We start from the raw sequence: 116,069 nt of genomic DNA, 5'->3' as shown, positions 1-116,069 counted from the left end.
GGCGGCCGCCAGAGGGAGCTGTTGGCCGAGAAGCCGCGGCGGCGGCGGGAGCGCGGGGCCCCTCAGCCCCGGCCGGGGCGTCCGCGCCCGGCCCCGGCCCCGCCACCTGCCCCGGCCCCGCCACCTGCCCCGGCCCCGCCACCTGCCCGGGCCCCGCCACCTGCCCCGGCCCCGCCACCTGCCCCGGCCCCGCCACCTGCCCGGGCCCCGCCACCTGCCCCGGCCCCGCCACCTGCCCGGGCCCCGCCACCTGCCCCGGCCCCGCCACCTGCCCGGGCCCCGCCACCTGCCCGGGCCCCGCCACCTGCCCGGGCCCCGCCACCTGCCCCGGCCCCGCCACCTGCCCCGGCCCCGCCACCTGCCCCGGCCCCGCCACCTGCCCCTCACGGCACTCGCGAGTGCGGGGCGGCATCGCGGCCGCTGCGGGGCCGCTGCTGCGGGAAGCGCAACAATGGGTGGGCAGAGGGGACGGCGGAGGCGACAGGAGGAGAGCGCCGCGCCTGCGATGTCCCGCTGCGCACAGAGGTGCTGCTGCATCCCCCAGAGCAGCGAGTCGGGGCAGACACTCCCTTACGGCGTCCCAGGAGGAGCCAGCAGTACTTTCTGCACCTGCCAAGTGACATACAAACACAAGCTTCTCACGGGACGAGGTCTGGCAAAATCCTTAAACTGAGGGCTGAAGTGTCACCTCACGGGCATGGCCAGTAGACCTGTGTGCTGCCCACAGAGTGGACAGCGAGTCGTTTTGGGTTGGGTGGGTTTTCTATCAGTAGCAGAGCGCTCACTATGCAGTTCTGAACACTGACTAGCCACCTTCAGTCTTCACCCATCAGGAGGAATGTATGGCCTGCAAATTCCTTCCTGCTGAACTAGATGGAGACCTGTCCCAGAAGAACAGAGTTTAAATGTAATTTGGTGTCTCTGCTCAGAACTTTGCCATTCCATTGTTGCAGGGTTCCCAGCTTGCAGCATGCAGTTCATTTCCCCACCAGCTTCCTCAGAAAGGGACATTACTTGTCCAAAACGCTGAACACTGCCCTCTGCTATGCAAATGTGGCTCATGCAACCCTGAGCTACCGCTGCAGCTGCCACTCACCTAGGTGCCTGTCACACTGACTTTGGGATGTGCAATGCAATGTGCCTCTGGGTCCTGAGTGCCCTGTTTCTGCCTGTGGCCAATGCCAGGTCCCTGGCTGCAGATTCCCAAAGGCCCCAAGGACCTGCAAGTCTCCCAGGCGCAGTTTGTACTCCAAAAGTGACTGTGCATGTCTGTACCTCCTCTCTATCATCCGCAAAATGGAAAAATGAATGCTGAGCCTCCTCATGGGAGGCTAGGCAGCTTGCTTCATTTTTATGTATCTTATTACAAGAACCCTAAATAAAAGGCAAAATTAAAATCCCATTTTATTTTTTTCTTTATCTGCTTCTGAATAGGCTTGTTTAGAGCAATCTAATCAGATGGGTGATTTGTAGTGCCCTGGTGCATCATCTTTAGTTGGAGTCAGCAGCAAGGTAATTCAGCATTTTAACATCTGAAAGGAAATGTATGCTCCAGCCCTCATAAAGCCACGTTCATCCACTAGCCTGATTAATAACTTCTTTGGCATTCCACGGTGCTCAGTCCAGGGAAAATTACTGAGTAGATATTTACTATATTGTCAAACTTATTTTGAACTATTCATGTGGGCCTCTCACCACCTCTCTGTGCAGTTATGCAATCTTGAAAACCACAAATTAAAGCCTCTAAAGAGACGCAATAACAAATTGTGGTAGCTCTGAAGAAACCCCCAGGAAAAAAATTGATCTCTCAAAGTGACCTCTTCAAACTATGCTGACAGACAAAAGCCTGAGTAAACAGATGGGTTTGCAACCCTGAATATCAACAAACTTTGCTCTACTAGATCAGTGAGAGATATTCCGAGGTAAAAATGCTATTTGGTCTTATATACTCTATTTGCAGCTGGATAGGGACTTTGGAAATGACTATTTCTCCATTCCCTGTAAACAGCTTTGCTTTGTTTTTATAGCTTGAAGGAAACCTTTGAATTGGGGTTTCCTATCCAGCCGTGCATAGAGCAGAGAACTGAAACATTTTGCTTCACTAGCCCACTGCTACACTCTCCTGCCACAGGAAAATTCAAGCAAGTCCCGAGGTCACTGTTTCATGGTGGAACAAACAGTGGCTCTGCATGGCCCTACCATGGCCCTGCCTCTGCGTGGCCCTAGCCCTGCTCTGACGGGCTCAGCCGAGGTGCAGCGCTCGTGGGAAAGGGTGGAATTCCTTCTGCAGCCCTTTGGTTCTGTTTGAAGTGACGTCTTGGTGCTGTTCTCACGTCTGTGTTAAGCTGGATGGTTTTCAAAATCCTGTGTTTTAACACCATGAAAGCTCCTCTCTACTTCCCAAAGGCTGTACCTCCCAGTTGGAACTATTTTTAGGTGTGTGAAGGTAGTCAGTCTTTCTAGGAATCCATATCACTGATATTAATAGTGTGGGAACTTATATCTTCCTGTATACTGAGGATTTCATAGAATATATCCTAAAATATGGGTTTTACAGTGGCACATCTGGTTATGGGTGGTTTTTACTCTTCTGCATGTGGTCTGTGGTTCAGCAGTCACTAACTTAAAAATACATAAGTTTGTATGTGTGTGTCCTCGCACAAGTGCACATACATGGTTCACATTATTTCCTTTTTTCTGAGAACTTTATAGCTGTAGTTTTTCTTCATTTGATAAATGTAATTTATAACTCTTTTAAAGTTCTTTTCATAAACAGGAGCTACAAAATAAATTCAGCAACTTATAAAAGCAAAACCTCAAAAAGCTGAAATTAAAACCATCAGGTCTGCTTTGATGTAGAGGATGTGTTGAAATGGTATATTTACATGTTTATTTTCTATTTTATAATTTCCTGCACAAAGGCACGCAATACTTTCTGACAGGAACTGAAATGTATTTTGGAAGAGTTCCACCTCTCATGTCATCTAAGCTCCATGTAGTTAATGTGGTAGAACTCTATGTGAAGGAAATGAAAAAGACTTTCCCGAAATAAGAGCTGGGCAATTTCTACTCATCTAAGTGGCCACCCGGTGACTGAAGAGAGGTGCAGTGGTGCAGTGGTAAATTACTCACCTGTTTGGTATCTGTAAGAAGTGGGTAAATGTTATATTGCTGAAATTGGTGGTGGATAAACTCCATTTGCAGTTGTTTGCTTGTAGCAACACCTCTGGAAAAGTTACCATATGCTGGAGACTGTGCATGGGTCTGGCTTTCTCTGGAGCTGCCTCTTGCTTAATCTTTCACCACTTTTAGATGACACCTGTTCTTATTTTCCTCCCTTCTGTCTTTTTTTTTTTAATAAAATATATATGACTCAGAAAAAAAACATACAAATCCAAGCACCAAGGCAATGACTGAAGTAGGTTTGAGTATGGAAAGAAAAAAAGTGCTGTGCTGCAGATTGTCTATAAAAACAGTAGCAGAGCCATGGCCTTTGAATCTCCTACCCACCCTGTCATTCTTACCTTCGAATACATGACAAGCATGTCACATATGACAAAGAGGTTCCGTGCACTGAACCTTTCAAATTTTTTCCCTCACTTTTTGCTGACTCTGGATTGAACTGGGAAAGAGTTGTTTAATTTGGGAGAACTGATTCCACAGTCTCTGTCAGTCTGAATCATTCTTGTCCTGTGACAAGCATGCCACAGGTCTGTTAGTGCAATGTTCACCCTGAGTAAGTGGAAACCAACATTTTCTTGAGCCTGTGAGCCATCTACCAAGGCTTTGACATGTGACCAAATGTACAGTTCCCCTGATGTGTCTGCACCTGCCTCTCCATGGCTGTTCCCTAGTGCCACTGTTGTGCCAGCAGCCTGTCAGGCGAGGGTAGAAAATAGATAACCAAAAGGTTCTGGATTAAAGAACTCTGGTTTTAAACCCAGATGGTTTTGGTGAGTGGATTTACTTTAGAATCCCTAAAATAGTGTCTAATAGCAAAATTTTCAGGGCAACCTGAATGACAGAAGGCGCAACTTTCCATCAATCCTTTCTCACTTCTGCTTGCACTGTGTCTTTTGCGGTCCTAAAGGGATCTGCAGTGACATGCTTTGGGGACCAAGGAGGCAGAAGAGCTTGGCTTTAGGGAAAAAAAAGTTATTTCCTGACAAGTTTGTTCCCTAAACTTGCTAATGATGAAAGAAAATGATCATCTGTGGTGCAGGGAAAGCACAAGAGAAATGGTCACAGCTTGTGGCCATGGCAGGGTTAATAGGACCATCCCATCAGACTAACTTAGCAATATTATCCATCCACTCCTGGGTGGAATTGCACAGGGAGAATGTGTTAAGAGCAGAAACAAGTTTCACTGCAGATGTGGATAGTCTGTGGATAGTGGAAGAGCACAGATGTACAAGAGGTGCCAGTGGCTGTCACAAGGTCCTGCTGAGCAATGTAGCTGGATAGGGTGCACAGATGGCTTCTGGGGGGAGCCAGCAATATCACCTTCAACAGCAGCTGCTAACACACCTCCATCAGTGGGAAATCAGATTATCCAGAACCCCCTGTGCCAAGCACATCCCTGCAACCCATCAAGCAAACTGTTCAAAAGCTTCTGTGGCTCAAGAGCTCAGGCTGGACCCCCTGGTAGTACAGTACAATTACAGTGGTCTGAATGGTTTGCTCTGCAGCAAAGACAACAGTCTAGTCCAGAAGTGGAACCCTGCAGAGTTATACTTAAGCAGAGACTTTATACACAGTGAATACAGATTAAGTCTTTGTCAGAAAAGAGAAAATACTTCTAGTATTGTCTTTGTTTCAGGTGTGCTGTAGATGAGAAAAAGGAGACGCAATTTCCTTGAATCTAAATCTCTTCTCAGAAGATTATAACAAAATTCACTGTGTGCAGTGTTTTGCAACAGAATATGTTTCAGTGCATGACATAAAAATTCAATATACTAGCACTGTTTAGAGATGGGGACAGCAGACTGATAACTCAGATTAGTTTTTCATCTTTTAGAAGGCAGCCTAACAGGAGTATTTTCTCAAAATGTTACTGGGATAGTTTGGAGGTGAAAGACTGGGTCCAGGCTCTGTCAGGGTAAAGGGAGCACCTTTGAGATCCTTTGCAAGGGGGCCTCTCACTGCTGTCTGGCAGTCTTTGTCACAGGCTGGTCCTCAGAGCCCCAAGGTTTGTGTGATGAAAGCTGTGAGTGATCAGCTGCAGAACTCCCAGTGCTTTCCTTGTGATTGTGATTTTGCCCAAGCCACGTGGTATGATAACAGACAAAAGGGAGTCTGAAAAATCAGAGTCCAATATTCATCATTTCACTTTCCTTAGCAAGTGCAGTAGAATATAAAGATTTTCAATAGAATATAGTTTAATAATTCTCAGGTTTTAAGGTGATTGCATGTGCCCTGCCTGAAATGATACACAGGTTTAAATTTTCAGTCTTTAACAGACTCAGAGGGGAAGGCAAGAAAAAGTAGCATTTAAAAAAACATTTATTCAAGGAAAATCTTTAGGGATCCTGTATGGGATAATCTTCTTCAGGGTGACCCTCATTTTCTACAATATAATGGTTTTACCCAGCAGTGGTTTAATGGTTTTGAATAAGCTGTAGAGCAGAGGAACAAACATTTTAGTAAGAATGGAGGAGTTTACTCAGAAAGGCAGGAGCATCAGCCTTCTTTGAATATAGAATGGAGATGATTATTCTGCTGACCTTTTATCCCCACCATCATTAAAATGTATATTATCAACATAATGGGGTCTGGTTTTTTGTAAATGGTTGGTGTTAGCATGACTGACTTGTTTGAAGCAACTGACATTTGAGCAGGAGGCTGGAAGGCACCAGTGCTGTGCACTGAGGCTCTCATCAAACAACTTTCTTGCTTCAAGCCTTTTATTTGAACATAAATGTTTGTGAAGTTTTCCAGTGATTTTTTTCCTGGCATTCACCCCACGACTTATTATTTTTAGCCGTGTAAAATGGCATTATGCAATTGCTGAATTTGTTTCTTTCAGCCCATGATGATTTATAGGACTTAATTTCCAGGATACTCCCTTGAAGTTACCTTCTCTTTGTGACCTCAGGATTTCTCTTCCCAGAGCTTTGGTACTTATTTTTACCATTTCTGTGGTCGAGGTTTGGCAATGTTGTTTTGGATTAATGACAAACATACATAAGGACATATATAAGAACTGGAAGGAATACATGTCATAATCTCCTAATTTAATGTGTGGATTGTTTATCAATAGTAGAAAGAAGTTTCTGGAGAGGTTTAACACATCCTAATAATAGGCCTCTGCAGCCAGATAGAAAGATTTTGAAGTATCTGAACTACATGTAATTCTTCACTTGTTCCAAAATAGATGAAATTTGCTTATTTTAAATTGCAATGCAGTATTTCTTACTCAGACTTTTCCCAGAAAGAACTGGAAGTCAGTTAGTTTGGACAAGTATACATTGTTTATATGGAATATTTTAATTGACATAAAACTGTGCAAACCTTCTAGCTCCTCTGCTCTTGGATGAAGGAAAGATCTTTGGCATAACGATCCTGAATTTCTGTTCTATTTTTTACTTTTATGCAGGAAATTGCAAATAATTTAACGCACAAATGAAATTACTCAGCATTTTACTCAGTTGTTGAATTTTCCTCGTAAGCAGCATATTTTGCTTTCATCATATACCCACTAATTTTTTAACTTATTTTTTGATTTCTCTCTATATTCTCATCTAACTTCATGGTTTGTTTACTCAGGCTTAATTTCTTCCCTACACAGCCTACTGTGAATAAAGTGTTCCTTTGAAAATGATTAACTTTGCACTTTGTTTACAGTGTAGTCTTGCAATGTTAAATCTGATACTCATTAGCAGGAAAACAGAAATAAAAGGAGAAACATTAGTTATCACTGCCAATCATTTTGAATTCACTGGAATCAGGATCTGACCTGAAATGTTTAGGTTAGCTCAACAGCTTAAGTTGATTTGAAGGGTCTTAATGTTTATGCTTAACAGTGTGTCCTCCTATGACTTTTTATTTTTAACTGCTCAACAGTTCTCACTTTCTGTGAATTTTAAAGTTATTCTTAGACTAAGCAGTATAGTCTCTTCACAGGGAAAAACTGTGACAAGCTGATATATGTGATACAGCTCATCATTTCTGAGGTCACATCACATCTACCTGAAGATCCAGCAGGAAAAAACAACTAAATACTAAATGGTTACTTTTAAACTTAGATATGAAACTTCGGGTTCCAATTCACTATCTTTAATGTGTGAATTATTCTGCATACCTGGAATGGTCCACCCTTCCCTGTGGACCATTAATTTAATGGCCACAGTAGCAGTCTCTTGCTACTCTGTCTTACTTGAAACCAAGTTTATATTTCTTGAAACAAACAAAAAAATGTGGCCTTTTTAGAAATGTATTAATAACTCCTTTTTAAAAATGGGAATCATATACTTACATATGCAAATAAAATTGATTAAAGGGATCTAAGTCCATTTGTATAAATGGGAATGATCTTTGAAGAGCACATTTATTTCAAACTAACCCTGGATTTGTTAGGTAGTGAGGGAATAGTTTGTAAGAACAATTATGTGGTATTTGGAAGACCTGACATTTTCTCTCTTAACTAATTTTAATTGGCATTGTGATCCCACTGGGCCAAAAAACCCCAAACAAGGAAGACAGCAGCAAAATATAAATGAGGAGTAAAGTATCTTAGCTGATGAAATAATGGACAAAAGCCTTTGAAGCCTTTTTACAAGTATCTTCTTCAAAGTGGGGTGATCCTTGAGCAGTTGTGGCCCATGTCTATTCCTTGGCCTCTTCTACAGTTGTTGACATTGCACTGCCAATGAAGCAGCTGTCACTTTTTACCAGCATAATGCCTGCCAGCAGCTGGCTCAGAAGTGCTGCTTTTAATTAAATTTCTGATTTCAATTGGATTTTGGTTTGCAGTTCACAGCTAACAGAGATTATCAGGATGGGGTCTTATGGGGCATCTGTGGGTATTTCAGACACCTCTGTGTCACAGAGATGTGTTCAGAAAAAATAAACATCTCCTTAAAAGTTGTTAGTTTTTTGCCATTACTTGTGAGAGCTCTTCCAGGATCTTGCTGCTATAATGGATAGAATTATTCATATTTTCAGCTTAACTCTATCTATGGCATATTTACACTGCTTGTTGGCGTGCCAACATTGTCTCTTTGCTGAGGCAGTTATCCTGTCTCCCATTTCTCTGTGAATTAAAGAATTGTAGAATCATTAGATTGGAAAAGATCTTTAAAATAACTGAGGGCAGTCCTACACCCTGGGGCACCACTCCACTGGGACTAACAAGCCAAACTCTTGCAGGGTGGGTTGGCACTGATGGGGACAGGCAAACCCAAGCTCTCTGCTAACAATCTCAGTGAGCTGAGATATGAGTTGAGCCTCTCCTACTGCCTGTAGAGCTATGGCAGTGGAATGCTAAGCCTGAACCTGTGAGTTCTGCTGGAGACTTCATTAGCACTGATTTAGTTCAGGCCATGTGGATTTTGGGACAGTATGAGTCCAGCTGAGGCTCACATTGGTCTGCACCTGTTTGTTCAGATGTGTGCACAGTCTATTGTTGTGAGATGAATTTTCCATTTCTCTGATTCTTCTAGAAGCAATTTTCTGCACCTGTTTCATGACAAGTCTATTTTGCTACATCATATATGAAGGAATTAATTGCAGAACAAAAAATGGCTCTACCCTCTCCTCCTTTTCCTTGCATTTGCACTGCTTGGCAGAGAATATGGTCACAGGTTCAGCACATTCTCATCAGTCAGGCTGGCCTCTGGAAGTCACAGACAAACACAGATGCAGCTTGACAGCTGAATACCTGGGCAAGGAGTGTGGCACATTGGGGACATGCTGGGTGTACCCTACACACGCTGTGTTATTTGAGCACTGCTTTGTAATATGGCTTGGACCTACTGGAAACTCAAAGCACAAATGAAAAGTTTGGGTACATTTTGTTCTGAAGCCTCTCTTGTATCAGCCAACACACCACAGAGTCAACCCATCTTGGTGAGCCTGGTGTGACCGAAGAGGCTCGGGCGGATTGTGCACTCCTGGGCCATCTGTGTTCACATTTCCACAGGCTGGATTTCCTGCTCATGCGGTGCATGGCATGGGATTTCCCAGGAACAAACATGGGAGCCCAGGCACATGCTCGGGGGCCGTGTGACAGGGCTGTGGCTGTGGAACTTCCCCATATGGAGCACAGCTGTGTCTGTCCTTGAAAGGAGTGACCTAAATTTTACACAGTATTCTAGTGACGTATGACCAGCACATCCCTCACTGCTGGATGTCCCATGTGTTTTTGAATTGTACTTGTTTACCATTGCTGCCTCTCTTTAGGGCCTTATACTAACCATGACTTTGATTGAACCATCTAGTCTTTTCTCCTCCACGTGCAGCTGGCAAGTGCCCAGTTTATTGTGATATTTTTTGCTGCCAGCTTCATGAATTTGAGCTAGGCAGTTCTGGATTTCATCCTGTTCATACTGCTTCATTTCTTGAAATTGTTTAGTTTTTCCAGTGAAATACTCCAGTCCTGTTTTGTACACTCACACACTTCCTAAGGTTGTTCCCAATCTTTGCACCCCAGTGTTCTTTGTCATATATATGGTCTGCTGACCATATTCCTGTATTTTAATTTGATCATGATAATAAGACAGCAGATAACCTTAGCTGATGTAACTGTCACAGCTTTTGCTATCAAAATAGTGCTGGTAGTGTTCCCAGCTAAGGTTCTGCCAGAATGTAATTAGAAATGTACCTTTAAAATGTGATCTTTCTTTAACTACTGTAAACATCTTTTAAAAGAATTCCAAAGGCTTTGCTTAAAAATAAAACTGTTCTTATGAAACACTTACTCTTATACGAAATTAACATTAAGGATGTAACATAATATTAAAGGTATTACAATATTAAAGTTTTAGATTTCCATTATGAGGAATATTTGCTCTTGTTTAACTCAGCCACAACTTTTCCTATATACAGATTCATTTAGGTTGGAAAAGAACTGCAAGATCATGGAGTCCAACCTTTGACTGACTACCACCTTGTCAAATAAACCGTAGCACTAAGTGCCATGTCCAGTCATTTCTTGACCATCTCCAAGGATGATGACTCCACCACTTCTCTGGGAAGTCCATTTCGATGCCTCACAACCCTGTTATTCAATGCTTGACAACCCTTTCAGAGAAGAAATTCTTCCTGATGTCCAACCTGAACGTCCCCTTGTGCAGCTTGAGGACATTTCCTCTTCTTGTCACTGATTCCCAGCTTCCTTTCAGGTAGTTGTAGAGAGCAATAAGGTTTCCCCTGAGCCTCTCTTTCTCCAGACAAAACAACCCAGCTCCCTCAGCTGCTCCTCATATGACTTACAGTGACTTCAGCTATTGTGACAAAGCACACACCTCCTTTTGAATCATATGCCAAAGAGATATTGCAACAATCAGTCCTGCCATCAGTCTCTTCCAACACTGGTGTTGAAGTTGGCCTTTAAAGCAGTTTTGTTTTGTTAACCTAAGGACTGGGCATTATGTTGCTATTTTCTCTATGCCACAAGGGTTGTCTGGTTCCCATCCCCTTTCTCCAACTTTCTGACTGTGCAGAAAACTGAAGAAATATAAACCAAATGCAGTAGTACATCTGAAAGCAGTCTAGGTAACGACTCCAAGAGACAAGCTGGGCCACATCTCGCATATGTTCAGTGCTGATGATTGAAGTGTTGACATTGTCATGGTGACAATTAAGAAGCAAGAAGGGGAGGATCCTAGATCTGGCTGATTTAATGGGAATATTTTGGTTCTAATATCTGTCTATTGCTAAGAACCACCCAAATTTAGTCCTAGCAATCTTCATGAATATGAACCCTTTTTAGAGGGAACAAAACTGGAAAATTGTGTGTACTGAGGAAACAGGAAGGGGTCCTGTGCTGAGCAGCCCCATTTTTTGAGAGCGTCAGCTCATCTGGGTAATCAGGACAGAAATTGCTTAGTTAGTGGGTGCCACCATCACTTTGGCCAGTTGGTCTGAGAGAAGATGATGAAATTTGAGCATTTGGCAATAGGAGGCAGTGATGATGCCTCCAGCATTTAATGAATCACTTTTAAAGATGTTTGGAACTTGTTCTCATTTCTAGGTCCTAATTGGTCAGAGAAGGATTTTATAAAACATTTATTCTGCATTCTCTGTGTAAAAATGATTTACTTTATTTGGTGTTTGATGCATTTTTTTTTTCCAGTAGGACATCAAGCCATAATCTGTTAAACACCTGCATGGAAGTTTCCCAAAATGACCTGATATGGTAAATATTGTTATAGACTATAGTTGAAGAGGTGCTTATTTTTACAGCTATGAGAACTGTAGAAACAGAAAATATTTTTTCTAAAAAGTTCTGGCATCAACCTTTTTCTCTTATAGAGAGCTTTTTAGTATAGAATTAAAGTTGCATAAGTATATTTCCTAGCACTAAACATTCTAAAAATAATACAGGATGATAAATAAGGTGACATTTAAATTCAGTACAGTGCTCACTGCCATCAAACTCTGTAACCACAGCCCTCTTGTACAGATATTTAATTTAACAATACATCACCTTAGATTCACAGCTCTGAATAGCTGAAAAGTCCTCATGTAATGCTTGCCCCTGACCCCCAATAATTTGCCATTTGTTTGAATGGCATTCAGTGAGTAAGCACTTGAAGCAGGGTACTTCTGCACATGTAAGTAATGTTTGTATGACATTTAATTTAGCACTGTATATTATGTCTCAGGCTTCACTTTCTGGGAAAGGTGATGTGAGGAAATTGCTTTAATAAGTAAGGACCAAAAAATTCATTATTTACTGCATGTTAATTTGATGAATAATTTTTTAATTCTAGATGGATTTTTGTCATTCAGCTTCTGAACAATGTAATGTTGGAGTTCAGCCCAGGTCTTTGTATCCTGAGGTACATAAGGATGGCAGTACTAAAGAGGTTGTTAGCAGCTTTCTGGCAGTTCAGATATCTTGTGTGTTTCCACATAAGACAGCTGTTCAAATGCAGAATTCCTCTCCCCATATGTATTTGAAGTGTAGCGTGCAAATTTTCACTTTTCTGCTGTAATTGAGCTATATAAAATTGTGCCAGAATTTGGTGTATTTGTAACTGGATAGTGTTATAAATGCCTGAAATACAACCATTCTATTCAAAATATATCTGGTAGGTTATTCTTTTGTTTGCTGAAGTTTTGGTTTGCTGCTTTTTTTAAACTTTTTTTTAAAAAATTATTTCTTCAGTAGGAAAAATGAAGTGCATTAAGTTTTTTCAGTTGGCCTGTTTGATCTTTCCCAGCTTGAACATAAAAATGTCACAGGAACCTGTGACTAATCTGAAACACAAGGTGTGACTAAGGCAAATTTTCAAGGCCATACTGAAGTATGACATACTTTAAAAATAAAACAAACTTGGAAGTCCTGGTCCAAGCTGGCATGCCTTAGTTATGGTAGTGTTTTGAATGGTACATCAGAAACTGCAGGGGTGAATATAAAGCATTGTGTCTCTTTTCATCTCTGTTGCTACTCTTCATGAAAAGGTTATCTACATCAGTTCTGAATTAGCAGCATCTCAGTCTCCATCTCTGAGTACTGCTTTTCGTCCTGTTACACTTTCTTCCCAGGATGTAATGTCATTTCTCAAAGTGGCTCCTCTCCAAGCTGTACCACATTAAGCATGGCTAGATGTACATCTACTTGTGGGCCACCAGTCTTCACCCAAATGTAGCTGCTGACCTACTCAAAGACAATGCTAATAGTAGCCACAGATCCATAGTTGCTGAGTGTCATATGTGCTTGTCCAAGAGGAATTCATGGACCTATCAATGCACTACAATGCACCCAATAACCACAAGTTCATAACAATTTTTGACTATTATTAATACAGTACAATACAAATGAATGTGTTAACAGTGCTGTTGTTGTTTGGAAGCAGCAGAACAGTTCTTATGAGAGAACAGTTTCTATTTTCCTACCACAATTATTGCACATTACTATTCATTTCAATAGAAATAGAAATGAAAAGTTACTCAGGCTTTGGAATATGAATGTTTAATATGTCTCTTATACATCTATTTTCTTCTTTTAGTTTATTCACTGTGTGTGTTTCCTTCTCTCACTCTGTACCCATTAATATAATTAAATAATGATTTAAAAAAAAATATAACTTCAAAAGAGAAATGTGATTTTCCCAGCATGCTCAAATCTTGGGTGGTATACAGCATTGTCACTAGCCATATAATTTAAAATTAACACCATTGACAAATGCTGCTTTAAAGCTTCTATTAAAAAATCATAACATGTGAGTGTGGTAGGGCTTTTTTGCTGATCTAGATTTACATTTGTGTAATTTACAGTTAATAACTGGAGAGATCTTGTTCTAGCTTGATTACTCTTCTTCAGTATATCCCTTGTTTTGTATCCTATTATTCACTCAAAGAAGTTAATTAAATGAATCAGAGTATAAGCTCACATTTGTTGCAACAATCACAATTCCCCATAGATAATTTTCTTTGGCTGGTCTTGCTGGGATTTCCAGGAAGGTTCCCAGAAACTGTTTCACAGAATAGAGGGATTTCTCTTTTTAAAATCCTTTTTTGGAGTTACACAAATCTGAGTCCAGAAGAGTTTAATTTTTGAGACATAACCATGAATTCTACATGCATGTGTGACTCTATAACAACAAAATCTCAGAATAAATTGCATTTAAATTGAATCTTGTTTGATTTTTTGTGGTTGGCTTTGGAAACATTTGGTAGTTATTTTCCATTGAAATTCATATGCTCTTGGGGCAGCAATATGTTTTTCTCCTGTTATTTCTGCTCTGTAACCTTAATTTTAAAGCTTGTTTTCAATTTTTTTTTCCGTTTGCTGTGTTGTGTGTACTTATCTTTCACATAGCAATAAATAATTCTGCATTTGGTACTGGTGGTCTTAGTGTGCATGTAGTTGTGTTGAAGGGCTACAATATATGGCGCAGTAAATAGCATTGTTCTTTATTTTGAGAAAGAGAGAAGGAAGGGTTCTAATTTATATCCATGTTGCTGAAATAAAAATGTGGCCTCTCCATTCAAGAATGTGCCTGTAATTTTTCAAATTTACTTGTAAGGCTTAGATGACCCATTTATAGCTGACTAAACTGGGATGTCTTTAAGAAATAAATTTTTAGAGAAGTATGTTCAACACTACAGAAATTTTGATAGGACAAGCTGGCCCCAAAGAATCAGTAACATTCTCAGCTTCTGTCTGTGAGTGAAGTGGGGCTCCCTTGGTTTCTGTTGGTTTTGTTGGGTAAAGATGCATGATAGCTTGATTCTTATTAGACATTCAATAATAATGTATCATGCTTCAGTGTACTGACATTCTGATGGCAGACATTAAAGATAAGGCAGCATGGTATGAGTCAAAAGGGAGAAACTCTTTGGGGATTTTGGGATTTTATTTTTGCTTATTAACAATGAATTGAAGACATTTCTATGAGAGCAGGGGAAAGCTTCCTCTGAGCACGCAGCAGACGGACAAGGTACAAGTCAGCTTGAATCCAGAAGCTGTGTCACTGTGTCAGTGTTCCACGGTTTTGCAGGAAACAGCAGCTCAGACAAAGTCACCTGCTCACAGTGCTCCACAATGTTTCTGCTAATGCTGGGTTGCTTCTTGCCAGCCTAAAGGGATGAATGACTCTGACTTCTCAGACATACACAGACATGCATCCATTTCTGTGAGTATCAAAGGCTTGTTCTGAGGGTTCCCACAGCAGTGAAAGCCATCCAGTCATCTCTAAGGAGGTTTTTATAATATCCCAGGAACTCTAACCAGAATTTATTGAGGCTAAGTGTCATATCTAGGAGCTGCAGCTGAAGTATGGTTTCAAATGGTAAATACAAAGTAAGAAAGTAAGATTCTGCTTCCAAAACTTGAGCCTGAACTGGGAGGAAACTTAGATGGAAATGATCATCCAGCCCAATCTCTTGCCAAAGCAAGATTATATCCTGCAGGCTGTTTCCTAGCATTTGCCAGTCTGGCTATAAAAACACCAAACAAATAGGCTCCATTACTGGGAAGAGTCTGGGAGACTGTTCCATTGTTTAAGAAACATCATGCCAGTTCATTGTTTTCTGAAATTAAGTATTTGTTTTTTTCTTATCTTAGTTACATCTTATCCTTGGTTATGTTCTGAGATACCAAATTAAAATCTGACATTATTAAAGGCAATATAGTTCTTGGCTCTTACAATCTACCTTTCTGTCCTCAAACCCAGGCAAAGGGTTGCACAGCTGCATGATCATAATTACTCTATGCTACAAGGGCCAGGGCAAATGATGGCTATAAAATGCCTTTTGCTGCCTTTTTGTATTGGGCCTCCTCTTTCTTAATTAACAGCTTTCTCCAACCCATCACAGCTTTTGCTGTTCTTCAGTGAGTGTTTGCCAGTGGCTGTATCTACTTCAGTAAGTAGTGTGGCCTTGTAAGAGTATGGGCTGAAAGTGAAACAGGACCTATAGAATAAAATGGTTGGTGCTGATGGCTTAACATCCACAGTCCTGCATGCATTAAGGTTTTGGAATAGTTCTGGGCTGGTCCCTCAAATTGCATGTATGCGCTGGTTGGAGATCATTATATGGACTTCTGGAATGCATTTTCTGATTTAGTTTTGTATCAAAGTCTGTGAGTATGAGTTTGTTTTGTTATGTGAATCTGAGCATAATATGTAAGGGTGAACTAAAATGCTGGTGGAAGATATAGTCCAGATATTTTTGAGTGTGTGTGTTGTCCAGAGCTGAATGCAACATTATGTACCAACAAGAGAGATTTGAGTCGGACATCAGGAAAATGCTTGTAATGATAAGGGCAATGAAGCACTGTAGAAGTTGAATAAAATCTATGCTGAAATGTTTCTAGGAAAAGGATAAGTAAAAAATTATTTGCTAAGAAGAAAGATACAATTGTTCCTACATAGAGAAACAGAAATGGATTTAGTCAGTTATGGCATCCCTTTAGGCCAAATTTCCCCTGGAGAAAAGGCTTGTGGGGGGACCTTATTGTTCTCTACAACTATCTAAAAGAAGGTTGGAGTGGGGTGGGAGTCAGGCTCTTTTCCCAAGTAACAAGCAGTAGAACAAAAGAAAAGGGCCTCAATTTGCACTGGGCAAAGTTTAGATTGGCTATTAGGAAATGTTTTTCATGAAAAGGGTTGTCAAGTGTTGGAAGAGACTGTCCAAGGAAGTGGTGAAATCACCTTCCCTAAGAAGGGGACATGGTTTAGTGGTAGACCCAGTGAGTTTTAAGGCCTTTTCCAACATAAACCATTCTATGGGTGTCCCTTTTTCTTATGCATATTACTTTCATTCTTTCCAGTTTTTAAATTTTATGTCCTTCCTCCTGCAATTCATTATAATTTTTTCTTTCCCTTGTCTGTAACTTGTAACTTGTGCTAGTTAAGCTATATTATGGAGTCTCACTGAGGGCAATTTACTCTCCCAGACACCAAAAGTTTTTAACAAAGTTGACTCAAAAATCTTGTCTAGCAAATAATATACATCATAGGTGATAATCTACCGTGAGCCAGATTTCAAAACACATATTATGTTTTCTTCAGGTCTGTTTAAATTCAGGTTCAGATGAGAAATAATAATAAATGCTTTACTAAACTGATGGCATATAATTGTAATTACAATGTTAATTTGTATTTCAGTCAAGTGTAAAACTTCCATTAATAAAATTGCCACCATTCTCTTCCTCTCTATTGTACAGTTTTGGGAATTATTGTCAATATTTTTTGTATCAATATGCTCACTGTTGAGAAAGAAGTGTCTTGAAAGAGAACTGCACCCCACAAAACACACGTTTCAGATCCAAACTCCAAACAAATCCTACTCCTAAGCCTCCGATCACTCAAAAAAAGAATCAATAAATTTTGGCCTCTCTACCATTTAATTGAAATAGATATTGAGACATTGAGTCACTAAGGTTTCTTATAATGCCTCCTTTCTACATAATAAGTTTTTTCTTTATGCATTTTCTGCTGTGGCTTTTGAAGATTCCAATGTCTCTAGAGGATGGGCTTTTAAGTGGATGGTACAGGTGTCCAGTTTTGACACAGAGAAGCAGTCTAGACTTGCCTCTTGGCTGCTGTTTAATGCAGTCTCTGGGAAAAAGAAAACATAGACTTAAACTTACCCTACTAAAATGTTTTAAAATCCAGGACACTCATTTCCCAGTAATTTATCTTAAAGCTGATTAATGCTCTAAAGATAAAAAAGATTTAAAGATCCAAAGCTACTTCATATGTGTTCTTTTGTGCTGATGATATTTTATTTAGAAAAATATATACTTTCCTTTCTCAGGTATTTCCAATTTTCTAGGATAAATAATATTCAGAAATATTTCTTGATGTCCAAAATTATGTGTATAACCCTACCCATTTCTGATACTGAATTTAGTAATGTTAAAAAAGAACAATAATGGGGGAATGTTTTGCTACAAACATCGGTTTTGGAATGAAAACATTTTCATCTATGAGGCTCCATTTGTTCTGCAGTTAGCAAATACTTCAATTGACACTGTTGTCAAACCAAGGACATAAAACTGAGAGTGTGATATGTTATCTACTGCCAATTACGTAAGTTTGTGATGCATAAGTTATTGCAAAAAATGGGGTCATGACCCCTAAACCAACTCCTTTTGAAGTTGTAGCTCTTCATAAAACCTCCCGCATATTTGTATATTTTAGTTGGTTAACTCTTAACTGATTTTATGCAAGTGCTTATGAGAAAGATTATATGACATTAAAGAAAAAGCAGCCTTATATCTACCAAAATACCAATTTGTTGATATGCTTATAGAGAGGTGAATATGACTAAAACATGGATTTTAGTTCCTAATCAAAGTACTTAATCCAAGTTCCTTATCAAAAAGATGCTTGAAAATAAATATTTTTGACCATCAAATGTAAATTTTAATTATTGCAATATATTATCTAGCAGCATAGTGAGAAGATTTGGACTCAATCTCTCCAGTTCTTGTCTTACCTTTTATATGATCTTTTATGGCAATGTTACACTAAATCACCGATTTTTCCCTATTGCTTTCACTTATCTTTCTGCATGAATTAAACTCATATAAATATGACTAAAGCTCATATTTGTCATGTCAAAAGAGTGTGTAAGTAATAGAATTAAACCTTCATTTGAAAAATGCCAGCAAAGCTGGGAAGAGTGTTAGGTGAAGAAATCATTTGAAACTGGAAAAAGTTCCAAAAAGTGAGGTCCTTTTTCATGTCTGGGGTAGAGTTTCCAGCAACTTTAAGACTCAAGATACTGTGATGCTAAAGATATGTAGCACCTTCACTCAAATGCAAGGGGCTTGTTAGAGGGTAATTTAGCTAAAGGTTTTTGTTTTTTACTTCAGAAAGGAAAAATGTATGACTTTTAAATATTAGTTATTTTCAAAATTTGGTGGAATTATGACCTTTCAGAGGATTGGACAAAGCCTCTCGCCTCTCCTAGAACAGCAAGAAGTCCTTCCTCATTCAGGTCAAGGACTGAAAAACAGGTGATTCATACTCTACTAGATAACTTTACCAAGGATTTTTTTTTTTAACTTGTGTTTTTGGGAACCCTCAGCTACTTCTGTTGCTCTGCAACTTGCTAACTTCATACAAGAAGTTACCTATTCACTGACCTGGGAAAAGACCAATGCAATAGTTCAATGGGCAGCCTGAGTTCAAGCCCTTGTTCAATTAATGGTTATTTATTTATACAAAGTGCAACAGGTCCAACAGGAGAGTCAGAATACAAGAAGAGCTTGATATTTTGGTGTCCAGAAAGCTTGCCTGAAATACAGGATTTTGACATCTTGCAGAACAGAAACTTGAAATCTGGACTCCTGTACTACCAGTCAGTGTCTCAATCATAGGAATATTTATCTAGGAGGGGTGGAAGTTTTCTTGCTCTTTGATGTATTTCATCCTAGGCATGAGAATCTTCCCCAGGTAGAAACTTCATAAGAACTGGTAAGTACCCACAAAAGGTTTGGTCTCGAGGGAATAGAATTTCTCAGTGGAAGAATGCATCACTGTAAACTCCAATGGGGACATGACTAGAGTTCTTACGACCATGTAGGTCCAGAGCGGTTTGTCCATTGTGATGATCCATCAATGTCCTGAGTTTGAAGGGGAGGTCAACAAGCAGTGCTGGAGGGCATGAGTCTCAGGAAGCCTGCAGAATGCCAAAGCATATGTCTGCGTAAGTGTCAGACTTGTAAATCAGCTGTTGGCACAGAAGTTTAACAATGGGGAAATGCTCACATATAAACATTCGTTTGGGGATTAGGCTTATGAGTCTGGCTGCTTTTAAACACTTCAGCTGACATTGATATAAAACCAGGAGCCTGACATGTGATCTCTTGCCAGTTGCCTTCAAATTACAATGTCTGATGAGAGAAAAAAGAGATGAAGTTAATGGAGAAATGGGACAGGTCATCTGGACTCTGATAATTAATGTTCCCTAGAAAATAAAAGTTTTGAAACTTTCCTGGAAATGAAGTTTTATGATCTGCTACAACAGCCCACAGGGGGAATGCTGAAACCTACACATATTGACAATTGTGGTATTACCAGACAATTAATTTTTATGAGTAATTTCCAGAGCAACCCTCAACCATTCAGTCACGCACACAGTGCAACAGTGTGCCATGGAATCGAGACTCAGCTAAAGGCCAAATATTATACAGATTTATTAATATTTGCAAAAAAGCTCCCAACAGCAGAGAGCAAATTGAGCAACAGGATGGGGAAGAAGGAATGGACTTGACAATAAAATGAGTTTTGTAAGGATATAATCCAGAGCATGGTGAACTCAACAGAAAGATTTCCCTTGGTTTTTTAAGGTCTTGGATAGATCTCAAGAGACATGAGACACTCCATCTCATACCTTTCCCCCTACTTTTTCCATCTGAATGGAAAATACTTCTTGTTCACAAAATTCTTGTTCACAACTGGCATACCCTTTAGTGACCAAGAATTACAAGAAAATGTTGATCACATTTGAGATGTAGAGCCAAGAATCTCTACCTAAGTAGTCCCAGAAGTGGCTCTCCAATGGCTAAGCAACTGGCAAATTCTCTCTAACAGTACCTTCATATTTGTACTTAATGTTGCAAAGCCATTCTGCTTTCTCACTTAAAACACAAAGAATAATGAAGTAACTGGATTTATAATTTCATTTCTCTGAAATCCTTCTCAATACACAACTTGCAAAGGTAATGACCTGTTTAGTTGTCCTCTTATTATAATGTCTAGTCTAAGTAGTAATAGCTGTTACTTCTGAAAAGTTATTAAATACTTCAGTAGTTCTTAAACCATGCCAAGGAATACTTGTAATAAAAGAACAATGAAGAGAGATGACTGGAGATGAAGTTGTAGAACTGAATTTGTTTGTACTCAGAATAAAATAATAGTTCTGTCAAAGTCCCTGTTAAAGGCTGTTAGACAAAATGATATACTTTGCACTAAGTGAATCTATATAGATCATGGGTTATGGCCAAAAGTGATAGATCTCAGAGATAAGCTTGGTTATCTATTTTCAAAATTTTTCCTTCTGTGGGAACAAAAGATTGCTGCCTATGTAAGTAATATTCGAAAAACTCACCCTGCTGTGATAGCAACTCTTATTTCATCCTACACACTGAAGAACATAATTTATCTTAACACTAGGCATTGAGCAAAGCTAGCTGTGGGGAAGTAGTACTAATAGGGTTTCCTTTTACTGCTGAACTCAATTGAAATCTGCAGTCAAGCCAAGCCTGGTTTAAGTACTCTGCTGGTTATTTTCTTTAACGTGGTGTGAAAGACCAAGGCTGCTTTATTGCAATGGAAGGATAAGTTACCAGCAAGACATGCTGAGCTGAGGAGCTGGTGACAACATGCAGAAAGAGAAATTGGCATTACTTCCCATCACTTTGGAGATACAAGAATAAGCTTGCTTACAGAGAAAACCAAAACATTTTCAGTGGAGAATACTCAATAGAGAGTGCTGTTTATACCCTTCTCATTGTACAGCAGATCAGGAGTAAATATTTCCAGGTCCCTAAGAAAAAGCCCCTCACCTTGCCCAGGCTGTACATGATTGGAGTGCCTGCTTCTCATCTTCTCATCAGTCTGGATTCCATGTGTATCAGAAAGCCCAAATTCCATGGTCTGAGGTTTTACCCACTCCCTTCACAAGCACTGTAGGTTCTGGCTTTCCCTCTGTGGAATCTCTCTGTGTTGCTTCGTCCAGGATCCTCTAAGGTTGCATCAGTGGAGATAAGCTTCACCTGGCCTCAGCACATACACAAACCCTTTAACAATAGGCATTGGAATCTCCTTCTGCAAGGTGATTTTGACTTAGGGGGCACAGCACCTACAATGCCTAAAGCTTTGCAACAGAACAGAAAAGATGCAGTAGAATTGGATTAAAAGAACAGAAATGAAAAAGACCTGCATTTTTCTGCTGTTACAACATTGGACACAGAACAGCATTTCCAGTTTAAACTCAGTCAAATGATTAAGCACAAATAGTGTATTTGGGATTATCAGTTTAACTTTTGTCCCAGACTTCCCCGAGGACACTGGGAATTCCTCTGTGTTTGATGAGCCACAATAGAGGCTCTTTCTTCAAGGACAGGTAAACACATAGCCATTAACAGCCAGGTTGTAAAGGATAACTGAGCTTACCCAAGGACTTGGTTTCTCAGGTTCATCTGCACAATCAGCTTGAGCACAGCTGTGAAGATCCCCTGGGAGTCATGCAGGTTTCCCTCTTTGCTTTGTCTTGCTCTCAGGATTTTTTTTTTTTCAAGTTCCATTGCAAAAGAGCTGTGGCAGAATGATGCTTGAAAACCTGTCTCTGTTCACTCTATCAGTGTCACAGCAGATCTAGTTTCTTACCAGGATGCCCCAGTGCTATGGCTCGAGGAATGAGTGGGATACAGATTGTATTTGTAAAAATTATAAAAAAAAATCCGGTATGTTGCCACAAATAATGTCAAGATAGAAAATCCTAATTCAAAAATCAGGATTCAAAGGTCAATATAAGTTGTTTTTGGGCAGAAACAATTATTTTATCCACGTTGTGGAGCAACAAGCCCACTAATATCCTGATCTTGATTTTATCTGGAAAGTGATGATAATGGCAAAGATGATATAGTTAGTTCTATGTCTATGACAAAATTAGTAGATTTTTCTGTGGACCCCATCCAAATGCTATTGAAGCCTCCAGAACCAGCCCCCCCTCCCAACAAAACCACACAAAAAGAAAGGGTGCTTTTCTGTGCTTGCATACCAAAGGAGATGTGTATCGGTTTTGCTTTTAAACACAAACCTTAGAATGCATCCAGACTCATCCAGCACGTGATTACACAGCTGATGTGTACATTTCTCCTTTTTCCACTCTCATCAAAAGGTTCATCAAAGCTGTGGAGATGTTTGATATTCCTGGAGAGGTGAGGTCAGTGCCCCTCTCTTGGAGCTGATTCATATGAAGTGGAGGCTGAAAGGGGACAGAGGGCATGGGAGAGAATAGGTACTATTTTTAGCACAGAGACATTTATCAGTAGCCCTGGCATCACTGGAAATCAGCAAAGAGAAGTCTCTGTTGGGGATGGGATTCATGAAATAATATACAGAAGACATGTGGTGACCTGCAAATAGCAGACTCCCCTACTGTCGTGCCATTGACACCTGTTTGCATTTGGATTCTATCATACTTGTGTGCCAGTAGTTCAGACTTATTATTTTTTCCCTTGGTCTTTTAGAGATTAGCACAGATGGTGACTTTTCTTGTGTGTTTTGCCCTTTACACTTGTTTCTAGTGACCACCTGACTGCCTTCATTGTGGTTCTGTTCTTTTCAGAGCACTATTGATTATATACAGCACTTTGTGGGAATCTGGAATAAAGGGACGGCTTTATAAGTTATCATGAGCTCAAGGTATCTATTTTTATCAACCTAAGCAATTGTCGCTTTGAAAAAGAGACCCCTACTTCCCAGGCTGTGTGTTGCTGACCTCGGTTAGTCCGAACTCCTTTGACCTCAGTGTAGCTTAAGCGATGTGACAGCCGAGTCAGCCCCTTTAATTCCAGTCTTTGTGAGGCTCATGTGATAATCATGCACTTGCTCTGTCAGAGGAACCGGCAAAGAGCGATTCTGTCTGTACTTGCTCCCTGCAGCAGACCTCTTTCTTGCCTTCTCTCTTCCACCAGATTCCTTTCATTTTCTTGGTTCTATTCAGGAACAAAGAGGACTTTGTTGAATTGTCTTTGTGGTTTATTTCCCTGAGCCTTGGAAGATAGCAGACTTTTGCCACTGTTTTATCCAATCCTTTATCACATGCACAATACCCTGAATGCTTAATGGAGGCTAGTGTGTGTCAGCCTATCTTCCTTTTTTTATTCAGGTTGGAAGCCAAGGCTGACTTCTGGATGCCAAGTTAGGAATAATGGCTGGAGTAAAAACTCAGGGAGGGGTCTGTCCATGCAGCTGCAATAAAGGATTCAGTCAGAGGAGCTGTAGTCATCAGTAGATTTCATCTTGTTTTTCATGTTCTCTGGTCTTACTAGGCTCCCTGTGTCTATGTAGAAATCTATTTCTTTACAGGTGTAGAACACATCTTCATCAAATGGTCTTTGGGCACACGTTCAAAAAGAGATAAAAATGCATTGGCTGGCCACTACAGCTGTTAATATTTCGCAGCTTTTATCTGAGCCTGTGAAAGTGTTTTGACATATTAAACTGCTGTAGTCTGCACAGATGCAGAAGGCAGTTCAAAAGAGTGAGACGAAGGACTCTAGTTTATAGATTTTACCATAAAAGTCTTCTCCAAATCTCAGGACGAGTCAGTAATGGGGTGAGGACTAAAAAGAGAAGCTGACTCTAATCTTCTGCCCTAACCACTGTCCCGGCTGCTTTTCTCGTGACTTGCCAATCTACTCATTCCCAAAACATAGCTCTTAATGTGTTTTCTTTATTTAATGCATCAAAACATGTTTTTTAAAAACATGGAAAATGTAGCCTTTACTCAAGGCTGTCCTTGAGTGATAACTTTGTCTGTTTTGTCTATTGCCAGAAGGACACAGTGTAGTCCTGGAGTCTCTGGACAAGGTAACAACTGAAAGTTGCTTCATCAAACCTCTTCCCACGAGGGAAGAGATCTATAATCTTTGTTTTTAGTGGAACAGACTAACATCTCTGAAAGGGTAGTAGGCACCAAAATACAGCACTTCTGGACTCTATATAAAAAAGGTCAGGCAGTGTTTAATCCTTAGAGTGACCTCATGGACCTTGAGAGAATTTCATAAAGGATGTAGTTAGTCTGTATTTTGCAATAATCTGAAGGAAATAAGCTTGACATTTCAGAGATAAAGCTCACAAGCAGCACCATTCCAGTCACCCAATGTTCTTTGTAAATGGGATTTCTGTGCTGTTTATTTCTAAAAAAGTCTCATGTTAAAAACCTGAGACTTTCAGCCCTTACTTGAGCAAAAATTTCACAGAAACCAGTATGAATAGTGCCTAGAGCAAAGTGAAATAAAAGCTGGAGGATCTGGTGCTGTGTTATTTGGCTCATGCTGCAAAACTTCAGCAAATTTGTCTCTAGCGAGCAAGTGAGCAGTTTTGACAGCTTTTATTATATTGAATTACAGTGACAAATAGGGGCATTGGTTTGCAGAACATTTGAAAGTGTGATAAACACAGTCCTAATGAGAAATATGCTTTTTTTTTTATTTGACAGAACACCACTGTTTTTCCTCAAGCATAGGAGTGCATTAAAAAAAAAGAGACCTGGTTATTTGAGGCAAAATTCCTGAAATATTATTCTCTAAATCGCTAAGCTTTCACTTATTACTTTTTATTCACAGAAGTATTTGATGATTATATTGTCCATAAAAATTGTAGCAGTGATAAAAGAAAATAAAATTGTTAGTTCAAACATAGAATACCACAGTGTTTTCTTACAAATTTAAGTATGAATTTAAAATCAAACATGCTTTTCAACATTAAAAATCTTATTGTCCAGAGGATGAATGGTGCTTGCAGGGAGATAATTGCTCTTATATCCCTCATGAACTGCTTTTTGAATGCTGAAACCTACAGTGAGCAACTTGTACTACAGAAGAAAATAATTTAACATCCACGTGCACACAACAGTTGTAGCAAGCTTACTGGAGAGAAATCTGTTTGGAAAGCAGCTAGTGTTATGGGTGCTGCTAAAAATAGCAATAATAACAAGATAATTTTGCTTATCCACCAGTAACACTTGCAAATGAAGGCATTTTGCTGCAGCTGTTAGGGATTCAATCACTTCTAACAAAGGTGTTTAGTCCAAGATGCTGGAATTTTACATGAGCGTGGATTTCACTGAAAACTGTTTAATGCTGCTGTCTATTATGTTTCTAAACTTGCATCCCTCTCCATCTTCTTTAAATAGAGTTGCTGTTGCCTGTGCAGATTCATTCTGTTATGCTGGTCCCAGACCCATAAATTCCGGCACCTCTTTTATTTTTGATGTGGCAGTAAAATGGAACCGGGAGGTTATTGCTGTTCAGAAAAGGGCTCACACATTAGACCCCTCCCCACTGGTACATCTGGGCGTACGTGCCCTTCACACATGCACGTCCCTGCCAGAATATATGCTTATCTCGCTGCTTTTCTGTTTTTCTGAGGAACTTTCAGGAGACTTAGCTGAGCTGCGTGTGTGCTGGTTGGTTATTTCCTTCCTTCCTTTTCACTTGCCCCTTTCCTCTCCGTCCTCCCAGCCTCAAGCGCTGCATCCTGCTGAGATCAAGCCCGTGAGCCGGCCCGGGCGGGGATGCTCGGCCGGTGCCCCCGGGCAGCGCATCTCTGCAGCCGCGGGGCTCCGGTGCGCGGATGCAGCGGGCGCGGCACAGCTGCGAGCAGCCGCCAAGAAAGCCGCGGGAGCACAGTGCGTATGGAAATGAAGCAAGATATGACAAACCTGCCGCTAGGGCAGCCTCAGCTCACCCAAGCCGCGCTGAACAGAGGCACGGCTGAAGGAATTTTTCATGTGTTGTCGCATCCTCAAAGCTTGTTTTTCAGAGCATAGAAATGCCTTTTGTTGTGTTGGAAGCCACCTCCTGCACATTTTCAATTTTTAAATCGGTCTTACTTGGATTCAGCAGAATTAGGGATAGGGAAATCCTATTAGGTCTTGTTATCATTTGAACTTCCAGAGCAGTATTCTATATGTTAATGTGCCAAGCATTCTGTTCCTGCTTAAATAACTTGGTGTAAACCCCATGTAATTATTGTCTCTGCCTCCTAATATATATTAATGTATTTGAATAAAGATTTTTAATATTTCCCTTAGAGATCAAACACCATCCTGCCTCTTTTTAAAGATTTAGCCATTCCTCTTCATCAAAAAGGTTATGTTAATTTTGATGAGGCAGTAGAGGGAGGGTGAAACTACACTGACAGCTTATGCCATATGTTCTTTAGTTAAATTGCTTTTGGACTCCCTGTTGAATGAACTGATTCCCTTAAAACAAAATGCAGAAGGAGCATTGTTTCTTGAAACCTCTGCAGAAGCACAGTGGGGAAGGAAATATCTAGTTTGGCTCCTTGCACCCAACACAGATTATTCCCAGTATCTGCTCAGAGTGATGTGTGGGAGAGTACACGTCCTCCCATGTGCTCCAGCCCTTGGAGGAAAGGCAGGAGAGGTGGGAATAAGCTACCAGCACAGGCAGAGAGGGAGCTTATTTGGCTGAGATGATTTTAGCCCAATGCGTCTACTTCCCATCCAGCAGTCTTGTCTCTCAGCTCACACCCTTGCAGCACCATCTTACTGGGAGACATCTTCCCCTCTCTCCCTCTGCCAGCCATTCCCATCCAGTCACACCCTGGCAGCCTTCTTACTCCATGGTCAGGGCTTCTGCAGAGTTTTGTGCTCTGGCATTGCATGGAGCACATCTGGGATCTTGGGGCTGTGGTTAGCACCGCTGCAGTCCCAGAGCAATGAGGTGGCACCTTCCCTTTGGCCACGCTGATACCTTTACCAATGACAGACCTAAAGTAAACAGGTGTGTGCCCAAAAGTAAGGAGATTTCTTACCAGGATTTTTGCCTGTAGGAAAAATACCTGAGGCCAGTAAAGCTGTGGGCCTGAGACAAGGAGACATCCAGGTAGAAACCTCTCAATACCAGGTAAGAAAGAAGACACAGCCCTGGAAGTGTGTTCCTAGAAGGAGGGCTGGAAGCTCTCACTGACACTATGGTGATACTGCTATGCTGCTACCAGCAAGCTGCCCAGTGATAAAGGACCTGATGGTGCTGGCTGACAACAGCTGAACATGAGCCAGTGGCCAGGAAGGTCAGTGGCATCCTGGCTTGTATCAAGAATAGTGTGGCCAGCAGGACTAGGTAAGTGATCGTCTGCACTGGCACTGGTGAGTGTGACACATTTTGTGCCCTGTGTCCAGTTCTGGGCCCCTCACTTCAAGAAGGACATTGAGGGGCTGGAGCATATCCAGAGAAGGACAATGGAGTTGATGAAGGGTCTGGAACACAGTCTGATGAGGAGCAGCTGAGGGAGTGTTTAGCCTGGAGAAAGGGAGTCTTGGAGAGACATTATTGCTCTTTAAAACTAACGGTGGTGAGATGGGGGTCAGTCTCTTCTTCTTAAGTAAGCAATAGTATGAGAGGATATGGCATCAAGTTATGCCAGAGGAGGTTTAGATTGGATATTAAGAAGCATTTGTTCAACAAAAACATTGTTAGCCATTGGGAGGGGATGCCCAGGGGTGTGGTTGAGTCACTGCACCTTGAGGTATTTAGAAGACATGAAGATATAGCACTCAGAGATATGGTTTAGCTGTAGACTTGGCAGTGCTGCATTAATGGTGGAACTTGGTGATCTAAAAGTTCTTTTCCAGACTGAGTAGTTCTATGATTCTGTGATTTTGTTGCTGTAGTTGGTGTATAACAGCATCAACCTGGAGAGACACACAGAGCCTGTTGTGAGTTGGATCTCTCTGCAGGGTGCTGGGTCATCAGGTCTCTTTATAGTGACAGTTAAAAAAAGAGAGGGACAACATGGAGTCACACCTCAAAGAAGGAGAGAGTAGGCAGAAAAGAATTGAGGGAGCAATAGCCATGGCGTTGACTTAGGAATCTGGAGACATGAGTATATTTGATAGCCTTAGGGTTACCTCTCTGGTCTGGACAGAGACTGAAGTTCCTGGTGGCTGGAACAGAAGTGGAAAGAAACCTCTGTACATGCTGTGTGACAGGCTGGAAAGGGATACTGCCTCTGAAGGGCATGTGGGGAGGAAAAACAGAGGAGCAAAAGACAGACACTGCCAGAATGATTTCTTGGTGACCTGGCTTATGGGTTGCTTACTAGTGGCCTGGAATGGGTTATGCAAGAGGCTGCAATGACCTGTCCAGCCTGTCACCCCAGATTTGTCATGTTGAGGTCAAGTAGCTGATCACATGCTCTGCTGGGAGCTTGCAGGCAGCCAGACCCATACTGGTATTGATATAGTGCCTGAATCTCTGTAGGAGATTGTCAGTAGAGTTTGCCTAGGTGCTGAAAAGTGTTCTGTTGCCAATATCTGAGGTAGGATGAAAACCTTAGCTCCCATGGCAGAGAGCAGTGTTTCAAATAGCTGCTTTTTGCAGGTGTCTGGTGTAGTTGCCAGTTGTCTCTGAGCCTTTTGTTTAGGGCTCAGAAAGGGAAAGAGAAGAAATCTCTTTGCTGAGGTTTTTCTGGAGGATACTAAGGAGTATTAGTTTTATTAGTTATAGTTACTTTTATTAGTTTGTTTAGGTATCTGGGGAGTGCACATAGGGTAAGAACTTGTAACAGCCTTCTGTATTTCAAGTGGACACATTGCACAAGCAGACCAACTAGCTAATCTCACAGACCTCTATCACAATTGCACCTGTGACTCCTAATATTGGTGAGAACTTAGAATGGCAAAACTCTCTAAGGTAACTGCAGAAGTTTTCTCTTTCACTACCGGTTTCTAGAAGGGGAACTGCAGGAAGTTGGTCTGATGGATGTAGAAGTGTTGCCTCCATCAAGAGTAATCCTAGATGCACAGCACAAGCCCTTCTAGGGAGAATGGACACCTCCTGCGAGCATCTGTCCCATGTCTGCCATCAGTCTGAGGTAGCTGCCCTTATCTTTGGCATCAGTCTTGTCTATGCCTTGGAGGTCCACCTGAACAAGTCTGTCCACCTGACACAATGGACTGTTTTTAAGAAGGCAGATCTTGTGATAGGTGGGAAATAGTAGCAAAGGCTGTATGGATGAGCACAAGCAACTTGCTCAGTAGAGGGGAAGCAAGGGGGAGCAGTGGTGATGCTGCTGCCTGCACACTGGACAATGGATACCAGAAAGCTTGGGGCACAACCCACCTTTAATGTGCTTGCTGTGCTGTGGAACACACAAGGGGTGAGTGTGCTGTGTGGGTCACACTGGAGCTGTGCATCAGGTGGTTCAGAGGCTGGGGCTCACTCTGGTTTCTGCTTGGTGGAAGCAATCCTGGCCTGAGACTTGGGCTCTCTGCATTACTGACACTGAGAGGGGAATATCTGTCCTGTTACATTAACAGGGAATGGATTTGGATTTCCTAAATCTCTGTTAGATTCCGCTGCAATTCCAGCACTTGAATCTATTCCTCTTATTGTACATTATTCTCCTCTAGGGAATCCCTCTTTCTCTGCATAAGAAACACAAAGAATAAGCCATAACAGACTTTATTAAGTTATCCAAGAGATGTTGTGCAGGACAGTATCCCTGGAAGTCATCCCCTTGCTCCGAGGAAAGATCACACTTAACTAGATGGTCCCTGAGAGAAATTCCTGTAACTCCTCCCTGCCACCTCCAATGATGCAGCATCAACTACACACTGAGACTTCAAAGCTTCACTCCCCTTGCACCTTGCACTTCATTTATTTTTGCTCTCCTGACCTCAGTGTATCTTTTCTGCAAGTCAAGATTAAAATTTCTTGTCCAACTCTTGCTGCATATGGCAACGTTTTCTTTTGGTAACAGCCTTTCCTTCATACTGGACAACTCTTTGGAGGCCTCTTTCCCTCCATCAAGGCCTCTTTTCCATAGCACTTAATCTTCCTGCTCTGCTCCCCTGGCCTCTCTCTGGCTCCCCTGCACTGCTCTTCTGGTGTGAGCCTTGTGTCCCTGTTGACCTTGTTAGCAATTTAGGTCTATTATTTGATGCTGAACACAACCTAGGATTGAGGCAACTTGCTCCAAAGACCAGGATCCTGGCAGAGTTCTAGCATGTGGTGCTCCTAAAGAATAATAACTCCATGAGGATTTGGTGACCCCTCTGTAAGACCTGAGGAAGGGAGTGCTGGCCAAGGCCTGGGGAGTTCTGTGGCATGTTGGCCCTCCCTGCTCCATCTGCTTTCTATTGCACTTGAAAAGGAAATTAACTGAGCTAAATGATTTCAAAGTGACGTTCTCCACACTGCACTCTAATTCCATAATTGCCATCTCCATGCAGTTCCCACTACTAAAATGTTTAAAATAATAGCCTTTGAAAAGAGCCAAATCTTCAAAACGCCATGCACCACCTCTGCTGGAGTAGTAAAATGATGGCAGAATAATTTCCACATGCAGTGGATGGGTGTTTGGTTATTTGGGGGTTGAGCATAGTTACTTCTTTGCCAGGAATTTCTCTAAATCAGGAATCAAAATTACTTTTTTCCTTTGTGAACTCTTTTAAAATGCTGCATTGACTGATATATCAGCCATGGCTTGGTCTGCAGCTGATCTCTCAAACTTTCTGGTGCAAAGTTTTGAACAGACACAAGAATCTTTTTATTTTTTAACATGGAATACTCTGCAACTCCATATTGAGAGAGGGATGAGATAAATTTTTACTCTCTGCCCTTTGATCTGATTAATTTCTCATGTGCAATTCTGTAAATGCCTCTGCAGCAATGATAGCACGGGCTTGGTTCAGTCTGACATATATTAACAGCATCTTCAGTGTGATGTAACCTCTGGGACAAGAAGGATAATGCTCAGCCAGTTGACAGCAGGCTGCCACCAAAGATGTGTTGGCCAATGGTGGTTTGTACATCATGGCTCAGAAACTGCAAGCTGAGAGACTTCTTGCAAAACTGCAAGACTAATTATGATTTTTCCTAACCCATTAGTTGGTGTGTTTTGCATTCTTTCTCTAATGTTATCTCCATTTTCTCCATGCACACCTCGTATTTTCTCTTCTCCTGTGTTTTTGGTGAGATTTTTTTATTTCTTGAAATCTTCCTTTGAATCAGTTCTGCGTTTTTAGCTTAATATATCTACCAGCATGATTGACTTTGCTGTGTAGTATTGAGTTCACCTCTGGAATTCATCTAGTTATTGTATTCCAGTAAGAGAATGTGTATCTTGCCATACCTTTAAATATCTCTTCTGTTGATTTTGACAGAGAGAATTCAACTTTTTTCTTGAAGTAAAAATTAACTAGGATAAAAATAGCAAGCAATCTTGTCAGCAATGAGCAGTCAGAATTTATCTTCTCATTGGGCACGGCTCTGAAGATGTGATGATTCCATTCAGCTGAGCATCAACAAGATCAAAAGACTTTGTTGAAGTGTAACTGTCACTTTGATCAGAGCTGTACTGGAAACTTAATGAAATGAGTGGCTTCTTTTGACAGTTACTTCTTTTGACTATTTCTAGTTGTGGTTTTGATACTATGGGAAAATAACCTGACCCTGTTGAGTCCAGACACTGTGGTTGGATTTTGGGTGAGAGATTAGCTCAAGCTTTCCTTTTTTTTTCTCCAGTAAATACAGTTGTCTTGAATTTCATCTTGAATTTTGGATCCATCCAGCTGATTTCTGAAGTTAGACATTTTATTTTTGCCCTGATTACAAGTTGTTTCATTAATTTCAGATTTTCCAGCATTCTCAATAATTTTGAAATGAATGCTGTTTCCTGTTCTGGGCAGCAGAAATGATCTGATGGCCAATACCCTAGCCTGAGACTTGAAAATTTTTGCTAGAATTATGTGGAAAAAATCTGTCCCTATTTTGTGTGAGGGTTCAATGACTTGAAAATTGGTTTTGTTGCACTTCCATTGTGTTTGACTTTACAAAATCACTGTGGAGGCTAGACAAGACTGTAGAATGGAGTTGGGCTTGGAGGCTGGATGGAGTCAGGAATGAACAATGCAGGTCTCTCTAAAGAAAGATTTTTGACTGACCCTTCCATTGCATTCTCTCACTCAGGTGGTGACTGAACTTGTCTTTGAAGTGATTTACCCCAGCTAAATATAAATGGTTGGGGACTAATCAACCTGTATTTTCAGCTTAGTTCTGAAGTTATCTATAAATCTCTTGGTTCAGCATATTCTGCATTCTTTTTTGGACTGTGATAATAGTTTGTCTGGAAAAGCTATTTTTTCTTCTTTTGCAATTGGGTTTTAACTCCTTTGAATACCTCTAAAAGTCTCAAATTTGAAGCTGGGATGTTAATTTCCTCAAGTCTTTTCTTTTACCTAGTGATATAATCCTTAGAGCACTACATATTACACAAAACCAGATGGTAATTTCAACTTTTAAAAAATTATGAACAACCAATGAGTGCCTGCAGATGAGGTACCCCAAAGGCTCTTCTCTCTTTTCTTAACAGTCCTGTACAGCAGCAGCTGTAGTCATGTCCAGATGTTCAAATGACTAGATTTGGGACAAATGAACATCCTGAATTTGAATGCTTAGCTCTGAACTTTATGGCATTTAAAATATTTATTGTATGCTACACTTGAAACCACAGTTTCCCATCACTGTAATTTTGCTGCTCCAGACACAGGGACCACCTTCCCTGTGGAAGAGCTGGTGGTGCTGGTGGTGCAAGTGTTACACACTGGTCCTCACTCTTAGAAGACATGGCAGTAGTACTCTTCAATTTCTGCATTTTACATCAAATGTCAGCTGGCAGTTTTTGCTGGTATTGACTTTGGTGATACAAATAAGACATCTGCCTTGTCCAGAGTTTGAGCTGTCCCCTGGTACCCTGCAAAATGAGCTTTGTGTGGGAATATCCATGTATTTTTTCCCAAAGTGACACTTTTCAACAAGGGTTGGTGTCAGGTTTCTCGAAAAAATTAAGCAGCTGGCTAAAGATTACCTTGTGGCCTGAAGGCTACGACCTTTTGAAAGAATCCTGTTGAAAAAAAAACAACAGGAAAGGCCCAAACAGGAAGAGTAATTTTGAGCTGTCTTCAGTAAAAGGAGCACTTGGTAGCAGAATGGCGTGACACCTTGTATCCCTCACAATGAATATATCCAATTCTAATTTCCTGAACTCTGGAGAGGAGTCAAAAGTCTGAAGAGAGTTTCTTTGCTCATGGGCCCAAAACTTCTGCATTCAGAGAGCCGGGCAGACAGCTTGTCTCCACTTTCTTTGGGAGTGCCTTGCCAGATCTTGCCTGGCTGCATCTGACAGCCAGGATTTCCCAGTGCAGGGCCAGCTGCTGCCTCCTCCTGTTGTCTCTCAGCTGCCTGTGAAGCCCAGCAGACAGTTTGGACTCTGCCATTCACAAGTTCTATTCACGAGCCCATGTCCAGCGTGTGCCATAATCCCAGCATTTGCTAAACAGAAGAGAATATGGAAGTTCCTGTATTTCTGCTGAGCAGATGTGCTCCCCACAGCCCTAGTGAGGGCCTGGCCTCCACTATCACGGTCATGGGGATAAGCCATGAAATTTTCTCCTGATTCCTGGGTTACTTTATGCCCTGAAGCTTGAAAGCATAAAGCTTTCCGAAGCACTTGGCTTTATCAAATGCTTGTAATTCTGTGTATTTTTATTGCCCATGTGAAGGTTTCCACCAATGTAATTCATAGATTTCTAGCAGAATAGTCTTGATTTCTAGCCATGTGAGAAGAGGATCATAGTCCAGGACTTTTCAGCCTGGGACAATTATATTTTCAATTGGAAGAAACAGCATTTTGTCTATAGACATTTTCAAACCTAAATTATTCTGCTATTTTTGCTTCACCAATTAATTTAATTGATATTTTTATTTCTTGACCTGTTTTTGGATGGAAATGAAAGTTGAAATAACAAGATTCCCTCCAGATTGGAAATTCTGCCTTTTGATTAGGTCTTATGCAGCATGGGATTCTTTTATTGCCTAATTTAACATACACACACGACACACACACATATATATATATATATGCATCTCTCTGTAATGAGCACCTTAGGACCCTAAATAAAAGTTTATTACAATTGAGTGTTACTTGTAACAGCATTTGGCAATTTATGAACAAATGGAGAAATGTCCAATTTTAATCCTGTAGGAATTGTATAGTAACCTCATGGATAAGCTTCATACTGATCAACTCTCAAAAATATCATGTAAGGAATGCAATAAATGCTTGAGAATAGAACACTCATGTTTACAAGCTAAACACAGCTTGTAGTGAAGAAAGTAAGAGAAGTAAAACTATGATACTGAGGTCAGTCTTATGTCCCTGAAGTTTTTCTGTGTGGGAATTTGGCACAAGCAGATCTACTATGGCAAAATTAAAGTTTTTTGAGCATGCTGAACATCCCTTTTAAGCTCCCCAAGACAGCTGTTCAACACTCCCCCTTGTTGCTGCATTCCTCCTCTTCATCTCTGATGTTTGTTGCTTTCCTGACCTTCATCTCTCCAAATCAACTTCTCTGCCTTGCAGACCTTTTCTTCCTTTTTTCTTTCCTTAAACAAAGGTTGACCTATGTATCTTTAAGCATTTAGTTCAAAACCTTTGTTTCACGTTTTACTTTCCCTACTTCCTTCTCTTTCCCCCTCTATCCCCAAGCTTTCCAAGAGTATGGCACTTGCTTTTAGGAGAAGCCCTTGAAGGGAGACAGGGCAAGCAAGGGTGCACCTTCATGGTTAGGAAAACACAGGGGAAAGTAATTTCACTTTATCTCTCTCCCTCTAGCTAATACTGGAAGCTTTTTGTTGAGATTGGCTGTATGATAGTTTAAGTGCTCCTCTTCCCTGGGGGTCAGTGGGGACAATGGGTGTTGAGCACCTCTGAAAATCCTTCTTCTTAGGAAGCCCTGCCTAGAAAGGCTGGGCTAGGTCAGGCTTGGCCCACCTGGCTACAGATCCACTCTGATTTGGGCCTGGTCTCACCCGACATATGCCAACCCAATGGCTCAGCTAGTCTTTGGCTATTTTTGTCTTTTCTTTATGGAGACAGCTTGACTGCTTAACACAGCACTTAATTCTCAGGTCATGATCTGCATGTCTTCAGGTCAGAGGGGAATTTTGGCTTGCCAAGTGTTAAACCTTCTGTGTTTATAAGCATTAAACCTTAATGTGGTTACTGCTCACTGCTCTCTGTGTTTTGTTTCAATCTTGTGAAGACTATGACATTTAGCTTAAGGGCACTGCAGACAGTAACTCATGCTTTGTCTGAGGCATGGCAGATAAAACATTTTCATGCTACTAACATGTTATGGTAATGTGGGACACTACACTGTGTAAATACAAAACCAGCATGTTACAAGGATGAGGTATTTGATATTTTCTTGCCAAAGAAAATATTTACTTATTTTTATAATATTGATTTGTTCATCATTAAAAAACCACTATATTTTGTTAGCTTTTGTGTGAATTAGGGGATGGAATCTTACATTTATTTTAAAAATAAAAACCACGTCATGCAGGCATTTCTACACAATCACTTCCAAAGAACGTTTCTGGTTGGCTTTTCCAGCTGCTGCAGACCTAGCAGCCTGCAGGTGAATGACATGTGGGGAGGACTCACTCTCTTCAATCTTCCCACTTTCTTATTTCTCTAGTAGCTTTGGATCAGCACAAAATTCTTTTCCCACTGAGCATCTGCTGACCTCAGTGATCTGCTGAAGTCCATCAGCCTCTGCTGACCCCAGTGATTTCCCTAAGAGCTAGGGTGTATATGGAGGCTTTCCTGTCCTTAAGACCCCAATGTTAAGAGCCTGTCTCAAACCTCACTGAGTTGATGGCAAGCTTTTAACCAACCTAAACAGGCTTTAAATGGAGTCTTATTGCAGAATTTGCTAGTGGAATACAATGGGGATTTTGTGTCCTGGCATGTTTTGAGCAGGAGTGATTTTTCTGCTGGACAAAGAGGTAAAGCTTTATTTGTATGGGATGGGATCAGTTCCTGATGTGGGTCCAGGGACACACTTGTGTGTAAGAGGCCATGAACAACTCCTTTGAAAGCACTGGGGATTGTTTAAAAGACCATTTGGCAGTTTTAAATCTAGCTACAAAACTGTGTGCAAATCCTCTTTCAAGGTAAGTGGAAAAAAAACAAATCCAAGCTATTAAATTTCTATCCAGAGCACTGTAATAAACAAAGAAGGAAGAAAATACCTAAATACCAAAGAACCATGCAATCATAAGTTTGTAAATATAAGTCTTTTAAGTTCTTGTTTGCCTGGACTCCAACTAATGCCTGGCTGTACACTATACATTTGCAGGTGGTATTTCTGATTGATTTCATCCAAAGCTATCTCTTCTGGTGGAAATGTGTGGATGTGTTACTTTACTTAGCTATATGAGAGGGTCTTGCACAAGTGTTTGGATGAGTTCTGGCTATAAAAAGCAGTGATTATTTTGCCTTGTATGTATTGGTTAAGGGTACAACAAGGTACTTTGCTCTTTTCCATGTTATGGAGGAATTGCTGGCATATTACAATGTGTTATTATTGGAAGCCAAATCCTGACCTCATTTGTAAATGTACAGATTTTATAGAATATGAGAGGCTTGGATGTGTGTAAATGAGATCAGGAGTTTACTTCATTTTTTAGAAATTTAAAGTGAAACACAACCATAGAAAAACAGAGGCGAAAGGGTCCTCAAGAGAACTTCAATCATCTGTGTGTAACAAAGTAGAACCAATTATGCCTGGGTCATTCCTGTCAGCTGTACATTTAACTTGTCCTAGAAGACAACACAGGACAGGAAAATCAAGATGATCTATTCCAATGCCCAGATGATATATTCCAATGATTCAGAGTTGAGTTTTTCTTAAGTAAAATCTGAATATTCCCTACTGCAATCTTAGCCCTATTCCTTTTTGTCCTATCTACCCTGCAGTATCACACTCCCAATTTTTATAGTTTTAGGAATATTTTCAGGAATATTTTCCTGTGTTGTCTGGAGGTGTTCACAGACATCTTTTTCAACAGAACAATTGTAATTTAATTAAGGTGCTATGAGGCAACAAGAATAGAAACTATTAAGTCTATTAAAAATAGTCATATTTCTGCTTATCAGTGTAATAGCAAACCAATTTAATTAAATGCATTGGCTCAGTCAAGTGAGTTTGTAGTCTGAATTTGCCATTCCTGTTAATGGAGCAAAACTTGTTTATTTTCAGGGATTCTAGAAATTAATGTAACCATTTTCCAAGAATGGCTGTTGTCAGCAGACTGATAGTAGTGTTGAATCACTTGTGTTGTTTGTAACAAGGATTTCTATTCCTGAAGAGGTACCCATTGAGAGGCAGGAGAATGTGCAGTTACAGACTGTGATGGGCATGTATGATGCTGATGACTTGAAGAGGACAGAAGTCCTTTTAAAAGAAAACCAGACAGACCACAGAGAGAAGGGGATTCAAGGTAGGGCACCATGGACTTGGCAAAGGAGATGAATATTTTGTCCTTGTAAAGGAAGCTTTCTAAAAATGCCTCACTGCTGGCTTTGCTCCACTGACATTATTGAAGCTGGAAGACATAGTAATAGCCTAAAAGATCAAAAGCGTGAGTGGGAGCTCTCTGCTGTGCCATACTGGTGGAGCTGCAGAAGGTCTCAAAACAGTGGGAAATCCTTAGTGAACATCCCTACTATAGACAGGACCCCATGGAGATTCTAGGAGTTAAACGTGCAGAAAATAAAAATATGGTAAGGGAGTGTGAGAGATGCAGTGCAGACCATTCCCAATAGGAGTAAAAAAACATAGCTTAAAATATAATATAGGGAATATAATTGAACAAGATGGTTTTTGAATGAACAATAACCTTTAAATTCTTTAGTGTGTGCTCTCTGAGCTGTAGAATGTTCTGATTGTTAAGGCAATTAGCTTTTAAAAATAGTTATTTTTTTAGATTTTAATTACATGCTGCATTTTGCCTTTGTTATTAGATGGGGTCAGTAAGGTTACTGAAGTAATTATTGCGCTCTGCTTGGCACTGGTTAAAGCATGACTGGAGTAACTGCATTCAATTCTGTATGAAAAATGTGGACAAATTGAAGAATTTAGAGTGGAAGAAAGATAGTAAGAAGTCTGGCATTCAGATCTAAGAGGAAAGGTTAAGATAACTTGGCACCTTTAGCCAAAAGGCAAAAGTAGAGTGTGAGGAACATAATAAAGGGAGACATAAAGGAATGTTATAAAGAGGACAAGGATCAATTATTCTCATTAGTCAACAAAGATGGGACAAATAATAATTGGCTGAAGCAGAAGGGAAGTTTTAGGTTAAATATTAGGCAAAACTGTAGAAGAACTGTTCGGCAGTTGGACAAGCTGCCAAGAGCCGTTGGGCAATCGCTGTCGTTGGAGTTATTCAAGGCCAGACACCCATCTGCAGGAACAGTTATAGAATAATTAGATCAATCCTGCCACAGACAGAAGGGTAGGGTCCTTCTGCCCTCAGTGACCAAGATTTTGTTATGGATCTACTTTTTCAGGATTCATGCCCACCTGCTATTTTGTAAACTATGGTGTCTGCTTCAGCCACTTCTAAAATCAAGAAGGAGAAGCAACAATTTAAAGCTGCTCTTCATAGGGTCAGAAAACATGTGAGACATAAAATTATCCCCTGATCTGTGGCCATGCATTTCTTTTTATGGCTTTTTAGAATGAGACTTCCTCTCCTCTGGGCGTCTCTGCTTTGTCCCTTTGAACATAGGAGCTCTGGGAGCATAAAGTAGTAGCCAAAACAGAGTAGAATGGCTTTGGACTTATTCATTGCTATTCACTACTTTATGGCAGCTTTTAGAAGTTGAATTGTAAATAATGTCTGTGTTTTATTGACAATATGCTCCTCATCTTCCCTACTACTTATATGGAAGAAACCAATCAAGCCAAGTGCAAACTCTGCCTTTGTGGTATCAGCAGATCTCTTCCCATGGATCTGTTGAGATGCTGAAAACAAAGCAAACCAGGAGTAACTCTACAAAAATTTGCTGTGCTATAAAATGTTTGCCAGCTGGATTGGACCCAAAGATTGGCCTGGACAGGTTCTTCTTCCAACTCCATAGCGAATGTCAAGGCATGGCTCCAAATACTGGTCACTGTGTTTGCAAGCAGAGCAGATCATTTTTAGAGGTACATCACGCTGTTTTCAGCACATCCGAGATTGGAATCTGGCTGCATGATGGACAAAAAAAGAGATAGCTTACATTTGCTCTGAGAGGCACTGCAGAGATGATACAAAGGGCAGTGAGCTAATTTGTATTGCAAAGAGTAGTCTTAAAATGGTAATTACATATGCAATTATAAACCATGAGCCCAGCTTGTTTATTTTTCCCCTCTAGTGCTAATGAAAAACAAAGTAGTCATAGTGTTTTGTGAGATTCTGGTGCAATGAAAGCAATCATTTGGCTGGCTAACTGGGAGGCAGAGGCACAATATGACACTGGTTGTGTTAAAAAAAATAAGAAAGAAAAAAAAAAGGAAAGAAAAAGAAAAAATAATGAATAAAAGATAGCCAGTGACAAAGATTTTAAATCCCCAGAATAATGGCAGACTTGTACAAAATTCTTGTGTTTGCTAAGCCTCATAACACTGAGCAACCTCTAGTGTCTGGAATGCCTTGGCTAGCTGTGCTCTGTCTACTTCTAGGTGGTAATGTTGTCTCAGAGATACAGGGATATCTCTGCAATGGAGATAATCTCTCTGCTGAGTCAGGAGACCAGAAAATGGTCAAAGAGCAGGAGATGCCATTGCAATGTGATGCATCACCCAATGTGTAATGTGAACAACCACATGACTGGAACCATGGGATGCCTTCCCTAAACTCCATTGTTCTTTTTTCCCCACACTCCCATTTCCTGTGACACAAAGAAAAAGGTGCTGAGGTGCCTTTAGGGGAGCTGTCTGGTGACTTGGGAACCCTGGGAAATCTAAGCAGGCAAAATCCCCCCCGAGGAATCAGCCACGGGTCTGTGTGATGGCTGGTTACTTCCAGCCAAGAGGCAGGAAGGGTTGATAGTCTTGCAATTTGCTCCCCATTATGGACCTTGTACGCCCAGGAACTCTGTAAGGAACCACAGCAGATTCATCTCCTGGCTTCACTCTCCCTCAGTTTGAGGATGCTCAGATCATTTTCTGCAAAGCATGTAAAGGGACAGGGAAGATGCTTTATGCAGGCTTGGTTTTCTGCCCTCGTAGTGTTGAAGAGGACCATTTTGTACTATTAACTCTGTATTTATTTTCTAAAAGCAGATTGTACTCTCGATGAAAAACTAATATTTAAGCAGACAATGGCTTTTGAATTCAGTTATCATTGGAAAATATTATATATATATATATATATATATACATGTCTAAGAGGTCATGCATCTAACAGGGGGGAATGAACCTTTTCTTCTGTAACATCTATTAATGAGTCTACGTGCAAAACTTCATCAAATGGTTTTTGGAACTATAAACCCTTCCTTTCTTGGCTTAGTTCTTCAGGCTTTGCTAACCCACTTTTTTTTTTTGATGCTGTGTCATCCTGGACTAATTCACATGTGAAAGTGAAGGGGAAGAGTACCTTCACCACCCCTTCAGTGCTGAGCTGAAGTGGTCTGGAGGACCAAGGGGCCAGGCATTTCCATCTCAGTGTGGAAGGCAAGGCAGTCCTAACACCACCAGGACTTAATAGCTCAGAGCTGCTTGGTGTGGCCATCCCCTTTGTGCCTGTGGGTCTACTTGCCTGCTAGAACCCCTCTGTAACCTCGGGCACCCTTGAGACCCAACCCCCTCACTTTTAATTCACCGGGGAACTTGTGACATAACAGCATTAAGCCTCTGCCTGCTCTGGCTTTTTCTGTGAAGGAGATGCTTTAAACAAGATTTCTGCTGTAAAGTTGAAAGACTAGAGGAAGAAAATCTGACATGACTTAGGGGTAGCACAAACGAGTCATAGGAAACTCACTCTAGAGATATCTCCAGAGACTAGTCAAGACAAAAGTTACAGCACAAGCATTTGGAAGGGGGCCACTGCAAACAATTTGTCCTCATTCCAGTTGAGCAACTGTAAGCAGGGACATTTTCAACACAGGCCATTTAGGGACAGAAGGAAAGATTGGATGGCACTAAAAGAAACTACACAAATACGTGGTGATAGGATGACTCGGCCACCCGCCACACATACTCTGCTGCTTCGTTTTTCTTTCTCCTGTCATCCCGACATCTGAAAAGGTTCCACCCCAGCACAGCAGCACAGCACAGCGGAGACTGGAATAAATTAACTCCAGGTGACAAAACCACCTTCCTCATCTGGCCTCTGTTTGCAAGGAAGGAGGACAGAGGTCATATGTGTGTCAGGAGCTGAGGACAACGGGGTGAAAAAGGAGCTGAGGACAACAGGGTGAAAAAGAAGCTGAGGACAACGGGGTAAAAAAAGATTTTCCTCGTCTAAGTGAGCAATATAGCAAACATAGGGAGAAAAGATACTTTGCTCTGTATTTTCTCCCTGAGTTTTTGGGTTTAAGGGACTGCAGTCATCCTGTTTTTTTGAGGAAATACTCGAATACCGTTATTTCAATTTCTTTAATCCTTCTCCTCCCCCCTCATTTACAAGCTGTTCCTGCTCTACTATTTTCCTCAGCATGCCAAGGCACCATACCTTTCTGTGGAAAGTTTCTGCCACCCTCTCTGATTTTGTATTCATGCCGCATAAATAAGAACAAGACCTCCCTCCAGCACCTTGGCATGATGTGGAGAGCTGGGTGGGAGGATGGTGCGTGATAGAAATATTATGTAAGCAAGGTTTGAATGTCTGTAGCCCTAGCTCTAGACAGCCACAGTTATCCACAGATATTTTAAAACTGCTTCTTTTTTCTTTTTTCTTTCCCTTTCTGAGCATCACATCACAATACGGTTTCATTCAGTGAAGAGCTGGCATTCAGGGGCTGGATGGCTTAACTGGCCCAGATGGGGTGCCTTTCATCTGTAGGTCATTGCTTTGAATTCTGCCCACATTTTTGGCTACTAGGAGTTCTTCTCTTCTGACGGCAGTGCAGCAGCATATGCAAAATTGCTAGGAAGTCTCTGATCCTAGACACCATGTCTAGATCATAAAAGCTACCATAACAATGAGTCTAAATGGCACCCCTCTTGGCAGCTGAGGCAGAGGCCAAGCAATAAAAGGACTATGGAGAATGGGCTACTGTCTAGCATCTATAAGCTAAAAGTGAGGAACACTACTGAGGGAGTGTGAGAAAGTATGCACAGCCCATGAAGGCTCCTTTGGATGAAGAAAGAGGATTTCAGTCTCCTAGGCTGAAAGGCCAACACCTTTTAATAGCAGACGAATCATTTACAAATGCGAGAACAAAACCATTGTTAGTCCTCGTGCCTTTAACAATGCTGCTTCCTGTTGGCATCTTTTGCTCACCAATAACACAGTCCCGTGATTTGTATCTCCACAGTGCTACACAAGCACTAACTAATTAATCCTTTTTCACCCCTTTGAGGCAAGCGATTTTTTATTTTTAATGGTCTGTAGTGGAAACATCTTCCATAAAACAGATTGCAGATATGTTTATAAAGGCTACATTATGCTGACTACACAGTAGATGCTACCATTAGTATTTGTCCTTTTGATACAGCTATTCCAGTTCAGGTAGTCTACACCCAGTTATATGTTCTGCTGAACGGAGGTCTTAATTAAAATAAATGAGCACTAAATCTCAGGAAAAAAAAAACCAAAACCAAGTCAGAGTAGGCCAGGGTTACAATATAATGATACGAAACAAACAAACAGCCCCTCCTTTCTGCCTCCCAAACAAATCAACTCTCCTTCACTGGAATAATCTCTGGCTGTCTGACCTTATTTATTCAGATGCTGACATGAATCATCATCTGAACAAGTACTCCCTCCTACACCTGCAGTACTTGGGGTTATAGCTCTCCTTGGTTTTCTGCAGCAATAAGATCTCAGTGTTACTTGGAGCCGTCTCCATCTGGCAGGCCATGAAGTCCACAAAAGCACAGAGGTCTTTCTGTAAAAAATGGAGACAGCCCAGATTGCTTTCCATTTACACAACATCTCAAGAGGACTCCAGACTTCTCTCTATTGCAGTTACAGTCAAGTGTGCAGTCTTTCTCTCTCCTATCTACTTTTTGTGTGATGACCTCTTCTTGGGGTAAAGAACTGCGTGGGTGAGTTTGGGGGGAGGGGTTGTTCTTCTCTGGAAAGCCAAATTGCAGGATGCAGCACATCTTGAGCTTGGCAGCCTTTCACGCTTCCCCAAGAGGCAGCTGAAGGGCCCAAGCAGGGGTAAGACGTTATCAGTTCACTTCTACCCTGCCAGAGCATATCTTTACACACACAGAGTGACACACTGCCTGCACCAGTTGATCTTCGAGGGCCAAAGGAGGTCCTTGGCTGGCAGCTCAGGGAATATCTCGTGTCATCTGAATGCTGTTACAAGGCTCAGTACTTAACGAATGAGTAGCTCTGCAGCGTTAGCCATAAAGTGTGTACAAAAGTGAAGGCAGAAGTTAAACATTATGCTATCTGCCAGTCATTCATTGTTTGGAGAGAATATCCCAAGAGCATGGCTGAACATTGGTGTCATAAAGATCTATACGTTGCTGTTGAAATGAGGTAATTTGTCACCATCTGGGATTATACCACTAGCAGTATATGAATGTATTCAGCTCCATGTTTCAGCCATATGGAAAAAGTGTAACATAGTGAGAAATTCAATCCTTTAATGGAATCCAGAGCACCCTCCAGAATGTTTTCCTTAGTTTTATTTCTTTGCAATGCAGGCTTAATAACCACTGATGTAGCATTTAAATTGGAAGAGATGCGACATCTAGATAAGATGGGAGATCTGCTGATAGGAAAATCCCTTGCTGTTTCAGTGGAAAAACCCACCAGGCTTACTAGACCCAGAGGAAGGGTATGGAACAGCTGTGGCATGCATTAACCTCTTTTGACTTTTGTCTCTGTAGACACCCTGAAGGGCTCCCTTATCACAACAGAAATATTCTCAAGTAAATATCACTCTGGAAAATGTCACCCCTTTCATGCAATGAACATGCAAAGTTCTAAAAGTATAAAAAACCCTGTGATTTGTGACAAAGTCCTGATGGTGCACAAGAAAGCACAAGTCATTGTCTCCTTCCCTATCACCTACCCCTCTTTATAGACTAGATTTGTCATAGAGAATTTGTGTCGATACGACCTCACGGCTTGTAGGAGATCACGTTGGCCCTTGCAAATCCATTCGCAGCTGTAACACATCAAAATGGACATAAATATAAACTCAAAAGCAAAAATGTTTTTTTCCATAGTCTTTCCTGGTGGTGCCAGACTAGCTTCCCCATTGCTGAATAGAGTATATGAAGATGGATGTTAGGTTGTTAAGGATCTGGAGTGATGCTGGTGAAGCTGGGAGGAGTTCGTGTAAGAAATTAGCTCTACTGATTGAGAAGCAATGCTGTCTGGACCAAACTCTGCTTCTGGCTGGGTGTTGTCAGGAGTGCCTGAAGGAATTTGATGTAATTTTGAGTGTCACATCTCCACAAATACATATCTCTGTTCTTGAGATGTACTTGCCATGGCATTGTAGCCTAATCCCAGAAAAATGAAAATAAACCCTGAAAGAAATGGTGGGGTTTTCTGAGGCCAGGAGCAAATAATACATGTTGCTGTCTGGGAAAGGTACAAATAGCTGCAGCTCAGTGCAAAAGACTACATTATGGCTATATCTGGCTTAAGTGCTACATAGCTCTGTGGGCTGTTAACAGATGTTGCCAGAGCAACATGTTATGACAAGCTGTGTTGTATTTCTGAACCCAGTAATGTTACTGGCACCACCTCCTCCATCTGCCAGTGAATGGGAGTTACCTTTGGTTAAGTTCACAGCCCATCCCAAACAAATACCCTTGAAGCTCCATATGTGGATCTAATGAGGCTCTGAGCTAAGTTCAGTGTGTGTGACAAATAGTCCTCTGATAACCAAATTTTCCTTGTTGTTGTATAGATCCATAGAGCTTGTCAGGATATTTTAAGGGCTACATTTTCAGAGGTAGACCAAGGGGAGCATTTAACAATAGGGAGGAAGTACAGCTTGGCAGAAAATGGGGAAAGGGGGATGGAAAGAGGCAGATGAACTCTGCAATAAAGTAGTCATGTGGCAGTCCTATGCCTATATCTATATTCTCAATCAGACAAAGAAGGGATCTGTACTCAGGTAGGTAGATAATTTGCAATATAATTGAATTTGGTTGGGTAGACCCCTTTGTGTCTCATTTCTTGTAGAAAAGCTTAAACTCATTGCAATTAGTTTCAGGAAATTTTTTTAGAAAACTCTTTTTTTTAAAAAACATTAAATCAATCAATTTACAGCTGTATTAGGTTATTTTCTCTCCTTATGAAAACCCTGGAAATAAGCTTTTTGGGAGATGGTATGAATCGTGCAGTACATGATACCTCAGCTATTCAGCCTAGAAGAGGATAAGCTTTTCACACAGTGAAACAGATAAATCAATGGCAGTGATGTAGGGAGGTAGTAAAGTCTGTGGGAAAAAAAACACTTAGCATTCTGTAAGTCAGAATTCTGTATTGTGTTGCTTAGTTTCTTTTCTTTCTTTCTAATACAGAAGAGAAAACAATGCAGAAACTCACCAAAGAAATTCCCTCCTTATTGGCCCTTCCTGATCAGTAGCCAGAAGTGAGGAAAAATGAACAAAGGCTCCTTCCAAAGGACAGCAATGGTAATGGGTGCAGCTTGTGACAGCCCTCACTGACCCATCTTTCTTGGTTTGTGTGAGTCAAAGCAAAGAGTAATTGTATTGTAGTTCTTCATGTTTTGGTTTCTTGACAGAACAATAACACTGAAAGGATAAACGAAGTGATAAAATAAGCAAATCCTCTAACACTTTTATTATCTAATTGATTCTTTCTCCCAGGCACTGTCTGCTCAGTAGCAGGATAGTGACTTGCAGTTTGTCAAAAGCAGCAGTTCGCTGGACCTGGAGACAGAAATGCTTTGAACAAGATGAAACAGGCATTTCAACAACTTTGCAAAAACTGGGCATTTAGTCTCTGCAAATTTGATATGCTAAAAATAACTGTGTCTCATGATCTGTGATCAGAAGCCACACTGGGCACGGTTGGCCAAAGCCAACAAACGAATGGCATGGGCCACCATTGTCAAGAGAAAAGGCTGATGCAGACCACAAGTAGCTTATTCCAAAAAGCAAATAACCTTGAGGATCTGATCTACAAAAGTGCTGAAGTAAATGGGAGTTGTGGTTGCTCAACACTTCCACGGGTCAGGCTGCTCTGTCCTCATTAGCCATGCTGCTGCTAAATCCTATAAAGTCTGACACTCCTTTGGATGCAGATAAGCTATCGTGCGGGAGTATCCCAACTCCTCCCTGCCAAGGCCCACAGTCCTTCACCAAACAAAAGCCCCTAGAATACAACACTGGTATTCATTTTTGGTAGCCTAACATCTGCAGATGCCTGATTTTACTAATCCTGCCTGTGACTAGCTCAGGCAGGCTGGCTGATGCATTCTCAGAAAGATGGAGCTCACATGTGCAAAATCAGGAAAACAGCCAAACCCTCAAAAGACCTATGAAATAAAATAAGCAGGTTTCTGGGATTTGGATATGACATGTCTGCCATCTAGTAACTAGTCAGGGCTTGTTTCATGTAGAAAATGAAGAGTAAATAATCCATACCACATAAAAGGGGAATAAATTTACTGGGGCATTTGACAAATGAGAAAAAGACTTTCAATGGTATTTTAAATGAGGTTCTTGGAAAACAATATAATCAATAATTAAAATAAAAATATGTGAATTCATAAACTTGTTTTGTTTGGCTGTAAAAACAGTTGTATATGCTAAATAATAGACAGGAATACAAGTGATGAAGTGTTACTGCAATAACGGAGTTGAAAACTCTGGGTCCCACTCTCAAATACAAAGAGGTTGTTAGCATAAGGTCCTGTTGGCATGAGATCTGATCTGGTAACATTTTGACCAGTGAAGTGGAAGCCAGGACATCAGAAGTTCTGTGCTGTTTTGTTCTTTGATTTATTGGGTAAGGCACAAATTGGCACAAAGGACCACTTTCAGTCTCAGTTTACCCATTTGTAAATGAAGACGTATATCACAGTGATGTTATCAGACAGACTTAATTATTGTTATCTAATTAAAACTTCTCAAGTGCAAGGCATTATAGAAAGATGCAAAGTTTTTTGTTCCTAAAGTACATTTAATCCTAATCGTCTGCATTTGTATTTCATGGGTAACTTTAGCTGTGGATAATGTTTTTCCTTTACACACACACATGTTCTGTTGAAAAATAACATTCTCTTTGCTTTCTAATAAAGTGTTCTGTAGTGTGGCTTGGCATCCAAAAATAAGGCTACAGTTCTGCTGAGCATTGATTTAGTTTAAGTCTTCAATTTAGTTAATTTCTCTGAGCCATGTAAGATGCTGACTTGCAGATAGTTCTACAATAGCTAAAATACTGCTTAAAGATATAATGCTGGTGAACAGTTTATTCATTATATAAAAGACCCCTTAGCTTTACAAGCCAGAGTTGTCCATTATAATGAATGCTGACTTTCTGCACAGGAGTTATTAATCTTAATTTTAGCTTTCTGTACATAAAAGAGGATGCTCACAGCTATAGAAGTACAAGTGTTTGCTGTGCATAAGGGAAAGAACGAGTTAAGGGTCTCCTGATGAACATACTTTGGAAATACTGTGGCTCTCTTGCTAGAACATGATCCTGGCTTTGTGTAAAAAGGTGTAAGGAGTTGCTTGCGGGTACTCTCAGCATCCCTCTGACTTCAGAATGTAGAAACATTCAAGAGGGAAGGGCATGGCTCTGTCAGCCTCAGAGTCCTGCTCAAAGGTTGTTTTTTTGTTCTTGGTGTTAGAATAATCCTCTCTGACTTACTGGCAAATGGGATCTTGTATTGCCACCTGTAGCCTTACTGTGTGTCCTGCTGCTGCTCACAGCATGATCTTATGGGTGGCTGTGATCTCCACTGGACAATCTGGGGACTTGTGGTAGCACTCTGCAATTGGGGACAGGATCTTGGTGAGAAATAAAGGGGACATGGCAGGTCAGTGCTCAAAGCACATCACTGTAGTGGAGGATGTGCCATGGCAAAGAAGGAGTGGAGCTGAATACTTGGAACAAGAAATTTGCATTTTCACAGAGGGTTGGTTGAGTAACATATGTGAGTAAACGGCATTAAAACTGGAGCAAAATTAATATCTTGCACTGAATATGGAAATTAGGAGCCAATGTCAGAAGCAGCTAATGCCTCTCTGCTGGGGGCAGCTGTGTTTGTCAGGGAGATAGGACAAATGTCAAAAAGAGAACATATCTCCAGGATATTCACTGCAATCTGTGTGCCAGCTTTTTGGCCAGGAAAACTGGCTCAGAGCAGCCCTGTTCTTTGGCCTCAGTCTGACTGAGACAAGTTGGTGTCGCAGTAAAATCCAAGTATCTGATTTCCCTGTGGCTTCCTTTGGGGCGGACCCATCAAGTAATTTTTTCTCTGGTCTCAACCCCCTTTTTTTCCCTGAGCAAAGGTACCACAGACTGTGACAGAAGTGCTGATGCAGTCCCTGCTGGGGCTTAGCCCTCCACAAGCACAGCAGGCTGGGTAGTCCTTGGCTCAGATGGAGAGTGCTGGGGGCAGGTGACACCTTCCCTTTCACTGCTTGGAGAGGTCCTTTTCAGGTCTAACTCTCCTCTCACTAATTTTAGTCTTATGCAATTAAATTACTTTAGTGAGGTTGCCTCTCGATTTATATCAGCCCTTGAGGCTTTTGCTGAACAAAGTATGATGTTACACTATTTCTGGACGTCATCATGTGCTGATTGTGCAACAGTTAAGAATAATGCTTGGTAAGTCATTAGTACTTCAGTTCAATTTGTGCTAAAATAATCAGCTACATCCCATTTGGTTTCTAAAGCCTCCTCATTATTGCTGCAAACATCAGACCCATGACCTGCTTTTCACTCTGGGAGAGAAGGGTAAGTGAATTTAATGTGATCTCTGCATTACAAAAAGTCTGCTGCTGCTCCCTTGAAACCAGGTGGTGCCTTATCATTGACTTCAGTGAAGGTAGGATCAGGTCCAAATTTCAAACACTTAATTTTCCACCAGAAGAGAGTCAGGCTTAAATTGCTGCACTTCTTTGGCAAATAATGAACGGGACCTCATTATTTCTATTGGGACGTGACTTTACAGACGATTACATGCTGAAAGTATGCCACTGATACACTGGCTTTGTCCTGAACTGTGAGATTTGCACAGAGAATCAGAGGCTGCTAACTTTCAAGACACTTCATTCATCCTCATATCATGAATGGTTTTGTCAATGAATGGGACTACTGATCTTGATGATCTAGTATTGGCATTTCCTGCTACGTACGAGCACAGTGATGCTACGACTACTGAGCAATATCCCTGCATTCTTTTAAGATGAAAACTCCACCAAAGTAGCATTTACCAGAATTTCTCTCCTTGTAAGGTATTACTGTGATCTTTGCAATTTCTAGAGTTGGATATCTCTTATGAAAACAATATACAGATTAAGAATTGAAGGAGTTTCTCCAGAAGTTTTATGTAGAAAATCTTGGTCTGAGTTTCTGAACATATATTTGCTAACATGTTGTAAATCAAGACTTGACAAAATGAATTTGATTAACTTTATCCTTATTGCTTATTACAGGTGAAATGCAAATAGCACAGGAATAGAAAGGTTTTGACCACGATAGATCTATTTGCTCCTGCCACGCATTCCCTGAACTCTACTTTCTAGAGGCATTTTGGGGCTAAAACCAGTAGTTCATGTGTACTTCTCAAGTGTCTATAATGCTGTGGAGAAAGCGTGTTGAGAGTGCGTAAGAGACTTAATGATTTATGAATTTATTCTTACAAAACATTTCTGAGTCAGATAAATACTGTTATTGCTGTTCTGCACATGGGCAAATTGAGGGGCGGAAAGCTTAAGTAGCACGCACAAGATCACCCAGCAAGTCTAGAGAAAATAGGCTGGAACCAGAATGTTTCATTTCTATTTTCATGTTCTGTAAGTGTTAGATCATCTTTCTCCCATGATTAGCTGCTAGTCTGGCACCAACTCAGGACGGTTATGATAGAGCTATTTTTCATACAATGGGATGAGACTGCCGTGGCTTTAATTACAAGCATGTGTTCACTCCTTTATGGCATTGTGATTGTTATGTAAGGTGATGTGTAAAATTAATGAATTTTAAATTAGGAGTTTACATTACAAACCCTTTGGGGCAGGGAAAATTTGCTTTCTTCCAGTTCATACAGCACTTATTCACTTGGGACTCCTAGTTAATGACTGGGCCTTGGAACTGGTACACCAAAGCAAGAATAAAAGTAATTATCAGATTATTTTTATTCAAGAAGAAAATGTTTTACATAAATAAGGAAGAAATCTCACCTTAAGAAATTTGCAGAAATGTTTGTACTTCTGACTGAACATACTTTTCATAGAATTCACAACTGGGATGGGACACATAATTTTAAACTTGAGTTTAGGAGTAGAAACATCCTAAACATGTCCCACAACATATGTTTCTAAATTTTGTAAATTTAACCCAACTCTTTTGGAGAACAATATGATTATTTCAGAAATGAATAGATGATGATACATTTATAGCTTCTTTTCAAAGAAAAGAAAGGTAGCCAATCCTTATGACTAATAACTATTATTTAAAGTACAATCTGAGACACTTGTAAAATTTCAGCCAGGGTCTTGGCATGACTTGGTGCCCAAGAAAAGGATATCTATATTGGGAATCAGCTGCTCTTACACAATCTTTTTGATGATTTGGAACCACTTAAAAATAAGGGGTTGATGATATAATACATTCTTTGGATTTGGAGATGTTCATCCTATTCCTGCTTTGAATTAAGAGAATATATTGGTGGTTTAGTTAAATGTCTCTTAAGTCAAAATTATGTCTTTCTTTATCCTGCATTTGAAGCCAGATCCAGCTCTTACTATAAAAAGAAACATACAGGTGCAGAGAACTTTCAGCTGCTCAAAGAGTGAGATTTCAAATGCTGCAGTGAATTTGAAGCTGTGCTCTGCAGACCACCAAAGACCTGGGGAGTGTCTGCAGAAGAGCTGGCTCATCAGATAGGATTGACTGTTTTGTGGGGTTTTTTTGCTTTGTTTTTCGTTTGTGATTTGTTTTTTCCCCCCCCCAACAGTTTAATGGTTCTAAAAGTAGCTAAAAACACATAAATATTTCCTAGCTAGCACTTTCAAATGTTAACAGTTGTGCTTGCCTCAGGGCTGTTATTCAGCCACTAAAACCAGAAGGTTTCTGTGTAATCAGAAAGCAGGGGTGAGTCTCAATGACAAAACTTAGGAAGATGCAGCCTGTAGTCTGAAACTCTTAAGGAATTTCTGGCCCATGTCCTGCTTAAAACCTGTTGGTAAATGCAAACATCTGACTTCACTAAGCAACTGAGGTGTATTTATATCGTTGTGAGAATGCAGACAGGGTGCTAGTGAATTGTAATGATTTTTTCTGATATGATACTGTCAGTACCAGTTAATTGGAGGACTTGCTGCTGGTAATATGCTCTACAGCAGCTAATGATCACTAAATAATAAAATAAAAGTATGACATATTGTTTAATCACCTAATAGAACATTGCAATCTATATATTTAATCTGAAAAGTTTACAAAGGATACAAGATTAAAAGTGGCAGTCATTGAAGTAGAATAAATACTGTGCATTTGATTAACAATTATAAAACCATGATGAATCAAAAGCCTAGGCTTTATTTTTCGCCTTTGTAGCTCCATCCTATGTTATTCAAGTTATTTCTTTGCCTTAGGTGGCAGAGAAATAAACCTCAGTAAAATTTAGACACCCACAGGTGTGGCATTTCTAGATCTGGTGTTCAGCTCTTGAAGGCGCTATTTTCCCACCAAATCTAGAAGGCAGAAAACTCATATTTTTTGCAACCAGAAAGCTGGACATAGCAGAGAAGAGCATGGGTTATCAAAATTTATTTTTTGCTATGCAATATGCTTATAAATCAGAGATTTTACAATGCTATTTATACAGAGTTTATGATGGCAATATTCTGTTACAACTGGGACTACTAAAAGGATTTGTCACTGATATTCTTGAGGCCAGAATACTCTTTGACCATTTTTTAGATTGATGCAATCCAAAATTTAAAAAAAAAAAAAATTAGATTAACCCTGTTCAAAGAAATAGGCACAACTACGTGAATCTTCTCTAGGTGATTAATCTAAAAGAAGAAATTGATTTCAACAGCCACAGTACTTCAATTGTGAATTGGTGAAACTATTAATTAAAGACATTACTTGGGAATCAATAGAAAAGAAACTGTATCAATTTGCTCAATCCAGCAATTTAAATTTCTCAGGATGCCATGAATAAACTGTGAAATGTATCTTTAAAATAAAGTTTTTAATTAGAACTGGCAGTTCTGAACCTGCTGTTGGCAGGAGCCAACCTACTGAAAAAGAGCCCGATGCAATAGACTGTAAAGTGCATTTGCTTGATGCTTTAGCATTTAACAATAAAAAAAAGAAAGAAAAAAAGAACTATCAACCTATAATACTTTAAGTTCTGTTTCAGCATCAACATTAGAAGATTTTTTTCTCTATAGTTAAAGCAGTTTGGAATTTTCAACTATCATTCTTTTACAATAGGTATAAATGTGCCAAATAGGTGCCAAATACAGATGGTTTCTTGAAGGGTGAAACCTGTTTTACAGGAACACACACAAAAAAAGAAGTAAAGATGAGTAAAAGGAAAAAAAAAAAGTCACTTGCCATAGCAGATTCAGCAGTGCAAGGCTGTACTGCTGGTGCCAGTAATCCTTCATTGGTTGTGACCTGATTCAAGCACTCAGCTGAGCACACGCTCAATTACGCTTTACTTAAATTGCATTGTCTCTTATCAGGACTTAAGCATGTGCTTAAAGTTCAATGTTTGAATTTTAAATAGGGTTTAGGCATGACACCTGCTTGGCAGAAATTACTCAGTTATTTTCAAATATGCCTCACTGCTTGTTCCCCAGAATAAGTGGTGCTAACATTTTTAAAAATCCCATTTTAGGCTGAGTAAAATAGGTTAATTTGTTGCTTTGGTGAGCATCCATGGTAAAAAAATAAACGTTTATGTTAAGGGCCAAAAGATTAGATGAATAAAATGGCACAGTATCCTATGCCACCTGTCTGTGCTCATTCTTTTTAGAAACGTGAGTCCAACTGTGCTTCCCTTTCACCTGTGGTTCAGGGGCCTTGGTGGCTTCTGCATTCCTCTTCTTTCATGTTGCTCTGACTGTGATGCCTTTTAGAAAAATCCATTTTTTTCTGTAGTTGAAGCCCAATAACCCTTGTCACTGACCTCACCAGCCATGTGCCCAATGTGAGCATGACTCACAGTAGCGGCGAGGAATCCTTATTCTAATTTGCCCCCTAATTTGCCAGGGGAGGGGGGGGGTGGGTGGTGGTGGTGAGGGGATGGGGGAGATTCTGGTATTTCCAAACTCACTTGCTGGAAGTGTTGTGTCAGTTACGATAATTTGGTCTAGCACATAAATCCTTAGGCTGACTTGTGATTCCCAGCACACCCCTTGTAGTCTAATTGAGGAATTGCTTTTCTGTCAGTCACATACTGTGGTGGAAATGCAAGAATGTGAGAAACAATAGGAGCAGGCTTGTACTGAGTCAAAACAGATAAAGCCAAATTGCTTGTTGGACTGAAAGATGGGAGCAAGAAAGTTGGTTAGAAAGCCATTGCTGATGCCTGTACAGAGGGTACTTTCCCAGTGTGGGAGCATGGGGAACAGGCAGGCAAGCAGCAAGTATGCCATGAGCCTCTTCTTTATGAAAGAGGAAGGATAAGGGCACCAAAACAACACAGTGTGCTAGAGCCTGCAGGGCGAGGAGAGTACTGTCCAGATTGGTCTGGAGGTAAGAGACAGCTGGGGTAAAATAAACCCATGAGCAGGTTGGGTGTGAAGTGAGTGATGCACGGCGGGAGGGAGGGATCTGTGCTGGGATCTGGGATCCCCCTGGGCTGCTCCCAGGCTGCCAATGCTCTGGATCACTTCAAGATGGCTGCCCAAGGGAGCACATGGCAGGCTTCTTTTCCCTCTGGAGACTTTTGTTTGTTGTTCCTTTTCTGGTCATTTCCTCTAATCTGAAGAACAAGATGTCCTTAATGAAAACAGATGTTTTATTCTCTTGCATATGAAAAAAATATAATTTCACCCAAAATAGAATAAACCGAAAGAATGCTGAAACCAGTGATGGGTTTCCATAAATCTCTTCATCAATGCCCTGACCTGGCTGCTCCTTTGCCCCTGACACATTGTGGAAGCTGTTGATGCAAAGGTCCGTGGTGAGACCTGGGTGTAGGAGTGAGTGAGCTGTGTGCCTCTGTAAAGTGTAAACACCACACTGAGCTGGCTCACAGCTTTCCTCATCCATAGTCTCCCACTGTGAGATCCTGGTCAATGGCAGCTTTTGTCATTGGCTTCAGTGTAACTCGGAATTGGTCCCAGTATTTAATTTAAAGCACAGCACACAAAACACCAAAATCATAACATCCCCGCTACATTTATAGAGCTGCATAAGCCACCGATTAACAAATGGATGAGATACTGAACTTTGCTTTACCATCTGTCTTTAATTACATAAAATAACTTGAAGCAATTAACAAGAAAGAAACACTGTGACACAAATAAATAAATCCTATTGATAGAAGCAGATGAGGGAATATTTGAATATATGGATGAAACTCTCCAAAGCTGCATGATCTGAACTCAATAATATTACAAATACTATCTGAAAGATTTATACTGACATTGCCAATTATTTTTGAAAAAGAATAGTTACCTGTGAAGATGTAGAGAAACAAAAGGGAAGCCCTGTGTGTGTGAGTACGAAAGGTAATGTGCGGTTTATCCAACAGTCTAAGTTTTTCTTTCACAGATAAGAGAAATTAATATCAACAGAAAAATATACAAAGCATGAGGTTTCATAACTGTGGACCTACAATGAGTCACGTAAGTCTGTGTGCTTGTAAGTGTTTAGGCACCAGTCGGGATTAGGCTTTTTAACACTTTCCAGGATTTAAGTTCTGAGCCCATTTTTTCAGCATTCAAATACACTTGTTTGCCTTCTCTGTCTAAGCATTTCATACAAATGAGTAACTGTACAACAGGTATTGAGTAACTGCTGAGGGGATTAAAAACTGACTAACTGATAGGTGTCAAAAAGCAGCTATCAGCTCTGAAGGAAAGCTCTGAAGTCAGTTTGCAGAAATGGGTGTTACACTTGGCAGGCCTTAATACTGCCCTTAATGGTTGAGAGACAAGTACATTCTTAGATTAAACAATGCTTAGTAAATTAGGGAGGAAATTAAAATTGGTGGAATGATAAATAAATTGTGAAGATGAAGCAGCCCAAATTCGGTAAGCAGGACCTCTGTAGAAAAGAATCTTAAATCATGCACAAATAGTGTCTGTATTGATGCAATAGAAATCATATCCCAAGGGTTGAAGAGTCCACGGTATCACTGCAGGGAAGCAATTGGACACAGAACTCAATCTGGTGTGAAAAACGAATAACCTCCTTTTTGAACAAGTCAGCAGGGATACATGAGTTGACTTATGTGGCTGGGGTGTGTTGCAGCACAGTGGGTGCTAGAAATCTGAAAAAGGGTGGGAGAAAAAGTACAAGAACTGCTTTCAGATTGGAAAGTACGTTTTGTTTCCCTTAGCAAAATGAGATGACTGGATTACAGTGTATAATTACCTTCACAACAAGAAAAAAAGTGTCTTGCATCAGATGAATATATTACAAGAATCAGTGGGTAGAAATATAAGCCAAATAAATTTAAGCAAGTGTCAAGGCTTGGATTTGTAGCAGTAAGTGTGACGAACTGCTGAAACAAACTGCCCAAGAAAGCAATTGTGTACATATCAAAATTGAATCTCTTTCTGGAAAACACATGTCAGCCAAGCAATTTTGGGCTCCAAGAAATTTTGGGCTCCGTATATAGGGAATCAGGTAATGTCTGTGACAGAAAATGCTAGACAGGACAGTTAATGGACATTTGTAACCTCAAAGATCATAAATCAAGGCCAATGTCTTTAATATTTTAAGTATTTAATAACTTTAATATTTTAGGCAAAATTCTGTTTGTTTCTTACAGCTAAGTCATCCAACTAATCCCAAGGAAACACTGAGGCAAATAGTATCAGGAACAGCAAGAAGTATGGTCTTGTAAAAAGTAAAACATATGGAATATGCTTTTCATGTTAATGTGCAACATATAAATTCTATATATTACAGATGTGGGGACCGAGGCTGTAGGCTGTAGCCAGGATGCTCCAAGTTGTAACTCAGCAAGCAAGGCAGTATGCTCAGTGAGTGAGCTGAGAGATACACAGCATGATGGGAATGTGGGTGAGTGCTGTATGGAGCACTGAGTATGTCATTTGACATGGTTTTGGGTATTTGTGTTGAGAGAAAGAACTTCAATTGTTTTGGTGGAGAACACTATTGTGTAGACTAAAATGGGAGAAAGAATGTAAACAAAGGGCAATGATCAATTGTTGTAGCTTGTGGAAATGTCTTATAGGTCACGTCAGGGACTTTTGACAGACTGTTCTATTTGGTATCTATATGACATTCTTTGAGTAGAGGTAAACAGAAAAATAGTGAAATGTGGTGATGATACTAAACCAGGAAAGAATGTAAACAGAAGAGAGCAGATAATGATATCAAAGGAATGGCAGATACTAGTAAGCTAAGCACAAAATCACCCAAACAATTCACAATAACAAAAAGGAAAACAAATGTCAGGACTTATTGGAATGTACATGTCCTGGCTATCAGTATTTCTGATAGAGTTTCAAGGTACAGTGAAAAGAAGACCAGATGGGAGAGAAACATGAATTTGCACAGTTATAAAAGCTGTGCACGTACAGATATGTACCATGAAGCAGGGAGGTAAGACTGCCTGTGCAAAAGATCTGTGCTATTACATTCAACTCTGTGCTCAATATTGCCAGCCACTGACTGACTGGAAGGAGTTGGAAGAAATCCATAACGATTCAAAGGCTGGAAAAAACACTTGGGGGAAAGACTCAGGCTCAAACCAAACATCTCATTAAGCATAAACTTAACTTAAAGTGTATGAGCTGTGCTGCAGATTTACAACTCCCTTTACAGCCCTGCTAGGTGGCTTTAACAAAGGAACTACATATCAGGTTAAACAGTGCACATGTTAAAGCACTTCATCAGCCTGGAGCAGGAAGAGGCTTGGTTAGATCTGTGAGGAAACGTGATCAGAGTCTGTGAGCCCTTGGCCACCAAAAGGTGCATAATGGCTGCACCAAAATCACCAGGCAGTCATTTATTACCATAAGACATGGAACAAAGGTCAGTAAAATCTTAAACCAACCAACATTATATAAGATGGAGAGGATGGCACTGAAATAATGCCTTTTTTGTGTATTTTTTTAAGGTGAAAATTGGAAAGCTGTCAGATGGTCTTTCAAGAAGAGTTCATGTTGTTGGGGTTTTAGGATAGATTTGAATAAAGCACCAGAGAATGTATATCTTTACATTGGAAGGCTCAGTGTTCTTCCCTATCCCAAAAATTCCTATAGTTACCACAGAACCTTCACAATTCAAGGTGGGAGGAACAGTTCCCTTTTGAGCTCTGAAATAATCTCTGTGACTGTTCATAAAACAGTTACTGTGAGGCTGAATTCCTGATGCTGGTTTTCAAACCAAAGAAAATTAATCTTTCAGAATAGGGCTGTGGAATGCTGAACTGGAATCACAGATACGGTGGGAATATCTCTCCTGTGTAACCATTTATTGTGCTTATAACTAAGAATTATCTGAAGTAGAGAGCAGTTTGTTCTCTAAGAATGGTATTTTGGGGGAGTTAGCACTCAGTTCTTTTGGAAAGTCAAGAGGAGGTGAATACCCATCTCTTTAGACTCTTAATCATTTGGCACAGACTGAGAAGGGGCTTTAAAAAAAAATTAGTCAGAAATAGTAAGGGAAAAAAACTCTCTTCTTGAAAAAATTAACACTTCAGTGTTTTGCTTAAATAATGATTCTAGGCTTATAATACTGTAACTATCACATGATTTCATAGCTAGTATTAGCAAATCACTGCAGATTTCATTTCATAATTCAGAAATAAATTGGTGAAGAAAGTGTCGGCTTTGGTAGGGATTTAGTCCTGGAAAATTAGCAGGCACTTTTCTGAGCTTTATTAGTCAATACCCACAAGAATTTAATAAAACCCTTGCATAGATTATGAAATAAGTAACAGGGAAAGACCAGAGTGATGATTAGGGCAGAGCTTCCCTTTACAAGTCTTGATCGAACAAATTTTTCAAAGTCAGGTTCTCATCAGAGGATTGAAGTCAAGATATAGGGTTAAATTATTCACATGAGTGAGTACCTACAGATCTTTCTGCTTCTTCTTCTTTCTCACTAACCTTTATAGCCCAGTTTTATGTTTTACTGCTTTATTAATACCCTAGTGCTTTGCCTCTCCCAACAGGATGTCTCTATAAGATCTTTATGTACCAAACTCACAACCTGCTGCTCTCTTCATGCATTTGCTTAGCTTTAACATTCAGCACTCAGTCCCCTTTGGATATTGAGTTGCTGCAGCATTTGTTAAATATTTTATGTGTAGTACAATACAAAAGCTACCAAAAGAGGGCAACATATGAGCCAACAATAAGAAATGCATCCTGACAAGTTTACGGTTGTGTATTTGTGACAGCCTCCTCCCTTTTTTTTGATAGAAGAAGAAATTTTAGCAGAGCTGGTCAGTAAACAGAAATTCCATCCTATGGGAAGTTCCAACACTTGGTGAAAAAGAGAAGGTGGTGAAGTTTTCAGGGACAGAAAATTCCAAGAGAATATATTTGGCATGGTGGAAGTGTTCCATAAGTGTCAAATCATTCTCACACCAGAAAACCCGAAAGTTATAATGACATTAAAATATTCAGTTTAGTAGGAGAAATGTTAAATATATGAATGCTATATAAAGTTCAAAACAAGATTAAACAAAACAAGGAACTACTTATATGTTTTCACTTTAGGGAAAACAATAATTTAAATATAATTTACTGTAAATAATATTTTAATTTGTCTCCATTAAAAATGTTGTCAAAATGAGTATGCTCTCAAAAAAGCAAGCTGATAAAGATGAAGTTGTATTTCCTTGAAGAATGTTTCCTCTGAATAAGGTTTCATTATCTTTTTTCTTCATGAAATACCTGAGAGAATTTCAGAATACTCGTAATAAACCTGCAAGAGACTAAGGTAAATTGGCTGCATCCCAGAACTGTCCCCAATGCTCTGTTTGTGAAGTGAGACAACGCCAAGTGCCCAAACCCCAGGTGTGTGAGCTCTGGAGCTACTATACCCTGGACAACACTGAATGTGCACTCATTGCCAAACAGTTTATTATAAACAAAAGGGTTTTAAACTATTCAATAGCACTCCAAGGAATTAGACAGTCTTGAACACGTGCCAGCATGGCAATGGGTACAATAAGCAAATATAATCTACCTCACTTAAGGTAAATATTTGGCTACAAATGTATTGAGAGCTCTTTAATTCTTTGTACACTTCTGTGATGAGAACAGAGGAAAGGCAGTGGCAATGCGAGGACTGGAGGGTGATTTTTTTCCTTCTCTTATCAGCTACACAGATAGGCTAGCTGCCAGTCAAATTAAATACCTCACTGGAGGAAATGAATGAAGACCTGTAGGTGTAGAAATCTGCTGTTTATACAGCTACCTCAAGTTCTTCTAATGATCGACCAAAATCAGCCACATCTTCTTGGAGATGTACAAAATTCTGTGGCAGTATCCAGGAGGTTGACTATGGAAATCGGGGCATCCTCAGAATTTTCCTCCATTTATTTTTTTTAATATATTTTTTCAAAATTCTGCTTTCTGCCTGTCCCTATTATGGCTTAGAATGCTGGAAAGTATCTGGAAAGGAAAGAGGGTCAGATCTATGATCTATTTGGAGGGCAATGAAATATTTGGAACGTTTAGAAGTACTCACCCATTTTGAAGACAGGATGTTCTGCTTGCAGGAGCAATACCTTATCTTCTCTCATTTACCCACGTCCTGCTTTTGCATCTGTATTTCTGCGGATCCTAAAAGAAAAGATTTATTCTTCCTAGCCAGAAATAAGCAGAGGTTTCTGTCTGGAGAGTTTCTGTACTGTCTGATCTATCAGATGAACAATGACTTCACATCATTCACCTGATGGAGGGCTGCAGAATCACACGGTATCCAATGAGATGTTCAGAATAGGAATGACAGCTGTGCACACTGTCTCTGTGGCTGATCGAGTGTATTGACTCTAATCACAAGGTTTTCAGACAGTTTCTGTATTTTGGATATGCAGGAAGATATTTATACTTGTCTGCTTGTCCTTCATTTCTTGTACTGCTCATCTATTTTTGATTAATGTCTTGATACTCTCTCCCAGGCAATGATGCTACTTTGGGGAGACAAACAATGAACAGTGTGGAAAGTAAAAGAAATATTTTAATGGTATTGTGAGGTGTGTTTCATTATCTATTTGTGTTTATTTGTAGGGAATAAAGGTGACATGCATCTCTAAATAGCCTTACCTCATGGGTATGAGCCTACATGTCTGATTGCCATCTTATATCGACACTTTACCCAGCAGCCTAGGGACTGGTGTTTATTCAGAAAAGAATTGGCCCATGCACACAGACACACTGATTCTCACAAATGGTTCTGTGTATGCCTTGGCTTCTCGACTTCTGCCAAATTCAAGCCTAAATTCTAGGAAGCAACAATAACACTAACAGGAATCACGTCAGACTTGAAAGTGATTGCTTTAGCTCTGTGAACACAAAATGGACTTCTTTTTCTTCCTTAGAAGTGATTTTTAAACATGCCTTGGCTTCTCTGAGCCAGCACAGTTTCACCCTGCCAGTCAGGTTACGAAGACGAATCTGTTACCCCTTTTTGCTGATGTGGTATGTCAGCCTAGTTACATCACATTTCAAGGCAGATGGATCTCTGAAGGAAGCTATCCAGTCTTGTGCTTTCTGCCCCCTGCTATTGATTCTTGTGGTTAGTCTGTTTCTGATTTTATTTTTCTGTGTAGTTTAAGGGCAAGTCTGTGGTTTGCCCCATGTGCCCAAATGAGGGAGCAAGGGTGCAGAAGACTGCCTGAAAATAAATAAATCAGAAACAGATAGACTAATTACAAGGATAAATGCCAAGGGATGGAGAACACACAGCAACCTCATGATCAGATATGCCTGGCTTGTTGGAGGAGGGATGGATGTTTCACTATGTTATGTAATCCTGCACCACATTGGAGAAGAGAGCCAGAGTGTCCTCTTCCTTGCCTGGCTGAGCAAAACCCTCTCGTGTGGTTTGCCTGCATTGCATGTACCAGCATGGGAGAAACAGCTTCCCTGAGGTAAGGGTGTGGAGGAGCAGGGCTGGGAAATCAGAGGCTGCCCTTGCCTCCCCATTGCCTGCCCCAACAGCCAGCAGGGCTAAGCTGACAAGAGGAAGGATGTAATCTACTCCTGGTTGTTTCATGCTCAGGGCACATTACTTCCTTCCACGGAATAAGAGGATAGTCATGGATGTCATCCTGACTCACGGTCTCCTGGGGCAGCATGGCTCTGTGCCATGCCCATAATCAGATGACCCGGGGGCTGAATTAGGAAGGCTTTTGATGTCATTCTCTGAGTGCCGCACCACAGGAGACAAAGACTTTTTAACGTAACATCAGGCTACATCTTAAACATAACCATGAAACTAACTTTGACTTGCCAGCAGCTGGTACAGACAGTGGCCTCCCTACACCGCTCTGGCACTTAGCATAAGAAATGTCATTATGTGGGTGGATTAGGCAGAACCTGTCAAAGTTGTGTGCGTGTTCTTTGGCTGTGTTTCCCTCCCCAGGCTAATAATGCTGAAGAGATGGGGAGTGGGTTGACACATTTTCTGGCATGTGTCGTGTAACCCAGTGAAATGGAGGACATGCCAGTCACAAGACTTTTGTGCTTTAGTAAGGCGCAGGCAGCAGGGACATGCTGCAGTGGCTAGCAGTCTTAATCCTCTCTGGATTCACACCCCTAGCACCTTCATCATGGTTACAGCTCCCCCAGGGTTCTCTGACAGACCCACGGGTATGTTTGGAGAAAAAGGTAAGGAGATGTATCCAGGCAGGTATTGTTTAAGTTCATGTCACCTACAGACCCTGAAGCTCTTTGCAAATCGACTGACATGATTTCCATAAGAACCACTGAATTTTGCATAGGGGAAAATACTCATTGCTTGTTTTGCAATGTGCAGAAATGTTCTATACCAGTTTGGCAGGATACAAAGAATAGAGGATACAAAGAATAACCATGCCTGATAAGAAGACTTTCTTAGGATAGAAGACTCTAAAGCAAGATAACCAGAGACTGATGAAATTTAGGACACAGTCACTGTTTCTGGTTCCCTAATCAAGAATGAGAGGCGTTGATACAAATATTGGGCTGAGAGAATTCTCATGGTCTAGCCCAGTCTCAAGGTAAATCATCCTCAGGAGAATACAGAAGAACAGTGCATTCACTCTCACAGAGAAATCTGGTTTTGCACAGCTGCCTGATTAACACCTGTGCTGATGATGAAGTTTACTTCCTGGGTTGAGGCAATATGCCAGGTTGGCTCCTCACAAATCACCATCAGAAGAACAGAAGATGGAATGAATATGTATGCCCTGTATGACAGAAATGCCATCTTCTGTCTCTGCCTGTGTGTTGCAAGCTATATTTGGTTGTTGGGAAAAGATGTATGAGCTTAGGTGCCCCAAAACACACAGGCTATAGGTCTGATGTGACTTGTAGCAGGCACAGCACCCAATTCACTGGCAAGAGCTACTGTACTAGTTTCCTTGAAGCTCATAACATTAAAAAAAAAAAAAAAAAGTAGAGCCAGTAGCTTCTACAAGTAACTACAGCTGAACAAAAACTACTACTCTGTTGCTCTGTTGCAGCATCTGTAGTCTATCAGGTCAAGAACTGCCATGCCCAGATGCTGTGTTCTCATTCTCACCATGTAAAAGAGAAGACCAGCAGCTGCCTAAGTGATAGAAATATAACTTGGCAGGCAGGGAGGCAACCTATGGAGGGGAACTGCATGAATATAGGATAGGGGGTGCCTCCTCCCTTCTCTTGCTGCTGTTGAGTCACAGTTTGTATTAAGGGGGAAAGTGCCCCTTGGCTGTACCTCCTGCAAACACATCACTGGTGTGACACGGGCGCTGCCCTGCGTCACACACAGCTTGTCACCAGTTAGTCACTTGGGGACAGGAACCTGAGGGACTGCAAAGCTCTGAGGGATGTCCTGTGCCAATTATGCCATAGGGGAGGCAGGGACAGAGGACAGTGATGAGATGGGAAATGACTCTGGCAATTTACTCTTGCTCGTACTGCATAACACTTGTGTGCATGGACGCGATGACTGACACAGAATTTGTATTGTCCCATGACCAGTGTGACCCTGCTCAGACTGCCAGATAATGTCACATCTCCAGTTGTGTAACACCACCATGCTCTATAGATCCCAGGTCTCTAAACATTATTGAGCTGACTGTTTGTACCCTGTGGTGGGAATTCAAATATTGTTTATCAGTGGAAATGTGAACTACATGTCCTGTGCTGGGAGTAAAGCAACCTGATTTCTCATACTTGCTCTGAAAGTAGGCTCTCATTGGAGAGAAAAAATGTGTGCCAGCAGGGAAGAAGGAACTTTCATCTATGAGTGAGTACACAATGTGCAGGGTACAAAACAGTGTTTTGGTAGATACCAGTGTTTTGCAATTCAAGGATCACATGACTGGGAAAAAAAATCCATTTCTGCCATGGTATTTTTCATTTACAAACAAACAAAAATTGTTAAACTCTGTTCATTTATTGCTTTAATTTCTCCCCACCTTGTTTGTTTCCCTATTTTCTTGTATGGCAATGTGTATGTTTTTTTGTTCCTTGTTTGCTTTTATTTGAAATAATTTTGCATGTAATTTTCAGAACTCTTGCAGACCAGAGAGACTAGTAAATGTGTATGTTTATGCACCTTTGTGTATGTACAAAGAATGATGGATAGTTAATAAAATGCACATCACTGCAATCCTTTCATGCTTAAGATCCCCAAACAGAAACTGTGAGTATTCAAATAAAATAGAACTGATCCAAAATGTACATATTTAGCTTAGATAATAGCAGTCCCCAGATATGTGCCTCTTTCTGCAGTTGGAAATCTGTCAGTTGAACAAAGAGAAGGATATAGTGTGAATTAGGCTGTCCTAAAAGCTTTATATGATAGACACACTTTATGGAGTTAGTTCCATTTCTCTCACATTTCAAAAGCAGACTCAGAGCCTAGTTATCATGAGGACAAACTCCACAAAATCATTTTTTTTGCAGTCAAGGACTGCAATATTTTTTTAAAGTTAGAATACATGTTAAAAGAACAGTTTGTCCCAAGACTTATGGTTCAGCTGTAGAAAGTTTCTTCTTCATCCATCCATCTGCAAAATTGTTCCTGAAAAGTCATTCTGCATAAGGGTGTTTTTGCTATTTTTTTCAGGGAGAAAAAGTATAAATGAGCTGTAAAGCTCATGTTGTTCTGAACTCTTTCTCTCCTCTTTCACCATGAGTTCATCAAACAAAATTCCACAAGAAACAAATGTTATTATGAGATTAGCAGAATGAACGCCAGAGTTCAGATGCTAAACATATTTTTTAAAAAACAGTGAGCTTAATGACATGAAGGAAGTTGTAGTTTAAACATCAAGGTCAATTATTTCGTTAAATATTATTTAAAAGTTCCTTGCCTTGAAACAAAACCAGAGCTATCATTTTCCCAAAAATGCAAACAGATTATACTGCCCTGTTTGTCAGCTTCACTAGATAACTTCTATTTGATCTTCAAATGAAAACAGTTTCTATTTCAGATTTATACAACAGGCTGCTCTAAAAAGAAAAAAGATCTTAAGGTTGGACTGCTGTTTACTTTCCCTTCTAATCCAGTGAGAAGATTTGCATAAGAAAAGCAAGTAGATTTGAGTCTAGCTTTTGCTGTCTACATCGAAAGCATGAGCATCATTCAGTCCTCTCTATTTATTCAGACAGAAAACGATTGTTTTGTAAGTCAGGTGAGTAGAAAATCTTTCAGTCAGTTCAACTGGGTTCTTCTAAAAGTAACTAATCAAGACTAAGTGGTGTTTAAGTAAATAATAACAGTCAAACACTGAGACTTTAAAACCTAACCCCCCCACTTGCATGTCTGTTTCCTCATACCATATACTTGGTTTAAAATAACATCCAGAACTGGTGTTTCCTGGACCTTGCAAAGCAGCCTCTTGTATTTGCAGATAGCCTTCTCTCAGTTCCTAACAGCATCAGCGTCACAGGGGGTTTCAGCGAGCAGAGCAGTGATGGGTGGTGGTGGGAGCTCTGGGTCTCAGGACCCAGCAAGTGCCCCCAGCTCCAAGTGTGACCCCTGGAGCAAACCAGTTCACTCCTCTGTGGAGTGGGAATAGGGATTCATACCTACAAGAGTGCTGTGAAGCAGAGTAGTTTTATGCGTGCAATGTACTTGAAATTTTTTTTCGTGTCTAGAAAAGCAAATTATTATTTTTTAGGAAGAGTATTGGAAGGGATATTTTGGATCATGGGCTCAAGTTCCTTGTGGGTGGTAACCACATCTCAGAAGCTGGTTCTCAAACCAGTCAAATTCCATCTTCCAGGTGCTTTGATTCCTTCCTGACTGTGGAAGGCCTTTCTGGGTCCTCCCCACTCTGGTGGAGTGAAGGTGCTTTTCTTTTTCCATCTTGAATCCCTTCCTGGACAGTTTGTACCAATTCTTTCTCATATTTTATTTGGGAGAAGGGGAGGGAAACCGTCTCACAATTTTCAGATTTATTTGAATTTTTCTCTGAGCCCCAGACACCTGGTGGAAAGACGCCAGCAATGCTGTAGGCTGGTTCGATGTACCAATAAAAATAAAATTAAATTAAAAAACCCCAACCCTCGTGTAAGAAAAGCGCCATTCTTAGAAAGCCTCCAGCGTTCCAGCTAGAGCACAAACAGCTGCTTATTTAGGACTCTTCTCGGGTAAATTCACAGCCCCGGGCCAAAGGGGCCGCAGCTCTTGTGGTCTCGCACTAGCCCAGACCCACCCCCCCCCCCCCCCCCCCCGGTGGGGGAACACACAGGGGAGAAGGGAAAGAACGAGCAGGGAGAGGGAACCATCCTTAACCGCAGCTGAAACTTCCCCTGAGGTGGGCCGACGCTCCGCTGGGTCGAAGTGAGGAGGAGAAACCTCCGCGGGACGCGGGTGCCCGGCCGGGTTCGGCCCCGCGCCCCCCGCCCGCCCCGCCGGGCGCAGCCCCGCGGCCCCGGGCTCCGCCGCCCGGAGGAGGCAGCGGGGCTCGGCGGGAAGGGAGATCGCTGTTTTGCCCCTTGGCTCGAGTTTTCCTCTGCCCAGGGAACAAGCGCCTTTGTTGGAGCTGCGCTCCCCGGGGCTGGGGGTGATTTTTCGTTTTTTGGTTTTGACCTTTCTCCTCCGCTGCCTCCCGCAGCGGCGGCCCCGAGGGCGGACGGGGCGGCGCGCCGCCGCCTGTCCCCGGGAGAGCCTCGGGCACGAAGAGGAGCAGCCTGTGGGGCTGAAGCGGTGGCGAACGGGAGGCATTCGGGAGCACTTCGCCGGGTATGGGGCAGAGGCAGCGGTCCGTGTCCCTCGGGCAGCCCGGTCCCTGCTTCCCACTGGCGAAGGCAGTGCGTGCCCCCGTGGAAATGCGGTGAGGCAGCGGCTCCCTGCCGGCACGCGGGGCACGGGCTGCTGCGGAGGGGCGCGGGCGGGAGACACGGCCAGGTGTGCCATCGGGAAATACCACCTCCAGCCACGGATCGAAGAGCTTCCAGGCCATAGCTGCACGGCTCGACAGGGGAGCAAAGAGCCCGTTCCCATTCCCCCTTCGACAACTACAGCCCACGCAGCCTCCAAACCCATTAATGCTGAAGCAGCAGCCACCAAACACTCTCGAAAAGACCCGGCCGGACCTCTGAAACCCCCAAAAAAACCGAACACCAAAGTGGAAGCGAGCCAACAGGCCCACCGACGAGCCCCCCCGAAACGGGGGGCGAGCCTGTCGGCGCCGCCAGCACAGGCGCAACGCTGCCAGCCCGTGGCTGGCCGCAGGGGGCCCGGCGCCCGGGGGACCACCCTCACCCTGGGACACCGACTGCTGGTTCCTAATTCCTACGAATTCAACCACATTCCCCCAGGGATAACAGGGGCGGGATGGGGTTTAACCCCCGAGTACAATTGCAGTGAAACCACAAGGAAACAGACGCAGGTGAAGGGCAGGGCGCGCTCGTTGCCGCGTTGCTGCCGCAAAACTTGCGGGGGCTCGGGGCGCCTCACACAGGGACGGGCAGTAAAGGGAGAGCCTCGCCCGAGGGCTCCGAGCGCGGAGAGAGGAGCCGAAGAAAACGGGCTTTTCCCGGGAAGCGGGGGCGGGAGCGGCCGGCTGTGCGGGATCAGCCCCCGGTGCGCACCTTCCGCCCCTGCGCAGCTCCGCGGGGACCTGCACGGCTTTTACACGGGCGATCGCGCCTGGCCGGCTCACATCGAGCAAGAGCCTTTCCGGGAACAGGCTACTAAGAGCAGCGAGAGCAGGAGGGGGAGGGTGGGTATGAAATAAAAGGCTAAAGAAACAGTGCGATTTTGGGACCAGGACCAAATCCTAACGTGTTACATAAAAGCCACGGGCGGTTCTTATCAGCAAGCCCGGCCTGAAGAGGAACAATCCCTAGGACCGGCTCCAAAACAACCCTGTTAAAGGAACAATTGTGAAATGCCAACTTCCCACCAGAGTACGAACAGCAGGAGCCGGGCATGTCCTGTCTATAACCGGGCTTCTGACAACCGACAGAGAGGGGAGGGGACGGAGGGGATCCTCTCTTGACAAGATTTATCAAGAAACATTTAACTGGGCTTTAATCATATTAGCAAGAGCCCAATTAGGGCTGAGAGCGAAGCGAGGCTGGGGAGAGGAGGAGGAGCAAGCGATGGAGTCACTCGAGGATAAAGTCCTTTCATCAGGCTGCGCTCTCGGCAAACAGAGGAGTGCGAATAATCAGTGCCCTTCACTGGGGGGACGGGGGAGGGAGCGGCTGGGGAATGTGTGTAAAGGATCATTAAGGCCAGGCAGAAGGGGGTTTTTGTTGTTGTTGTTGTTTTTAATTATTACGGCTATTAAGGTGGTGTCTGTGGGCTCCCTCGGGCGCTGTTCTCAAAGACGGAGCGGGGAAGAAGCGAAGGGGCTCAGAGGCACCTGCTGCTGTGCGATGACCTGATCAGCGTGTGCGGATAGGTCTCTCCCTCCCGGAGCAAAGAGGGGCTCCGTCCCTCCCACCCGACCTCACATCACCGAGGGAGAATTTCCTTAAAAGCCCTTTCCCCGACTCTCGTCTCTCTGATGTCGAGCTCTTCCCCGGCGCATCCTACCTCCCAGCGCGACTCCTCGGGGGTAGCGCGGCGCCTCACCGCCCTCGGCGGAGCCCAGTCTGGTGCCCAGGACTCGTCGCAAGCCCCGCGGAAAGCGCGGCGCTGGGAACGCCCGGGTCAGGGGCAGAGGGCAGAAGATGTCCTCCCGGGGTTCAAACTCTCCGTGCTTTCGCGTGGGCAACCTGCCCTGTCCTCAGGGACTCGGTTGCTCCAGCTGTAGGGGATGGGGTGGGCGGACAGCAAAGAAATGAAGAAAAACTAGAGATGACAGGTGGGAGCAAAGGAAGAGGCTGTGGATAAGCCCATGAACCCCCCTCCCCGGGTTACGCCACTTCGGGACACGGCGGTGGGAGCGCGGCAGCGGCCGTGACCCTGCCTTGCGGCTTTCGAGACAGCGCCAGCAGCTGCCGGCAGCTACCCCGATTTCCTGCCGCTCCCCGCGGCCAGGAGAAGGGAGATAAGGCTGTTGGGCAACGAGGCACCTTTCGCCCAAGAAGAGCCGGATCTTTGCGCCGCGGGGCAGAGGATGCTGTCTTTTTTTAACAGGACCGGGCCCCGGTGGGGTTTGCCATTCGCACCGACGAGCACCCCCGCTGTCGGAAGCCATCTGCCCCGTGCCTGGAGCGGAGAAGCTTTCGCCCCCTACGCCTCCCCCTCTCCCTCCTCCCCTCGCCCTGGGCCGCCCCAGCCACGTCCTCGGGGACGCGCGGCCCTGGGGGCAGCGCCTCCTCCCGCACCGTGCCCTTTGCGTGACCGTGCCCCCGCCGCACCTTCCCTGTCCCACGCTTACCTTTCCGGCCCGGCCGCCGAGGGGCTGCCCCCCCGCTCCCGCCCCCCGCCCCGTCTCCGCCATCCCCGCCGCAGGGGTGTCGCACGCCGCCGCGCCGGCACAGCCTCGGCTCTCGCCTTGCGCGCACCCGGCTGGCGCTGGCAGCCCCGCCGGGTTCATCCGAGGACAGCGGCGGCTCCGCGCCGCGGCTCGTCTGGCTGCCAACGCCGCGGCGAGGCTGACGCTGCCGCGGCCGGGGGTGACTCACGGCGGCAGCCGCCGGGTAGCGGATCCGACAGTCGAGCGGCGAGCGGGCACATCGCGGCCCCGCTCTTCGCCCCTTTCCCCGGGCACCGCGTGCCCCCCGTCGCACCCATGCCCCTTGCCCGACCCCCTCCGCTTCTGCCAAGTGGAATAAACGCCCGGGTTTCCGGCAAATATTCACCCTTCCGACACCGAACGGGAGGCCGCCCCCCTCCCGGCCGGCACCCCTCTCGCAGGCGGGCCGGGGTCCGTCCCCGCGGCCGGCAGCGCTCCCGGCGGCACCGGCCCCCAACGTAAGTGACCGTCGGGGCCGGGAGGGGGTGGCCGTCCCTCGCGGCCCGTGCCCGGCGGGGCTGAGCTCCGGCGCCAGGGCTTGGGCGGGGGCCGGGCCGGGCCGACCCCCGGCCGTGGCCCCGAGCGCAGCCCGGCCATGTGCCCCGCGCTGTCCCCGAGGCGCGTCCGGCGTGTGCCCCGGGGACAGCCGCCCGCACACGGACAAAGGCAAACACAGAACCTGAACGCGGGGCGGGAGGGGACGCGGGGCACAGACCGGGACAGGGACTCGGCGTCCGAGTGACGGGCAGCGCCGGTGTCCTCACCGGCGTGCTCTGCCCTCTGCGGCAAACACGCGGCAGGGTTTTAGCTGCCCGTGGTTTCCATGGAGCCCTCCTGGCACGTCCCAGCAAAAACGTATGGCGGATGTCTTCATGGCGAGCCTGCAGTGGGTCTCCCACTTTTTCTCAGAGCTTCCAGGTGGAGTGCACCAGCAGTGCTTTTGAGAAACATGTTTTGTGCATGACATCCCTGTTTTGAAACAGAATTTTGAAGCAAAGCTGTAGCAACACACATCTTTCAGTCCAAGCTGTCTGCTGGGTGCACAATTTTAAAAGCAGTGGCTCCCTGAAATGAGGAATTGTTAAAACCTCATGTATTAAGATGCTGAAGCCACAAAGATAATGGTAATGAGTGCTACATATTCTGCATACACGCTCAAGTTTTGGATATAGGATGAAGGCATGAAGTCGGGCCTGTACTTAAAAATACTCTAAAGCTACTTGTCAGAAATCTGCTGAAATAATAACCATGGATTTAGTGGCATGGATTATGCTGTCAGTCCTTCAACCTTAAGTTCATTTTTAAGTCCAAATTTCAGTTCCTTGAGAAAAGATAGGCGGAGGAGGAGGAGGAGGAGGAAGAGACTACTATAATTGAAATGCTGACATTGCTAACCATGGCAGTGTGAATTCACTACTATAATAAAACCTCAGCTAGCAGCCTAATTCCAGAGAGGTGATGTTATCCAGTAATAATGTAATCAGTTTGTTGGCTGCAACATAGGAAACTGGGAATTACTTTATTTTATTGATTTTTTTTGGCCAAAATGTAAAAAAACCCCAAAATCTATAAGATGCCAGGATTGAGTCAAGAAAGCTACCTTTGCTTTTAAAAATAATAAAACAAAGTTCTTCATGAACATTTTTCACTTCAGTGCAGTTTTACAAAAGCATACTTAAAAAGGGGCAGCTAGTGAGAATACAAGCTTTCAAGCCAGGAATTGGAAGACAGAAAGGCCCAAGGGTGTAACATTGTTAAAAGTGAGAGGTCCTGAAAGCACAATGTTCACTTTACAAAATAGAAGTTTTCTCCTGGGTAATCGTTGAATGAGTTCGCATTGATTTGCAGCTGTGAATTTAAAGGGAAAAAGGAGAAAGAAAATAAATGAAGAAGACAAATGCCTTGTTAGTAAATTGTGATGCAACAATTAAGAAATTAGTATCAGATATATGAAAAATTGGAATTGTCTGCTTAAGCAGTTGAGTTTATATATTCAGAATTCTCCATCCCTCATATCTTATTTTTAAGGAGTAAATATTCTGATATTTTTCTAGGCATCTGGCTCTCAAATGACAACAGCAGAAGTGAATTAACTTGTAAGGTGCATGTACCAGTGGAACCATATTAGTGAAATCTTCCAGAGAGGGTTAGTCAGTGTTAGTGAGGTCAGAATTTCAGCCACTGTAAAGGTTCTGTTGTTGCAAGGATAGAACATATTATACCTCTAATTCAGATTTAGATTTTGCTGTTGCTCTTGACAGTGTTCTGCCTGTTTAACCTTAATCAAAATTCACGGTGGTCAGTGGGACTCTTTGGGTTGGGGCCATGAATTCTTTGAAGGAGCAAATCTTGAGTTTCTCCATGTTGCTAGGAAGCCTAGTAGTACCAAGACAAAGACGTATGAAAGTATGTGAAGACAATGAAAACAAAGTAATGAGTATAGCCAAATCATAACTGCCATTTTAATAGAGTGGCTTGTAAATAACAGAGCCCTACAAGAATACTTGGGTGTGTCTGAGTCAACCCATTTTGAAAACCCTATGATATGCAGCTGCAGAAATGACACAAATTCTTGAAAAACAAAACTTGAAATTTCTTGAAAATCATGTTTCCAAATACAAGTGCTGTTCTGCATATAGATATATCACGTTGTCCAGTAACTCTTACAAAGCAGGCTAAAACTGCTACAGTGACTACCTTAAGGCAACATTAACCCTCTTTTAAAACTTGCATTAACAAAACATTATTATATGTATTACAGTAATTTGTGAATGTGTGTATTCTGGGCTGTGGAAAATCAGTGGTTGACATTCACAGTCAGGCTTACACCCAAAAACATACAAGTTAATTTGCACTACATGACCATTGGCTCTACAGAGTAATGAATTGGAAAAGGTATTTTGAGATTATTTTCCAAAGCTGTCCTATAGATGTGATATAATGATAGTTGTTTTGGCTTTATTGTAGAAGATGATACCAGCTTGTGACTACTGACTGGGTGTGAAATAAAACATTATGGCTATATGCATTGGATGTGGTATGTCAGCAGTCATACAGGGTACTAATGGAAGCCTTGTGAATTAGTTCTGTAAAAAGATTCAAGCGACAATTAATTACTATTTCTCTCAAATACAAAATGAGAGAGCATTGAAAAATTAATTGAGAAAATTTATGTATTGATATGAAGCATGGTAGTTTGGGTGCCAGCAGCCACACAGGAAATTTCCAAACCACTAACTGGTGGCAATTTTGAGAACTTAACAGGTTAGCTTGCAAACAGTGTTTTCGGTTTGGGTTTTTTTTGTCATTAGGCCATGACAGAGAGATTACACTAGCCCAACAGAGACATTTTTGCTTCCTTGGTGCATTGTTCTTGAAGTCTTACCTCCTTCATCATTGCTCACAATTGCTTAGTTTTTAATTTTTGATACAAAATGTCACCTTTTTAATTGAGGGATTGAGTGTGATAGTGTGGTGGTAGGTCCTCATGTCTACAGGAGGCAAAGAAGCAAGTGAAAGAGGAAAAGGGAAAGAAGAGGGAGTTTGGAGGGCACAGAAGGAAGATAGGAAATGTGGGGCTTGCATTGGAATGACTGGTGATGGGATGAGACAGGACGAGACCAGACCACTGACTGTGGAGACAGCTGTGTTCAGAGTTTGTTATTTGATCAAACTACTACTTATTTAACATGCCCTGCATTTCTCAGTGGGGATACAGCTTGGAATCTGTGTGAAATGGTGAAAGATTGAGAAAGTAAGGACAGAATGAAAAAGCAAGAGACAATTCCCTAATTTGTTTCTTTTGCATTTCTAAAGCCTGCCTAGCCCACACATCGGGTAGGGTATGCTTAGAATCTTGGAAAAAAAATAAGCTGCAGCTGGAACAAAGTTGGAAATAAATTCCAGTAATTTTAAGGATGATAAAAAATATCTGACTGCTTTTTCTCCCTCCTCCCTCCAGAAGGTCCAACAAAATCATCCACCCCATGGCAAATGCCTGACAACAACATGGTATGTGTATCTACTCTGAAATCAGAGTTCAGGGTATATATATGTAACTGCAACTCATATTTTGTCCTTCTGATATTGTTTACCTGGAACTTTCACGCTGCCATATTTTTTACTTTCTTTTTCACTCAATTTTCTTCTTTGCTTTTGGGACAGAAAATCCCTTACGCAGTGTGGTCCAGGTCATACTGAACCATGGATGTCTCATACAGAGCAGTATCTTATTCCACACATGACTTACTCTTGTTTCAGAAGTAGGGTGAGTAATAGGTGCTGGAATTTAGCTCTATACTGCATTTTGCATCTGGGCTTTCTGTAATAGGTTCATGAAGTTCACAGACTACTGCTAGTAATTTCTTAATTTTTCTACCTCCCATTCCTGCCTTCCCCCCCGCATTTCTCCAGAGTCTTTATGTGGTCCTGGAGGACTTTACAACTTTGCAAAATGATGCAGAACTATATCAAAACGCTCCAAGCATGGCATAAGCACACAGAGTGCATTTGTGCTGCAGAAATACCAGGTTTTGACTGGGCATGATTGCATGTAGCCGTAGGGCTGTGGGTCAGCATTTCATCTTTACCAGCAGAAAGGTTTGCAGTGACTGCATGTCTTAGGGATGTCCTCAATGTGCCTAGAAGGCAAGCAGTGCTGGACTATTTACATTGCAAGTGGGATGATTTAGATGGTACCCTGCAACGTCATCCCTGGATGCACAGAGGGAAAACTGATATGCCTGTGATGCTCTCAAGTACATTCTATACGCCTCCAAGTACAAGGGCAATTTTGAATTTAGAACGAAGCTCTCCAATGTGCTAAGCTGCTGATGTAGCACTTGCAGTGAGAAATATACTGGTCCAGATAGAACTCTTGGGAGTACATTCAGGTCAGACAAAGAGGGTCTCAGAATGAGATGCAAAACAAACAAACAAGCAAACAAACAAACAGACGTGTTCAAACACACAAACAACTTATTATTTGATCTGGAAACAGAACAGAGGTGTTGCCTGTAGCTGCACTTTGTTCAAACTTCATTTGGGCTTGTGATGTAACTTTAGTTAGTGTTAGTCTACCCAGCCCATGTCAGACTCTGGACTGTGGGTTTTCTTACTGATGATTCTGCAGCCTCTCAGGCTCCTGGGGCTCCTGTGCAAGGGTCTGTTTGCTCAGAGATACCTATTCAGTACAAAGAGGTGGTGACAGAAGTTGCTGTTAATTGTTGCTGTATGGTTGAAGGTTGGGGGTTGCTGTGCAAACAAGTCTCCTCTGCTCTGCTCCAGTTGAAAGTTAAGCCAACTAGATGAAATAAGGAAAAAGTGTTAATGCAGCTAGTGCTAGATCTCAAAAGAATAGAGAAAAGGAGGAAGGTAACCAAAGTTCAGACACAGAAGGTGAGTCCAGTCTTGTGTCTTGAGAAGACTGAGTCCAGTCTTGTGTCCCAATAAACAGGTCACAGTCATTTGTGAAAAAGGGTCTCATTCTTTCCAGGATAAGCTGGCTGTTTAGTTTGTCTTTCTAACTAGTCAATAAAGCTCAAGCAATGTTCTAGGAATTACCTTTTTATTAAAATTACCTTATTTTTTATGTGTCATCTATATTTGGATGTGAATTTTAGGACCTTGGATCCTAAAATATTTATCGAGTCCAGTTAAATTTTGACATGAGAGCAACTGCATTATTTTTCTGTTCATTTTCTGAATCTGTAAACAAGCTTTTGTGCAAGACTACTGGCACTGAAAGTCTGTTTGAAGTGGACTTGTGGAAGTGCAAGAGTTCATAACCCTTCTGTTGCAGCAGCTGGGAGTGCAGTCTGAACACGGAGTGCCTGCTGTAGTGAGAAATGGTGAGGTCTTCCTTAGCTACTCCTGCAGAGCCCTAGGAAAATCCAGCATTGCTGCCAGCTGCATGACAAAGGATACAGACAGTGCATACAACATCCTCCTCTAACCTGCCAGGAAGAATTAATAAGACACTTTGTTATTATATTAAATTTGAATTAAAACACTCCCTGAAGCTGAGCTTCAAACTCTTAAACCTGAGAACGGATTCAGCAGCATCTTGTGAGCTTTGGAGCTCACTAGGTTCCACTTTTACAGCAATGGAACAGTTTTCCATTGTAACCTTTACTTTCCTGTTTACTTAATATGTATGAATTACTGCCGCTGGCTCAATATGTTAACAGTTATTTAAAGAATGATCTGGTAAATTTTGTAGTTGATGTATAAAGTATAATATCTGTCACTATATTTTCTGGTCACTTACTTTATGTTAAGATTTCATTAATATGCTTTTCTTAAATAACAAACATATCCTGCAGAGCTGGTTAGCCATGTGAGGACCATGTGATGTAAGCAGTTATAAATACACCAGTAAAAAACATTCCAGAGAATTATAAATCACTATAATGTTCGACTCCAGTAGGTTGATGAATAGTATCTTTATTAACTTATTAACCACTTATCAAAATGATTTGCCTTGTACTTAGACTTAGGTTTATGTTCAGTGTAAATTTTACATAAAGCCTGACTTTGTTTTCTTTTGCCAGACGTATTTCTTTCTGAGTCAAAACTCAGTCTGTTTTGCAAAAACGAGGAGAATCAAAGAGGCATAATAATCAGCCTAAACTCATCCAAAGCACTTTAAAAATAGCCAGCCCACCTACTGCACTAGGGAGATTTTATAGTGCAGTGTACAGAAGCACAGTGTGGAGTAGCTAAGGAGCTGTGCAATATGTAAGCTTTTCAAAATGTACTCCAGGCTGTGGCTCTCTAACCACCACCAGATTTGTCCCTGCTAGGGCATCTGCCTCTCAGACTTCCCCTGCCTTACAGATTGGTGCCCACAGTGTTTAACTCTGTTTTCCATGAGAAATAGCCCTGCATGGATTTTTGTTTCCAAATCAGTGGCTCGTAGTGGAGGGATCTGTGGCAGAAGGTGGTTGGAAAGAGCGAGACGGCGTTGCTGCTCAGCCACTGGTGCGGTGGGCGGCGGTGCAGCGGCATTGTCACTTGGGCTGCTACACAGATGGCCTGTGTAAACTTGAGTAAAATTCTAGCAGATAGGTCTGCAGAGGGATGCAGGCACCCAACTGCACTGTGTGGGCCTTGCTAGGCTCCATAAAACCATGCCCAGCTGTCATCTCAATTTGTGAGTGTCTGAGCTCTGCCAGGGAGCAGGTTGCAAACTGCTTGCAGGTTCTGGTAGGAGTCTTGGGGAAGACCTTTCCTGAACAAGTTTTCCCAGCAGAGTCCTGTACAAGACTGTTGGGGGTCTGTCCTCATACAATGATACTGTTTCTTTGTGGATCCTGTTCTTATCATGGTGAAATGCAAATACATGATATATACAGATACAAATTAAATTGTTCTAATTTTCAGAGACCACTTTTATCTTTTCCCCTGCTCTTTTCTCCCCAGCAGGCTTCCTCTCTCTTATTATAAACCCCAGCTTGTGTGTTCCTCTAGCCAGTTTTTATCAGTTTTACCCTTAATTGGTACACATAGTTGGTCAGTTTACCTAATTTCCCAATAAAGAGTTTATCGGTGAAAGAGTGTTTGGTGTGTGAACAAAACGCATTGCAAAAGATGCTTCAGGAGGAAGGGCAGTATGGGTGTGTATTACCACACTCCAGCTTAGGTCAGGTGGTCACATTGCTGTATCTGAGGGGAATCTTGCACCAAAATAAACTTTGAAGTTGACTAAAGAAGAAGGGGGATTTCCCATTGTAGAATAAACAAATTGTACTATGCAGGGAAATGAGTTAAGTCAGTCTCATAGTTTTCAGCTTCACTCATGCCTTGGAAAAAAGAATGATCTGGGGGACTTTTAGATACCTTCAGTACCTAAAGAGACTGAAAAGGGAGCTGGAGAGGGACTTTTTACAAGGTTATGGAGTGATAGGACAAGGGGTAAAGGCTTTAAACTGATAGAGGGCATGTTTAGATTAGATATTGGGAACAATTTCTTCACTGTGAGTGAAGTGACACACTGCTTACTCAAGGAATTTGTGGGTGCCTCATCCCTGGAAGTGTTCAAGGCCAGGCTGGATAGGGTCCTGAGCATCCTGCTCTGGTGGTAGGTGTCCCTGCCCATAGCTGGGGGAGTTGGAACTGATATTCTTTAGGGTTCCCTCCAACCTAACCTATTCTATGATTTTAAAAGGGTTAACTACCTGCCATAAACTGCATCGGATTAATGTAGAGCATCTTGGCATTTCCAAAATGTCTGTCAGAGAATTTGATGAAACAGCTTTTGTTTGTTCATACTTTTCTTCTTAACATTTGTATATCATCAGTAAATGTTATTTTTTCTGCAAAAAAGAAAAAGACCTTGCAGTTTCTTCTCTATGAAGACAGAAGTCAAGTCCTCCTATTGCTTTAGATTATAATTTTCATCTTGATTAAACATATACACATATAGACTTTTACTGCTCCTGACAAAAAGGATTGTAACAGTTTAAATGCTGATATTTGATAATTTATGTGTCTGTAGAATTTGATCACTGTAGGAATAGAGTAGGATATTAGGCCCTTAATGCATTTTGTGGAGGAAAGAGCAATTGTTAGGGTGAGTCCAAGTAAACACATGCAGCGGACTTCACTCTTTCCAAAGGGAAGGAAATTCTCTACTTCTTTAAAATTTTTGAAGACCTTTGGTACCCTGTGGTAGCAAATATGTTCTCAGGATTAGGGTTGTCTAGACTGTGCTCTCCAGATTATTGTAAGCATTTTATTCAGCTGAGAGCTGGAGCTCTGTAAATGGTTGGTGGGATTTGAAAGAACCTCAATGTGCAAGGGGAAAGAGGAACCTGCTGTAGATCTTTTGGGTCCTCAGCTGCCAAGCATATAAATATGGATAAGCATGTCCCACTGACTGCAGCAGAATTTAAAATTAAGTTTTTTCAGAAGTTTTTCCAGAGTAGGGATTTTAAGCAGTTTTTGTGTTTAGCTACAGTGTACCGAAGAGTGTGTGCTCATACAGTGAGCTTCCTTGAGCCAATGCAAAAAATCAGTGAGGCTGTTATGCAATTATTGCTGTATATCTTCCTGCTTGTAAGCCTAAATTTCACTCTGGTTTTTTTGGTGTGTTTTGTTTAAATTCCTGAAAAGATGTCACTCTCTCGCTGAATGTGTTTTTCCTCCTAAACATAAGCTGTAAATACATACACAGATAATGTTATATGATTTTTTGAGTCATCTGCTTGAAGCTGTTATGTGTTTTATGCTAGGCAAATTTAGAAAATTAGCAAACCTCATAAGCTCAGACATAAAAGCTCATTGATTTGTCTTTGCCATGGAAATTGCAAGTTTTAACATGTAAGGGTATATGTAAAAGAAAAACCCCAGAGGTAACAGACAAGTAGAAATTTGTGGGGTTGTTACAGACACAGCGACATCTGGTTTTTATTGCAGTAAATTATTTCTAATATTATGTGCCATTTTGTGTTATATAAGCATTTATTATTTATCTGCACCTCCTCTTTCAAATCAATTTTCAATGCTTTTTTCCCCTCCAATCATATATTGAGAGAGCATGTGGGTATACATTTATGCCTACTAAAATAAAACTAAAGGTGTTCCTCTATATTAAGAATTTTTGAAGTACTTAGCGATGGATTCAGTGTTCCCTGTGAAATAACTGTTGTCCTAATCATTACCAGGAATTGAACCTGGAACTACCAGAGCTAGAGAAAAGCTTGACAATTTGAGCTCAAAAAGGCTAAATCTTCTGGCTAACAGTTGTAGGAGAGTCATGCCTTTTGTGGCTCTGGCAGAAGTTACTAGCTGGAGAGGGAATTATGCTTGTGCAACTCAAAATTGTTAGTGAAATCCAAGGGAATTTGGGGGTTTGCAGGGAATGCAGAATTGGGCTCTTCCAGGAGCTTCCCAGTAAGCATGAAAGGGTTTTTTTTTGTTTGTGTGTGTGTGATGAGTAGTAAGAAATCCTAATGTCTGACAATACTCTGGCTAAGTGTGCTCTTCAGTTTTCCATTAGTGGTGGCGTAGTCCATCAGTAAATCCTTTCAGGAGTAACCATCTGGCATTTCCTAAACCCTTGTCTGTGTATCATGTAAAGCTCAGTGTTACCACTCTAAAGAAAGACCTTGAAAAGTTAAATGCCATTGGAATTTAGTAATGTAGGCCACAGTGTAAACTGTGGTTAAGTTGAGCTGAGGCCTTCTTTAGAGAAAGAACCTGTAATTGATTAAACCCTGCCTCTAGCTAGATAAAAATGAGTTGAAGTAGATTAATATAAAAACGGTTAAAAGCTTCCTTGTTGTTGTCAGTTTTCAAAATTAAACTTGTCAAGAGTTTGGCAGAAAGAGCTCAAAGGCAGAGCTGATCTAAACAAACCCAAAGGAGCAAAGAGCAATGTGGACCTTCTCATTTTTGGTTGATTTAAATGAATTTTCTAACTGAAGGCTCTGAGCTTTAAGGTCCTTCCAACTCAAATGATTCTATAATTTTATGACTTTATAGCCTTCATTTCAACTTGCCAAGCCATTTTTCTCCAGAATACCATCTTCCAGGATTTGTGTCTTGCAACTTTGTCTAGTGCAGATATTTCTTCCGTACTGCTTGGCCTATCTTCTCATGGCCTTCATGAATCTTCTCTGACTTAAAATGAGTGTAATTATTATGAGAACATAAACTTAAAAGATAGTCTTGGATTCAATAAGAAAATGTCTGAGAGAGAATTGAAGTGGAGACAGCACAGCCTAGCAGATGTCAGAATTATTTCAGCCTAGAATGATATCAGGCTTTTTGCTGGAATCTGCTTCCATCTGTAACTTTGCATGGCATGTGACCTCTGTGTCACAAAGTTTGTCCCGCTTCAGGCTCACCTGCATCTTGGTGGCCAGATGGTGCAACTTTCTGTAATGGATATGGACATAAATTCTGCAGTCCCAATGATGAGTGAAAAGTGAGACTCAGACTCTCCAACACATGCTACCAAAGTGTTTATCAAAAAACAATGTTGATTTTACTTAGTGTCGCACTGGAAAGTTATTTTAGAACATGTTTGGGCTTTGACACCTTTTCTTAATATTTTTCCCTATATCCTTTTGTAGATACAACTGGGCCACGTTAGTGACCACAGGTATGAGTCTCCATTCCATTGCATTGGTTTTATGCCAGAGTAACCCCACTATTTTTCACAGCATAAAAGTCTGATGAAATGTGGTGAAAAATTGATCCCATACATATTCTAATCTCTGAGTGACTTAATATTTAGTGCTAAAACATTTTCAACCTTTAAAAACAACACTTCTATCAGTCATGTTACAGATTTAAAGTCTGCTGTCTCACGACTTGCCAGAACTGCAACAAATGCTGGGAAGTGAGTGTGTCCTTAATCACAGCAAACCATGGGATGTTCGATCCTTACATTTGACAGTCCTGGTGGAGGGTGAGCTAGTACTCTTGTATATTGACCTCAGTGTTGAAATGTGCCTTTTCCTCTATCTCTATTTTAAGGCAAAATAATAGAATAATTTCCATAGATGTAGGCTATTGTTTCCTTTTAAATCGTTGCAGTTACTTCATAATGGTAGCAATTTGAAATCTCTATCAGACTAGGAATCTTACAGACTGAGAGATAAGTTAAGAGGGGCCCTGAGAAAGTAAACAAGGCAAAAGTCAGATGCAGGATGTTTAATGGATCTGCAGGTTACTTCTGGCTACAGAAGTAAAACTTAAGTCTGTTGTTGTCACAACAGCATACATATTCTAAATTTACATATCTCTATTATTACATACATACGTATATACATATTCCCCCTAACTGTTAAGAAGTCTACTGCTCTATTTGCAATATCAGGGCAGCATTGTGGTATTTTTAGATTTCTGAACTCAGTGAGCCTGTTTCTGTTAAAATTAGTTGCAAAGCACCAGGTGATAGCAATAGGAGCAATTTTATTATTTTCAATGATCGTAAGCTAGCACTCCTGACAACTAACTCGGGAAACTGAGACATACTGTAGTCTCAAAGGAGAGATCATTGAGGAGATATCATGGTGTAAAATGGATAGAGAATTCTGTTGGATATGAGGCTTTGCTACACCACAGATTTCCTGCATGACTGTTAGATTACTTGATGTGGTTCCCCTTTAAATCTATAAACTGGGCATAGCAGCACATCCTTATATAAAAAAGAGTGATGTGCTCAAATAGTCATCTGTAGCACATTTTGTGATTGGGAGAGATTTCTCATAAGACTCAGACATAAGTTTGAGCTGGAACAGTTGGGTAAATAGAAGCAGTAATTAATTAATTATTAGTTAATTAGCTCAGTTAATCAGTAACTGATGGACTAACAGCTGTTGCTCCTGCTTATTGTGTAAGGGAATTGTAGAATCACAGAATGGCCTGGTAAGAGACCTTAAAATAAGGGAGTTGGCAGCCTTGGTCTCATGTGGAGCTCCTAATGGCACTGTAGTAGCACAGCAAAGAAATGATGCTGCAAATCAATAATACTTCTTTACATATATATATATATATATTGCTGCAGATTAATGAGAGCACAGTGCCTTCCAACTTGAGATCTAAAGGTAAACCAGAAGTGTTTATACATTTAGACTGAGGCGTATTTAAGGCAATGAAACTTGGTTTAGCTAGTAACAAATATGGTTATGTTAAACCACGTTGTCTTGTGCTACTTAAGGGCTGAGGATGTACAAATACTGCTTGATTCAGCTGACATGTGGTAACTTGTTAAGCCTTGGTAACTTCAGCTCATGTAAAGTTGGAGATAAGAACTTGCTGTTGTTCCTTCTGGTATTAACATCTTTGACTACAGGAAAACAAGTCTAGCAATTTAAAGGTCTTCAGAAGTTTTATACAGGTTAACAGTACCCCTCCCTCTTGTTCTCCCTTTCACTTCTTACTGATTTAAATTGGCTGAAGAAGAGAAATTCTGGTTCATGGGATTTTTTTTTTTTTTTGTAGTGGGGAGAGGTTTTTGGTCAAAATTTATCTGGGAAATGAAAAGAAATTTTTCTGCCATTCTGGTTCATGGGATTTTTTTTTTTTTTGTAGTGGGGAGAGGTTTTTGGTCAAAATTTATCTGGGAAATGAAAAGAAATTTTTCTGCCAACCAGAAATTTTGTGATAATTTCCTGCTGGAAACAACAAACATTTTATTTCTGAAATCAATATGCTCCCTGGTTCCTGCAGCTTCTCAGTTAAAATGGCATTTGACAGGTGACTCTGACTATCAGCTCTGTAGAGTAGTTGCAGAGCTACATGCTATCAGTGGTGCTCTGGCAGCCCTGCTCTGTGGGCTGACTGGAAGTCTGTTGCAGGGCTTCCAAGCTCCCAGCTGGCAATCTGTTCTTACTGTTCAGCAATCAAAAAGTCTGGAAAATACTGGGATTTCCATGTTTTCTGTACTGTTAGTAGGAAGTTACTCCTTTTACACTCAGGGTTTCCAGAACTTCCAGCTTAGGTGTCTGAAACCATGAAAGCTTGATGTTTTCTCACTTTGGGACATTCTCTTGAACAGATCTGCCTCCTACTACTAAACTCGCCTTTATTTTCAAGAGCTGTAGGATGCAGAAACAAGGGTCTCCTGTTTCAATATCTCACCCATCTCTTGTCTCTGGAGATGAACCTACCAGGCTTTCAACTAACTTGCTGGAGTAGGGGTAGCAATCCAGCTGTGGAAGTGTGGAATTTAGCGTGGGCTAAATCCTGCATGCAGTTCACCCAGCTTCTTTGGGTGTGTCCTGCATGGCTGCTAGACCACAATGGAAACTACCCACGCAGCTTCAAACAATGCTAATGAGGCGACCTCGCACCCACCACACCCAGCGACTGGAAGATTCTGGCCCATCTTGCAGAATAGCAACTCTGCAGAGTTACAGCATCTGGCTCTGGCAAGGCTGCAGGCACAGTCAGTCTTTGAAACAAAAACAAAATCATGCACTGTTTCTTCCCATATTTATGTGACTAAATGCTGCAATGCACACATGTGGGCAAGAACAGGAGGAATGCACTCTATCTGTGATTGTGAAGGGACATTAGTGGCTCTGCACCCTGCAGGATCTGCTGCTTGAGCTGATCTACAGCTTTTTCTAGCCACATCAAAGATTTCACACATCTTAAGCAGAGTTGGCATTTGCAATGTGAAAGCTACCTAAAAGGTGTCAGATTTGGCATTCAAAATTGAAGTTTATCAGACATTCTTACAGGCAGATTGCAATTACACCTATGCTTAAGCCCTGAATATCCATACATTTCACCAGAGGTGCAACTGTTTTCCAAGTCTGCTTCTTACAAGAGTGATGCAGATCTCCTGTGATTGACATACAGGTATGGAAAAAATGGATTTCTTGCATTCTTGCTTGTGTTGCTACACATACACTTCTCATGCTGAAGAACTAAGCACCTTCAACTTCTTTTATTGCACTCATTACTCTTGGTCTGTGGGTAGCTGCATGTGGCAGGAGACAGCAAACATTTTAGATGAAAGATGATAGAAGAGAGCAAGAATTGTTTTCAGTCTTCATTGGCACAACAGGCTATTTCTGCATTTCACTTTCAGAAAGGCTCATTCTGACAATGTGAACACCGAATGCACCTGATCTTTCATGGTTTAAGTGATCTTTGCATGAATGTGTTGTGTTCTGCTTGTGCAAGTACCTGTGTGGGTGAACAGATTTGAGCCCATAAAGACTCTTTTGGGTCTTCAGTTCATCCTTGATGCCTGCCAACCTTAGACTTTCACAGCAGGGATCTTGCGTAAGACCACATGTGCAAGAAAGTCATCCATGCAACATTTAAACCATTGTTTCTTCCATTAGTTAAGAGGAAACACAGACTAATTTCTTACTGAATGTGTTTTTATGGCCTTCTCACAGCTTTGATGATCTTGTGGGAGCATGTAATCATAAATTATTAAAAGAAAAGCTAAGCTGCTCAAAGCTAAACACATCAGTTATCTTGTTAAGGAGAAAAATATATGTGAATGGATCAGGATGATTAAATCACTGCAAGACATCATAACCTTCTGCTGTGATTGCATGTGGGGAACCTGATAATTTTAGTTGTCTCTGTCATAAGGGAGCAGAAAGGTATTTTTATGCCTGCATTTTATTACATAATGAAATATGGTACTCTAGGCACAAAGTGGGGCAAGAGAGTGTCTGCAAATACATATGTACATACTTGTGCATACACACATATTCTTTTGGTACACCTCCTTCCAGATGCACTTGGAGTCCTGGCTGCTGTGAGGGTTTGGCAGCTTTCTTGTGCAGTGTGGGTGTTTATCATTCTGCTGTGATTGTTCATGTTGTGATGAGTTTCCCCTTGGGTGCATTTTTCAGGCACATGTTCCTGTCAACCAAGGTCAATGCTGAGCCTGAGAAGCAGTGCACAGGTGCCGTGTCAGACTTAGCTTCTTTCTTTTGGCTGCAGACAGTGACACTTCTTAATTTAACTTATGATTAAACCATTGCCCTGATACAAGTCCAAATAGAGTCTTTCTGCATGGATTTAAAAAAAGGGTTCTTTATATAAACAAGGGAAGAAATGAGTGATTTCATAAAAACAGACTCTCAAGACCTGACCAAGAGCCTGTTAAAATTGACGGAAAGACTCCTTGAATTTTAGCAGGGCTTTAATGCATACTTTGGTGTTTATAATCCCATGTGGGAGTAGCTCTTTGTTAAATAGGAGGTGGTTTCTTACTTTGCTCTCACTAGGTATAGTGTTGGTGGCAGTGGAGAAAGCTCAGGGTGATGGGAGAGTTCATGACAAAGAATGATCTTTTTCTTCGTGGGCGGCAACCAGCTTCTAAACAAAAAAGCCCTAAGGAGAGAAATGCATCAGGGTCATTACAACTGTCATTTGGCACTTACTAACATGTATTCTTGAAAGAAACTGTTAACACAATTTTGCTGTTTCTTGCCAAGCAGTGAGGGCAAACTGACAAAGTTTTGAAGCTAGAATTGGACTGCAGGCTTTAGAGCTCCTCTCTAGGATCAGCTGATCAAGAAATATGGAAAACTGAACATGCTTAACCCTTTCACCTGCAGAAAGAAATCCATGCTTGTCCATTCACAAACATGTACTGTGTTTCTGTCCAGCTTCAGATGTGTAGTAGAGATTATGGAAACATCCATTTGGAATAAATCTGGCAAGAGATGTCAAGAACAGCAAGAAGGGCTTCTCTAAGTACATCAGTAGCAAAAGGAATGCTAGGGACAATATGGGTCTGCTTCTGGATGGGGTGGGTGCTGTGGTCTTGAGGGATACAGAGTATGTGGAGTTACTGAATATCTTGTTTGCTTCAGTCTTTGCTGCTGAAGCCAGCTCTCAGGAGTCCCAAACCATGGAGGCAAGAGAGAAGAGTCTGGAGCAAGGAAGACTTCCCCTTGGTTGAACAGGATCAGGCATGTAGGCAAACGTGACTCCTGCAAATCAAGGGACCCCTGTGGGATGCGCCCAGCAGTGCTGAGGGAGCTGCCAGATGTTATTGCTAAGGCACTCTCCATGGTGATGGAGAATAGAAGAGCTGCCTGAGATCAGACCACTCTCCAAGGTCATGGAGCACAGGAGAAACATGTGAGGATTGGAAGAAAGTCAGTGTCACTCCAGTCTTCAAAAAGGGCAAGAAAGAGGATCCAGGAAACGAAAGGCCAGTCAATGTCACACTATGACATGAAATAACTCACACACTCACTCTGAGATGCAAAAGAACAACAGAAGGAAATTTTATTTCTGACCTTGCAATATAGAGAATTCTAAAAGTGACAATGGTTTGGAGGATGATATTGCCACCTCTCCAACTACACTGGTCAATTCAGTTCATCAATTCTCTCCTCCCACAAATAAAAATACAAACCAATTATTATTTACATGAACAATGCGTGAGAAACTCTAATAGAAATATGTAAACATCAAAAGGCATAAAATTTTTTAAAAGAACTTTAAAAAAACTAGGGTGACAAGTCAGCCTTACCTCCATCTCTGAAGAGGGGATAGAACAACTTATTCTAGGGATGGAATAATTCTAAGCATGCTGGAGTGAAGAAAGTTGTCAGGTGTAGTTAGCATGGATTCACCAGGGGGAAATCATTCTTGACCAATCTGATAGGCTTCTAGGATGGACTGACTGTCTGGGTAGATGAGAGGAAAGTGGTGGATGTTGTCTACCTTGACTTCATCAAAGCTTTTAACACTGTTTTGCCTGACATCCTTATGGACAAGCTCAGGAAGCGTGGGTTGAATGAGAGGGCAAATGGGTAAACTGAGAACTGAATGTATGCCAGAGCTCAGAGTTTGTGATCAGCAGCACAGAGTCCATCTGGAGGACTGTAGCTTGTGGTGTTACCCAGGGATTGGCACTGGGTCCTGTCTCACTCATCTTACTCATTGGTGCCCTGGATGAAGGGACAGAGTGCAGCCTCAGTAAGTTTGCCAGTACTGCAAAACTGGGGGGAGTAGCTGGTACCCCAGAGAGCTGTGCTGCCATCCAGCAGAACCTGGATAGGCTGGAAAGTTGTGTGGAGAGGAACCTGGTGAAGCTCATCAAAGGCAACTGCAGGGTCTGCTGCTGGAGAGGAATTACCCACTGTGCCAGCACAGGCTGGGGGCTGACCCGCTGGGAAGCAGCTCTGAGGAGAAGGACCTGAAGGTCCTGGTGAACAACAAGGTCCATGAGCCAGCAGTGTGCCCTGGGGGCCAAGAAGGCCAATGGTATCTCGGGGTGCATTAGGGAGAGCATTGCAAGCAGGTCAAGGGAGGGGATCTTACCCCTCTCTGCTCAGTCCTGGTGAGGCACATCTGGAGTGCTGTGCCCAGTTCTGGGCTCCTCTGTTCAAGAAATACAGGGAACTACTGGCAGGGGTCCAGCAGAGGGCAATAAAGATGGTAAGGGTGCTCTGGAGCATCTCTGTGAGGAAAGGCTGAGGGACCTGGGCCTGTTCAGCCTTGACAGGAGACAATGGGATCTGAGTGTATACAAATCTCTCAGGTGTGGGTGCCAAGGGGATGGGGCCAGCCTTTTCACTCATGCCCAGTGACAGGACAAGAGACAACTGGCAAAATGTGAAACTGGGGGAGTTCCATCTGAAATGAGGAAAGCTTTGCTTTGTCAGTGACACCACTGAAATAGGCTGCCCAGAGCAGTTGTGGACTCTCCTTCTTTGGAGGTATTGAAACATGCCTGGACATGGTTCTGTGCAGCCTGCCATAGGTCTTTAGCAGCAGGGATGGACTAGATGATCTCTAGAGGTCTCTCCCAACCCCAGCTATTCTGTAAGAGTTACCAGATTCTTGCCTTTCTTTGAGTAACAGTAATTATAACCTATGATGTGGTAATGCTTTAAAATCAAGGATATTAATAGACTTGAAAGAAATTTATTCATCTATTTAGACTGCATAATGGTTTTGCTTTCACTAGGAGTGGGTAAAAGCCAGATTTCAGTCTTGTTGGTCAGATTTTTCCTGTTAGGCCAGCACATACTGTCCAGAGTAAAGGAGGAGTTGGGAGCTGATTAATCCTCCAAGGACCTTGTACTTTCTCTGTTTGTCCTGTTTTTCCTGGAATAAAAAAGCTAGAACTCGCCTCTCACTGTGTCTAAATTGACAAGATCCATGATGTGTGAGAAGTTCAAGGACTGAGAAGAGACACCTGTACCAACAATCTATCACAGTTTAGGATTCACTGGGACTCCAGTACTGCTGTTGTGCCATGGCTGCATCAGCCTTTTTAGAAAGGCTGGTAGGTAAGCAATGGTAAACTGCAGTACAAAATCAACAATTAAATATGAAAAAGTTTTTTTCTTTTCATATTTAAGGAAAAATAAATTTGTGGTTGTTGTGGCTGTTGGGGTTGTTTTGTGGTTTAATCCCAGCTGGCAGCTAAGTATCATGGACCTCTTTCCCCTCAGTAACTTCCCCCTTGTTAATTACCCCCTCACTATGGTGGGATAGAGAAATTGGAAAAAGGTAAAAGCCATGGGCTGAGAAAAGAACATTTTAATAACTGAAAAAAAGTAAAATATAATAATAATAATAATAATAATAATAATAATAATAATGAAGAAAAGAAGAGGGATGGGAATAAAATTCAAAAGAAACAAGTGATGCACAATACAGCTGCTCGCCACCTGCTGACCAATGCCCAGCCCTTCCTGGCCAGCTCTCCTGGTTTATATACTGGGCATGGCCTTCCGTGCTATGGAATATCCCTTTGACCAGTTTGCTTCATCTGTCCTGGCCATTCCCCTTCCAGCTTCTTGTGCACCTCCTCATGACAGAGCATGGGAAACTGAAAAGTCCTTGACTTCAGGTGGGCACTGCTCAGCAACAGCTAAACCATCTGAGTTATCAGCGTAATTCCCATACTGAACATAAACATCACTGCACTAGCTACCAGGAAGAAATTTAACTCTATCCCAGCTGAATCCTGGACAGTAGTGGCAGGAGTGATGACAATGTTTCACTGAAGCTGGACATAGATATATAATTATATATTTATGCCATAGATATAAAAGGATATATAATGGCTGGGCTGGAATCTAACTTGCAGTTTTCCCATTGCTGCCTTCATTCACTGGGGCAGTTTAATTCTGATTCTGTATCACTAGGTTATGTAAACTAAATATTGCTTAAATGCTTGACTTCAGCAAGTTCAGTGCAATCCACTGCAATACATTAAGCAACCTCCTTGGAAGCTCATAGAACAGTTTTCTTATTGATCTGAGGGACTTGTTCTGTTGACACTAAGTTGGTACTTTTTAATGTACTTTTGAATTTATTTGGAGCATTTGACTCTGCCAAGCTTTGCAAAACTGTAAGAAATGTAATTCAGTAACTGTAGAGTATAGAATTTCTTGTATGTACTATGAATGTTGGCACAGATTGAAGCTGGATTAGGTGAACAGTGCTGAACTCAGAGTATTTTGGATTTTTTTCTTGCACACATAAAGAAAAAATATAATGAACTCATTTACTTGAGGTAACTCTGGAATAAATCCACTTTAATCAATGATCTTAAACTACTGAGGTGTGTTACTGATACAGCTGCATTTTATTACCTGCTTCGTAAACCACAAATAGCAGAGAGAACCAGGTAAAGGTTTTTAGTTTCAGATGCAGGATGTGTGATGCAATCCACTACAGGGTTTATGCACATATGCACAGAGCATATTTTTGAGCTACTGTACTTTGAAATCTGTGCCAGACAGCTCTGCAGCCAGACAGTAAACAAAGAAAAAGATACCTTAGGCCAGGAACCTTCAATAGACAGAGGGTTTTCCTCAGAGACTGGAAGGGGAAGCTTAGCATGTGTAAAGTCACAAGGGTTAGTAGGCCAACCAAGAGCAGCACTATGCCTGTGAGCTACATGTATGGGATCTGAAGTTGTTGGGAGTTTTGCAACAGTTGGGAATTTTGCAACAAAAGAGGTAGGACTGCCCCAAGGGTTTTGACATCAGTTTAATTCCATTGATATCAACTGATTTACTTCAGATTTGGTCAAGGATGCACAAGGTGAATTTCATCTGCTGTCAAAGAAGATTGTGAAATTTTATATGTATTGCTTAATTCAAAAACCATTTTCCTCTGTCTATCAAATACTTCATGAAAATTTTGCCTCAGTCTATGTAAAAAATGCTTTCTGACTGAGCCATTGAATACAGATTCCACTGCACAATGAAGAATTCTAATTGCAATGAATATTAACTGCAGACTCTTCCAGATCCCAAGATGGAACTTTGTAATTTAAAGTTTTGATATGTAACTTGCATTTTTTTAGAAATCCTGTAAAATTAATGAAAAGATTGAAGACAACATTGTGGTATTTTGATTTTCTTTTCTCCAAAGCCAAATATAAACTTAAAAGCAAAGCTGCACAATTGATTTTAGACTTTAAGAAGACTTGAAGGATTATTTCCCATACTTCAGTTGCAAGTGAATATAGCAACTAAGTAAAAAATAAATCTGGAAATGGAATATTAAGCATAAAATGTATTCATGGAAAGGAAGGCTGCTGGAATATGGTATTACTTCTGCTGATTTTGATTTGTCTTTTGAGGTGTGAAGGTTTTTTATTTCGTTTTCAGGCGATTTATTTTTGATCTACTTGTAATAATGATTATTATGACATGAGTACAATAATGTCATGGCCAGCTAATGACAGTCTTCTGCACCATCAAAATCAATCTGTCATGCCTATTGGGAAATGTAGTTTCAGGTCTTTTCTCCTCATCATAATGAAAAACACCCGTAGTGTCAAACAGTACAATAGAGAAATTTGGAGAGGTTTTATAGCTCTTAACTTCTTTCTTTGGAACATCCAAACACTGGATCTGCTGAAGCAGGAAAATGAATGTTCTGCTGAAGGTAGAGAAGAGACTAAATAGCAGAAGACATTTAATTGCAGAGAAGGCAAATAGGAGGAAAACTGCAAAATGGGATTTCTTCTTGTTGATATTTGTAGTCTGGAGGGTTCAGTCTCTGAACATCATCCAAAATCTGAGGAGGCTGGCAGGAAGTCTGGCAGAGTTTTTACCAGTGATATGCTGTCTGGGAAAACAACTTGTATTACCAAGAATTGGTCCTTGTATTTCGGTGTTGGTTTTGCAGAAAGAATACTCAGAACTGTAACTGATCTACTTAAAGGTCTTAATCATATTAACATTGTCCTGTCTTCTTCTCTTTTCTCCCTGTATACTATCATTGCCTGAAAAGTAAAGAAAATAATAATCATGTTTCTGTCTTCTTGCTTCACTAGGTAGGAGTGTGCTATAGTTGGAAGACTGGTGCAGTACTGTGCAGGGTAGGGAGAAACCAAGTTTACAATATAATACTGGTCTCCCAACTCTTTCTAATATACAAAAGGAAAAGGACTTTTGCTTTAGAGTGATCCCCCTACAGAAAGGGATTTTCTCAATAGAGTTTTGTGTTTGAGATTCTGTGTTTTCCTCAGGGTTCATCACAGGTCACACATCAACAACCTGCAGCAGTAAGTAGCTGGATGAGACTGTTAAATACAATAATTGTTTTTTTTTTTTTTCAGAAATGTAATTGATCATAACATGCCTGGGACAAGACAGGTGGTTAACCTTCCAAAGGTTTTGACAACTGCATGGGAGCAACTGACCCTGATTACCTGAATAAGACATTTTCATGCCAAGGGCTGGATTTGCTCCCTCCCCTGCAAGCTAGTGGCCAAAACTAGTTTGCCAACTTGAGAGCAGAGTTAGTCCTGAATCTGCAGTGTCTCTGCTCTTTATATGCCTGGGGTTATATGGTGGTCATATGTCTGGGTTGTAAAAAGATGATTGAGGTTCTTTAAGCACAGTACTAATAACAGAAAATTAAGGGCCCATTGACTCTTTACAGGAAGCCTATTAAGCTAATACCAACAAAGCTATTTTTCCCATTTTAACTAACATGGTTTTGTTAGTTTGTTTTAGCTGCTTTTGTTGTAATTCACTCTGGCTTTTTCTCAACGCTTGCACTTTGCCTTTGTGATCTCTGTTTTCTTTCCATCCAGAGTTTCCTTTTCTATGCTTCTCTCAGGAATAGATTCCTTCCATCCACTACAAGAATAAGTCTCAAATCAATTGTTGATTGAAATCTTGGTTCCCTGTGTGTTTCTCTCCACTGCCTTTAATAGTGTCAGGATTCAAGATACATTTGTTTTTCTTTCTTGCCATTACACAAATAGTGCTCCCCAGTAGGACTTTGAAGTTCATATTGTATTCATTAATAAGATTTTAAATCTTTTTGAGACAGTCCCTCCTAGCTCTTCTTCACCAGCAGGATATGTAGCCCATTGCATATGAATTGGTTCCGGGAGTGGGGCCAGGGAGTAAGGGAATGCGGCTGGGCCAGGAAGCAGGAATAACTGCTTCCCTAAGTGTGGGAAAAAGGATTTCTGGGTCCAAGCTTGTGAGGGTTGAGGAGGTGAGAAGTGCTCTCATCTGCATTAAGCATGGCAGGGAGTGGGGTCTGCTAGGACCCCAGGAAGGTCACCAGCTATGATTTCAAAAGTTGGTTTGACCAAACCGGGATGAATTGTTTCCAGCACAGTTTTGGCTACCCACAACTTCTGTTGGCTTAGTCCTGTATTCCTGATGCCAATGCATTGCCCAATGATGTCAGTGGGTGTTTTTGGGTTTGCAAGGAATGCAGGAATGGGATCTCTGAAAAACAGAATCCCTATGGTAGAAATGTTCTAAAACTGAAAGATGTTTTGCAGAAGCTTGCCTGAAAAATTTTAGCAAGAAAATTGAGCTCCTTCAGGTCCTTGGCTATTGTTCTTATGAATTATCTTTGCAGGTAGCTTACATTCTTCCATGCTGTCATCAGACACTTTTGTGAAATGCTTTTGAAGGCAAATAATTCAGGAGACTCTGACCAAGACAGCATATACCAATTGCCTGGGTATCACTGAAGTTTGCGAGATTTCAGAAGGACTTTTCAGAATTATGCCTTGTCAGATCATCATGGATATTTCAGTGGATCTTTTATGGAGCTGATAACAGCTCTCAGGTGTTGAATATTTTAGCTTTAATTGATTTTTTTTCCCCTAGAATTTAACAGTATGCTATTGTGCCTTCATTGGACTTCGCTAATGTTTTCATTAGTTGTTAAAGTGGAGTGGAGCCACCACACTTCTTGGAAGAGTATTTTCTGCCAGAGCCAGCAGTATGGCAGTCTTTAACCTTTCTTCTCATTCTTAGCAAAGGACTAGACTTCCTTTTCTTCTTGGTTTTACTCAGTGGTATGTAAGGTCTGAGACAGGAATTTTGGTTCTTTGTAGTAGATGTGTCACACATGGTGACACATGAAGCAATGCCTTTGTCAGTGAGTCTATAATGGACTCATTGCTGGGTCTTACAATCTGCAAATGCCTTCTACGCCATTCTGCAAAGAACTGATTATAGTTTGATGCAGAAAATAGAATTACCTTTCCTAATGCAATGTTATAAATATTCAGGGATTCCTTATTAAGTGTCTGACATGCTTAATAAATTCACCAGGGATATCCCCAGGGATATTTCACCTTTAGGATGAAAGCTTCTGAAATATGTCAGCTAGTTAGATGTTAAGTTCTTATACTCAAGATGCCCTGGACACCAGAGATTTCCTGCTGTACCAGTGTGTTGAATCAATTTCTATGTAGCCCTCAGCCACTGCTGTGTGTTGGCTTTTGTCAGACTGTGACAACCCCAACTGTGTTGGGGTTTTCTTACCTCTGAGACAAATGTCATTGGCCTTTTCTGACCTTGCCTTGTTGTCACACACGAGATTTTTAAAGGTCTTTTGAAATTACTTGGCTTGTCCCTTGGTACGATAATATTGCAGAGTACTACTTCCTGTATTTTCCTGCTAGAACATAACAGTTTTTACAGTGGTAAAGTTTTAAATAGAGTTTGGAATACTTGGCATTGGGATAGAGATTTTTGCATGCAATATATTAGTCAATGTGACTTACTAAACCCCTAAAAAGAGTGGCTTGTGCAAGAAACTGCATATTCCCTAGTAAATCATAGAAGTGTAGGAATGGGAGGGAGCTCAGGCAACCAGTTCATCTCTCTGTTTTGTGGCTGAGCCAAGACTATTTTTGACAGTGATGTGTCTAACTTTTCCATAATGGACTCCAGTGATGAGGATTCCATGACCAGCTTTGGTGAGCTGTTCCAGTGTATGGCTGTTTTTGTTAGTTATTTTGTCCTAATAGCCAACAAATCTCCTTTTACCACACGGCAAGAGGAACTATTCTTCTAACCTTGCTGAACCTGAAGAACAGTTGATCACTGTCATATTTATTACGGCATCTTGCATATTTGAAGACTTATGTCTTCCCTCAGTCTCTTTTCTAGACTAAACAAACCCAAATCTTTCAGCTTTTCTTCCTAGATTGTATATTCCAACCTTTTTTTTTTTTTCCCTTTTCTGGACTGAATCTGCATAAATCTTGAAAGATATAGTTCAAAATTGGGCTTTATTTTTGATTTGAGTTATTGCAAGTACCAGAAGGTGTGGATTAGTTACCTCTCATAGAACACCATATTTACAAGAGAATTATACTTCTAACATCTACAATTCTGTAGCTAACTTGCTTTTTTCTACTTTGTAGTTGCTAATTTGATTTTCCTGCTGAAGTGCAGAGCTTGTCTTTTTTATTTCATTCTATCAGTTTCACAGGCAATTGTTAATTGACAACCCTTTCAACCTGTGAAGGTTTTTCTACTTTTCACAGCCAGATGTTCTGCAATTTTGAAGTGTATCTACATATTCCACCATTCTGCTGGGCTTTAGTCAATCTTTTCAAAACAAAGTGATAATGATACAGTTTTCATCCAGGAATCATACGGTAATGTATTTTGAAGAACTTTCTTCTACTGGTTTCCTGATGAAAATGCTGAGGGCATGTTGTACAGCTTGTGTCACAATCTTTCTAAACTTGAGATCCTATTTGCTTTTTCTCCTTTAACCTGTGGGCTATAAACATGGAACAAAATAGAATGGTCTGAGATGATTTATTTTTCATCTCCATTAGGAAGGTTGTCCAGAATACTTCCTGTGTCCCTGTTTCCCCAGCCCTTCCCCAGAGCCAGTAGTCACTTCTGGTTGGTCTGGTCTGAGTCACACCTGACAGTTTTATTAGTGCTCATGAACAGCGTTGGGCAATGGCTGGATCACTGGCTGAAACTTGGCAGTATGTCTGTAATATCATGGATTTGGGCTTCTGGCAGGCAGGCAGCTGACACCCTGGGACACTGGTTTGACAATGGACGTCTCTGTTCATCTCAGAAATAATTGTAACAGAAAAAAAAATAATCTTGCTGTGATAGTCATCTACAAAGCAGAAAAAAAAATAAAAAGAAAACATAGCAATTTACCTAGTGTCTGGTCTATTCACTAACAGGTTTCTCAACACTGAAATGGTTCCTCTTTTCTTCCCAAATTATTTAAGAGCAATAAACATACTCATCAGCTGACTTGTCCTCCAGCGGCTTTGAGAGTTTTTTAAAGGGCTGCTTTATTTCCTCTCCTTCATTCCTGGCAAAATCACAAATATCTAGCTGAACTCACATTACTTAAATAGAAAGTAATAGAAGAAATGGTTGTACAAGTAGTTCAGGGTCTGGTCACAAATATGCACTAAGCTGCTGGTTCTTCTGGGTGAATTTCACCTTGAGCAGAGAAAACAATTACACCTTGTTAGCTCAATAAAGGTAATAATCCTTCTTGTATTTTAGTCAATCCATCTATAGAGTGAAGTGGAAAGACAAAATAGGACTCTAAAGAGCCTGATAGCTGAGTGGTTATTTATAGTAAAAGAGAATAATCATAAAATAAGATGAAAATATTTTCATTTTAGACTGTTATCCTAAAACAGATCACAAGTAATTTGAACCAATATATAATGGAGAGAAGTGTTTAAAAAGAAAAAAAAAACCTAATGACAACATTTTTGTTTTTTAATGTTTCTTCTGGAAGCATGCTGTGCCAGGTGCAGTAGTAAACATACCTCCTTTGAATCACTGGAGATGAAAACCAGCCATATACTTGAGCTTAGGTGGTTCTTATGGGTTTATAACTCTTTTGTATCTTTTGAGCATTCAGGAAAATACAGCATGCAGATTTTTAAACTATGATTCTGGCTACAGAGGCACAACACATTCTTTTCTGTTTTTAATAAGTCTCTCTCTTTGTGCAACAAATCCTTCTAAAAAATGGTACCAGCAGTGCTAACCAATGGGTAGCAGCTAGAGGCTGGGGGGAGAGGAATTGTTTTGGCTGGACAGAGACTAAGGGATTTATACACCCAAATTTCTATTGTTTTTAATAAGAATTTGGCTTCAAAAATCATAGCCCTCATATGTATTCAGTCTCTGAGAACTGGGGATCTCTCACCACGCATTCCTATCTCATGTGATGCAATCCCCCCTGGCTGCTGCACCAGCCGGGGCAGGCAGGTGTGGCACCACACATCCCCGGCAAGGCTCTCCCTGGTCAGGAACCCGTGGCTGCTTTTCTGGTGGAGAGCATGTACCATGTGACGGCTGGGGCAAGGAGGAACCCATATCCCACCAGGAGTGCAGAGGTTCCTTAACAATCTTAACAAGGTTTACTGAGTTATAATAGGAATTGTTTTTTCTTATTCTTTCAGTGGCTTTTCAGGAGGTTAGGAGAGACTTTATGAAAATACAGGGTACTTGTATGCTCTACCTATATTCCATATGCTCTGGTAAATTGCCATTCCAGTTCTCCCATGCAAATAACTGAAGGAAGTGGAAAAAACTTAAAAAAAAATCCTTTTAATAAAATGGATTTCTTTTCTGATGGGAAACCTGAGTAAAAATGTGGAAGTATTAAGTATAAAACAAGGGGATGCTGATTTATTGTCTGAAGACTGCTGTGATAATTGAGAACTCTGTGTTTAGGATTATTTACAGGAGGACTAAGTGTTACTGTTACTTTCTTGTAGTCAGTTCATCGGTGGCTGATAAGTAAAGCATGTAACTTTGTAAGGTGTTGCAGGCAAAGGGAATTTTTGCAATAATGTTTGCATTTTCACTACCTTGTCAAGGGACTCTGTAATTTGTACAGAAGAGAACTAGCTATACAAGGACAGCATTCACTGCTACATATACCAATTAAAAAATTTCGAAGGCATATTCTTGAGCAGAACTTTAGTGGTGGTAAGTTAGTTTAGCATATGTTTACGGTAAGTTTGTTAGTGTAGGAGATGTCACAAAAATGAGAAACTTCAAAAACTTGATCAAGGCATCAAGACAATGGGACACATCATTTTGACACAGGAATTTTTATGGATTGCATGAGTCTGGCTGTACTCCAGAATTAGTTCCAGGCTGAACTATGGTTCCATTCTGTATCTTCCTTCACGTTAGAAACCTGAGGAGTGAGTGGTTATTAACTGACCTGTATTACGTGCACTGTTTAAGCACGCTGAGTACAGCACATGATTGTGACTCTATTTTTAAGTACACTTCTCTTTTATGTGTTTTTCCTTAGAATGGTTCTGTAGGTTAGTGTTGGACACAACCTGTACACACAATGTGTGTGGCTCTAGAAGGGAAGTCACACTATCTGCCAGTGCTGAGCATAAAGAAGAGGGGAAGTTCTCTCTTCTTAAACTGTATGAAAAGAAGGTATGAACAAGCATAATATTTTTACTTTCTTGCCATTATAGCTGCTGCTTTTATCTCAAGAAAATAAATTATCAGTGCAGATAAGGTGATGGCTGAAATTCTCCATATGTTTCCATAGATATGCAACTTTCTGGCAGAATAGCACAATTCTTTGTGCAGGCAACTGAATCACCAGAACTAGTGGGCTAGATTAATGTGAGGAATTATATCTATTAATGTGAGGAATTATATTTAAATGTCTCTTTAGTGCTTAGGATATCTCTAGGTGTCACTGGCATTTGCCTGCCTTCCCACCTACCTTTTCTCCCTCTATGCCAATCCTTTTTGGGCTAGTTTCTGCTAGTGAAATACCCACAGAACCTATCAGTCTGCTTCTGAATTTGTGCCACCTGCCTGTTTCCTGACCACATCAATCCCTGTGGGGTTCAGCCCACATCTTAAAACTGAGGGAAATGTGTTCTCATCCTCTTTCTTTTCTGTCTTGCTTGTGGTTACAGAAAAAAAAGTGTAGAGAATATGTATAATTTAGTCAGAAAAAGGCCTGTTTTGTGGTGTTGAATCAAGCATTCCTTAGGGTTCTTACCTTTCAGTCAATAGATGTTGAGATTTTTTCGCCTGTTTTGGTGAATTAAAACATTTCACCAGGAGAATGATGTAACACTATCTAGGACTGGGGTTTTTGTACTTGGTGCCCTCCTACTTATGTTCCTACTAAATTTTCCCTATGCAGGGATAAGAAAAAGAATGATTTCTAGAAAATATATCTTAGGATATTTACTACAGAGGAAGGAGAGGTAGATGTATTTATTGAGACTAATTGGCATCTAGAAGGAGAAATAGTATTTTTTAAAAAGGAAGAAAATAAAAAGGTGTGTGTATACAGATGATGGGCAGGACAGTGGGAACCTGCTCGGGTATCTTGATGGCTGAATTTCTGCTGGGAGATGTAGGATAAAAATCTCTCAGCAGAGGAAGAACAGAAAACCAAGGCTGAGATTGAGCCATTTGTGACTGTGAATCTGTGTGAGTGTGTGTGTGTGCAGTCTTATACTGCACTTGTCTTTGTGTTTCCTAAGGGCTGGTTTAAGCAGCTTCCTGCTTAGTTTGCTGGTGTCTGTGTATTCCATTTCAATGTGCCTAGAGGCCTCTGATTGATTTATATGTTACTGCCAGCTTGAGACAGCTAATGTGGTTATCACCTCTAGCTGTTTACCCCACCCTTGAAGAGCTAAATAACTCCAGTGGTTCAGCAGCTGGTTTGTGAACAGCTCAAATATCAGCTCAGGGAGAATGAGGGGGACACTTGGACACAGTAGCCTCACCAGCTGTCTGAGGCTGAGCCATCTCTTCTTGTTCATGTGAGCCAGTGTCCCCTCACATGGCACAGAGCAGGTACAAAGCAGTTCTGTGGCCAGGGGCCCTTTTGACAGCTTAGATACACAAGAAATAAATGTTATAGTGCTGAAGGTAGCTGTTCTAGTATAGTTCATCTGAATGAAAATGCCTAAACCCTGTGTATAATGAGAAGCCTCATTTGCAGATGCTGAATTGGAAAGGATTGTTAAGATGAGGAAAGCCCATTGGGAGTATACCTGGAAATGGGCAGCTCAGGAGTGTCACTTAGAAAGCAAGACATCAGAGGCTGGGATTCAGTTACTTAACTGTGTAGCTGCTTCTGGACCTGTTTTTAAGATTCTTTTCATAATTCTAAGTGGAGAAATGGTTACTCTTTCACAGTATAGAGAATTCTAATGACTCAAATAGGCCAAGTAATGGGGCATTCTAACCTGTTCATTCCTGCCCCATTTTTGCAGCTGCATCCAGCCCAAATAAAAGTTAATTTCTTTAAGTGCTTACTTACTGCTTAGTGGATTTTTGCAGTGTGTCTAGAGTCACTTGACATAGGGTTCTCATTTTAGCATTGTGATTTAGAGAGAGAAGAGAAACTTCTTGGTACAGATGTCAATAGTATCAATTGCTCTGGGTTTCTGGGAAATGTCTAGCTGATACAAACTGTGTAAACAAATCTCTATGAAAAGCTATTTTAAATTAGAGTTTACACAGTTGAGGAAAAAAACTTATGTTTCCTTTTTCTGTCAGGTTAGAATTACAAAGGTAGATGCTTATAAATAAGGTTTTTTCTTGATTTTTATCTAGCTATTTTCCATTTCTTTCTCTTGTTACAGTCTCCATGCTTACATAACAGCTCTCAAGAGGAAGCTGCTAACAAGCCCACCTGATCGTTTGTGCCAGCTGTTGTAGTGGAGGCATGCTGGATGCAACTGAGCTCCACCTTCTCTGTTGAGGTACATTATTGAGACACCATAATATATGGCTCAGTCAGAATGATAGCTGCTTAACCTCTTGGTACTCTTTTCATTAATTCTTTCTTGGATCACTTATTGTGTTTTGTCTGTCACAAAACTGGGTTGAAAACTGCTCTGGGCATGGAATGTGTCATTCATTTAAACAACATCAAGGCACACTGTTCATGTTTAATTATTACTTTAATGTGAGTGCTAAACTGTTTTCAGTTACATCTAACAAACATGTTTTCTGGGACTGGTTGCTGGCTGACCTCAAGTAAGGGCATGTTAGGCTAAGCCTGGAAATGCTGCATCAAGCTGTCATCTCAAATAGAAGTGAGCTCATTCATCCTCCTCTGAACTATCATATAGATGAACTGATAGAAGCAGGATATATTAACTGCCCACCAGAATGAACATTGCAGTGTGCTGATTTATGATGAGAAAATTCTAGAGTAATCCTATTGATGATGCCGAAAAACATCTGTTCACCGTTGCAGTAGCTAAGCTAGGAATACTGTGTAGTAGATGAAAGCCACCTGTTCATGAAATCTTTCAAAACAATATATAAATATTGCTGTTGATGCTGTTGCATCAGTTCTTTTTTCAGGATATCCATTATGGCATGACACATTCATTTGGAAATGGTCAGAATAGTTATAGGCCCAGTTCCAGTAGAACATAAGCATGTGACCAATGCTCTTACTTTCAGTTGCTTAAGAAACCACTTTGATGTCATGTTTAGAAGTGACTGTCATGCTAAGGTAACTTTAATGACAGAGGGAAAAACATATCTACATATATTTTTTTTTCAGAATAAGATACTGTAGAAGGTAATGTAAACAGAATAAGATAGTGTAAACAGAATAAGATAATGTAGAAAGCAAGGTCTAAGCTGTGTTTATTTGATAGATCATTTTAAAAGAATAAGAGGAAACCACCACAATACCTAATGCTTTGGTTTTTGTAGGATTTGGGGGGTTTTGACATGCTCCAAATAAATTTCTTCTGAGCAATGTATTTTGGGACATCCACAATCATTTCATAAGGCTGGTTCATTCCAATCTGAAACTAAGTCAGAGGGCACATCCACTTCAATTGACCTATCATTCACCCTGATATTATCATTACTCTGTCTAAGTAGTTGTCTAATATGACAGCACTCCTATGAAGATGCAGACCTGACTTAAAACTTCCTACAGGCATGATCCTAAGGGTTGAGAGACTTGTTTGTTTCTAAGTAACATCTGTTGAGAAAATCCATTTTATCTGTCAGTGGATTTGTTTTGACATCTGAGACCAAACTTTCCTGGGTTCTCCTTTTTATTTTCTTCCTTCCTGTCTGTCTTTCCTGTTTCTCCACTGAAATGATGCTCATCACTATCCTTTCTTCCTGCCAGTGGCAGTGGGAGCAGCCAGCTGGGCTTGGCTTGACAAGTACCGAATGAAGCTTATATGTGCCAGGAATGTCTGCCTGTGTTAGTGACAGCCACTAGCTCACCAGTTATTGTATCAGAGTCTTTTGAAAGAGAATTTGTAAGTGGGAATGACTGTGAAACCAGTTGTCTTTTGCTGCCCTTAATGTAGAACCATTAAGAGCTTTAAAATTTCAACTCAACTTTTGAGTTTGAAGAAAGCTCTCTTTGTAAATTTCCTGGCCCAGAGTGCTCTTACTTCATGCTCTTGCCACGGTACTCTGTTGGTTTGTCGTGGTTCTAAGGAATAAATCCTGTTTTAAATTTCTTTGGTTTCTTATAACAAAGGGCTCTGGAGGAAAGAAAATCTTTTAATCCTCCCCGCAATAACCTGACACGACCTTCTAAATACACTATTAACTCAAAAATATTAACAATATTTTGAAGCTGTCTTAAGAAGAGCTTACAATAGAGATGGACCAAATATTTAGAAGAATAATTATACTTAGTTCTGAGGAAATTAGTATCCATAACACAATTACACATTTAAAAAGGGCTAAATGTTAAAAAGTATTTAAAAAGCCAGGCAGTAGGGTATTGTTCAGTAGCACTGGCAAAATACAGACAGTTTTCTGCATGGTCTTTCTAGGCTTGTGATTTCCTGACTGCCTTAGCACAAATTACTTGCCCTCTCTCTGTTCTTTAGAGACTCCAATCTGTTTTTTCTTCATAACTGCTTAGCTTTCAGAAGATGTTCATTTTTTTTTTTTTAATATGCTTAATACAAGATACTTCTTAGATCTGCAGGAGACAGTTTTCTGCAAACCTGGCCTCTCTGCTATGTTAGTAGATTGCCAAGAGTTGCACACAGCTTAGATATCAAGTAGGTGTTTTGTAAAAATTGAATACTGTTGTACTAGTATAAATACATTAAAATAACTAATTTGGAAAGAAAATTATAGCAGTAAAGAATCACAAAGGTAGCAACTTAAAATTAGGTATCCAACACTATACTCTGACTGGGGGCAGAAAGATAAACCTCAGCGTGGGATGAACAGCAGAAAAATTCAGAGGAAAGTCAGTAGGAAAAGCTAGAGGAAAAAAAAAAAATCCAGCTTGTTTTCTGTCTCTTTGGTTAAAATACCTGAATTCAGAGATAAAATAGGGGTTTGGAGCCTGAAGTTTTTTTGTTACTTTTATGCTTCTCAGGTATGCAGCAAGTAGCAATTGTGCATTCCCTCATAAAAATACTTGCTAAATCCTGCAGCCTTTAGTCAGTCATTCTCCATCATGAATTTCTATGAAATATCTGATCTAAACCTAGTGAAGCCAGTGAGAGTCTTTCAATTGCTTCAAGCACACATTGCAAAATAACAGCTAGATCCATGGAGGGACGTGGAGGATATGATGCCCCAGAGAAGGATGTACACAGGTATTCCCTGCTGCTCTGTGCCAGCTGGTTGCTTTGGAGCTGGTAGTAACCGTGCTGTCTGTCTGGAGAGGAGAGTACTCCAAGGGTAGAATTCCCACTTTGACTTCAGATTTGAACCCAGATTAGCAGCTCCAATGGAAGCATATGCTTGGTGCCAACTCCTCCTGGTGTAAGGACATTTTTGGGCAAGAAGTATAACACAGAATCATTAAGGTGAGAGTGAGAAAGAACCACTGCAGGTCATCTAGTCCAACCTCCCTGCTCAAGCAGGGTGCCCTGCTGCACATTATTCAGGATTGTTTCCAGACTGCTTTTGAATATCTTCAGAAAAGAAAACTCCACAGCCTCTCTGGTTAATCTGTCCAACACAGTAAAGAAGTTCAGCCTTATGTCTGAGTGGAACTCTTTGTGCTTCAGTTTCTGCTCATTGCCTCTTGTCCTATTGCTTGGCATTGCTGAGCTAAGCCTGCCCCCATCCTCTTGTATAGTACAGGGTGGTATCATGGGAGAAGTGTGGCAGGAACAGTCAGGTGGGACTTACCTGGGTCTTTGGTGTCCCACTTTTGCAGCCCAGGCCCTCTGTCATGGCAGAAGAGAATGGTTGGCACTGTGGAGTCAGGAGCAGCAGCTCCACTGTGGTACTGCAGTGCTCTAACAGCATGTCCCTGTTTTGACCAGCACAGTGGCTGTACTGTCCCTGGTCCCAGCCATGATCAGTCCTCCAGCAGCTATCACTTTCCCCCAAAAGCTTTCTGCTTTTCTTTGAGGATTGTATTACTGTCTCTACAAACCCCTCTCTGGACTGTCTTCTCATTCTTGTTACTTTCTTCTGACAAGAAGTAGTTATAACAAGCAAAGTCCAACTCCTGCTTCTGTGTTTGAGTCTGGAGGAGATCCCTCAGGCTGCACCGCCCAGTTCCTCCTCCAACCTTGTCATGCTAATTCGTGCTTTAGCTTGTAGCTTCTATTGTTATATTTACTGCTAAACAAAAGAAGTATTTTCTTGCTCCCTCACTTAGACTGAGTAGGAGATAGTTATGTCCACCAGCTTCCAGGAGCTTTGCGGCTGCTGGCTGCTCAGAAAGCTTGCTTGCTGAGCACCACCTCATCTCCAGCAAGGCAGGGTGCAAAAAGCCTGATGGCCTCACAGATTCAGTAATTTTATCCAAGCCCATATGGATCTTATATTATTCATGGCTTCTGATGGGCTGCATATTCCTCACTGATTTAGTGGTTGATTTGTGATGTTTTTCGATGAGTCAAATCTCTGTAATAGTGACACTACATCCATGTATGTGGTAAATGTGAAAGAAAACAGATGTCTATAAAAATCACTGAGTCTGATTTGGAACGATGAACAGTATTGTGATTAATGAGTACTGTGCAACTCATGTGTAGTATTTTTACATGATGGGATGGAAATTGCTTGTTTCACACCTATATGATTTCTATCTTAGTATTTGGATTCAGTCAAATAAAGTTAAGTATTGGGCTGCTTACTTGGGGAGAAATGGCACAGTTACTACTGAGTTTTGAAACTTCTAGTACAGTCATGCTACCTTGAATTCCCTTCAACATTGATTTTTTTTTCTGGCAATATCTGCACTGTGCTCATATGTAAAAGGAAAAAAACAGTAGCCAATGAGTAAGTGTCATCTACAAATGTGGAAAGATAGTGTAGCAGATGCTCCCCAATAGATTTCTCCAAATAAAACGTAAATGTTTTTAGTTTTGCTCTTGCAAGTTGCCTCAGACCGAAGCTAAAACATTTGCTGAACTCTAGATTAAGGACAGAATCCTAATGCAGATTTAATCAGACGCTGAAGCACAGAGTTACAAAATTCCTGAAATCGGAAGGCAAAGAATTTCGCAAAAATAAGTATCAGCCAAGTCCTATTCCTGTAAGACTGGAGGTTGAATAATGGAAGAGCAGTGGCAGAAAGTAATAGCTGAACACAGAAAAATGAAAGGTCTGACCCTATGAACTAGCTTTGAGGTCATGAACAGGATCTTACAAAATCAACACAAATTCATTACTGGAAGAAGCTAGGATAAAATCTTAAACACAGGGCAAGTGTGATGAGTCAGATCTGGTCAAGTGGTGTATACGTGCAAAATTCTGAATAAAAATAATCAAATTAACATGCAGTGAAGAGAGAATTTCCATAATGATGCCTGTAGTTTCCTGAAGAGACTTCTCTAGATTGCTAAGCATGGTTTGGACAAGTCACAAGACAAAAGAACTCCTGTTTTTTTGCAAGGCTCTGTGTGCTCTGTAGCAGGATTTTGGGAGATGGAGAGACAGTTTGCAGTGCAGACATATTCTTTTGTTGGATTACTTTCTTTGGTTTCAGGATTGAGGAACTCTCATATTCTGTAGAACCCTATTAAAATCATGTCCTCTGGCTTAAATAAAAACTATAGAATGTTCTAAATGCAGTAATGAAGATCTGGGTTTTGTTGTACAGATGTACATAAGATGTATGTTGGTAAATGGACACTGGGGATAGGTGTTAGATAGCTTTCATTTTTTGTACTACTTGTTGAAAGATGATATTTCTCAGAATAATATGAGAAGGCTTGGAACACTGATTTATTCCTGTTGGAAAATCATTCTGCAAATGACTCCAAATTGCAGTAATTTAGAAATCTTGAGGTTCTTTCTATATTTGGATTTGTACATTCTGCAAGCTTTTAGTTCAAATATATGGATCTTTGGCAATTACTTTAATTCTTGAATATAACTTTAACTAAATACATGAATGTACCTTACAGGGCTCAGGCTTTGTGAGACATTTCTGCTAAATCGGCTTATGAATTTTCTTTTGATGCGCTTAATTGTTGACAGATTTTTCAAAAGCCAACAACAGCTTGCTTTGCTAGCTAGTATTCACATGAACTGGATATCTTGTGAAGTCCTTTATGCAATTTGCATAATATTTTTCTTTTACTGTAAGATGAAGTGAAATCCTTTGTAGTGAACCTAACAATATTAGACATTGTAAAGACATCAATCCAAATAAAATTTAAAAACCAGAAAAATTACCCGCCCAGCCTGTTATTCATCATCTCAGAATATGCATGGCTAGAAAAAATAGACTTTTTAAAAAAAAAAATTCCCTCAGAGAACTATTTAGAAAAAGGTCCTAAATAATGATAAATGATAAATAATGATAAATGTGATCTCCTAGTGAAGATACTATGAAGATACTTTGCTAGTTTCTTCAGCAGTCTTGTAAATTTAGTTTTCATTTGAGATCCCTCAAGTCAGAAGGCATTACATATGCAAATCTATTCATTAAATCAATAAAATAAATAAGCCATTTTGTCCAGTCATGTGAAATAGATAGGTAAATTCTGCATCTTATCTACCCAGAAATTTTTGTTGTTTGTGGCAATAGTCTGGAATTTCTGTCTTTGAATTCTACGGTCTGCAGAATAGGTGGGAAGAGAACGAAATGTGAGCTAAGCAGCAGAATCTCTATCCATTATGATGGTTGCAGATGTCTGAGTGAAATGAAGCATGCAGAAGCCTCAAAAATAACTGACCCTGTTTTTCTCCAAACATTTCTGAAGAATTCTGTTCCGTTAATAATGCCTTAAAAGTAATAAAGACTAGCATCTGTGGATTCTAGCCAAATGAGGCCATATCCTACAGTCCTTGCTTTGTCTTAGTGGAGTAAATTTCCCATGTACTCATGATAAGATGGGGATGAAGGACTGAGTAAGGGTGGCAGGATGGGAAATGGTTTGTCTCCTCTGAGACTGCCCTTGCAAACTGCTGGAACCACAAATGAGCTCAGTGTTTAGCAAGATGGTGGATGCCAGCATGAAGCTTGGAAGTGCCAATTTTAATTAAAAACTGCATTTTCAAATCAAGTTCCTAGTTAACAAAGGGTGGGAAATTCTTCCCACCATGGAAGCTTTCTGAATGCTGTATTGACTGTCAAGATGGGTACAGCTTCTCCTTCCATAAAAGTCCTGCTGCCATCATCTTCCCCATCACTCCCCCCTGCCAGAAGAAAAAGACTACATTGTTTGTGGAATGTCTCCTCGTTCATGTCCTGCATTTAGGCCAGAATAGACAGATTTTATTTTGTCCTCCCCATCCCCCTTCCTTCATTGTTAACAATGGAGTGAACACATGAGATTAACATGGCTCTTGACATGGCTCAGTTGTTTGCCATTTGAAAACTACAGATTTTTTGGTTGTATAATTGTAAGAGGGAAAAAAAAAAAAGTATAAAAAGATTCAGTCATCTTCTGTTTGTTCCAAAGACAGGGAGAACAGAATACTAGGGGAGAGATGGGGGTAGCCAATAACAAAAAACAAATTAGTTTAAGAACCAGCATGTTTCCCTTACTTTAAGGAACACAGTAAACATTTCAAAAGTGCATGCCAGCTCATTATCTAACCCAGTCTTCATTGGCTTCATGAAAAACAGCAGCAGTTAAGCAATGTTTGCCAAAAGCAAATTTGGGTACATGCATTGCTAAAAAAATGTGACATCCGCTCTGTACAGGTTCCTTAATCTGCCATACAGGGACAAATCAACATTTCATCATTATTGTTTCTCTCTGTTTAGTCCTTTCATGATTGCTCTTCTAGTCTGTTTTGATCATTGTTTATCCAAAACTGTGGTATGACGTATGATTTGAATTGTTAGCCAGAAACAAATCTCTGCAAGCATTTAAATACGCAGAGATAGTTTTGGTTAATATAATCTCAAATGTAATATCTGTTTGCAAGTATCTTTCTTACAAATCTTATTGTTTAAAAAAACCTTAAATGGATGTGTAATATTTATGAATTCCTTTTTGAAGATTTAAGATTTGTCATTAATTTAATGCATTTTTAAAAACTAGCTTTGTTTTATAGTTCAGGAATAACACAGTATCTTTCTTTTTCAGTCAGTTTGGTGTATCATATGCAGTTTACAGCTATATTGTTAAAAATACTGTGACAAAGCATTTGAATATGCTTTATATTCAAGTATTGCCATTTATTGTGATAACAAATGATACAGCATATTTCATTAGTTGTTCCTTATAGATAAGCTACCCATTCCTTAGTAAATACATTCCTCTGTTTGTTCAAAATATATAAGTTTACAAATATTTTTCAATCATATTGAGCTTTGTTTCCTTTGGGAGTAACTCTTACTCAAGAGAAAGGCAAGCATCTATTGAACAATTGTTTTATTAAATAGCTTAAAGAAAAGTTCCCTTCAGAAACTATACACGATTTTCCCCAGACTCCCCACATTTTCTGGTGTGACTGTTTGGATCCTGTGGGCATTGATTTCTTTAATCTTAAGCCTCTGCCTTCAAAATTATCAGGTCATTTTAGTAAGCTTTATTTTGCTTTGAAATCTACATACTCTTCTGCCATATGTTTAAAATTCAGAGTTGCTGTGCAGCTCTGATCATTAGTTTTTCTATTGCACATATAGTACATCATACTTTTTTATGAGAACAGAAAAATTCTTGTTTACTTGTTTCTTGAATATAAAGTTTCTGATTTTTTAATTTTTATTTTTAAGAAATGGAAACCCTCTGATTCAGAATTTCTTAATGAAATAGGGAATTTTGTTAGTAGAAGATAATGCCACTTGCTTATGGTTTTGAAACATTTATCTCATTTTCCATGGGGAGAAAGAAAACAGCTGTTGAAATTAGGATTTCAAAATGGGAAAAAAAAAATAAATAAACACCCATTTGACATTTTATCAAAAGCTGGAAAATGCTGGTAAATTTTATCTTTGCTAATTTTCCCCTTCCTCAAAAATCCCACTTGTTATTGTTGAATTTGTAAATCCTAATGAGAACCTGGTGACAGAATGCAGATTGGATTTTCTTCTTTTTTTTTTTTTTTTTTTTGTTCAAGGGTGGGGGGGGTGCTGTGTTTGATTTTTTTTAGGTAATGTCCAAACCAGAGTATATCAATATGTTCCAATATTTATTTCAGGCTTTTCTTCGTGAAGCAAAGATTGCTTCAGTCAATGCAGTACAATCTGGGAAGGACACTGACATGGAAAGTCAAGGTGTTACGCTTTGAAAGCAGTTTTTAAACAACAGGAGAAGAGCATTGACATTGTTGGTCAAGATAACTGCACCTTAGTGTTGATTAGTGTCCTCTTATAGCAAATAAGAGGAGCAGTAGATGCTTGTACCAAAGGTCTCAGCACACTTTTCCTGATAGCAGCCAGCAGAAGGTGCCCAGGGAGAAACATAAGAAGCAGGGCAAGTACAGAGTGATTCTTCCAGCTTCTGACACTCGGCAGTTTTAGGACTCCCTGTGCTGAAGTTGCATCTTAAGCATTGTTTTTATGAACCACTGAGTGAAGAAGCAACAATAGGAACAATGGATCACTGTTCAGCATCAGTGGCAACTGCGCTTAGAAATAAGTAACAGTGCCACTTCAAAACGCTTGACATGGACAACAGAGACAGAAGAGCCAGGAAATTATGGTAGTGCTAAAGCCACACCCATGGCCAGAGGCAACATCTCACAGCTCCTTCAAGTTATGAACTCCTTGGGAGCTGAGAATCCCTGCCATGGAGAGAGGTAGGAGCCAAGCTCATCGTTATATAATGCAGCAATTTCTGCCCATGTGGTATCTTACTGGGATATGGTGTCTTGTTCTTCAGCGCAGGGGTTCCTGCCTGGGTGTTCCTGCTGAGATTTTTGTTTGGTGAGAGCTGGCTGGGTTTGCTTCATACCAATACATGATGCCACCAGTCACCTGATCTCTTGAGGTTGACTTCTGCATTCTCTTGGAGTTACTGTCTCATTCTCTGCTTCCTGTTCAAGGATCTGCTTCATGTAGGCTGAAAGCAATCCCATGTCTTTTCCTCTGGCAGGCCTCTTTGTGGCCTCCCCAATAAGTCGCTCTGCATAAGACTTGCAGCACAATGTTGCCCTAATACATGATCAGTGGTGTGTTTCTTTCCACGGAAAATCATTTGGAAAATGACACAATCTGAAGAATAATGGGAATTCAAAATCTGGTTCCAAATTTCCTCGTGTACCAGTCTGTTCCTCTTCATCTGCAGAAAGGGACAGGTGGGTTGCTGCAGAGGGCTTGGGAAGCCCCTCCTCAGTGAGCTCCACTGTTAGCCAATCTCTTGACTCTGCATGAGGCTGAGTTCCTGCTGAGTTCCTGCAAGTATTTTGCGTGCAGCACTTCTCCTGCAGAGTAGCACCATGCTGGGACACAAAATAGAAGGTCCTGTCCTGGTGTGAGCCCTGCACAGAATGGGAGGGCAGTAGTGATGGATGGGATCTGAGCTGTATTGGTGTTGCGGGTAGTTCCTGCTGTGTTTTGGAGACACAATGTGTGCGTTCGAAGTTTGCTCGGGGGTGTAGGGTAATGGGCCAAAACAGGTTTCTGAATAGTTCCTTGGGGCAAAAATAGCCCCATTCATTGCAGGATATAGCTCTGAGTGTAACCCAGCTGCCAGACCATCATCATCTGCATGTGCAGCTCTTCCTTGTTTTACTAAATTTTGCTCTCACAAGAATGTTACTGAACCCCGTGTAAATTTTTCTTTGGTAAGGACTGTGTTAAAGCATCAAAAATATCAGTAGCTGAGACTAGATAAGAATGAAAATTGTAACAGTGTCCATAGTAATAACAAATGAAATGAGTTTTTTCCTGTCACCTGTCTCCCTGTGCCTCAAATTGAGATGTTGTGAATAGCAGGCCTTGTTTCCTTATTGCAGTACGATTATTTTTACTACATCATTTATCTTTGTCTTTGGGAAAGAACAAATAGAAACAAAGCTTTGCTTCACATTTTTGCTTGAAGATAAACTGGGACATTTTAACAGACTAACTTTAAATAGCTGTTTACTTTTACATTGATCACAGCCAGTTGTCAGGGCTACAGCTACATGGCTAAACTCCCATACTTTTTAATAAGAACTTAGGGGTCAACATTTTTGAAAGTGTGAGAAGGATGGCATTGGTGCAAAGCAGTGGGTATGCTACCCACTTTGCCTGAGAGGACTGTAGGACTGAAAATACAGCTGATGTAGGTCAGTCCCAGGGAAGTGGCAGGGCACAATCTGTGAATTACACTGATGTACACAGTTAACGTGAAGAGAGTTTTTCTTTATTTTTTTTTTTCATGGATAAACTTTTACTACCTGCTAAATTTAGACTCTTAAACTCATTTTTGCAAAGCCAGTGCTGAACCACACCCTTCAAATGTGAAGAGCTATTGCATTAAATCATTGTGCTTCTCAGAGGGCTCAGTCAAATGAGGACAAGATTGAAGGCAGGTGCAATTTCCTTTTAGAAATTTGATAGATGGTGCTTCTGCATTCTGTAATCTGTTAGTTTTAATCTTTACAAAATACAGCTTGCATTCTGTTATAACTAGTAACAAATCACACATCTGGAACAAAGGGGAATGTAGCTGAGCAATATATTATATTTATCTACAATCTGGTTCAGATCCCCTGGTTCCTTTCAATTTTAACTGTGCAACAAATGTACTCCCAGTCTTCATTTTATCACTTGTTGTAACGTTTAACAAAGGTCATTGTGACCCAGAGGAAGCTTAAGAGGAAAGTGTTATGGTGGATCTTGGAAGTGGAATTTAGCTATGATGAGGGTGGGCATGAAGCCAAGCTCAGCTCTCCTGAGTGTATTTAATTTGTGCTCTTTATTTTTCCTTATGCCGGGCTGGATTCAATCAAGGACCCACATATATGGATGAGGCAGAAATGTTCAGTAATTAGTGCATCTTTCTTCTCTGATGCCTTTTTTCAAAAGAATACTTTAAATGGTTTACTTTTTCTGTGGTTGGATTGTTGAATTAATAACAAAAATGCAGCCACTGTTTAAAAGAAAAATCTTCCAGTGAATGCCTAAAATATTTAATTCTGTGCTTAGTAACCACCATCTTGTCAAATCTGATGACAAACTTTCTTTTAATGGGGATTTTACTTGCTCAGGTCACTAAATTCAACACCATAATGTCCTTATTTTTTTAATTTGTGATTTTATCAGTTTAGATGCTGCCTGCTTAAAGTCTAATTAGGCTGGTGCAAAGGAAATTATTTTTTGTGGTTCAAAAATGCCAAAGCTATCCTGATTTACAAAATATTCAGCTATAAATAATTGCTCATATTATTAAAATTTACTAGCAGTTATCTCAGAGAGATTTGTGCTATGCTTTGCCCTGTTTTTTGCAACAGTAGAGAACCTACCCATAAGGTATCTAGCCACATTTATAGCTGCTAGTGCTTCTGAGTACAAAACAGTCAGAAGGTTAATTTCTAAGAAATTATTAGAGTTTTGGTGTATCACATAGCTTAGAAAAGCTTTCTTAAGTTATTTTAAAGGGCAGTGTCATGTCTTACATGGTTTTTTTTTCCACATGCACAAGTTTTACTGGCTCTGTAAGACACTGTGGTGCTGTGTTTATCAAGTTGTTTATGCTCAGATTTTACTAATTTATGAATTAATGTACTGTTGCATTGATTATGATTTCTGTTTCCTCTGAGGAAGAAATAACCTACAGTGCCTCAGAAGTGTGCAGTCAAGAACATGGCATACGTTAATTATGTTTTTTCCAGTGAAAAATGTTCATGTTTTTGAAATATAATAGATTTTCTACCATTTCTCCAACTGCACTCAGAGCACTTTCTCTATCTTCTGTTATTGCTCCTGTAGTGAACTTACTTTTGCAATGAAAATATTTCAGTGATTGTGTAGCTCAAAATGTTCTAAATGTAAATATTCTTGTTTTGCTTCTAATTGCAACATATGCATCTTCTTGCATAGGAAATACACATACTACTATTATTGACATTGTCTTGTAGTGATATTTCAAACTGAAATTGTAGATTTCCATGTCTTTCTGTGATGATATTCTTCCTATTAATGCAGTTAGTTCTGGTCATTATTGTATATTTGGTCAATGGAAGGCCAAATTCCCTTTAAAAAGACACTAATCACATTAAAAATTGTTACCAGGCTGTTCACACCAGCTACAGGACATGTGTATCAAATCACAGTATATTAGTAATATGTTTTCAGTATGCTTTCATTTCCTACCTCCCTCCTACCATTGTGTATTGGGCTAAAAAAACAACTGGTGTCTCTAATCAAAGTAAGAAAATGTAGTATTCATGGTTTCAGGATGCCATGAGCAATGAACAGTACATTTCCTGTGGTTCTATGGTTAGTTTTTACTAAAGTGTATTACAAATGTAGCTCTAACATTGTCTCCAGTTAAAAAACAAAATAGGAAAATGTATCAGGCCCTTTATTTGACAGAATTACACTGAGTAAAAGTTTAACTATTGTTTCAAGGCTATCTTCTCAACAACACAACAGGCAAACTGAAGTGAATTAGAGAACAAAGTACAAATGTGTTGGCAACCAGCATTTCCATGAGTTAATTCATATTTCACTGTGTACTTATGGGATGCCATGGTGACACTTGGTTGATGTACACATGCTGAGTAGGTGAGGGAGGGGGAATCATGTCGTAGCATACTTCCCTCATGGACTCATGGCCCTTTCCTCATCTGTTGCAAAATCCAGACTCTGATTTTTACCTGTTTTATGTTCAGTCATCCATGTTTTAAGCAGTGCATTCAATTAAAAATGTTAGAATTTCACTTACCTGTGAGTAAACTGCTTAGTGTCTTGGCCAGTCTGACCATGGTAGTCAAGGTGACCATCTCACAAAAATCACTTCTGGTCACCAGTGAAGTTGCTGAGTAGTGAAGAGACTTCAGAGAAAAATCTAGGCCCTGTTAAAATTAGTGATGGTTTTGCTGTTGACTCTGATGGATTCAGAATTTGTAAAAATTACTTAAATATGTCCAAAGATCTGTTTTCTGAGAGCATTATGTGCAAATGGGTCTCTTCTGCAGTGGCACTGTGACCTGGGACTTGGGAGTTTGCAAAGGGCCAAGAGCAGCTCATTGAAAACTTCCTTTCTGGACCATAGAAACCAACAGGCACTTCTGAAAATACCAGTAAGAAGATGAATCATGTTATCTGATGTATCTTAGAACTTCTGATTAAGTATTTAAGAATTTATCCCTAAATATGCCAATTCTTTTAACTAAGTGACACATCACCACATTGGTTTTTTTAGTAGTACAGTCACATTTTATTATCTTCCATAATTCTGTGGAACTTGTAAAAACTTGTAGGATGAGCTAAATACCATTTTTTAAAAAAATTGCTATTATTATTTTAAATGCCAGAACAATCACAGAAGAATTTTAATCTTACTAAGGAAATATATATTTTAAAATATTAGTGCTTTGCTTCTGCTTGTTAAAACAGTATTAAAACAAGGTGTAAGTGTGTTTGTAGTTAACTCCCAGAGAACTTGGTGTCAGAAGAAATATCACCCTGTCTTGTCCTTTTTAGGAAGGTGGCCTCTACCAGATGTAAGCTCAGAAATGACAATTGCCGGTCACGTAAATGACTAGCAGGTTTCTCCTGGCTTTCTCTGGGGCCATCTTGACTTTTGCAGGACTATAAGAAATTAGTAGTTCTCATGGGAACAGTAAAAATATGTTGGCATTGTTTAATTCTTTCATAACATGCTAAATTAATTTATTTGTTGAATCTTTTAAAGTATTATGCCATTGGGGAATGTGTTTTTCATATAGCAGTCTTATAAATATATTAAAGTTTTAGGGAGAACAATCACAGAGTAAACATCACTGGTTATCCATGTTGGGTAACTGAGAGACACACAAAACTTGATTTTTTGCTACTTTGCATATTGTTTAGTAATCAGCAGCAGTGCAAAGTAATGTTATCTGTACATTTTGCAATCTTTTTGCACAGATGTAGACAGCTGTAAAACATTCAGGATTGTGGAGTAGCAGATTCATGTGGTTCATAAATTCTTGCTAAGTACCCTGTCATAACACTTACTGTTTAGTAGATACTTTTGATTAGGTAGATACTTTTGACAGTTTTCATGTTTGGTTCAAAATGTAGGGTTCAACTCTGTTTTTTTCCAGGCCACTGTTGGGTATGCTTGGGACTAGGCCATTAATTTTGAGAGACAAATGAAATTTAATCTTCAGTTAACTTATTTTTCAGTTGGATTATTTTAGTAGGGGGACCTTATTATTTAAGTTGAAGGGAAACATTCTCTTTTCAATATACCATGGGTTAAAAAAAGAAATTTCAATTTTGTTCCCCATTTTTCTATTGATCATTTTTAAGGCAATATCTTCAAAATGCCAATACTGCAAGAAAAACAAGCTTTACAGCTGTTTGTAGACATACAACACCATGTATGCAATGAATTATTCTCTGCTGTTTATATGGAACAATTTCTGGTCTCTAAATCTGTACATGTTAAAGGCGGCTGGGGGGGGGGGGGGGGCGAGGAAAGCCAGGCCAGATTTTTCCAGATGGTTTGCTATCTTTTCCTATTACCAGGAGCATCTTCTGTTTTCTACCATACATCCTGAATAGGAATTTTGAAGAGACAAAAAGAACAGGAACAACTGAAAGCCATTGGAGCTGTCCAGTTCTTCCAGATAATCTTTGTCTGTCCATTTATCATCTGTAGATATTTCTGTGACTTGCCATGCATATCTAGACGTACAGAAAGCCAGGATATCAAAACACTTCATTTATTTGGACACAGGAAGAAGCTGGTGGTTGGACACAGACTGACAGGTTTACCTTAGAATCAATGGATCTCAGCGAATATATGCCATGCTTCTTGTTTGCAATATCCCTCTTACTGAATCTACTGCTGATCCTTTTCAGCAGACATCATCTTTTTTATTTCATCTTGTCATTAATTGAATGTAGCAATGGTGACAGTCAGAGAAGTTAAATATTTTACAATGAAGGCAAAAGAATCTTATAAACTAACAGACTGAAATTAGGAGGACTTATTCCTTATGC

The 116,069-nt window shown here is 40.9% G+C and overlaps 1 protein-coding gene across 1 annotated transcript; it reads right to left on the bottom strand.

Annotated features, from left to right (window-relative positions):
• Positions 1 to 14,506: 14,506 nt before the first annotated feature.
• Positions 14,507 to 113,839, bottom strand: LOC146767406 (uncharacterized). Its single transcript, XM_085582394.1, has 3 exons — positions 113,800 to 113,839; positions 69,774 to 70,610; positions 14,507 to 69,197 (listed from the first exon to the last, which is right to left on the bottom strand). The coding sequence occupies exons 1-3, from the start codon at positions 113,837 to 113,839 to the stop codon at positions 69,136 to 69,138; spliced, it is 939 nt and encodes a 312-aa protein (XP_085438520.1). The 3' UTR covers positions 14,507 to 69,135.
• Between the last annotated feature and the right edge of the window lie 2,230 nt (positions 113,840 to 116,069).

The sequence above is a fragment of the Lonchura striata genome, chromosome 5 (assembly GCF_050655825.1).
Source record: "Lonchura striata isolate lonStrDom1 chromosome 5, ASM5065582v1, whole genome shotgun sequence".
Classification (NCBI taxonomy): domain Eukaryota; kingdom Metazoa; phylum Chordata; class Aves; order Passeriformes; family Estrildidae; genus Lonchura; species Lonchura striata.
The sequence above is the reverse complement of the archived record's forward strand: the minus strand, read 5'-3'. Positions and strand labels throughout refer to the sequence as shown.

Excerpts from the sequence above, each read along its gene's own strand:
- LOC146767406 (XM_085582394.1), bottom strand. The coding sequence starts at position 113,839 with ATGGTCAGACTGGCCAAGACACTAAGCAGTTTACTCACAG. Across the intron at positions 70,611-113,799 it reads ACTAAGCAGTTTACTCACAG|GACACCGGCGCTGCCCGTCA; the intron begins GTAAGTGAAATT and ends CACGCCGGTGAG. Across the intron at positions 69,198-69,773 it reads TCGGCGGCCGGGCCGGAAAG|CTGGAGCAACCGAGTCCCTG; the intron begins GTAAGCGTGGGA and ends CATCCCCTACAG.